The 121,896-nt window shown below is 45.7% G+C and overlaps 1 protein-coding gene across 3 annotated transcripts; it reads right to left on the bottom strand.

The window, feature by feature from the left end:
- Positions 1-57,477: 57,477 nt before the first annotated feature.
- Positions 57,478-121,670, bottom strand: Map3k9 (mitogen-activated protein kinase kinase kinase 9). Of its 3 annotated transcripts, XM_051196256.1 has the most exons (12): positions 120,977-121,670; positions 114,027-114,440; positions 81,875-82,055; positions 71,216-71,364; positions 70,410-70,585; positions 68,021-68,261; positions 65,990-66,112; positions 65,319-65,472; positions 62,966-63,034; positions 61,561-61,673; positions 59,900-60,712; positions 57,478-58,529 (listed from the first exon to the last, which is right to left on the bottom strand). In XM_051196256.1, exons 1-12 carry the CDS (start codon positions 121,362-121,364, stop codon positions 58,045-58,047), a joined length of 3,306 nt encoding a protein of 1,101 aa, XP_051052213.1. In that variant the 5' UTR covers positions 121,365-121,670; the 3' UTR covers positions 57,478-58,044. The 3 variants fall into 3 exon arrangements, with proteins under 3 accessions (XP_051052213.1, XP_051052215.1, XP_051052214.1); XM_051196258.1 differs by lacking the exon at positions 65,990-66,112; XM_051196257.1 differs by lacking the exon at positions 62,966-63,034.
- Positions 121,671-121,896: the final 226 nt, after the last annotated feature.

Consider the following 121,896-nt stretch of genomic DNA (forward strand, 5'->3'; position numbering starts at 1 on the left):
CTGTATGGCCAGCAGTGGGAAAGGATCCCAGTCATAACAAAGACTGAAGAGAAACAGGACATGAATTATGGGTTACTTGCTTAGGTGGTGGCTTTGCTGCTGCCAGACCCAATCACTGCTGAGGGGCCCAGAAAGCCAACAGCACAGCTTTTATCCACACAGCTTCCCCAAATGCTTTCACTGGGGGCTGCAGGAGGGTGCTAGAAATATCCAGAAGTCCACGGGGACTCTGGAGAAGAAGAAAAGGAAAAAGCCATCCCAAGTACCACATTCCCTGCTTCTATCCCTGACTTTAACTGTATCCTGTCTTCCTCCTCCAAAATGACTTCACATGACCCAACCCAAAACTCTCCTCAGCCCTGGCATATGCCTATGTCCATCCCCTTAGCCACCAATGCCATCCCCAAGCACAGAGTTTGTAAGCTGACAAACTATTAGAACTGAAATGAGGTCACAGGTAGTCTACAGCCTGAGTTCAAGCTGCCAGGAACTCCCTTTGTTCTTCAACGCATTAGGAATGATGTAGGTACATATACTCAACAAAGGGGCAAGAGAAAAGGCGTGGTTGAATGAGTGCATTGGGTGGAGGCTATACTCATAGGGTTAAAATCATTGTCCATCCAACACACACACACACACACACAGAGAGAGAGAGAGAGAGAGAGAGAGAGAGAGAGAGAGAGAGAGAGAGAGAGAATACTTGGAAGGCACAACGAGGTGAGGACAAGTTTATAGCCATCCTCTTATCCAGGGACTCTGATACATATGCACATGGGAGCTCCATCCACTGTCACCCAGACTTAAGTGATGCCCCCCCCCCACCCAGAAGCTGCCTGGGGTATTAGTTAACCCATAGGCGTGGCACTGTGCATTTGTCAGCATAGTCTTCAGAGGGCTGTTTACTCTTCCTTTTTCCCTATCTCCTGAAACCAAGGACTGTACTCTACAGGCTTGGTGGCTGTCACTGTTGAACTGTTCACACAGCACTCATCGTGAACCTGACTGGCGCTGTCACCTGCCTGGACTTTCGTGAGAGACCCTTGGCATAAAACTTAGACTTTTTGTTGCGTTACAAAACCCTCCCATGTGTATTGTAAAACATGTAAGGAAAGTTAAGGATGAATCTCAGTCCATCACACAACCACATCTTTACCCTCTTGCCACATGCTTCGTTTTCCTGGGGATAAACGTGTACGTGCACTCTCACCAGATTTTGTTTGTTTTTTCTTAAATGAAGAAAACTGGATCATGCTGTATATACTCTTTAATAACTTACTTTTCAAATGTGTATTTATATTTTAGAATATGCAATATATGAACAGATATACAAAATTCAAGTAGTATACAAACTCTGTAGTTGGAAGTAACTCTTTCTCCCTTGTCTGATCGCAGCTTGTTTCCTTCTGGTTCCTTGTATACCCTACTAGAGATACACATTTTTTTCAAAGATATGTAAATATATGCTTTTATTACTCACAAGCATACTCTGTTGCTTTATGTAACACATCATGGGCATTTCAGCATGTCTTTTGGATTTTTATGCTAGCATCTTCACGATGTGGGTGGATCTTCATTTTGTAACCTCTCCACTGATACAGATGATTTCACTTGGTCCCAATCTTTATTGTAAATAATGTTGTAACTGACATTCTTGTTGCTAAATTTTGCACATGTCTATGATGAGTTCCTTAGGATATAATCCAAGAAGGAAATTGCTTGGCTATTTTCAAGGATTTTGATACATGTTACCAATGCCTTGTAGAAAGTTTGTACCAAAACATGGTCCTGTTTGCAGCCCCCAGAGTGCCCTGCTCTCTGGGCCTGAATAAGAACTAGGTATTAACACTTTCCACATCTTTGCCAGTTTGATAGGCAAATGACAGTATGTCAATGGTATTTCAACTGATTGCTTTAACTTTCTTTGATTATCGGTGAGTAACATTTTCATATGCTTATTGACCCTTTGTATTTCTTTCCTTGTGAAATTTTCTATTCATTTGATATTGGTATGTTCAGCTTTATCTATGTTTATTATCTGTTATAACTTTAAGAATATTATTTTTGTCAAGAAATGCTGCTGATCTGCTTTCCAAGTGCTTGGCTTTCATTTACGGTGCTTTTTGACATACATAAATTCCTAATTCTGCAATCAGTCTGTCCTATGTTGCTAGCTTTTCCTGCCTACATCTTAGACCCTCGTGTCTAAGAGGCAATCAGAGCAGGTGCTTCTACAGCTTCAAGATGCTTTGTCACTTCTCATCACTCCTAAGATAAAATCAAACCCCTTCACATAACACTCCAGGTCTCTCCTGTACTGTCTCGCTGTAACGTTAGCAAGCTCACTTCTGACCCTCTACAAGTATCCTCCATTCCATAGCCATGTAGTCCTGAGCCACTGAGCTGGGGCTGAGGGACTTTTCCATACTGGTCCCTGTGTCTTATTGGACATTCCTCACACTTCACCCCATCTTTGCCTTGTAACCCTTTTGAGCGCTGACCCAGGGTCACTCTCCAAATCTTAGTCCGTGTTCCTAGAGCAAAGCCTCCCTACCTCTGCCCAGTATCTGCCACACATGGTCAGAATGTCCTCTTTACACTTACCTCTCTCCTTGCCTGGGTGTCTGTTCCCCAAAGCAGGCGCTCAGGTTTCCTTGCAGCCAGAATATCTGACATTGTAGATGTTTGGAAGCTGCCGAGCAGAGGCCCTGCAATGGATAAACAGTGAATTTGGTGGCAGGTTTTGCTTGTGGCATAATACAGGGCTGGACTAGATCTGTGCTTCTGAGAAATGAGAACTTCCTGTAAGACTTGGGTTGGCAGGGAAGCCACATGCTCCAGCCCTTGCTTTCCCAAACATCATCATCCTCATTTGAGCTTTTTGAAAGTACATGCTCCCGGGTTCAGCCTCAGACCCAATGAATCAGACGTATAGGGTTAAAGCCCAAGACATTAGTGTGCTTAGAAAGTTCTGATGACCAGGCACGTTTCGGGGCCAGCACTCCTAGAGACCAACGGATTCATTGCATTGCTTCCATCACTCCAAACCATTTGATGTCTTACAGTGGACAGGTGAAGCTTTATCAGAGGGACTTAACTTTCTGACTCCCATTCCCCTAACCTGCGTAGAAAGGTGTTATAAGGATTAAGAAATAACTGACTCCCAGCTAGTGTCTGCAACAGAGTGAGCACGGAATAAACAATCATTTCCTTCCCCACCTCTTCAGCCTCACTTTTCCTCATTTATGGTGTGAGGGTACCTCTGCCCTCCCTATTCTTACACTCAGCACTCGAAAAGCCCTTGTCTAAGTCTGGTCAAATAGGACAAGTTCTTAGGAGGGGCGGTAGGAAACTGAGCAAGCTCCATACGGCCTCTTCTTGCCATCTCCACAGCACCTGGTGGGAAACAGAAGCATACTGATGACTTTCAGAACCCTCTGCCCTCTGGTCATATTCAAAGAGCAACACAGATTTCTTTCCTGACAATCCACCCAAGAGATCAAGCAGCCACCATGCAGCAAGGAGGAAGAAGCTATTAGGAAATAGAAATTGCCCACTCTCCTTCTGGTGCCCTTGGTATCCCCCATCACGTGACCATTGTGCAGTCAAACTACTGATGGGGGCAGTTGCTTTGATTAAGATGCTCTGCCCTCTGTAGCCAGCACCAGGCAGTCCAGGGCAGGTGGCGGAGGCAGGGGGAAAATGCACTCTGTCCATCAGGCATACACAGTTCAAATTACCAAGTCAGCATGAAAAGCCCCACTCTAAAATGGACTTAAATTGGATTCTATTAAAAACCGCATGCAGCAATGCCTTTGGCTATTAATATTTGCTAAGATGTAGAAGAGGGAGAGGAGGTGGCGTCTCTGGGGATGGTGGGGACTAAGCTGCTGTTAAATAGCTTTTCTGGAAGGAGACCTACGCTGGACTGTCCTCAAAGTCTCAGAGTGTTAGGCTTGAAAGGAAGCATGAAGTGAAATCCCTGTACCCTCTTTTATATGCAACTGGTCAAATCCAGTGTGATGATCTATCCAGGGCCACGCAGCTTGTAGGTAGCTCAGTCAGACCTGGAATTTGGGCCAATTTCCTGAGAGCAAACAATACTCTTTCCCCTGAAGGAAAACATGTATTTTAATGCTGTGAAATGTTTTGTTCTAAAGTGAGACACTGTGCTCACTTGCTTATTCCTCCCCTTGGTATCTGTCCCCACCTGCTCTTCAGAAGGCCCAGTGGTTAGCAAGGCACTGCATCCGTCTGCAAGACTTGCAGCACACTGGCAAGAGGGGAAGTAAGCAGGAAGTGTCACCAAAGCCTGGGGAACGCATAGAAAGGTACATCTGTACTAATCCTGAGGGAGCGTGGAGATTTTCCTGGGGAATGGTAAGGGACAGATGTATGAAATTCAGGCCTAATGACAATCATTTCTCCTCTCCTGGCTGTAACACTAAAGAGATATCAGAGAGTTCTCATGTGCTATGGTCCTGCCTTTCTCTTGATTTCTCTCATGTGGAATCAAGTAATGGTTTCATGCTGCTTCTTTGCTACCTTTTTAGATCACACAGAAGATGCTACAGTTTCATCTGATCAGGTCCCTCATGAGAATATGAGACTACTGCTTCCCACAGCTGGGAAGATGGCTCAGCCAGCTGAGTTGAAGGACCTGAGTTCAAATTCTAAGCATCACTGTCGTGCACATCTATAATCCCAGCACTCAAGAGGTGGAGACAAGGGGACCCCTGGGGCTTTCTGATCAGTCAGTTTAACTAAATCAGTGACTGTGATTGTTTGAATGAAAAGGCCCCCATAGGCTCATGGGAAGTGGTGTGGCCTTGTCGGAGAAACTATGTCACTGGGGGTAGACTTTGAGGTTTCAAAAGTTCAAGCCAGGCCCAGTGGCTCACTCTCTCTTCCTGCTGCCTGGGATCCAGTACTGAACTCTCAGCTCCCTCTCCAGCTATGTCTGCCTGCATGTTGCCTTGCTTCTGGCCATGACGATAATGGACTAAACCTCTGGACTATAAGCAAGCCCCAGTTGAATGTTTTTCTTCGTAAGAGTTGCTGTAATGAGGCATCATGACCACAGCAACTCTAACGTCTCCCATTTAGCCTTTCCAACCACATTATCCCTCATTCTACGAGTCAGGGAATCGATGTGAGAATTGTGCCGACTTCTAAGTATATCTATTCCAATTATACATCCTGGAAGTGGGGAAACGCCACAGGATGAGTTCAGGGACCTGCTGGACCTACTGTGAGTCAGACTTCAGTCAATACTCAATCAGCTGACCTCCATAAGCCCATATTTTAACTGGATGGTCACATTTTCTTGGGATCAGCATCAGTTCAGAACCAGTATCCAACAGGCCCCAGAAAATCTGGTTGTTTTCTCTCTCCCAGTGTACAGATAAGCCCAGATTCAGTGAGTGAGCCTATCTCAAAAAATAAGATAGTGTTAACACCCAATGTTGACCTCTGACCTGTACATGTGTACACATGAATATGTACCAAACACAAAGTTTTTTAAAGACATGGTTTCTCTGAGAAGGGAATCCTGTAACAGGTTTCATACACCATAGGTCTCCCAAACATGAGTTGGTGAGCACCTTGGATGGATCCCAACATTGTTAGTTCTCACATCTCAACCTCTTTATTCTAATCTAGAGTGCTACTGTGCATTAGAAACATAATGTGGACCATCTTATTTCTAATAGTTCCAGATTAAAAAGAAACAACCTTTAATAATGGAATCCATTAATAAAAACAAAGCTAAGAAAACTGCCAAAAATATCCAGAAACAAGTTCAAACATTGCCGGATGCCTAAGCAAGGGGGAATATATCTTATGTTGATGAAAGGGAAGACTTAGCTCTGTCAGATGCCAATACTTCCAGGCTAATCTGGAGATTCAATTCTGTTTCTATGATTGACGAATTATGCTAAATTTCATATAGAGAGTCAAAGAATGTAGAGCAACCAATCCAAAAACAAAAAGAGCAGCAGGAACTAGAGAGATGACTCGGTGGTTAAGAGCGCTCACTGATCTTCCTGTGGACCCAAGTGTCATTCCCAGCATGCGCACATTAGGTGGTTCTCAACCACCTGTGACTTCAGTTCCAGGAGATCTAATACCTTCTTCTGGCTTCTGAAGACACATATCACACACACACACACACACACACACACACACACACACACACACACACACTCTTTCTTAAACCAGCTAAATGTTACTAAAAGGAATAAAGGATGCACATCCCCTGCTTTCAAACCTTACCACAGAGCTGCAATGATGAAGACAATGTGATACTAACATAAAGAGGGACAATAGATCAATAGATCAACAGAACAGAATGAGAGTCCAAAAAAGTAAGCCCTGGCCTTTACAGTAAATTGATTTTCTACAAGGGTACCAAGACAATTGAGTGAGAAAAAAACTGTCTTTTCAACAAATGCTGCTGAGTTGACAAGATATCCTGTGCCAGGTAATGATGTTAGACCATCTACCTCACACTACATACAGAAACCCACTCAATGTGGACTGCAGTCTTGAATGGAGGTGCCAGCATTATAAAATCCTTTGTGACTGGGGTTAGGTAATAGCTCTAAAACACAAGCAACACAAACGAACAAAATGATAAACCAAACATCACTGAAAACTGCAAGTGTACTACACAGGACACTTTCCAGAAATGACAGCCCACAGAAGTGGGGGGATTCAGTGTGTCTAACAAATAAACAGTATCTAGAAATGTATCAAGAACTATTACAACTTGGCAGTGAAAAACAATCTGATCAAAAAGGGGACAAGGGATCTGAATACAAGGTACTCCAAAAGAAAATAGGCAAATGCCAACGCCTGCATTAGCAGATAATCAATAACATTAGCAAAGTGCATATGAAAGCCACAATGAACCATGGCTTTGTGCCCTTAGGATTGTGTCATCAGATAGATGGTCAACAGAAGGCACTACAGCAAACAGATTTACCATATAACCAGTTGCATACACTTGCTTTTCTTATCACTGTGACCAAATACCTGTCAGAAACAACTTGAGGGAAGGAGGGCTTATTTTGGTCTCCAATTTAGAGGATACAATCAGTCCATCATGACAAGAAAAACATGGAGGTAGGGCTGGCTTCCATCTCTGACATCAGGAGCTTTTGGAGTGCATTATTCCATCTTGACAGAGCAGGAAGCAGAGAGCTAGACCAACCTGTAACCTCAAAGCTCTGTACCTGCCAGCTAGGCTCCCCATCCAACCCTTTCTGTAAGTCCCCCTGCCTTACTTAGGGTTTCCATTGCTATGGAGAGACACCATGACCACAGCAATGCTTATACATGAAAATATTTCACTGGGGCTGTTAGTTTCTGAGGGTTAATCCATTATCCTCAAGCTTGTCGGGGTCCAGGCAGACATGATGCTGGAGAAGTAGCTGAGAGTTTCTACATCTGGATCCACAAGCTGCAGGGAGAGACGCTAGGCCTGGCTCGAGCTTCTGAATCCCCATAGCCCACCCACCCCCCAGTGACACATTTTATCCAACAAGGTCACATCTGCTTCAACAAGGTCACACCTCCCAACAATGCCATTCCTTATTAGCTTATGGAGGCCATTTTCTTTCAAATGATGGGAGACACTTACAAGCTGTCTATCAAAATCTTCCCCCAGTTTCTCAAGCCTGGGCTCGGATAAAGCCATCACTTTACAGAGGTAAAGTCTGTTGCCTCTGTAGGCCCAAGGGGTTGAGCAATTAAAGTAGACACTGAAGTTGTGTCTGGTTAAGCCCCTCATGTGACTAACTCCTGGTGTGCTCTCTGGGTGTGGTCAGAGGATCAGCAAGACTTGTGATCCTGAATTCTTCCAGCTCAACTCACTGGTGGCCAAGTGTTCCAAACATGAGCCTGTGGGGGACATTTCCCATGTGTCTCAGTCACTGTTCTATTGCTATGAAGAGGCACCTTGACCAGGACAACTTATGAAATAGAGCATTTAATTTGGGGCTTGCTTATAGTTTCACAGGGCTAGTCCATGACCATCATGGCAGGGAGTGTGGAAACGGGCAGGCATGCATAGAGCTAGGGCAGCAACTGAGAATTCTCCTGTGATCTGAAAGGTGCAGGCAGAGAAAGAATGGGCCTGGCTTGGGAGCTTAAAAATCTCAAAGCCCACCCCCAGGGACATACCTCCTCCAACAAGGCCACACCTCCTAATCCTTCTTAAAGAGACCACACATTTTAATATATGAGACCGTTCTTGTTCAAAGCACCACAGCATGGAAACTATAACACCCAGTAGTTCCTCCCAAAACTCATATCCAAGATGCCTGAATGCATATGTCCACATAAAAGTCTATACACAAATGACCATAGCAATGTTATTTATAGGGGCCAAAATGTGAAAACAATAAACTCATCAATGATCAATAAGTGTCAAGTTACACATGACTCAGAGAGTAAAATAAATGAAGTAACAACATGCTACCAAATGAACTTGTCAAGACCCTGATGAAAAGTATTGTGAGATAATCTTTTTGTACGCTGTGAAGATGTATCTCTGCCAAGCCACCTTCTGATTGATTTAATAACAAGTCAATAACTAGGCGAGAGGATAGGCTGGACTTCCGGACAGAGATAGGAACTCTGGGAAGAAGAGGGTCAGGATTCACCAGCCAGACACACAGGTTCACACCCTTAATCTCAGCACTCGGGAGGCAGAGGCAGGCAAATCTCTGTGAGTTTGAGGTTAGCCTGTTCTAAAGAGCTAGTTCCAGTACAGTCAGAGCTACTCAGAGAAACCCTGTCTCAAAAAAAAAAAAAAAAAAAAAAAAAAAAAACCAAAAGAAAAAAAAAAAAAAAGAAAAAGAAAAAAGTCTCTCAGTCTATCTAGGAACATCCCTTTCATCCCCTTTGTGATTTACAAAATTATTTTTTGAGACAGTTTTTTTTTTATGTAGACCCCAAATTCACAGAACTCTGCCTAGCTTTGTCTCCCAAGTGTTGGGTCTCTAAAGGCTTGTGACACCACACCTGGCTTTTTTTGTTTTTTTCAATATAGTAATATAATGTATATGTGTGCGGGTTTGTTCACATAGGTACAGTGACCATGGAGGCCAGAAGAGAACATCAGAGCCCTTGGAGTTGGGGTGACAGGCAGTCATGAGTTGCCAATAGCAGGTGCTGGGAGCTAAACTCAGGTCCTCTAGAAGAGTAGCAAGGGCTATTTACCACTGTACTGTCTCTCCAGCCCTCAGCACACAGCTTTAACTAATGAAAAGTTCAATGCAAATCTTTGCTTTTCAGACATTTTTGTTTCAGTGGGGTGTGTGTGTGTGTGTTAAGAGGACAATTTTTGGAAGCTAATTCCTTTTGCCTCATAGGTTCTAGAGATCAAACCCAGGTTACCAGACAAGGGCTCTTACCTGCTGAGCTATCTTGCTTGCCCCAGATACAAAAATCTTTAAAGATAACTTTTCAGAGATATTTTGTGTATGTGGTTTCTCAAAATAACCATTTAGTAACCAGTTTGGCAGACATGTGTGTTCTGGGGTGACATAACCTGCTCATTTAAGTTCTTATTTCAGGATACTTTAATCTGAGAGGTGGCATATTAAAAGAGGGAATGCGGACAGGACCCCCACAGTAGGGTGTGTGCTGGGAAAGGAAAAGGCCCCTGCAGTAGGATGTGTGCTGGGAAAGGACAGGGCTCAGGAGAGGGACCGAGAGTCACAACTGTGCAAGAGCAGCTCTAGGTGGAAGGTAGAAGGAAGTCCCAAGAAAGAGAAGTGAGCACACCAGTCACTCCCTGGGGAAGGCTCAGAGGTTTCCAGGGTTCCCTCCCTAAGGAATCCTGAGCTAAAGCTATTGTTTGGATTTAATATTATGCTCTGTTTCATTTTGTTTGTTTTTCTAAGTCCTAAATAGAGTCTGACAGCTTGTAAGGAAAAACAATTTTCCTAGATTTAGAAGCTGCTGGGACCATGAAATCATGTAAAATACCTAGTTCCTTCCAGGGTCTCATCCGCAAAGCACTGAGGCTGAGAACAGGGGATGTGGGGTGAATACTGGGAACACACGGGAAAGGCTCTAGAAAAGGTCACCTTATGGAAATTCTCCTTAAATGTTACCTGTATCCACAGTACAGAAACTGCATTTCTTTGAAATACAAGCAGACTTAGAAATGCAGGTGTCTGTGACAGGAGACATAACCCTGGATCTGCCACATTTGGGTTGCACTTTAAGCTCGTAGCAGGCTTCCTTTGTTTTCATTTCATCCAAAGATGGATGAGAACTATCAGTCTACTAAGATGTCAGAATTATCCAATGAACATTAACAAAAAAAAATACAGACCCAGGAGAGGAATGTTCTGTTCTGTTTTGGTGGTACCTAGGATGGAACCAAGGACCTCCTATCTGTTAAGAAAATGACCCACCCTGAGCTGGATTCTAAAACCTAACATCCTCTTTAAAAGCCAAAATTTACACACAATTGCATGGACCTATAGCATCTGATTCTTAAATAGAAGAAGTTGGGATTATTGTCAAAGCAGTTCAAGACCAGACTGAGCAACACAGCAAGACCCTAGCCTCAACTCCTAAGAGAAAAAGTCATGTCTGGTATGTGGGGAATTACTGAACTCTAAGACATTTATTGGTTTACCATCTATAAATTCCAGGTACAGTATGCTAGCTAGGCAAAATTAGTCTTTTCCAGGCAGTTCGTTTATTTGCATACATTAACATGCACAAGAACTTTGGTTTGGTTCAAAGGTAAGAATAGACTTATTTATTGGCCTACAGATTTGAGAGCGCATGAAGGGATCCTGATAAAGGCAATGGTGATGGACAGAGAATTTGAGGTCAGGCATAGTCTCCAATTCATAGAAGACTGGTACTTAATAGAAGTCTCTATAATAAGGATATGCAGGGACTTTAAAAATCACACCAGTGGCACATTTGGTCGAATAATCTTTATGTACACTGTGAAGATGCATCATTGTCAAGGTGCATTCTGAGTGGTTTAATAAAGAGCTGAATGGCCAATGGCTAGGCAGGACTTCTGGGCAGAGAGAGAGGAAGAGGAGATGAACTGAGATGTGAGAGAGACACCCGAAGACATGGACAGGAGGTGCAAGATGGAAGAGAGATGAAAAGCCACATGGCAAAATGTAGATTAATATAAATGGGTTAATTTAAGTTATAAGAGCTAGTGGGACAAACCTAAGCTATAGGCTGAGATTCCTTAATTAAAAATAAGTCTCTGTGTCACTTTTTGTGAGTTGGCACCCCAAAGAAAAATCTGTCTATACCTACAACTTGTTGCATGAACATAAGCTTCAAAGCAACCCCAGGCTCTTTTGAAAAAGGAAGAGGAGATCTGGAGGTATAGCTCATTTACAGAACAGTGCACCAGGCCTTGGATTCCTTCCCCAGGACCACAGAAAAAGAAGGAGGAAGAGAGAAAAACAGAAGAGCAAAGGGAGCTGAGCACGTTCAACAAGCTAAAGCCATCACCCCTCTTGCTCACTTTGCAGTTAAGCATCTGAGGCACAAAGTGAGTTAAGGAGGAAACACTGGCCACAGACACAGCGCGGTCTTCCCTTACAGACCTTCTGAGGTTCACAGTACAGAAACCATAGGTCTCAGTCCAGAGCTGCTGGGGGTTGACTGGATTGGTTTCTTGCATTCCCTGGCACTTGTCAATAGAGGAATTTTTAATAAGACTATTAATAGAAGCTATGCATTAGGGAGTATCTAATAAATCAACTAATACAGATATTGTCTGGTGATCATAACTTATGCTGACTAAGGCTGATATCTCTCTCTCTCTCTCTCTCTCTGTGTATGCATACATATATGCCTATGTCAGCAATTTTTGATGTGCCAAGCATTGTCCTATATTCAAAGACTGCATTTGAAGATAAGCCACCTAGAGCCACATCCCTGCCATCCCAGCACTCTGGAGTCCAGCCCTGACTACGTATTGAGACCCTGTCTCAAACCTAAGGGAAGGATGGGGGAGAACGATTTGGGATAATAAGCCTAAAGTACAAACTTCATTTAAAATTATAATGCAATCAGATCTTGTTTTGTCTGAGACAGGGTATCATACAGTGTAAGACCAAAACAGGAATAATATACCTTGCAGGTTCTGTTTGTCCTATGTTAAATCCTTGCAAGTTAAGGTTCCTATTTGTAATTAAGAAGTTCCTGTTTGTCCTGTTCAGGTTAAAGCTTCTGTTTGTAGTTCAGGAATAAGTTCCTGTTTGTCCTGTGCTAAGTCCTTGCAAGTCAAGGTTTCTATTTGTAATTAAGAATAATACGTTCCTGTTTCTTAGATCTGATGTAAACAGCTTGCAACTCCATTCACATGACGTATATCCTTCACTTTGTTCCGTCCTCTTCATTGTATCTTTCTAACAATGTATAGCAGTCGGCTCTTTTGCCCCTAGAAACACCTTATCTCTCCCATAAAAGGGACCTCAAGAGGCCATCAGGGGCTGCTCTCTCAAATCTCAATTTAGGATGACACAGGCTGCTGGCCAGTCCCTGTGCACCTGAAAACACAGCTTGCTTTATTTGGACAATTTGATTTGGTCTTTTCTCTTCGCCAATTCTCAAGTTAACAGCAGTAGTCCAGGCTGGCCTAGAACTCACTGTGTAGCCAAGGACAACCTTGAATTCCTGATCTTTCTCCCTCTGCCTTCCAAGTACTAGGATTACAGGCATGTGCCTCCATTCCTGGTTTTTAACTCGATTCTTAAGTTTATTTATTTATCCTCTCTCTCTCTCTCCCTCTCTCTCTCTTCATCTTCCCCTCCTTCCCCCCCCCCCCGTGTATGTATGGAGTTCACAGCACAGCTTACAGAGTTGGTTCTCTCCTCCTACCTTGTGAGTCCCAGGAATTTGAACTCAGGGCTTAGACAGCAGTGTCTTTTCACCCAGCCCAGTGATCAGATTCTCAACAGCACCTGATGGCATTCTGTCCTGCAGGGCAGCATTGGACACACCTGGCAGCACTTTCTCTCTCTCGTCCCAACTCTGACGTGAGGTGAATCTTCTGGTGATCTTGTTAAAATGATCTTGTTAAAATGTACCTTTTGATACAGTCAGTCTGGAGCAAGGCCCAGGATTCTGCCTAACGGGATCCCAACTGGTTGGTGTGCCCTTCACTGTAACTTGGAGGGTACGGAGTGGCTGCCTACTGAGCAGAGGCAGGCATTCTGCCAAATCAGAGAGTTTTCAGCCTTACACCTAATTACTCCTTTGACCATAACCTTATCTATATGATTGTTTCTAAACAGCCTACCAGGACTCTTAAGTGGAATGGAAACTGGGATTTGCACCCTTCTAAACATCCTGGGAAACAGAATAAGGATGCCCCCTCCAGCTTGACCCTCTTGTTAACTAAATCCTTCTTTGTACAACTCCAAGCCATCCCTTATAATCTGTATCCCCAACCTATCATTTAGTTCTCTCCCCCCCCCCAGTGTAATCCAATCCTAGCCCAGGGAACAGCTGCAGCTGCCATGTGCCAGTCTGTGGTTTGCTTTCCTCAGTAGGCTTGTAAATACCAATGTATGAACTAGTTATTATTTTAACCTCTGTGCTACTGACAAGGAATTGAGATCCAATGGGTTAAATACTCTGCCTGAAGCTATGTGAGTAAGTAAAAATGTCAATCCAGACTGTCCTATTCCAAAGTCGGAGTTCTTGGCCCACTGTGATATAGGAAGTTGGGTCCTGGAATGAACTGTCTGCTCTCTCTGGGACGGCAAGGCCTCTCCCTTCCTCTCCTCAACCTAAATTTGATCTGCTCCTAACTCCCTCTGGCCACTTTTACCTCTCCTTAGCATGGACTGAAACTGCATCAAATCTCAGGCGTCCACATAAAGTGTCTTCAGCACTTGAGGAGTTGGCCAACCCAGCCTCCGAGACTCCCACCCTCACCTTCCCAGAGCTTCCAGCCGAACCCCTGGGGATTGGATTGCCTTGCCACTTCCTCCCATTCATCGCCTTCCTTTGCTCTTTAAAACCCTTGCCTTCTGCATCAAAAGGTATTCTCAGAGAAAGCTATGAAACCGTTTACTAGTGTCTTCACAGGCACAAGATTTTAGGAAGTTGGCATTGTAAGCCTTATCTCAGGGAGCTGTGGTCTGAAAGATGAATGGCTGCTGAGGAAAGGAAGTGGGGGTTGGGAGGCAGTCCAGACAGTAAGAATATCAGAGTTACACAGTAAATGTTTGCTGATGAGCCAATGAAGGAAACGGTACATAGAAGTCCATTGGGGGCCTGGGAGAAAGCCCCCTGAAGCCCTGGCCTCTGCCTTTCTTTGCAATTCTAAGAAAAGACAGCTGAACTTTTCAAATTTTATAGTCTCTTCCTTCCCTTCTTAGGTTGGTTTTATCTTTGGCTAGATATTCTTAAAATCAAAATACTAATTCAACTAGACGCCACTTAAAGAAGAAACCTATAGGGCATCGGTGGCACTCAGGAAGCAGAGACAGACAAGTGGATCTCTGAGTTCAAGACCAGCCTGGTCTACAAAGTGAGTTCCAGAACAGCCAAGATTATGCAGAGAAACCCTGTCTCAAAAAACCAAAAATAAAAGGAACAGAAAGGAATCTATGATTGGAGGTGACATGGCAGGCACATGGCTGACTTGCTTATTTAGACTTGCATAGATAGAGTTCAGAGTTCTTCCTTCTGGCACAGCTATGTCATCCTTGGGATCTGGCCTCTGATCCATGGAGGGGGCTCGAATGGGAACTAGGACCCAGATAATTTATTTTATTAGACACAAAGTTTCTCTGTGTATCCCAGGTTCTCCTCAAATGCTGGGATGACAGATATGTGCCACCATGCTCAGAAAAACCTAGAATGTTTGATGTTGAGTTACATGAGATCATGTGTGTCATAGTAGGCCCAGAGATGTCTGTGTAGCTTATTTTCCTGTCTCCACTCTCCAGACCTTCACTGGTCTGAACTATGGAAACTAATTCTAAAAGTGAGCAAGCAAAGGGACAAACAGCAAAGGAGCTTTGGAATGAAGTATACATCCTGGGGAATCCTAAAATTGTCCACTAACTTTGTACCTCTGAACAGAAGTGAGGGTAGAGTAGAATAGAATAGAATAGAATAGAATAGAATAGAATAGAATAGAATAGAATAGAATAGAATAGAATAGAATAGATGTAGGAAAACTCCATGCCAAGCCAATGAATAGGGGCCTACTAGCCAATTCTTTTGTCATCTGCTGAAACATCTCAGTATCACTTGGACTGGAAACCAGAGCTCCTTGTCTATGAAGTGTCTGATTATACACAGAAAAAACAAGATAGAGGACCTATTATGGGTGATAAGTAGAAAAATTTTGAACAATACAGTAAAATACAGTAAAATGTGGAATAAGAGTGGGATAAGTGTTTGAGCCAAGTCATTTAACCAGTATAGCATCATGGGCAGGGCATGTGGCTTAGTTGGTAGAATATTTGCTAATATGCACTTGGGGTTTAATTCCCAGCACAACATAAACTGAACATGGTGGCACATACCCATAGTCCCCGCATTTGGGAGGTAGAGACAATATCATATGTGGAGTTCAAGATTATCTGTGGCTATGTAGTGAGTTTGAGGCCATCCAGAGATCTCTGTCTCAAATTAATGCAGTATAGCATCATGCTAGAAAAAACAGAGGCTCTTATTCACCAAACATTTTAAAAGTGACCTGGATACAATCTAGGATTCTTTATTTAACATAATCTCCAGCTACTCAGTAACATGTTGAGTATGCAGCTATTAGTACATTTTGTATCCTCAAAGGCAGAGGTTGTATGTGCATAGTAATCTTAAATAACATAATCTTAAAATCTTAAAGTAATCTTAAAATAACGACACCCCCTTTCCCTACCCTTGGAATTTTGGGATAATAGTCATCGTCTTTGGGTTGGTTTTAGTTATTTGGGATTGGGTGATGCTTACACTCGGGTTTATTTTTTAGACAGGAATAGGGAATGGTTGGGAAAGGTATGGTTTAGATGGGATATAGGTAGATTAGCCTATTTTCTTGAGAATTTGAGTAAGAATGAGATAGTATTTTACAGCTTACATTGTTGTGTATTCTTATGTGGTAAGCTATGTAAATTTAAGTTTATATTTTGTTATATTGTGTTAAATCTTTCCACTTACAATGTTTTATACACATTATTTTTTACCATATTCTATATATGTATACTTTTCTTGTATTCAAGACATTTTGTATATTGATACAATTTGGGATATTTATCTTGCTGCCCTTTATAGTTCTACCTCTTGTCTTGACACTTATACTCTACCTCTATTTTAGGGATTTACATGTATGTATATGTAAATAGTTATATTGTTTAAGTATTTGTTCCTGCTTTACTCAGGGAAGTTTTAATCAGTCTTTTTAACTAAGTTCCTGAATATTACAGATTATCTTCACTCACATTTCCTGTACCTATGAGATTAGTCAGATATAGATGCTTAATCTTCAATCACTTCATAGACATGCAGAACATGGCATTTAAATGTTTTAATATTAGTACTCCATTGACATGAGACACTGTTGCTCCTGACAGCACCGTGCACTTTCCCGAAAATATGTTGGACACTGTTGTTGCTCCTGCTGGAGTTCAATCTCGCCTCAGCTAATGGCCTGTTGGGCAAAGAATTGCCCCCACCTTGACCACTGATTTGGACATGCAGTCCTATGTGCTTGCAGGAGACAAATATAAAAGACTGCTTGACCTTGCCAAGTCAGGGTAAAACAGCCATTCTACCTCCCTGCTGTTGTTGTGGTCTGTCAAATTCTCTTGGCCTTAGCCAAATCTGGGTGTACCAACGTGGCTGTGAGACCTAGGGTGACTGTTCAGGTGGCTTGCTGTTTCTGTCCTTGCTGCACCTTTTGGAAGGTGTCCATCTGCATTTCCTGTCTACTCTAGTATTGTTAATTTCCTTCTCAGGTCTGGATGAGGCTAAAGATTAAACTATCACAACTATTATTCTCTCTTCCTAGTTAGATATATTAGATGCTAGACTTACGTTTTCCAGCTTAGGACAACTCTATTGTAAACTCCATATTGCCCTCACCCTAGGACTAGATATGTAGGTCATTTTGTTCTCGATTTTCCTTTTCTTAGAGCACACTTATTATTCACTGTTTTGTATATAGTTTTGTATTAAGCCTAAATCTTTTCTTTAAACTAAAAGGGGAATTGTAGTGAGATAGTTCTGTGGCACTGACCACGCCCATTGGGGGGATGGAGCCATGGGCGGAGTGACCTGTGGAAGGAGGTCGGAGGGGGCCAGGAAAGGCGCTCTCTTTCTGGCGTGACTGGGACAGGAGAGGATCGGGTTGAATTTCCTGGTGTTCATCTGTCTAGGTTGTAAGTTATTTCTCCCTGAATAAACATCTATTCGGCCTATTTGTTTATCCTGATCCTTATTTAACTGCGTTAGTATATGACCTCCCCTCTAATGACCCCAGAAAGAGTAGCCAGAATAAAATTGTCTCCAATGCATGGGGTCACTTTGGACAAAATAGTCTTAAGAGCCATGGTTCCTGCCCAGTTCCAGGAGGCCTGAGGGGGAGATGGAAGCTATCATATTTTTCACTGGCAAGGAACAGCTCCTCAGTCTGTGCTACCACAGAAAAGAATCCACAGCTCAGAGAGACCAAATTGTTTCTCCACAGGCCCTTCCACCAGGCTAATAATCCAAAGGGTGCAAGCAAGGGGACCTGATAACACCCCCAAAGTGGGCATGCCCACTCCTTCCCAAACAAAAGTGACACTTTCCCCCATGTCACACAAATGGCCCTCCAGCTGACAGAGACAGATGATTTGAAAGAAACATGAGAGTAAAGCCAAGTGGGAACACAGATGCAGGTGTCGATTTCCGCCCTCACTTCTGCTGACTCACTCCCAGCCTCCCAGATCTGTGTCTAGGCTCAGAAGCTAGGCCCAGTGACAGGACAGTGATGGATTCTCAAGCCTTACCCTGTAGTCTAGCTCAAATGCACCCAGTCTGTCATCTTGCCATCTCAGCAAAATGCAAGTCATCTATCTTCCTGGATAGATAGGAGACTGGAGTTAAAAGAATGAGGAACCCGAAGACTATGAAGCCCCAAAGCAAATACCCCAGATAATAAACCATGAGGGAGGTGACCTTTCCAGGAACTCATATTTTGTGGCATTTGAATCCACAGGGAGAAACCAAGACTTAAACTCAATTCAAATTTAGATGAATTTTTCTTCAGAACTAATACAGCATGCTCACACCAAGTGGAAGGGGGGTTTTGGCCAGAGGTTTTAAGGTGGCCATCAGGAAGGTGCACATTACAGCTATCCAAGGGATCCACAGCTGGGCAGCTGTTTTACTTCCCTCAGGGGTTTCTGACTTCCCCACTATGTAGCAACAAAAAGACCATTTCATTCCTTTTCCTTAGCGAGAGCAGTTTTTACAAAAGCAAAGGCAACTTAACACCTCACAGCCCATTATCCCATTCTCACATCACCTGCAGGCCACTAGGATCTCCAGGCATTCCAGGGCAAAAGGTCAACGGCCCTTAAGGGATGCCTGGCTCCATATTAGTTTCTTTAGTCATCAGAGGCACCTGTGTTAATTATTACTCTGGTCGGGGCACTCTAATGACTGGGATAGAACAGTTTACTTCTGGGCAGGCGAAACAGTGCCAGCAGGTTTGGGCTGCCTGTCACATCCCCACATGACTGCCTTGTCAACCCACTGAGCTCCCTGAGGGCAGGGCTGGGAATCCATGTTCAGTACCTCCCTCTTCATCAGGAGCTCATTTCGCCGCAGTGTGGCAACTCCGTCCTGAAATGCATTGCTTTTACTTCTTGTCCTTCTTGGGGGGTCCGCCACCCAACTCCCAGATAAATCACACACAGAGGCTTATTCTTAGTTATGAATTCCAACCTTGGCTTGGTGTGTGTGTGTATGTGTGTGTTCCTTTTTCTTTGTTTCTTTCCTTTTTTTTTTTTTTTTTTTTTTTTTTTGTAGCTTTTTTATCTTTGATTATCCTGTCTACCCTTTTTCCTCTGGGCTTTTATCTTTCTTACTTTTGTGTACCACACTTACTTTCCTTCTTACTCTCTGGCTGGCTGGGTGGTTGGGTGGCTAGTCCCTCACAGCTTCCTCTCCTTGTTCACTGTCATTTCTCTCCCTTCCCCCCCTCCTTGATTTATACTCTTTGCCTTCCAGCCCCATCTATCCTTGCTCCTGCCTTGCTATTGGACATTCAGCTCTTTATTAGGACCACTGGGTGTTTAAGACAGGCACAGTGACAGCTTCACAGAATTAAACAAATGTAGCATAAATAAAAGTCACACACCCTTAAAATAATACTCCCCAACAGAGACTCTTGTATTTGTCTCTAAGGATGGAAGAAGAGACTTTGTTGCTTCACTGTCTGGGTCAGTCCCACAGGACCTGCAGCCACATCCCTCCCTGCCTGTCCTTTGCAGAACTATCCACATGGTCTTCTGACCTCAGGAGCCAAGGCTGTGACTCCAAGCAATCCTCTCCATAGAAACAGGACAGCCCCTGAGCAAAATGGACAAAGGCATGCTGTGGGATGGGGCTAACAGGAACCTACATTTTACTTATTAAGTTGTCCTTATTTTTTGCCTGTCTTTCCCACTAGAACACCAGCATTCCTGTATCTCTAGCACTAGGACAGTGTGTGGCTAGTAGATACTCAGCAGACATGTGTTCAAAGAAAGAACAAATAAAAAGACCACTTACATGCTTAAGCCTATGACACAGTGGCCCTGACTTGCTCCTAGCCAAGAATTGGGGTTCAGTCCTCCTTGTCCCAGTCATTGACATCTCTGTCTCCCCAAAGGGACAGAGATATTACCAGTGCTCACTTCCCTTTGTTCTATCCCTTCTGAGATGATTCTTTGCCCACCTTGCCCCACTGTAACTCAGTGAGGCTGATTTCGAATACAGCAATCATTCAACAAATGGCAGCGCTTGCTACTCAAAAGCCTCTATGCTTGAGTTTTTATTTGTCCATTGTGAGCTAGATAATGTGTATGGTACATAAATGTGCAGACACACTTCCCCAGAGGTAATATCAGGATGCCTCTCTCTCTCTTGTTTGTTTGTTTTTCAAGACAAGGTGTCTCTGTGTAACAGTCCTGGCTGTCCTGGAACTCTCTTTGTAGACCAAGCTGGCTCAAACTCTCTGAGATCTGCCTGCCTCTGCCTCCCACTGGTGGGATTAAAGCCAAGTGACACCACTGCCCTGACAGGATGGCTTTCTCAATCATCTATTTTCTACCTTGTTCTTTGAGACAGGATCTCTCCCATTTAGGCTAGGCTGGCTGGCCTGCAGAGTCCCTGGATTCTGCCTATCTCTGCCTACCAGAGCTGGAGTTACTGGGAGCTATCATATCCAGGTTTGAAAAAGGTGCTGGGCTCTGAACTCAGAGACTCTCATTTGCATAGTAAACACTCTTCCCACTGAGCCATCCCCTGTTGGCCACATTATCCTGTTCTTACATGATTGTATCAACCTAGACACCACATTGGACCACATGGACCCCACATCAAGTGTCCATCTTCACTTCTTTGAGGCCCTTTCCCCTATGCATAAAGGTGAGCTCTGCCGGCATGTTGGTACTCAGGTTATCCTGCCCTCCACTCAACAGGCTATGTTGACTGATAACGCCAAGGCAAAAATTAGACCTAGTGGATTTGGTCTGTTCCTTTTTACTAGAAAAGCAGATCTGAATACAGATATATGTGTTCTTCTCTAAAGCCATACCACCTTCAATATGCCTGATCTTGTCAGATATGTGTCCTTTCCATAAGATGGGACTGAAGTCCCAGTGTCTGGGCACAGGTACCCCAGGCCAATAGGTAAGAAATTATCAAGGACAGAGGAAGAGTGGAAGAGGAGGAGGGTAGATGGGGAGGGTAATAGGAGGGGAGGGAGGGAATGACATGGATGACCGGCAGGAGAGAACAGACTGGAAACTGAGGTTGGTATGTAAAATACATTTTTTAAAATGTTATTTAAATAAAATAAAAAATATTTTTTAAATTAAAAAAAATAAATTCTCCAGTTGTTGTGAACACCAGAAGCATCACCTCACGATGCCAGAGAAGACAACACAGCTGTGGGTCCCACCCCAGATCTTTGCCACACTGGGGATCAACCCTAAACCTTATACCTGCTACCAGCACGTTCTACTGCTGAGCTGCACCCCAGCCCTAAACACTCTGAATGGGGTAAGTCAAGTAGCTTTCAAATACTTGTAACCAAGGAGTTTGCGGCAGAAAAGAGTGGTTCTGACCTAAGACTATGCAGATTGAGAAGCGTGAAGCTGGGACTCATTTATTTCTGTGGCTGCCATTCTGCTAGGACTTTTCTTCCCCGAGGCAGGCAGGGATGTGCAGGGAACCAGCAGCAGACCCATTGCCTCTCCTCCACTTTTTCCACTCCGACATTTTCCTAGTGGAAAATGAGGTCAGGCTAGCATTCAGAGCAGCTGGGAAGTTACGGCTGAGGTTGAAGGGGAAGCAGAGAGAGGTTAGCACTGTCCGGAATGTCAGGATGAGGCATCATGGGTGAGTACAAACTTTTATTGACTGTAAGTTGTAGGGGGAACAAATAGAGCCATCGCCGTAGTGACAAGGTACACAGGTAAAGGGGACCTTAGTCTTTTAAGTGGGGCTTTATCCACAAGATTCCCAGGTTCAAATCATGTCCTTCATCAAGGACACTGTACCTCCCAGGCTCGGTCCAGCAATGCAATCCATCTGGGATAAAGCCGATAGGAAAGTAGGTGAAAGATTTCTTTGGGCAGCTCCATTGACAGCAGCTGCTCCCCTGAAACCACTTGCAGGCTGCAATTCCTGAAGCTCTGTCTCTTGCCTCGGTTTATTTCTCTAATTTGTCAAGGACTGCCTGCCTCCTAAGCACTGGGCTTCTGTTTCTCCTCACAGGCTCCACCGATCCCATTAGCTCACTTTATACTCCATCTTTGAAGTCATTAATGAAAATACTGCTGATGGCTGAGTGTCAGTCAGGTCCCTGGGGCCTCCCTCCATCCCTTCCTCCTCTAGCCTAGCGAACAATCCTCATTTCTGATCACCTTCGCCTACTGTTCCAGGATTTCCCTCCTCTTTTCTCATTCACTCATTAATTCAATCACCCATTTCTTCACTTGCTAGGATGGAGACCCACCCAGGATGTCCATGTGCAAAAGCCTTAACTGCTGCAAGCTATTACTGTGCTGAGGTGCCTTGGGGAAGCAGAGACGTGCCGGACAGACTCAGGCCCTCCGCAAAAAAAAAAAAAAAAAAAAAAACAGAAGCAAGAATAGCAGCAGCCGCTTCCAGAGTGTTCTCCAGGTACCTGGTTAATATTGTACAGATAGTACACCGCCCATGTTGGATATGGCCCACAATACTGAGGCAGCTGTTGCTCAGGATTAAAACTACTGATTCTAAAGACAAAGCCCTTAACTGTGGCTCTCTGGCTTCTCTGCCTTAAGTGGCCCTTTGTAAAGTAAATACTCTTACCTCTTAGGGCTGTTGTGGGGATTTAAATTATTCAATAAGATAATGGAGAAAAGATATTTGAAGTACTGCCCGGCACATAATATGCATTCGATAAAAGATGGCGATTATTATTTAATGTAATACAACTGTCCCATGTCAGATATTACAATCTGTGTTCTGTCAGCAAGAAGGCTGGTTCTTAGGCTAACCTACCCAAAATTCTACCGATGATGATTAAAAAAAAAAACGAAACCGCTATTCCAAACTCAAGACTGTTTGATTCCAAATTCTGTTTTTGTTTTATTATTGCAACATGGAGAGAAAGAAAACATGCATCAATAATTATTTCACAAGCCAGAAAAGCACAGGACATTCTCACCACACAAAGTGGATGCTGGGCAAAGAACCAAGTGGTAGTGATGATGAAGATGAGGAGGAGGAGGATAGAGCAGTCATGATGATGGTGGTGGTGGTGGCAATGATGATAATGAAAGCCTGTCATATTAAGGGTTTTAAAAAACGTTAGGATTCCAAGAGACAGAAGGGAGTTATCTACTGTGTGCATAGGCAGGAGGCTCACTCTGGCTCAGGCTGGAATTCTCCTGCTCCTATATCAGAAGTGCTGGGATTGCAGGCATGCTTCACCACATTTGGCTAGAGAGGGCTCATTTTTGAGCAGAGGAACCCGTGGAGACTTTCATGGAGACAGTAGCCTTTGAATAGACTTAATGGATGGATGGGCATTAGACATAGCAAGAAAAAGAGTCAGTCTATGGAGAGAAAAAAAATGTCAAGGGCAGAGGTATGCAGTATGACAGGAATGCTTAGGGTGTGTTTAGAAATTTCCTTTTGGTATGGTGGGTGAAAGGAAGTAGTTGGAACTGGGCTAGTGAAGAAGGAGTCAAAGCTACATTAATAAATGAGCACATTGGTCAAGGCGTAGATATTTCTCCCAGTTGTGAGTCTCCTGCAACTTTCACTGCAGGAAGAAGCAGGGACAGGTAGACAAGGGATTTATTTACTACTCAGTGGAGGGCAAGGCCCGGAGTTCTTATGCAACTGGGTGTTGAGGGTGGAGACTAAGCAAGACTGCCATATAGCCAACTCATGCATAATTGCAGATGGTTAAAAATACTAAAGGGTTTCCCCCCCCCCCCCAGGCTGGTGATGGCAGTTCCTAGAGCCACCTGAGACCTCTGGCTCTGACTAGAGGACCTCCTGACAGCCTGCCATGAAATGATTACTGTCTGCCACTATTAATGAAAAGTATGTTCTGACTAAGGACTTGAGGATACTTCTGCTAGTATTTTACTCAAGACTGAAAAATGAAGGGGGGGAGGGGCAGGTAGGGCGTTGCTGACAGAGTGACCCAGTCAGCCAGCATGCATCAATCAGCTTAGGCAAGCTCCCTGCCAACAACTCTCTTCCTGCTGAGTCACTAGAACTGCATGCAGTCTGCTCAGCCATGTGACTGACCTGTTGTGTGGGAGTCTGTTTCCTTCCTGAGCTCTTGGAGAAAGGGTCTATATTGGGGCATGGGCATTGTCACCTTAGGTACACATATGACTGTCCTTTTGAGTCCCTAAGTTTTCTGTAGCTCCTAGCATCTGATTGACTTGCTCTTGCCATTAGTTTGGCAATGCTGTAGAAGATGCCAGAATAGGATCTGTACGAGCTGCTTCTTGGCAGCTTTTGCTCAGGCATACCTCTGGATACTCTACTGTCAGCAAAGCACCCTTGGGCATGATCTCAGACCAGGTGAGGGAGAGGATGCTCTGGGCCTGCTCTAGCCTCCACTGTGTATAACTTTTCCTATTCTAAGCAGCAGCCTTCGCCATCCCTGCAGCTGAGCTAGGTTGCCCGTTACCTCCTCCAGCCCACACTTCACAAGAGACCCATAAGCAGGGAGGAAAGGGTCCCCAAGACAGAGCAGTGCCTCTGGTTAGAGCGGGGTCCGTGGCCTCTCTACACCTGTGTGACTCTGGAGACCACAAACATGAGTGATGCTCCAGGATGGATGGTGCTCATGCGTCCTTGGGTGTGGGCCCTGGGTACCATCTAGTACTCTGCCCTTGAACAAATGGCCCTACTATTGAAACAAGACCCAAGAAGGATGTCCTGGATCCGCAACTGGCTTACTTGCAGGGTGGAGATATTCTCTCTCTTTCCAATTATTTTTAAAGTTCGATTTATACATTTTATTTTGTGTACCAGTGTTTTGCCTACTTGTATGTCTATGCACATGTGTGCGCTTGTGCCCTCAGAGGTCAGATGTAGGCATTATGTCCCCCTCACATAAATTCCAGTTCCACCTGCCCACCCTCACACAGGTTGCACCTGCCCACCCCTGTACATGTCCCCAGGCAAGCACATTTCCTTCCAGTCCTCCAACAGCAGCACAAGCTCTCTGCCTCCCCAGGTCACTAGCCTTCTGCTCACCCCACAGCCCCATCTAGACAGGAAACCCTAACACAGCAGCGTTCCTTCCCTGACCACGCCCCCTGTGCCAGCCACTGTGCTAACTCAGCCATCAGCTCCAGCCCTACCTGGTCACCGCTCATCACTCTCCAATGGCTGCTGACTCAGTATGTCGTTGCGTTCTTTAATTCCCGAGACAGTGTAGTCGCTATGGAGCTGTTGAGAGGTCTGGCCGTCTTTCTAAGTCAGGGCTTTCCCTCACCACCCCTTTTTTCTTTTCCACCCCTCTTCTAGGGCTATGGAAGACCAACTTATTTTCTCGTAGATAACAGTTCCCAAAACTGTTATCAAGGGCTAGGCTAGGGGTTCTCAACCTTCCTAATGCTGTGACCTTTAAATACAGATCCTCATGTTGTGGCGACCCCTAGGCATAAACTTATTTTCATTTCTACTTCATAACTTTAATTTTGCCACTGTTATAAACTGTGATGTAAATATGTGATATGCAGGGTTTCTGATATGTGACACTCAACCCCAAAGAGGCTGAGGCCCACAGGTTGAGAACAGTTGGGCAAGGTAGGCCTTATCCAAACTGTTTATTTGCTTCATTCACATATTCCTCTCAGTAGCTCCTTGTGCTCAACTCTGTGAGGTAGATGCTATTTTTAGTGCCAATGTATAGGCTAAGGAAGCTTGAGTATGAAGGAGTTTAAGCATGTAGCTAGAGCTTCCTGTAGGGAAGAAGGCCCAGATTGCAACCCAGGCTGTTGAAGTGCTTTGTCTCCCAGAACACCAGGCCACCACAGGTACACAGGACTGATGTCCATTCTTTTCCCAAGAACAGGTCATATGACAAGTAGACACACATGCGAGCACATGTGTGTGTGTGTCCGTGTGTGTGTGTGTGTGCCTGTGTGTGTGTGTGCCCGTGTGTGTGCGCATATGTGTGCCCGTGTGTGTATGCCCGTGTGTGTGTGTGTGCCCGTGTGTGTGTGCCCGTGTGTGTGTGTGTGTGCGCCCGTGTGTGTGTGTGTGCCCGTGTGTGTGTGTGTGTGCCTGTATGTGTTCCTGTGTGTGTGTGCCTGTGTGTGTGTGTGTGTGTGTGTGTGTGTGTGTGTGTGTGTGCGTGTGTGTGTGCCTGTATGTGTGCCTGTGTGTGTGGAAGGCAGGGAAGAAACTGGCTTTCCTCCACCCTCCTGGCTGTGGAGATGCAGACTAGGAGAGATAGAAAGGAAGGAAGGAGGTGAGGCATGAGAGCTGGAGGAGAGGAACACAGAAAGGCCGCCAGAGAGAAGAGGAGGAATGGCCCATGGGGGATTGGATGGGAGGCGCTGCAGGGCTAAGAGGTGGCTCAGAGGTGCACACCTCCATCTGGATGCCTGTTCAGATCTACTGCGACAGCTGCAGGTTAAGCTATAAGTGACAGTAACAATTGGTTCATGTCTGCAGTCCTCTTCCTTTATTTTTATTATTATTATTTTAACATAGGGCCCATGGATCCCAGGCTGGCCTCAGACTCACTATGTTGCCAAGACTGAGCTGTTGACCTTCCTGCCTTGGCCTCCAGAGTGCCAGGATTACTGTTGTGTTCCACCACACCTGGTTTATGTGGTGTCGGGGATCAAACCCAAGGCTTCGTCTTCTTGCATGATAGACAAGCAGTCGACCAACTGGGCTACTTCCCCAGACCCACAGGCTTCTTACGGACCAATTTTCCCCTAAAGCTTGAGATACCAGTGGCCCCAGGACAAGGCTACCCAGGACCTGAAATTTGCAAGGGGATACATGCTCCTGCCAGCAGGACTCAGGCATGGCGGATGACTAGACTGGCTGGATGAAGGGACAGGGAAGGAGGAGAGTCGACCACAAGGCCACAGGGGTACCTTATCAATAGGCAGTGTCCCTTGGAAATCACTCCAGAGAAAAATAGAGACAAAAGGTTTCCTTCCTCCTCCCTCATGTTAGAGATTCCCCTGAGGTTCACTCAGGAGCCATGAGTCTGTCTTTACCATCCTAGGCACTGCTGGAAGTTCTTAAATAGCCCTATAAACAGGAAATGAAGAGGGAAGCAGGTTTAAAAAGCTGTGTGAATGTTATTGCTAGGGGCTGGGGAGGGGAGGTGGCTTGGGGTGGGGGTTGCTGGTTTATGACACTGTGAACAAAGTAGAGGAAACACAGATTTTTCCGTGTTGCGTTTGATGGACGTGGGAGCTTGGACCAAACGCCTGGATGTGGAACCCAGAGGGAGACAGGGTGAGTGGGAAGGGAAGGGAGGAGGAGGAACTCGGAGAATCAGAGTCATCCTGACTCGCCTGCCCTTCCCCCTGCCTCTCCCTTCCTCTGCAAGCTCCTAGTCAGCGAGTTCTTTCCCCCTGCATTTGCATCCTCTCCGTTTCCTGAATCCCTCCCTGCCTCTCCCTTGAACCCCGACTCAGGGTTAAGGTTAGGGCTATCTTCAGTTTCTCCTTCCCCAACTCATCTTTCTTGGCTCTTGTACTTTAGCCTCCTACGATATTTTTCACATCATCTCACATCGCGCCACCTTTTCGCCCCTTCCTGCTTAGCTTCGCCTCCTACTTTGGTGTAATAAAAAGAGGTGAGCGTTTAGTAGACTAGACCTTGGTACCTCGGAAGGGCTGATATGGGGGGGGGGGTAGGTAAGTGTTCTAGGTGGCTGTTCTACACATTGCTAGTCTAGCCTAGAATAACACACAAATCAGCTAGCATCAGCCCTGTTCCTCTACCATTTATTTCTCCCTCACCACTTCCATGGTCGCAACCCCAATTCCTCCAGACATCGTCAAATGTCTCCTGGGGGCCCTAATTGCCTCTGGTTAAGGTCCACTGACCTAGATAAAAACTGCTAGTCTGTCATGTACTGAGCTCCCTTAGGTACTTGGTACAAGTCCCCTGATCTTCAATTTCCTTAATATTAACACAGGGCTAAGTAACACCTGCCTTAGGAGCCATTGTGAGAAGTGAATGCAAGAGTTCCTAGCCTGGGATAAATCATCAAACACCCCATGAAAAACATGTGTTTCCTCAGCCAGAGGCCCTGCCAGTGTCTAGCACATATATGTTGAAGGAGTGGATGAATGAACAAATAGACAGAAGAAATAACTCAGTACCAAACCCAAGAAAAGGAGATTGTCTTTGTATCTTTGTTCCTTTTTTTTTTCCTAGACAGAGTCTCACTATATAACCCTGGCTGGCCCTGAACTTGAAATCCTTCTGCCTTAGACTCCTGAGTGCTGGAATCCCAGGCATGAAGTACCCACCATACCCAAAACAATACCTATTTATGGTGATATATGATTTATGATTTATTAAACCTTGCTTGGAGATTCAGAAAGCAAAGTCAGCCTCAAGTTATAGAGATCAGGCACCTTTTATGCCAGGACTCAGGATTAAGAAGTAGACTGATCTTTGTTAGTTCAAGGCCACCATAGCCTACATAAGAGTGAAGAGTAGCAGAGCTCAGGCCTTTGACCCCAGCACCTGGGATCACATGTCTTTAATCCCAGCACTAGGGAGGTATTTGAGACAGGAACAGGGTCTCAGAGCTGGGATTCATTCTCCAGCCACACTGAGGAGAGCATAGCAGTCTGGAGTTACAGTCTGAGGTTTGGTGGGGCCAGGATCACCTTTCAGTCTGAGGTCAAGGTATGAGCTAGTGGCCTACTGCTTTGCTCTTTTGATCTTCAGCTTGAAGCTTAAACCCCAATATCAGTCTCTGGGTCTTTTATTTCCCATGCTATACTCATTGTTCTTCTTGATCTATTCTTTCATCCAAAAGGCTTTGGCTATGGTCACTCTGTGCAGTACAAACCAGAGGCTCCTCCTCAATGTCACCCCACCCTGGGTATTCCTAACAGCATTTATTGTCCTGTTAGTATAAGAGATAAAATAATGGTGTATTTGATAAGCTAGGGCTTGCTAAAGGGAAACAGAGATATCCCGTCAGAGGAAACTGGACAGTACTTAGCTATATGTATATAGCTCACTTCCCCAAGAATGACATTAATCTATTCTGGAGGGACACTCCCAGGCTTATTACCTGTCAACAGCTTACCTCCTAATCACAAGCACAATTAAACTTCAATGGGCACTTTGGAGAGGGACATTCAGACCACAGGGGGCTTCATATGAGTATGAAGGGCTTCATATGAACGTCATTAGGGGATGCTGCTCTCTCCATAACAAGCACAGTGGGTATGCTCAGAAAAAAAAAAATATTTATCTAAAAGACACAGAGATTAACTAGCCACACTGAACTTACTGCTGTCCATGGAACCACTCGGGAACATTTTGAGACCAATACTCCCCTTGCCTCTTTTTAGCTCTCTGGACTCTGTATTAGTTACTTCTTTGTTGACCAGAAGCAACTTAAGGAAGCGTTTCCTATGGCTTATGGTTCCAGAGGGATGAGTCCATCACCGGCGGGTGGGAGGTAGACGAGGCAACAGGAGGAGCAAGGAGGCTGGCTGGTTACACACACACACACATACACACACACACATATATACACACATACACACACACATACACACACATATATACACACACATACACAAACATACACACACATACACACACATACACACACACACACACACACACACACACACACACACACACAGAAAGAAGCAACAGTAGGGTGAGTCTATACACCCCCAAAGCCTGAAGTACTTCCTCCCTCACGCAAGAGTCCACCTCCTCAAGGTTTCATAACCTCCCAAAACAGCACCACTAACATGGGACCCTTTCTTCCTCCTCCCTCTTCTTTTCAAGCCTATCCCTCTCCTGCCTAGCTATTAGCTGTTCAGCTCTTTTATTAAACCAATCAGATGTTAAGGCAGGCAAAGTAACAGAGTTAAACAAATTCAGCTTAGATGAATGTAACACATTAAACAAATGTAACACAGCATAAACAAATGTAACACATCTTCAGCTAATATTCCACAACAGCCCATCTTCCTGGTGGGCTTCCTTTTCTTTTTCTTCGTTTCTGTTTCTTTCAGATGCTGGCTGGAGCCTAATTGTGCTTTCTCTGGTACTTTGGGCTTTTCCACCTTCCATTTGCCATTTGGCTGCTTGCTGATCCTCCACACCTATCTCCAAAGAGCATACCCTTCTCCGTTTCCCTTCAGGAAGCTGCCAGGATTTATAGCCTGCCTGTCCTGTGGTATGGTTTTTCTTTTGAATTCTAATATAATTGTTCTCAAGCTTTGAAAAAATAAATAAGCCCTCTTCATACTATCAATCACTCAATTTAAATTGTCAGGACCTAGCTAATTATGGCACAGTCTAGCCATAATTGTTGAACAGATGGATGAATGAATAAATGAATGGAGGGAAAATACCCAAGCCTCAAGGCTAGTTTGGCTTCAAGGAGGAAAAGGACTTTCCAATTTAGAGCTTGTAGCTGGAGTGAGCTGAGTTCAGGGACAACAAATACGTGGGTCTTTAGGTCCCTTAGCAGAAGGCTCATCTCAGGAATTGGAAAAGAGCTGGTGGACACAGACCCTTCTAACATAGACCCCTGAGGCCTTTGGGAGATTGGGTTCCCTCCTGCGAGGGAGGAAAAGGCTCTGTATCTTATATCACCTTAGAGAAGATACTAGACTTGCCTCCTTCATCTTCCTACTGATATCCACAGCCTGAAATTCAAGCTCAAGAACTATGGGAGAGGGAAAGCCTGACAGTCCGTCAATCAGGCTGAACTATATTAGGGAGCAAAGGGCTCAAAAGCACAGCCTGTGACCTCAGTGAGGTGCACTGTCCCGTGGCAGAGTGTTGGAACCTGGAGATGGCTCAGTGCTGAGCAGCACAGGGGACTGCAGGAGGGGAAATTGTCCAGACAACGAGTACGTTTGAGGTAAGCCTTTCTAACAAGCATGGCATCCCCTTGCCCCCACACACTGCCTCCCGAGGCAAGGAACCTTCTAAAGTGTTTGCAGTGGAGGGATGGACTCACAAAGGGGGAGTGGCAGACAGACCCCTCAGATCTGTGACATGAGATGGCTTGGAGAGGGCAATTACCGTGGGTTAAACTGTACATCCTAGGTTTGAGCTCAGACAAAAATGGACCCAAATCCTGTGTGACCTTGAAAGGTGACTCCAGTTTCCTAATCCTCAACTTCCTTGTTCACAAAATGGAGATAAAAGGCCATTAAGTAAGGTAATCCATGCCAGTGCCCACTACATTTCAAAACAGACATTGAATGAGCCCTGGGTTTATGTTAGCCATCCTTTTTATCTACAGCAGTTTTCCTGTTTAATTTTCAAACCTCCTTTTTAAGCAAGGGACGATATGAACTCAGTTATTGGCCCAAACATATTTCCATTCACATTTGATAACCTTCTTCCAAGGGTCTCATCACTGTTCTGAACTCTGGAGTTACCACAGCAAATAAATTCACAAAAACCTCTGTTCTCGGGGCTGGCGAGATGGTTCAGAGGTAAATAGCGCATGGTCTTATAAAGGACCAGCCTTGGGTCCCCAGCACCGATGTCTGGCAACTCATAGCTTCTATAAAGCTCCAGGGGATCTGACAGCCTTTTCTGGCCACCATGGACAATGCATGTGATGCATGTCCATGTAACTAAAAGTAAAAATAAAAAACTTAAAATAAAAAAAAACCTGGGGCTGGGAGGCTGGAGAGATAGTTCAACACTGCTGTTCTTCCAAAGAACCCAGGGTTCAAGTCCCAGCACCCACATGGCAGCTCAGAACTGTCTGTAACTCCAGTTCCAGTGGATCCAATGCCCTCATATGGACATACATGCAGGCAAAACACAGTGCATATGAAGCAAAAATAAATATCGCAAAAACAAAATAAACAAACAAAGAAAAGCCCTGCCCTCATGCAGGTTACACCAAATTTGGGAGAGCCGGGCAATGAACGGAAAGTGTAAGTGATCATGAAATGCTTGGGGGATGCCTCAGACTAGGAAAAACAGTCATGAAAAGGCTGAGCCAGGGCCCAGAAAGGCTATGGCACCAGCACATGGACCTCCCAGAGGAAGAGAGGTGTGAGTGCAGAGGGCCTGAGGCACGCACCAAGTGCAGTTTGTCTCCACATGGGCGGGTGTGGGGCGATTTCTGTACCTTCAACTGTGACTTCCAACAATCTCGAATCAAAACTACATGAGTGGGGGGGGGGTGTGTGTGACTGTACTGAACTGTATAGATTGCTTTCTCATCACATTCTCTCTGTTACACAGAATAACAGCTGTCTACACAGCATTTTTCCTGCATTAGGTGTTATAAACGAGCAAGGTGCTTTAGTATACAGGAAGGTGCTGTAGGTTGTGTGCAAACAGTACACCATTTCTGCAGATTTGGGAATCTTCAAGATAGTCTCCAATAGATACACAGGGGCAGCAGTACCAGGACAGAGTTGGAAGCCAGCCCTGCCAGATGAGTGCAGGGAGGAGCCAAGGAAGTCACATAATACTGCAGCTGTGATCTGAGCTGGGTGTGGTGGCGTATGCCTTTAAAACCAGCACTGGGAAGGCAGAGGCAGGGGGGTCTCTGTGAGTTCAAGGTCAGCTTGGTCTACAGAGCTAGTTCCAGGACAGCCAGAACTGCTACACAGAGAAAGCTTGTCTCCAAAAACAAACAAACCACAAGGTGTGGTCTGACCCCAGTTCTGCCTCATTACAGGGACCAGTTGACAGGTTCCAGGGACTGGATGGGTCATCCAGGAAGGGCTTTGAGGGACCCAAAGTTAGATACCAGGAAAGGGGCAATGGATTCAATTTGCGAATAGTTATGATGTGGCATCTTTCAGACCCCAAGTCAGAATATAAGTTTGAAAAGTCTAGGATCTGGTTGTGAGTGAAGGTGCTTTACAACCTGAGTTCAAGACCCAGGATCCACTTGGTAAGAGGAGAGAACCAACTCATGCAAGCTGTCTTCTGATCTACACACACACACACACACACACACACACACACACACACACACACAGTAAATAAAATGCAATTTAAAACAAATTCAGGTACATGAACAATAAAACGGGCAAAGAGACATGTGGTGGTACACATCTGTAATTCCAGAACTGGGAAGGTGGAGGCAAAACACTGTTAAATTTCCAGCCACCCCGGGTTATATAACAAGACTAATTCCATACAAAACAGAAAGGGGGCGGGGTGCTGGCAAATGGAATATTTGAAACCAAGGCACCCAGGGTAAATACTTCTTGATCCCCTAAGCCAGGGAATATTATATGTTTAGCTGACTCTGATAGGTACCTTCACTGGCCTGGGGGGTGGGGAAGCTGGCCTTCTTGAAAATTCTCTACCTACTAGGGCAGCAACAAAGTCTGAATTGACAGAATTCGGGGTCGGGAGATGTCCAGGAGGCTCCAGAAAATTAGTCCTCGTTGCAAGTCAATTTTACCACCTGATGTGCACCCCAGAGCTGTCTTCCTTGGTTTCCCTTCTCTGGGAAGAGGCCCTCCATCTAGCTACCTACCATTGAGGGTGTCCTAGGACCGGATGAAAGGACCTCTTGAGAGGACTGGCTGCCACTTCAGATAATTGCAGGGTAAACACACAGGGTCGTTATGACGTCAAGGGCCTGTGCAGGCAGAGCTGAAGGAGGAAATGGCTCACTTTTGGGGAGGGGCAGAACCCTTCCAGGGTATTATAGTTCTCCAGGTGTCTTTGCCAAGGTTAAATGCTTTCCCCATGACTTGAAAAGTGAACTATCCTGCCCTTTCACAAGGCATTTGGTTACCTGGGCTACAGGACTCCCCCTACCCCACCCTAGTCCATGAGGGTCACACTTCTGGCAGAAAGGTTGAGGAAACAGCACACAGTGCCAAGAGCTTGGAGCCCTTTGTTGAAGGAAGAGGGGTACAAGTGTGGAATGGAGAAGAAGATGTGGTGTAACCCTGTAAGGGGCCCAGGGGCCATTACAGAAAGAGCCCTGGACCTGGCTTCTAGAGCCTCTCATTTCTCAACCACCCCCACCCCCACCCCAGGCAGCTCAGTAGCCAGAGAAATTCAGTTGATTAGACCTGTCCCCAGATTTTGTGTTTTCTTGTTTGAGATCAAGCTGGTCTTGAATTTTTTTATCTTCCTGTCTCAGTTTCCTGAACACTGGCTTACAGGTATGGGCCACCACCCTAGCTTGTCCTCAGGCCTTTTACAGAGAAAAGAACATAGTTACTGCATCCACACTCAGGCCAGAACACTGTGTCTTTAAACAAAAGAGGTTGCAGGGGCCTCAGGAGAGATGGGGATGGCTGGCAATGGAGTTGAGCTGAGGGGCCTATGTTTGGCATCAAGAAAATGCTCTACTAAGTGTCTAAGTAGCAAGTGCCATCTGAACCCCAGATAGGGTTGTTCACACAGACAGCAGAAAAACATTGTGAAGGGGCCAGCTATTTCTGCCTAGAGCGTGGGGGTCTAGAAGTAAAATTCACAATAGAACTAGGGATATAGACAACTCAGCACCTGAAGTTTAATATAGAAGACTATTACCACAAGCTGCATCGACAGCTTGGTGCCCCAGCCTGCCCCATTGAGCCCTCTCACTTAATCTCACTTAATGCTCACAGGCTACAATTTAAAATCCTGGCAGCCATGGTCTATGCAATTAAAAACTACCAAACAGGCTTTACTGGTGCCCCTAATGGTCAGAGATCTTCACGGCTGTTCACCCAATTCCCTGTAACACTTAAGGCTTTTTCTACAGCACTTCAGTTCCCTTCCCAAACACCTGTTGGTCACTGTCCAACCTGTGATACGGTCAGGAGCAATTGGTCACTCTTGGTCAGATGCTATTCAAATCAATAAACTATCTTGTTCCTTCCCTGGGTAAGGTGATAGTGGGTGAGTATCCCTTTATCCCCCACGCTCCCTGAGGATGGTGAGATTCTAGACTGCGATGGGGAAGCCGACTAGGTTTTTTATTTTGTTTTGTTTTATTAGTTTATGCATCACACACTTGCAGTACCTGTGACAGACCAAAAGAGGGTGTTGAATTCTGAGGCCAGAGCTACCGACAGCTGTACCTTCTGTACCTTCAACTGTGACTTCCAATAATCTCAGAGCTGGGAACTGAACCATGGTCCTCTGCAAAGAAAAGTTGGTACTCTTAACTTCTGAGAAACTTCTCCAGTCCCAATGACTGGATTTTGCATTTCCAGTGGCTTTTGAAAGTTGGATAAGCCAGGCAATGGTGGTTCATGCCTTTAATCCTGGCACTTGAGAGGTAAAGGCAGGTGGATCTCTGTGAGTTCTTGGCTGTCCCGGTCTGCAGAACAATTCTAGGATAGCCAGGATTGTTACACAGAGAAACCTTGTCTCTAAAAAAAAAAAAAAGTTGAACGTGATGAGTGGTGTCTGTGTCTGATCAAGATTAGCCTTTGCTTATCAGCCACTGACTGCTGCTTTCTCTAGGTGGCTGGATTTCCTGTACTGAACCAGCGCTTATGAGACACCCATCAGCCAGCACCGCAGAGGACAGAGAACCCTGCCTGCCTCTAGAGCACTCACTTTTTGTACCTCCCAAACCAAATGTGTGGTCAGGCCTGAAGTTTAAGCCCTGAGCCAAAGCTTCCACTTTACCAAGTGACCAAGGAGGCACTGTGTGGAACCTGCTTAAGGGTGAGGTTGCCATGTCAACCATCAGCACAACCTGGACATCCTAGTCCCAAAATGTTTATTACTTGCCTCCTTCTCTCCATCTCTGGTGTCAACATCCCAACCCTGACTGGTTTTGGGGTGGACAACTGCAATAACGTCCTTTCCTAGCTTTATTTCCAGTGCTGTAAATAAAATACCCCAGCAGAAAGCAACTTAAGGAAAAGGGGGTTTGTTCCAGCTCACAGTTCCAGGAGTTGTCAGTTTCAGGACAAAAGGGGAGCCAGGGTGTCAGGGACTCAAAACACAAGGAGTCCCGAGCAGGGAGAAATGAAGGTGTCAATGCTCTCTCGCTTGTGTGCTTACGCTCAGGTCCATTTCTCAGTTCTTACGAAGTTCAAGAAGCCATGCCTAGGGGATGGTGCCACCTATAATGGGTGGGTCTTCCCATGTTAATCAACTTTTTAAGACAACCTTCCCCCTCACATACAGACATGCCCACAGGCCAATGCAATGTAGATAATTCCTCAATGGGACTCTTTTCCCAAGTGATTCTAAGTTGTATCAGGTTGACAGTTGGAGTTAACTGTCACAATTCCTATGAGCATCAACATCAACCCAGCCAACCCACACTCCACTCTAAAGTCTGGATGAACCTTCCAAAACTCAAAGTAGATAATGTCACCCCCTGCTAGGAAATATTTGACATCTACTTAAAATAAAAACAACTTACTGTGACCTCTATGCCTCCGTATACTCTACTGGATGGCTTCCTAGTATTTTTCACTTGGAAAGTAATTCTGCCTTACAAAGGATAGTTGACAACATCTGGAGCCATCCTTGATTGTCACAAGGGATGTAGAGCTACTATTGCATCTAGTGGGCAGAGGCCGATGATGCTGCCATGTGTCCTACAGTGTACAGGATGGTCCCCAACAACAAAGAATTGTCGGTCCCAAAATATCAGTAATGCCAAGATTGAAAATCCGCAGCTTAAATTCACTTGCTTGGGGTGATTTCTATTTGAGCATCTTGTGCTGTTCACACGGTACGGTAAGCATATAGGAGGCTGTAGATGTGTGTGTTCTTAAGCCCTGTTGCCTTAGCACCTTCCTCTTAGTAGAAGCTTAGTAGGCAACAGTGAAAAGAAGACAGAACACAGGGGAAACAAAAAGAGCAACCATGGTTAAACTGAGTCGTCATCTCTCTTGTCAGCATCTCAAAGCCACGAGTCCCAACTCCATTTCATGTGGAAGATTGGCCGATTCCATTTAGGATATCTTAGACAATAAGCTGAGTGGACTTCGGAAACTTCAAGAGCTAGGTGTGGGCTTGGCATGAAGTTGCAAATCAGAATAGGTGTTGTTTCTGCCAAACAAGGACACAAGGTAGAGCAAAGCCATGTCTATTTCATTGTCGGGTGCCTGGCAAAAGTATTTATGAATAAGTGGGTAGGTATCAGAGAGTACAAACTCCTGCAGTGCTGGAGTACGTGATACCCACTTCCCTGGCAGTCTAGAAACCCATTTATTCAGGCAGTCCCCAGTTTCAGCTCTCACTCCTATTATGCCCCCCATTTGAAGTTCCTCACACAAAACTGAAGGTATCTATATTATCCTGCCACCTGAAGATTTGGCTACCTCTCTCAAAGTTAACCATAACCCACCACCCACCACCCTCCACCACAGCTACTTCCTTGGGCTCCTGGCTGCCTGCCAAGGAGTTTTGGGCTACAGCTGCCAGGGTTTTAAAGTGCCCTTCTTCCAGGAAAGACTCCTCGAGTTTTGTCTTTAAGCCCCAGAGGTCCACGTTTATCTTATTAGAACTCAGAGCGCAAAAGACAAGGCTCTTTCCCGCACCTTCTGCTTAGTCTGCTTAGTTGCTTGGGTTGCAGGAAGCTGCTTTGTGGAATGTGCATAGCATTTGTCAGGAGGAATTAAGAGAGCCTAAAGTCCAATACACCACTTGGCATAAATCACCTTTCTTTTTTAGGTTGTGAAAAACCTATTGAGTAAGTCTCAGGCCTATCACTCCCCCACCCCCCATGGAATCTACAAATACCATTGCTATTAAGAAATTGACTGTAAATTTACCACTTCAAATCCCACCTCTCCCTCACCCCACCTCCATTCTCCACCAATCTGCTTTTTATTCTCATCAGCCCCATCTAGTGGCACTTTATATATTTTACTACTCCTAAAATGTCTGAAGACCTCCCCAATGTACCTGTCTTTGTTGATCATATTTATCTAGCCTATTCTAAAATAAATAAAAATATTTTAAATATTTACCAATTCATTCCAAAATGAAGATACTATGTCCACTAAACATCTAACATTATTATTGTTGTTATTTATTATTATTATTTATTATCATTGGTTTTTTTGAGACACAGTTTCTCTGTGTAACAGCCCTGACTTTCCTGGAACTCACTCTATAGGCCAGACTGGCCTTGAACTCAGAGATCCACCTGCCTCTGCTTCCTGAGTGTTGAGATTAAAGGCATGATCTGCCAGCCATTTAACATATTTTAATTAAAAACATTTGCAAAGCAAAAACAAAAAACTCAAAACCATGAAGAGTTTCATTGTTTGAACTTTTGCATTTCTCTTAGTGCTTGGCTTCACAAGAAAATACCTAAATTTTCACATCCACTTCTATATTAAGTCTGTGTCAGTGTCTTTGTTCTGGTTAAAACTTCAGTTTGGCCTACACAGATATGAAGTTGGAAAAGGCAGAAGTACTTTAATGCCTTTTCAAATAATCATGTGTATTCTTCTCTGATGCTACATCCAGACTCAGAAAGTTATGGTTTCATTCATAAAGTGAAGTTGAAACACAGAATTGGAAACCTTGTCTATGAACTTTCTAGACTGTGTTATGTTAAAAAGCCACTGAGCTATCTTACACTGTAGGACATTTTCCAGTGTGTTGTGGATGCATAGATATGTTTTTGCATGTATGTGAGGATGTGCAAGCATGTATACATACATGCTTGGGGAGGCCCAAGGTTGATGTTGGAAATCATCCTTAATGGCTCTTCCTTTATATTCACTGAGCCAGGGTCCCTCAGTCAAAGCTAGATTTGCTGACATGGCTAGTCTTGCTAGCTTGCTCTGTGGGATCCAGTGTCTCCAGACAGGGACTACAGGCAGGCTGCCACAGGCACTCAGCATTTATGTGGGATTTATGTGGATATTCTGGAGATCCACACGCGAATCCTCACACTTGTATGTGGCAAGCGCTGTAACCAAGAAGTGATCTCCCCAGGCCCCTCTGTAGGTGACATTTGTTTTTTCCTTTTTTAAAAAAAATTAAACAAATTTAAATTAGAAACACGCTTGTTTTACATGTCAATCCCAGTTCCCTCTCCCTCCCCTCCTCCCCTGCCCCCACCAACCCCCTATCTCATCCCCTTTTGCTTCCCAGGGACAGTGAGGCCTTCCATGAGGGATCTTCATGTAGGTGAAATTTTTAATGGATGATTTTGTAACTTTATTTGCTGTCATTTGGACAGTATTGATTCATGCAAATATTCTAAATATTGAAACATTACATGACATGACATCAAAAACTCACATTCTTTAATGTAGCTATCAGTCTCAACCAAAAAAAAAAAAAAAAAAAAAAAAAAAAGAAAGAAAGAAAGAAAGAAAAACAATATCCAAGTATCAAGAAGCTTTAACTGTCATGTTCATGAAACATTTTTCCAAAATTCTTATTTTCATGGAAAGGCTTAACTTCTATTACTGTCAATAAATAGCTGTTTTACTTGAACTTGCAACCTTACTTCGTTAAAAGTACTTGACAAATAATGGAGCCTGAAACCCATAGTTTGATTGGCAGTCATTCTTCTAAGTAAACATAGCCTTCCATGAAAAGTAGCTTTCAGTTCCATGAGAACCATCATACTACACTACACAGCCTGAGTGTCGATGTGGCCTTTCATCAGAATGTTTAAAAGATGTCCTCAGTGGTCACTGTGTGACTTAGTGGTTTAGGACTTGATTCCTGCTATGCTCTCCCATACACATATATAATGTGTAATATATAATATAATATATATATATGTATATATATATATGTACACACACACACACACACACAGTAAACTTAATCCTCCACCATACCCAGGAGCAGTCATGTTCTTTCCTTTTTATTTCTTTTTTTCATTCAACCACACCCTTCCACTGCCAAATATGTGGCCAAGAAATCTTACAGAAAACTCTCTGAAGCCATGAGTCAAATAAATCTTTTCCCTCTTTTTAATTTTTTAATTAATTATCATTATTTAAAATTTTTTCCTCTTAAATAGTTCTGCAAGGTATTTATTCACAACAATAATAACTGACAGAAAAAGAAATCAGGAACAGAAAAGTGGGGTTGGTGTTGTGGCTAACCTTGACCTTGAGCTTGGACTTGGGAGTTTGGAGATTAGGTTAGAGAAGTCCTAGACTGCCATAAGCAACGCCCAGTGGGTGATTCTGGAGGGCAGACTATAGGCAGGACTGTGGACGGAGATCCCAGGTGGGAACATGGAATTTTATCAGCAGCTGGATTAGAGGCCATGCACATGCATATTACATTCTAGGAAAGTGAAGTCTGCATTTGGCTTGTGTTCTGAGACTTTGGGCAAGGCTGAATTTAAATATAATGCACCAGTTAATGTGGTGGAGAGAATTTAAGACAGCACAGCATTCAGCCTGTGTCATGGTTGTTGGTGGCTGCTCTTAGCCAGGTTTACGATAAGACTTGGGAACAGAGACCCTACTCCTCATACTGGGTCAACTTGCCCAGCCTCAATACATCGTGGCGGGGGGGGGGGGTGCTTAGACTTACTGCAACTTGACATGCCATGTTTTATTGGTACTCATAGAAGACCTGTCCTTTCCTGAACTGAAACAGAAGAGGAATGGATTGGAGGTGGGAACAGGTGAGGGACTGGGAGGAGAGGATGGAGAGGGACTACAGCCAGGATGTAAAACAAAAATTAAAGGAAAAAAAAAAAAAAAAAAAAAGAATTTCGAGCAGACTTCAAATGTAAGGACATGAAAATGTACAGTACAGCCCCCCCCCAAAAAAAAGGAGTGTGTATTTAAAGATGCAGACAGAGAGCCTGTTGTTCGATTAGCACTCCCAAGAGGAAATCATGTATTTTACATTGGGACAGTAAGGGGGAAATAGCTTAATGACCATGTTCCCTCCCCCTCCCCCACCAAGAAAGGGTCAAGGTAGAGTTTTAAGTCTCTAGAAAGACCAGGGTTCCCTAATTGCATGATGCTGTCAATATGTATTACTCCCATTGGTTAATAATAAAAGCTGTTTGGCCTATGCGAAGGCAGGATAAGGTTAGGCCGAACAAACAAACTGAGGACTTGCCCAAGAAGCAAGATGCCAGAGGACTGGTAAAGCCACAGCCACATGGCAATACATAGATTAATAGAAAAGGGTTAATTTAAATGTAAGAGCTAGTTAATAATAAGCCTGAGTTATATATGCTTCTGTGTAGTAATTGGGAAGCAGCTGCCAGGAAATTGGAAATAGGCAGGCAGGAGACAAAGCTCCGTTTACAGCATGAGGTCACCTAGGTTAGTATTTTCCCAGATTGAGCTAACAGCCTCTCTGGTCCAAGAGGGCACAGCTACATTTGGTGGTAAATATTGACGTTATTCATATGATGCTGATTTTTGCAGATATAAAGAATTTAATAGCTATGTGATCATAGAGGCTCAAACCAAGGCTTCCTGGAACAAACAATGTATATGGCAAGATCAGGATGCTTGCAGACAGCACCGAGAGGAGAAAGCATGAATCTGTGACAGTAAAGCCGAAGCTGCAATGAAGAATTCAGAGTGTTGGAGATGCTAAACATGGGGATGTCTGTGGAATTGTGTCTGACAGGTTGAAACATTTCTCTCCCGGAGGGAGGGTTGTTAAGACACAGGAAGTTCCAAATTTCAACATTCCATCCTAAAGAAAGGCTCCTGAAGTTTTAGGGAATGAGCAACTCCAAAGTCTCAAGACTCACAAAGCTCCTTCCTCTCCAATGACATAAACAGCAAAGATGGCTGAGGAGACAGGATTCTCTGATCTGTTGAGGTGTCTGCATGTTGTACAGAGATCTCCAGAAGTACAGCACCTGTGTGTGAGTCGGCACTCAACGTGCCACTGGCTTTTTGGTGATGGAGTATCCTTTGAGTCTCCCATGCGCTTGTAACTCCAATAAAACCCATTGATTCACCAAGCTGGTCTTTGGTAGACTCATTTCTTTAGGGAGACATTTGCTCACACATCTCCCAGAAAAGTCACACAACAAGAAACTCCAAGCAATGAAGGCAGCCAGCTCAAGAGAGAGAGACAGACCATGTGAACTACAGTGAAAAGCACAGGGCAGAGCTGCCAGACCCTTTTGGAGTTCATATCATAACACTGCATAGCCCAGATGCTAGACATGGAGAGGTAGAATTTAATATTTACCCTGTTGGACTTGGGTATGGCTTTGGCTGGATACGTTCATGTTTCCCTCCTGTTCTTCTCTTTGGGAGGGAAATGTTTCTCTGTCCCATCATAACCTAGAAGTATGTACTTCCTTGAGTTTCAGAAGAGACTTTTGCTTAGGATTCATGAACAATGCTGGGACTGTTAAGACTGAGCACTCTTGGATATAGACCTCAATTATTCCACATCATGAGAAGGGCATGGCCCTGGGGGAATGACAGAATGGTATGGCTCGTGTAAGAAGTATCCTTAAGAGGCTGATGTTTCAGATGTTCTTCAGATAGTGGCACTGTTTTCGGAAATGATAGAAACTTTGGGAGACAGTGCTATAGAAGAAACAGGTCACTGTGGCATGTGTTTGGAGGTGATGCCTGGTCCCCGGGCCCTTGCCCACTCTCCTCATCCTGTACATCTGGAGGTGAGCCAGCCCCTCAGTGATACACTCCCAGAACAGTATTCTACTCAAGTACACAGCACCAAGCCACCAAGACTGAACCCTTTGAAACCATGAATCCTGATAAACCTTCCAGTTGTCTCTGTAAGGTTCTCCGTATCAAGAAAAGCAAATAATGCATGTTAGCTCCTGCTGCAGCCTGCTTCATAGGTCACAGTAGTTGCACCACCGGCCTCCGGGTGCCTGCCAGATGCCTTTTCATCATCAGCTGTGCGACCCCTGCACTCCTTAAATGTCCATCACAGCCAGTCTCCTCTCTTGCTCTTCTTGCTCTCTTGCCTGTTCCCTCTGTCTGTCTGTCATCTGTCTGCCTCTCTCATGTCCCCACACAGACATGGCCTTTCACTCTGTCACTCTCCCCCTCCCCCAGTAAACCTCTTGCACTAACTCCATTGCCCGTGGAGTGTCCTCTTAGTGGCATGTCTTGGCAGGGCCTGCCAAAGGTACCCACTTGGCCGAGTTTCATCCTTTCAATACAACCTGCGTGACTTCAAGCAGGGTTGGAACTGCCACACATACAGCATCCCAAACTGCAGTGGGTGCCAGTAGATATTTCCAAAAGGAGCAGAGGGTGGATGTTTTCTTGGGTAAAGCACACAAGATGGAAATCCCTGTTTCTTAACTGTCCACCTTTCTCTAATGATGACCCTCAGGACTGTCCCATGGTGTTTGGTAAACATCGGCCTGGGTTTTTTGTTTTTTTTTTTTTGTTTTTTTTTTTTCCTTCTTTCTCTTGTATAACAATTCTTTGCTTCCTCCCACACAAACTCTACCACTTAATTTGGGGACTGTTTAATTGGGCTCTATTCTGCTTAGACACCTAGATAGATAGCAGAAAGCATGGTGACAAGAAAGATAATATTTTGGGATATTAGGGAGTTGGAGAAGTGAAGCCCTTGCCTGGCAAGAATGAGGACCTGAGTTTAATTCCCAGCACCTATGCATAAAATGGTCAAACATGATCAAAAGTAGTACATGCTTTGTAATCCTAGGGTTGGGAAAGTGGGGCTTCTTGGTCAGTCAGTCAGTCAGTCAGTCAATCCTAATTGGTGAGTTCTAGATTCATTGAGAGACCTTGTCTCAAAGGAGTAAACTGTATAGAGTGAATGAAATCCTGAGTGAATGCATGTTAACACAGGCATGACCATATCAAGGATCTAGTGCCTCAGACCCTCGGGAATGACCAAGACTTACCCCCAGGTTCAGAGAGACTCCCCCTCCAAATCTTTCTCTGGTCTGAGTTTGAATGTTGACATTGTGTGAAGAAAATGTCCAACCCTCCCTCCCCCAGTGCTGTTCATGGTCTGAAGACTGCTTCCCTGTAGAAACTACTACAGACATTAGCTAAACCTGCCTCCTCCTTTAGCTGTATATATTAACTCTGCTTTCTTCTTTATCTACATGTAATAGTCCCACCTCCTTGTTTAACTGTATGCAATGATCCTACCTCCTCATTCAACTATATATAAAAATTAGTTTCCAGAGTGCTGGGGCTTCTCCATATTAGGGCCAGATCACCCAATCCCAGATTCTCTGTGATCATGTCTGTTCTTTGTTCATTCCCTCACCATCCATGCTTGGGATTTTTCAGTACACAACTGGTAAGAGGGTATGGCAGAAGACCCTTAAGGATGACACCTAACCAAGGTTATTCTCCAGACTCCATATGTACCCAAACATTCACAGACAAGCACATCAGATATTCTCATGCAAGAAAATCAAGGTATAAGAAACATGAGTACAATTTTAAACATGAGAAATGAGCTAAAAAGAGAAAGAAATTGTGACATGAGTTGGGGAAGGCAAGCTGGGGAGCCTCACAGGCCATGCTGAGGAATACAGATCCATACCTAGACTTTGGGTGTCATGTGATTATTTTAACTTTTGAACAAAATCATAAGGGCTTTGAGTCACTTTGCCTATTATCCCTGACATATGCTGCCTTTCCTGATTTATTTCATCAGTATAGAGTGTAGGGGTTCCAGAAATTGGTGTTCCTCATACCATGTGAAGAAAAATCCAATTAGTTCTTTTTATAGACTCAAATCTTTTTGCTTTTGGGATATGTGTTGTTAATCTCTCCCCCCAAAAAATTACTGTAAACTCTGTCAATGTTCATTTTTCTTTGCCCATAATAAGGAAATTTCATCATTAGTAAAAGAATCCACACTTTTTGCTAGGTCTATTCCTGTTAATTGACAAAATCTCAATTTTCCTTTTAGAATCAATTTATAAAACTTCTTTACATAGGTATTTATTTTATTCTGTTTGTGTACCAAAAATATCCATTCTAAAATATTATCTCTCTTTGCATAAGAATTCCTGTGGGAAAACGTGCAGAAGGTAAAAGAACCAGAATGAAATCAAGCTCTGGAGCCAAATAATCCACAAGTTCATCTTGTAGTTTCTTTTCTACAAAGCAAATTCCATCTCAGCCTCAGCTGATAATTTTCTTGGACTATTTAAGACCTTATCACCTTGTAAGGTTTGAAATAAATTACTTAGTTCTTTTTTTTTTATGTATTACTTAGTTCTATATTTGTCAATCCAATTGTGGGCCATAGCCAGTTAATGTCTCCCATAATTTTTGAAAATCATTATGAGTTCATAATTGGTCTCTCCTTATCTGTACTTCCTGTGTTTGAATTTTTTGTAAACCTAAGCAATTAATAGAATATGTTCTTGGTATATTTTCAGGAGTAATCCCCAACAAGGCATTTTTTTTAACTTCTTCAAATGTTTTTATCTAAGATATCTGCATCTGAATCAGCTAATAAAATATCACTCATTTAATGGCACATTATAGAGTGAGAATTGTTTATGAATTGTTTCTAATGACTCATGTACAAAATATTGACACTAGGTGGGATTGTTTAACATCCCTTGTGGAAAAACTTTCCACTGATACCTTATAACAGTCTGAGAATTCTTGTAAGTAGGCACCATGAAGGGAAATTTTCCTCTATCCTGTTTTTGTAAAGGTATAATAAAAAAGCAGTCTTTTAAATCAATCACTATAATAGATCATCCTTTAGGTAAAAAGAATGCAGGGACATTCCAAGCTGTAAACAGCCCATTGGCTGTATCACTTGTTAATAGCTCTTAGATACAATACCAGTCTCCATTTTCCAGATATCTTTTTAATAACAAATAAAGGAAAATTCTAAGGACTGGTCAGTTCTTCCATATGTTGAGCATTTAACTGCTCCTGTACCAGCTGATCTAGCGCCTGTAATTTTTCTGATGTCAAAGGCCAGTGTTCCACCCAGACACATTGGTCAGTTAACCATCTCAAAGGTAGGGGTGTTGATACCTATGAAAGATCAACAGCTGCTGTGTCCTGCTTATGTACAACCTGAATGGTCTGTGGCTGTTCTACATAATACCTTTTAATATTTTTCTCAGAAGAATTTTTAATTTTATGGTTTGTTTCTGAGAGTGGAGGAATGTTAGTCTGTGTTTTACATTGCTGTAAGAAATCATGTTGCCATAAACTCACTGTTATCTTAGCCACATGTGGCTTTAAGTTCCCTCTCTGTCCTTCTGGCCCTATACATTCGACCCACCTTGTACTTTGTTTTACCTGAAATACAGTTCTCATTCCTAGAAATTGAATATTTACCTCCCGAAGATGCCAATCTGGATGCCAAGATTTTGGAGAAACTATTGTTACATCTGTCCCTGGGTCTAGCAAACCTTTAGTTACAGTGTCATTTATTTGTATTTTTACTTTTTGGTCTTTGATCATTTGAAGAAGTTTGCCAAAATACTTGTTTTATGGCCTCCCCTGAAATTTTTGTTTTATAAATAATTGAATAATAAATTGAAGCTGTTCTATCATCCAGAGAGGTATGGTTTTTAACAATAGGCATTAAGTCTTTTAATTGCAATGTAGAGGAATTTCCCCCATGTCAACAGGGAATGATTGAACCAAATTTGACATTGGGGCCTATGAGAGAGGCCCCTGAGGCATCTTCCAATGGCAAAATGTTACCTTGTCTGTCCCTTGTTGTTCTGCATTCATTAGTCCAATGCCAGCCTTGGCTGCACTGTTTGTATATGCCAGAAGACTGGGCCTTCTTTTGGATCATCTCTAGAAAAAAGCACTGTTTCTAGGAATGCCCTTTTCAGATGCCCTTGTTCACCATGAGTAAAACATCTGACCTTTTGATTTTTCTTGAATTTTTTTAGAAATTATTTCTCCTATCAAAACAGCATCATAAACATGAGATCCAAAGATGGGTGTTGGAGGTACACACCTTTAATCCCAGCACTTGGGAGGCAGAGGCAGGCAGATCTCTGTGAGTTTGAGACCAGCCTGGTCTACAAGAGCAAGTGTCAGAACAGTCTCCAAAGCTACACAGAGAAACCCTGTCTAGAACTCCCCCCAAAATGACATCCAATATTAGTCATATCTCAGATCTATCTATTGGTGCTAATCTTGCCTTTAAAGGTCTAATCACCCTTTTAAATTCTAAATTAGCAGAAAAGCCAAGAGTCAATTAATATTTGTGTGACTTCTGGATCGGATACTATTTTATTTATAGCTTAAGTCAATCGTTGTAACAAAATATCAGTGAAGGCTTTTGGGCTTTGCATAATTTTAATAAATGAATTGGATTTCTTCCCCTGATTCTTCAACATTCTCTGAAGCATTTAAAGCTGCTGTATGGCGTAGAACCACAGTGTGATAATCAAATCTAAACTATCTTTGCAACCCAGCACATTGGCCTTCCCCTAGAAGCTGATCTTGGGAAACATTAATGCCTCTAGCCCTATTTTGTTGTTCTATGACCCTAGCTTCCTCTGCCCACCATATTTGCCATTGGAACTGTGGACCAGCTTCTAATATTGCTATAGCGAAGTATTTTCAGTCTTGGGAGCTAATTCTGTTTTCAGTTGCCCATGAATTTAACACACATAGAGCGAATATATACTGTATGAAATGACAGCTTCCTTAACCTCATGGGTGCCTATCACTTGGTGATAATTCTTGTATAGTAACTGGATAAACTAAGATTGGTTTTCTAATAACCTTGGGACATCCCTCTTCAGTTTCACCATGCAATAGTTCAGTAGGTTCTTATCTGAAGTCCTCTGTGACTAATTTTTAAAATTTTCATTAGTAAGTCTTTCTAAGGCTTGTATATTATCAGTAGTAAGTCTTTTTTAAGGTTTGTATCTTAACAGTCAAATTTTAATAGTTGGCACAGCATCAAACCAGTTTTTAAAGGATAAAAAATATGAATTACCAAACTGTCAATAATTATGATCACCATCATGCCAATCCCAGCTAGGTTGGTTATCCCTTTATTAAGTTTTTTTCATTTTCAAAGTATTCATTGTGGAACCATACAGAGACCTAAATTTCTGTACCGTAATATTGCGGCTCCCCATTCTTAACGTGGAAAAGATCAGGTGTCTCACCAGATTTGCTGATGAGGACAGCATAGGCTGTGCTTTGTGGGGGTATCCAGCCGCAGGGACCGGTGGGGTGGCCAGAGAAGATATTTGGCTGTGTGGGTAAGGAGGGCGAGCACATTAATGTGATGCGGCGCTAAGCGCATGCGCAGGCAGAGGCCCACTGTAGCTGCTCATGCGCCATGCGGGAAGTGAATTTAGGGAAACAGGTGGGAGGGGAAAGCCCATAGCTGGGAAAGAGCCTGTTGTACCTGTTGTACCTGGGCAGAGGGGAGGTCTGGGATGATGAGGGAAAGCCATGGCCACTTTGGCGTGATCTAAGGCCATACATTGGATGCCAGATACTATGAATTCTTTTATTGTTTTACTAATAAATAAAGCTGGGGGGGGGTATCAGATACTGGAGAAAAAGATCAGCTACCTTTCTCTCCACCTCAGATCGGAAAAATCCCGCTAATCTTTCCAAGACCTCTTTCTGCCTCTCTGAGTCTCTTTATCTTCCTCTGAGTCGGACAGAATTATTCTAGCCAGCGGAAAGCGGAGTCCACACTCTAACTCAAGGTCCAACTCTATTGGCGGTCTCTGAGCGGCAGTACAAACAAGCCTCCTGCAACAGACGTGACCTGCTCCGTATTTCCTAGGGCTGATTTTATGTCCCAATCTTCTCTTCCAAAGGAGTGCCTAGTGCCTCCCACAACAGGTTGTCCTGATTGGATGGCAGAGGAGGATCTGGGGAGGACAGCAGACACCTACCGTGCATACCACCACAATTCCTTGTGCCAAAACATGTTCCTAACTTCACTTCCCCGTGCCAAAAACATGTTCTCCAACTTCAGCTAGTTGGACTAGATTGGGTGGGGACAGAGGGCTCATAGGGTTAGACATCACTCTTGAATGAAGCACATTCCATAGTGAGGTAAACAGGGCGTGGTAGGGGTGGACCCAGCCAGCTTCTTTCTGGGAGGCTGTGTTCTAAGAACTTGCTGTCTAATCATCCGGGCCCTGACATTCCTACTCGGCCAAGGCCTCTAGACTGGCACAGCACCTCTCTTCCTAGAACTTTCTCTGCTCACAAGTTCTCTCTAAGTCCTGCTTGTGGTTTGTAGATGACTGACATTCTGGCCACCCTCCTTTGGGAGGAAGGAATAGTAAGAGGGGTAGGAGGAGCTTCCATCAGGATTGGAGGTGCCCTGGCTAAACCCCTATGAATTGGGCCTTTTAGACACCAGCTTGCTATTTAGGGCAAGAGGAAGCCTTGACTCAAGAAGTCTGGGTCTCTGGAATACCTGGAGATGGAGAGGAAGTTAGTATCAGAAAAATTATCTCCAAGCTACTTCCTTTGTAATTGCTCTGCTGAATATAAAAATAACATATTTATTGTAAAAAAATATTAAGTTTAGAAGATTCTAAGAATGTTCTAAAATTATCCTTGTTACCTTTCCACAAACATCAAATTGGCTCTTTCCCAGTCTTTCTGGTATGCCTATAAAAGTGTATTTTCAAAAAATATCTGAATGCATATATATATATGCATTTCCTCCCAAGACAAGGTTTCTCTGTGTAGTCCTGGCTGTCCTAGAACTCTCTCTCTCTCTCTCTCTTTGAAAACTAGGCTGGTCTTGAACTCAGATCTGCCTGTCTCTGCCTCCTGAGCACTGGGGTCTAAGGTGTGCACCACCACTGCCCTGCAGGACCAATTTTTTGTTTTAGTATTGTTTTGGTTTTAATTATTCAAATCAGAGTTTTATTGTGTGGCTCAGGTTGGCCTCAAACTTGTGAACCTCCTGCCTGAGCCCCGTTTGCTGGGATACAGTTTTTATGCCCTGCCTTTTGACTTCCCATGGATGCTTCCCCGTTTCTTCAATTATTCTTGAATAATCTTAATGGTTCTATAACAATCCAGCCAATGATAAACTGGATTTATGGGCTAGGGGCGCAGCAGGGTTTGCTGCATCTTGTAACCCTATTACTGAAGAGGCTGCGGCAGGAGTCTGAGACAGGCTTGGGCTACACAGCAGACCATCTCAAAAAAAAAAAAAAAAAAAAAAAAAAAAAACCCAAAAGAAGAGATTGATATGAGAGGGAGCCTTCTCATCATTTCCTCCCTCCCTCCTTTCCCCTGGATCCTCACCTTTCTGTCCCTTCCTTCCCCGTGTATGTGTGTATTCCCACACATATATGTGGAGATCAGAGGTCCCTGGGTATAAATTTTCAGGCACCAGCACCATCCACCTTCTCCCTTTTTTAGACAGAATTTCTCACTGGTTTGGATCTCACCAAGTAGGCTAGACTGACTGGCCAGTGAGCCCTGCCTATCCCTGCCTCCCCAGGTCAAGCATACACCATCATGTTCACCTTTTCTTATGTGGGTTTTGGGGATCAAACTAAGGTCCTGATGCTTGCAAGGTACTAACTGAGCCATTTTGCCAGGCTCGCTTCCATCCTTCAGGGCTCTTAGGGACATCTCTATGAAGTCGTCTGTGAGGCACCAGCAGTGTACAGCACCCCACAGCATCTCGTTGCAGCACTGACTATTATTTCATTAATTAGTTTTCTTTGGGCTGGCAAGATGGCTCAAAATACCTGATGACCTAAGTTTGACTGCCCAGAAGCCCTGGTGGAAGGGCTGAATGGAGGCTTTTCTGTTCTCTTGCATGTTAAGCTTCACAACCTTTGCCCCTGCACCTGCCCTCCATCAGCATCTGTCTTTGAAGGCTCTTATGGTCAGTCTGGGGTGTCGAGGACCCGTGCCTTTTTTCTACAGCATCTTCCTGTCTCTCCAAACTCTTTTCCTTCGGGCAGCAAATCCCTGGGAGCAGCCTAGTTACTTGAACATAGGGTTAAGGTAAAGACAGAATGCGTTAGAACAAGTCACACAGGACCACAGCAACCCAGGAGTAACCATTATGACAGTTTTATTCAAGTCTCTGAGAGCCCTGGTTCTGGGACTCAGCTGAGATCAGCATTACACTGTAATACAGTGGGAGGCTTGGCCACTGAACCAAGCCTGCTTGGCATCCCTCGTTAACAATGTACAGTACCTCGAAAGAAATGAAAAGAAAAAGCCAAAGGAAAGAACCTGATAATAAGCTTCCTTCAGGAAGTTTTCCTCTTTAAATATTTCTGACAACACACAATAATTTAAATTCCAAAGGAAACAGGAACTCAAGGAGAGACTCTGGATACACAGAGAAAGGAAGACACTAGCATAGGGAACTTGCAGTTAGATACTGGAGGACGAAACAAACAGAACTTTCACTTTACTTTCTAGACTCAAGGGTCCTGAGGGAAGAAAGCCCCGAGAAAACTTTTTCAGAAAACCAGAGCCCAACCAGTGCCTCTCCTGAAACCCTGAACAGAGCCTCAGACGGCTGTCTGTGGAGCTGTGGCTGTGGACAAATGAGACAAAGGGGGGGGGTCAGGGGCAGCAGAACATTCGTGAGTTCACCGCCTACCCGCTTTGCTGCAGCTGGGTACCAAGGCTCAAGGTGACAAAGGGTCGCAGCATCATTTCCCTAGAAGACAGGAGCTGGAATAGGCTTCCAGATTCAGGGAACAAGGAGCAGAGGAAAGGTGAGTTACAATGAGGAGCAACATCAGGGACGCTCTGGGCTGGGAACAGGAAAGAGTAACAGAGCCTTGGGTGGTGCTGGGTGGCGGGAAGGGGAAGGGAGCTACACACACCCCAGTGAGCTCGGAATCCCTGCAGAACTGAATACAGTGGAGGAGAAAGAGCCGCCATCGGCAAAAAAATGAAGTTTGCTGAGCTCTGGGGAGATCACAGGTCAGCCGGGGAATGAACTCCTTAGGAAGAGGAAGATTCCAGAGCCTCCACGGGCCCAAGCTGGGCTAATGTCACCTGAAGGCTTTTCAGCAGTGGTCTATAAAGGCGCTCACAGGCTAAAGTCAAGTCTTGGACACAGCAGAGCAGAGCAGTGAGTGGCCTGCTTCCCAGCCCAGTGACTCAGGCAAGCAGTATGAACACCCCGAGTCTGCTCACACATTCTTGGATGCAGGTAATACCCACCAGCTCGGGGAAGTACTGTAAGAAGTCACAAAATGTCTGCACATTTGTCCAGACAGAGCCTTCTACGTGGAAGATTTAGTGGTTCCTTAAGATGTATCATTCAACTCTATATCCGGGTTAGGATAAACCCAAGTCTCATTCTGACAGCAGTGAAGAAAACAACATTATATGCCTGTCATCTTAACAATTAGGAAGGCAGAAGGACCAGAAGAACAAGGTCATCCTGGGCCATGTAGCAAGTTTAAAACCTGCCTGGGCTACATGAGACCCTAGCCAAAGTGATATTACTACTACTAACAATAATAGAAAATAAAAGCCATAGCAGAAATGGCCTTCACAGTGGAGGTAGAATTAATGATGTGAGTGAAATGACAATGGAGGAGGGCAATAATGACAGTGATCCTGACACCGGTAGGGGTGTGAAGGTACTGTTTAGGAGGCTTGCGGGGCAGGGGTAGAGACCGCAAAGCTTAACATGGTGGTAGGTGAGCAACGATGACAGAAAAGCCTCCATTCACTTCCTTCTGATGTCTTGGATGAAAGAGGTCTATTCACGTCTAGAATTCCCAGAGAAGTGCAAGTTAAGAATGTGCAGGCTTCTCTCTACACGATCACTTCCCTTCTCCTGGACACACGAACATCTAAGAAAGTGGCTTCCAAGAGCCTGAAAGGCAACCAGAGAACACGAAGGAGAAGTCACCCCAGCTGCAGAGCCAACAGTAAGAACCAGGTGCCTCACCACTGTATTTGAATGCAAATGCTCCCGGGGGAGGGAGGGTGACACTGAATGTGCTGTGTGGAGTGGTAACGAGAATACAACATAAAACCTAGGTCAAATGCCACAGCCCTATCTGGAGATCGAGGAAACAGGCGGGCAGGGCCCATACCGGGTTGAGGTGAGTGAGGCACTTATGTTGGATACAAGTTTCGGGGGGGTGTCAAAAATAAAAATCAGCAATCAAAGGCTAAACCATGCTTCAACATAATTTTCTAATGCCAAAATTAATAAAACTATTCATGGCGTGGTCAGCACTCCGCCTTATGGCCGCCTGTGCAGGCAGCAAGGTGTGAAGGGTTTTAGGAATGAGGGTAACATGGGACTCTTGAAACCTGGTCTTGAGTTTCCACATATCACTTCCCTGGTGTCTTCAGTGTTAGGGCTTCCCTTACAGCCATCCTGACCTCTGAGTAGGGCATCCACCTGTCCTGTCCCAGAAAGAAAGGTTGGTCTTTGAACACTGTACTTATTTGTATTAGAATTTCCCACCTAGTTCTCATGTTCACACCTGACAATCAAAGGGCGTGGCAGAGCAATTAGAAGGGGAGTGGGGGAAGGAAACTAGAGCAGCTTGGAGCTCCCTGCTCAGACATCTTCCTTCAGTCCCCGGGATCTTCTCTTTCCAACACGAGACTCAAGGGAAGGCAGGGGCCAAGGCAGTGAGAAAGCGGGAAGGGGCAGTCAGTCCCAGGGCAGGGTTCAGGAGAAGCTGGAACCCTGAGAAGGCAGCCTAGGGCCTCCCCAGCAGCTTAGGGAGGCCAGGGTGCCCCCAGAGTCCATGGCCAGAGGAGGCAGTCAATGAAAATACCATGAAACAGTTCGTGAAACAGTAAAAGAAACTCACCTGGTCTGCAGAGCCAACCAGGAACCAGGGTCTGGGTTAGATGAGTTAGACCTGCACTAATAGCCTGAATCAAATAAGGTTCCCACTCCTGGTTCCTGCCCTTCAACTCAGTACCAGCGATGTTGAGCCTTCAAACGGCAACACCAGGAAGAGTCCAGAGTTTTAAAAGGACATTTCTCCTCTTATGTGTGGATTTTATTATAATTTATGACTAGGAAAATAATGCTTTGCCATCTGGAAATGTGTTCCCAACAACAACTGCATCTTGACAAGAAGTTATCCTCAGGTCAAGCAGAGGACAATGACGAGTGACTCATGACTGAGCCATAAGCAATGCCAGTACTGGCCTTTGACCTCCAATCATCCATATATTCACACTGTTCTCCACCAAGGGAAACAACCTTGTGTGGTGGCGCAATCTGTATTGGGGCTCTGGCACTACACACTGAAGAGAAAGGGTCTTCCTATGTTGTCCCATCTGGGACTGCAGTAACTGTCCTGCTTCGGTCTCCCGAGTAGTTAGATTTCCAAAAATGTATCACTGAACCTAGCTAAGATGGTAGCTTTTAAAGTTAGAAAGGTTTTAAATAGGAAATGTGAGCATCAGCCCCAGCTCACAGGGGGGCTTCTGAGGGCCAGATAGTGGCAAATTTACAACTCGAAAGCAGACATCTTAAGTCACCAGGTTCTTGCAACCCATAACTCCCTGAGGGCCACTGCTCCTGAATCCAGTCTGCACTGGAAGCTCCAAGAGAAAGTCTAGTGTTTTACCGACAAGTAGGGCCTGCCTCTCTTCCCAGGCCTCCTAGAGGCAATGAGATGTGTGCTTCTGACCCGTCAGATCGTGCCATTCTTCACACATCAACCCAAAGGCACATGATCAAATAAACACGTGATCAAAAAAGGTCAGGGTTCTGCATCCATAGTGAGGTACCACTGGACAGATGGACACTTATAGCCTGAGATGTCCACTCACAGCCACCCAGGGCCCACTGCCTAGCACGTGGGAAGCTCAGCCATGGGTGTGGGTATGGGTGGGTGGCCCTTCTGATGGGGGAAGAAACATGTACAACGTGGGGCCAGTGAAGGCAAAGACACGAAGTAAGGGTTGGGTCTAGACAGCTGGCAATGTCTTGTGTCCCTGAGCAACAAACACCCTGAGGGTAAAGGGGCTTTGTGAGGGGCACCACACTTTGGCAATGATGTCCCATGGGCTAGAGGCCCCTTTCCCAAAGATTTTTCCAGAATTGGCCTGATTTTAGAGTCTTATCAAATCCTACCTTACGGATGATCCTAAGAAAGCAGGGACAGCAAACTGCCACTCAGACGCTGTCCCCAAGCTCCAGTTTCCTCAACAAAACACAAATGGTAAGGACACACCCAGCTGGCCAGGTTAAGTGGGGGAGGGAATTAGAAAATAAATGATGCTGTTGTCACCTGGGCTACAAAGTGTGGTAGGAGAGCCTGTGCCTGGCCGGGTGCCCACTAGTTATGTTAAGCCATCACTCTTCTCCCAGAAGGATAAAACTAAGGCCACCACAAGCCCTGAGGCGAAGGTCTGAGAACCACACTGTCAGCTTCAGCATATTCATTCATCCTGCAAGGGAAGAAGCTGCCCCTCGAGCTGGCAGGGAGCCACAGCACTTCACTGACCTCAAAAGGGAAGTATATGCTGAAGGTTTTTACAAGGAAACCTGAGAGGGGTCAAGACACAGGACTCAAGTCATGCAAGAAAAGCAGAATAGAGGAATAGGACCAACTTGTGCTGTCTCAAAGCCTGGTAGCCAGACTCAATCATCCAAACAGCGTCTGTCTATCTGCCTGCCTGCCTGTCTTTGAGACAAGTGTATCGAACATGAAGGAAAATGATGTCATTCTGGAAAGGTCAGAAGGAAAAGTTAGCCCTACTCCAAGTTGTCCAAATGCATGCTATTGTTACAATGCCTACCAAATGACAGGGATGTCAAAGAACACCATGTTAAGAACATCCACCACAGCTTCTAGAAATAGCCATAAGGAAGATGGAGGCATCTATTCAGTTCCTAGCTGTAGGAATTCCGCAAGCATAAATGCTGGGAACTGAAGACCTGAGTAGTCACAGCAAAGAACAGTTCCCGACCCTGTTAGCAGCTCCAAGATAAGGAACACTGGCACTAAGCAGAAGGCCAGTCTTGAGGAAAGGGTAGTGAAAGTAAGGGGAGAAGATGGCTACTGTCACTCAACTGGGTTTATTCACAGCTACCAGGCCTGTTCCTAACCATGCATGACCACAGATGGAGGGAACCTAAGTCACACAAACTGTGACTTCCTTAGCATTTAGCCCAACTCCAGGCTCACACGGAAGTGCGGCAGTGGCCCAGTACCACACAGGTTTGGAGGAGTCAAACAGGAACCCCCTTTCCCCCCAACTCAATACATGCTCACAGCCCGGCTTTCTCTTCTCTCAGGTACAATCACTTCTTTATCAAGGCCCTCCTCTCTCTAAATGCTGGGTGGACAAAACAACCAGATTACACCTGCCACTCAATGGCAGGTCGTTGTCACAAGGTGCACATAGCATCTGTAACACCACATCTTCCCGGAAAGATGGTCACAATCAAACACGGACAGGAGAAGTCTCTGCCTGGGGCTGGAGCCAGCTGCAGCCTAGCCCAAAGACTTGGTGCAGCCGAGGTGTACAGATGTGTTTGTGGCTTAGGAACCCGGGGGGGGGGGGTGCCACAACAGACTATCTAGTCCTCAAGAATGAAGCATCATCACTAGGTTGGCTGGGACTATGGAGAGGGCTCAGAAGCTCTTGTCTCCGATCCGAGGAGTCCGAGTATGGGGACAAAAGTAATTGCTTCTAATCTCATTTCACAGTACCAAGAGGAAAGACGAGACACTACAGCAAAACCCTGGCTGGCACCTCCAGCTCCACTTTCCTGTCCAAATCTAGGGGGCTGCAGGGTCAAGCCAAAGGGAGAATGGGCTCATAAAGAACTGTGGAAACCAAGGTCATCTCTGAAGTGCTTCCCAGGGCAGGATTTCTATCAGTTAGAGAAACAGCAGTGATGAAATGTGTCAGCTGTACAATATGCACCACTCTAACCCCTCTGGGCATCCAGACAGCAAATACAGGAAGCATGCAGACTGACTCCAACACCACTGGGGACTGTCACATAAAGGCCATGGTGCACATCCAACATGGGCTCAGAGGATGTGGACAGTGAAGAAAATATGTGAGAAAGCTTTAGATGAAGCTCAGTATTCAAGTTCAAGAAACAAACACTAACCAGGGCAGCACTAGCCTCTCTGGCTGGTCTTCTGTCCAGCTCACAGTGCAGGGCTGTCTGTGCACTGAGATAGGGGTAGCCTCCATCAGTGCCCTTCAACGGACCATTGAGCACCTGAAGAACTGTGTCAGGTTACTGCCTCCATATACCCAAAGGTTATCACTAAGGGTTCCACTTACTGCAAGAGCATCATAAGATGCACAAGTCCCATGAAGAAATCCCCGCAGCTCCACACCCTAAGGTCCAGCACCCATCCCTATATGTTACCCTGACACACTTCAGGTATGTCTGCGAATCACATATGCCCTAAAAGCCACTGATTCCAGGAACTGGGGGAAAGGACAGAGTCCAAAAAGACAGGTGCTGTGTCTGACTGCATACTTGGCATCAGTGAGTACGTCTCCTAAACAGCTATTCCTGAGAAGAATATGCTTAGAATCAAACCTGGTGTGGCCGTGGCCTAAACCCAAGGGGTTAGATGAAGCCATTTAACAGGCATTGATTTCTGCCTTTGTTTCTAAAACCCAAACCTAATCCAAACCAAGGAGTCACTCCAGCACCCTTTCCACCCAACCCGACTGCTGCCCCTGACTGCCTCCTCTCTCCTCCTTCCCTGTACTCTGTTCTCACCGAGATTTACCCAGGTAGGCAGTGCCAGGTCTGTCAAGCCCTCTGGCCCTCATAAGGCCAACCTGTCCCCAATAGCTAGCACAAGAGGGCTTAGGGCACAAGACATTCACTGCATACCACAGGACACACCAAGTCACGGCAAGAGCAGAAGACAAGTCAAATCGATCATGGGACATTAGTACCCGCGCATGGACAGTGGAACTCAGGGCTGACAAAGGGACTCCAGGACAGCTCGGGCTGAGGAGAAGAGGCAGTGGATAGATTTGGCTGAATGACTGTGCAGCGTCACCCTAGAGATGAGGCAGGCCCTCCCTCTCCTACACAGCCAGAGCTGACACAACCTCTCCAGTGAACATGGAGAAAAGATTCTGCAGGGATGAAGGCCCCCTGAAGCGGCTGGCCCTGCGTCCATCCCTTCCATCTTCAAAGTGCATTCTCAGTGCAAGGAGGAGGTCTGGATCCCAGGGGGCCTAACTGAGACAGGGCTGTGCCAGCCAGCTCCCTCCATCTCCTCCGGCTTCCCCCTTGCCCACCCTGACCCTTTTCACACTAAGACCAGAACTCCTGCTGGATCTCATAAGGGGAAGGCCCATGTGTGTTCAGTTCGGCTCTGCACAGAGGCACAGTGCTGTCCTGGCTCTGCCCCTCTGCATCCAGGTCCAGTAGCGTCCGCTCAGTGGGGGGCAGTGGCCCTGCCTGTAAAGGGAGCAGGGCCGGGAGTCCAGGCCGCTCCTCTACAGTGCTGCTGCTGCTGGTGAAGCAGGAGTCCAGATTGCTGGGCGTCTCTGTGCTCGAGCTGTTGGCCGGGGAGGCGCTGCGCGCATGGCTGGGGGACACAAACCACCAGGGGTCCAGCCGCTGCCGGTTGGCAGAAGGACGCGGCCGAGGCAGAAACTCCAGGGTCTTGGGTCTTTCCAAAGTGGAGTCCCGTTGTGTGTTCCAGCGCCTTGGAGTCGGGGGAAAGACCACATTGGGGTCAGGGAGACGGGGGAATTCACCTGGGTCTCGGCTGGGACTGGGAGTTTTCAATATTCCTGGTCAGAGAGACAAAGGGAAAGACAGATGATGATGGCATCGTATTTCCAGGTGAGATATGCACCTTCCCCATGCTATTATATGCCGAGGCCCTGGAACAAACTGGGACAAAGGAGTTAAATGTTCAAAGAACACCTACTGTGTGCCATGCAGTGTGCTGTGAGGTGCTAGGGATGTGGTAGTGAACTAAAACCAAGTGGCCTTGGGTCAAGAAACAGTAATATATGGGGGGGGGGGTCACATGTATAATGAACTGATTTAAGGCAGATGTTGGGGAAGGACTCTTAAGATGGTCACTTACGTTTGTAAATAAAGTTTTACTGGGACATATTTTATATACACTCGGTAGCTGCTTTCCATTTACAGGTGAGTAGTTTAAAAAAGAGAGAGAGAGATGATTATAAAATTCAAAATATTTACCATCTGGTTCTTTCCCAAACAGTTGGGGGGACCCTGATTTAAGGGAATGCCTATCATTCCATGTTCAACTATGTAATAATCACACAACAGGAAAAGAGCTAAGTAGCAAAGATGTATAGATGATTCACGCTGTCTTTATTCCTAAAGAGGTTACACACCTGAGTATAACAAACAAGCCTACAGGGGGAAGAGTCGCAAATGGTGGCATGCGCACACTTAGAAATCTCACGGAGAGGGTGTGACCACCTTTGCTTCTCTCACTGAACTAGGGGATGTTTCTCAGCAGACTCAGGTGTTTTGGGGAGCAAGGAACGGGGATGGTGAAGTCCTAGGTTGAAAGTACGAATTCACAGGAGTCTCTGGGGTCAGATGGAAGGCAATCTCGTGCACATGGAATGCCATCCACTGGACATGTCTCCAGGTATGAAGGGGCAGGTGTGACTCAAGGATTAGTGATGGAGAACCTGATGGGTGGGTGGGTTAACCTTACATGTGTGTCTGAACTAAAGCTACAATGGCAGGGCTCCAAGTATGCAGCAGAAAACACCCGTCCTAGGTGTGGTGGAGATTCCATCCCTTCAACTGCATATTCTTCAGAGAACAAGGGCTTGCCTGCTGGCCCGGGATGCTCAACCCACTCCCCTGCACCAGAGCAAGGTCTCGGCATGCCATCGGGAACACGTCTGGCTCTTCCTACAACCAGTCTGTCTCCTTCCAAAATCAGGAGAAGATGCCCATGGTACAGGGCAGAAAGAAGTCAGCCAGCTCTGGACACCCTGCCAATCCCAGATCATATCTCTTGCATGGTTGAGCAAGAGAAGAAATTCAAATTTCTTTGGGCTTATCCAAATCCAGAAGTCAAAAGAGGAAAGGAGCCACCTACAACATCTTTATTCCCTGGGGGCCACAAAAGAAGCAAAGAAAAAAAGAGGAAGTGGCCAGAACTCACCTGTCCCAGAACTGGAGCTCATCCCATTGCTGGAGGGGCTCCGGCTCGATAGCGCTGGAGGGGCCCCTGGGAGCTTAAGTGCCCCATCAGAAGGAGTCCGCCTGTGACCACTCGGCTGCGTGGGGGCTGTGAGGGTGACATGGGTGGGAGTCAGGGACTGATTGGGGTCTCGCTTGAAGCGCTCCACTCGAACATTAACCAGAGGGTTGTGGGTGCACGTGGTGAGGGGTGGAGCTTCAACTGGACTGACTGGCATTTCGTACACTACGATCTCATCACTGTCTGAGCGTAGCAGCGAGCGGGTGGAGTTGCATTCGGAGATGGAGGAGAGAGAGAGCAGTGTCAGGGAGGCAGAGGGGTCTCCTAGCAACATCATCGGCTCTTCCTTCTTGAAGAGCTTTCGGGAGGGGGGGCTGGTACTCCGACGAGGGCGGCTGGCCCTCTGGAAAAGACCCTCACGCCTCTTCTTCTCTTCCCGGGCTGGTGGCTCAGGCTCCTCTGGCGGAAGCAATTGGCACTTGCCAGCTTCCAGCAAGTCAAACCCTAGGCCCGTGGCTGCCAGCACAGCTCCACAGCCAAGCACTGCCAGTTCGCAGCGCCGGTGGTGGGCCCCACTGCGCTTGAGGCTGTTGGTTGGTGTAAGCTGAGGGGTACTGGTGGCGGAGTTGACTGGGGTGGGCTCCTCATGAACTCCATCACTGGAGGGGCCATCCCCATCCTCTCCACGAGGGAATGGGATACAGAGGTAGGACTGGTTGGGAGAATGCTGTAGATGACTCTCTCCACTTCCTGGGCCTTCACCATCTTCATCCTCTGTGAAAACAAAGCAAATGGCAGAGAAATTCAGAATGAAGAGTCTGGTTCCTCCCGCAGCCCTGGCTTTCCTGACTCTGTGTCAGACATACAGGACATGAAACTGGGTATGGAGCCAACGGGGCCTGTCTTCTGCTGTACTCAACTGAGACCGACATGGGAAACACATCTGCATGCCAGAGCCCATCTACCTGCAGAAAGGGGGGTCTGCTAATTTGCAGCCTCCTTCATAGGTACTCCTTTGAGTATAATGCCAGGACAACTTCACACATGCTAGGCAAGTCCACTATACTACTTTAGCCCCATAGGTACTCTTACAAGAACACTAGATAAAAGAAACACTTCTAATATTTTTGAATCTTGAAACTGGAAGGGCTTTGGATTTCTAGCACAATGCTTAGCAACATGTCTTAAGGTTGGTCTGCAAAAGAAATCAGACTCCTCTTCATGGGTGAAGGGCAATCTGTCCCATTGATGGGTCTATTATGACTCAGAAATCTACAGAGAAAAGAATACTAGGGGAGTTTCTAGAGAACCATTCATAGCCAGAGAGTAAACTGGAAAGGTGTGGGAAGGGGAAATGTCTGGTTCAAGTCTTCATCCTTGCACACTGCCCTGGGGAGATGGTTGCTGGATTCTTGGGGCAGAAAGCCAAAGATAGGCTCCATGGCTATAATACAGGGAAAGTGTAGTTCAGGAAGACACAATAAGAAGGGACAGAGTAGGTAACCAGAGGTCAGAAACAAAAATGAGACAAACCCTACTAGGGATCCTTAAACAATCCTGGAAGTCCGGTCAAGAATTCTCTGAGGAAACAGGGATAAAACCAAGACAAAAGCTATACTCACCTATTTCCATAAGGCTGGTAAACCCAGGCAGGGCAGGGCTACTCCTCGGGCCCTTCCCCAGGTTAGGGGCACTGGATGACCACTGCTTGTATCCATCTACCAGGGACTTGAGGCTGAAGGAATGAGAGGAGAAGACTTGGCTATTTCTCTTGCTATAGCCTCCATGTGCGTTTGGGAAAACATTGCCTACTTAATCACACTGAAAAGCATTGGGGGACAGACAACTTGTCCCGAGCACAGGTACTTCACAAACAAGTGCACATGCACTGGGAAATGAAAAGCGGAGGTTTAACCCAGCCCCTCACATGCTGTGGAATCATGGAAAGATAAAGTGAGCAGGCGGGCAAGCAGACAGAGTAAGGACTGAGCTCATGGAAGGTCTTGTCTGAGCCATTCTTAAGGGAAAGGCAATCAGCCAGCAGGATCTGAATACAATACATTCATAACATTACAAGTATTTCAGTGCAAACACCGGCAGTGCAAGGCAAACATGGGGCAGATGAACCAGCAGAAATGGCCGGGGCCACTCCACTCATGTTTCTTAGGTTCTATTTCACATGCTTAAGCTTCCAAAGCCATTCACTCTTCAAAACAAAAACAAAAACAAAAACAAAAAAAAAAAAAACAAAAAAAACAAAAATCAAGCAACAAAGCTGCACCAACCCAGTGCACTTGGGACAGACCTATATGAGGAAGACACTATGTGGTACTCAAGCCTCCCATCTGTCTGGGCATGAAGACAAAGCCCTCAGTTCATTGGGCAATCCAGAGACTGAATGGATCCCCATCAGCTCCCTTACAAAGGGGGACCTGAGGTCTGGAAGCACTGGTCTTTGCCCTAGAGGGCAATAAAAGGGGGCATTGACAAACCCGCATGCTATGGTGTTATTGAAAGCCTAGCCTATCAATCAGAGGGGACTTGACCTGTTCACCTAAGGCCTGTTCTCTCAGAGTTCCAAGCCACCAGAGGGAGGGAGGGAGAAGGCCCAATTTTCTCCCTGGCCTCAGAACTCTGTTTTACATGCTGTCAGAATACTGGTGAATTAAGGCACATCCCAGACTCTGCTGGTTTCAAATAGAACACAGAGCTGGAGAAAAGTAAGCTGATAAACCCATAGCCTGGGACTCCTAACTGCAATGTTAAACATTTCCTCTAGTACGAGGGGCTCAAGGACACCCAGATTAGCAAATGAAAACCAGTGCCAAGTGGTCTTCTCTAGAAACCTATGCAAAGAGCACCCCAGCAACTGGGGTGGGTCAACAGAGAAATTTTCCCAAGGTGCACAAAGGTACTGCTCTTAAAAACACGTCAGCTCATCCCTTGCAGCAATGAGGAATGAGAACAAGGAAATGGAAGAGCAGTTGCTACCAATACAGCTTGTGCATGGGTGGAGACCAGACTCACCCCAAGTGGAAATGTGGAGACTCGGAAGGGGTGCTTAAGCCATTAGATTTTTCCCGTCTCTGAGGGGATCTTCAATGAATAATGAGAATCAGCAATAGGCAGTGGAGACCACCGTCAGCTCACCCCCTCCCACACTCAGACTGCCCAGGCTGGACCAGTTAGGTGGGTGGCTGGTCCAGTCAGTAAACCCACCCCAGGACAAGACTGACATATTGGAGTTATTTCAGGCCTAGGTCCTTCCACTGTAAGAGACAAAGGTCCTGGATAGTCAGAGGGTAACTGGAAGGGGCTATGAATCAAAACTACCCAAGCTGCCTACAGTGAAGCATTCTTTCCTACTGTGGATAGAAAGGGGAGATCGGAATTCACTTTACTGAATTCAAGGTTTTTGCCATTGTAAATTTTCTTCAGTCAACAGGCACTAAAATTAGAAATACTATCATGGAAAGATCTCGCACGTTTCTGATATCAAATAGATCTAGACTCAAGTTTGTTTAGAATACACTTTCATTTCTTTAATAAGAATGGAGAATAATGAAAAATCAAGGCACATGCTTCATAATTGTCTCAAAAGTCTGCAAGGACAAATCTACGTAAGGAGAAAGAGAAGTGCAAAATCAGCACTGTGTAGTGCAAAAAGAAGTAATTTACTATTAAGAAAAAAAAATTTAAGCGAAGCAGAACCAGAAAAACCACTAGAATCCTATCTGAGGAGAGGAAGGGATCTGCAAGACAGGCTCAGGGGAAGGTGCTGGGGGAGTAAGAAAACTATAATGATCTATATGTATGAAAATGCTACAGTGAAACCCACTACTCTGTATGTTCACTGAAAAATTAGTTGGAATTCATAGCTAGTCTGGTTAACCTCAGAATTAGACTAATGTCAGAAACAGCAAATGATTCAGGGTGACTGAGTTTCTCTGAGCCAGGCCATGAAGGACAGACTGCAAGGTTCCCACCCTCCTCCTGAGTCCCGTAGATTTGCTGACCTGATCTCTGAGGCCCTAAATTCTGCATTCACACACAGCATAGGCGTGTCCTACAAGTGTACCTTTTCTGTTCAAAGGAACTTTGTGGTTTCAAAGCCTCACTTGACAGAGTTAGTTCTTTATAAATCAAATTGCTATTTTGTTTCCTCCTTGAGCTCAGATAGAGGAAGAGTTAGAACATGAAATGTTAGTCTTCAAAAGATTACCAAACCCAGTTTGACAAGTTTGGAGGCCCCGTTCAGTGACCAATGGGAAGTCACTGAAAACTGACAGGACTACTCTCCTCACACTTAGAACAGCCAGGGGTTCTAGAATAAATGCTAGAATAAATACAAACCATGATGTCCACACTTTGGGTATTGAGTACATGGCATAAAAGGCAGGGAAGCCATCATCACAGCTGATAACGATGTGGGTTCACCACAAACCACTTCACAAAGGACCCTGACATCCACCCCACAAGCTGGGGACCAGTCTAATGCCCATTCTGTAGGGGAGAAAACATGAGCTCCCACAGTTAGATGTGGAACTGAGTCTCATGGCCAGAGGCCTTCCTGGCCTGTGAAAACATGACACAGAGGATTTGCCTCCCCAGCCTCAAGCTTGCAAGTGAGTACACAGCGCATTTAAGGCACAAAGACCTTTGCTTGAAAGGGGGGGAAGCAGGAAAGAAGGCCAGCGGCCCCAGAGACTATTCTAGCACAGTCAAGTGGGTGGAGCGATGGTGCCTGCCAATGTCAAACAGATTAACAGGAGGAAGGCCTGCTCACCCTGATTCTCCTCCCTTTCCTCTGAATGGGAGTTTCATAGGGAAGACCCATGAAGTAGACCACTTAGCCCAGCTTCCTACATGCCCTTCCTATCTGCTAATTGCTGCTTTGAAAGAACACCTGCAGGGGGCAGTAGACCAGCAGACTGAATCCAACAACCCTGCCTGTCTTGTCTTCCTAAGGAAGGTCTGCCTGGAGAATAGCCACGTGGACTCATTCATATGAATCATCTCAGTCACCGTGCAGACCCAGAAGCCTCAAATGTTATCTGGCCTTTTGTGGAAAGAGCTTGACAATTCCTGCTCTGTGAAGGACCCAAGGATCTAGTCTAGAAGACTGGAAAACTCTAGGTCAGGAAGAGGTTCATGGTAGTGCACATTTGTAATTCCAGCACCCAGGAAGTGCAGGAAGGAGGATGGAGAGCTTGAGGATAGCTTGGGCTAGTCTGTCTTTAAAAAGAGGAAAACAAAACCGCTATGCGTTCCCAGGACGTATTAGAATACACAAGCGAGAAACGAAAGTGTCTCCTATCATATTTTAAAATGCTGTGCCAGTCTTTAAGTGAGAGAGAAAGTCACATCAGCTGGCTCTTACCCTTCATCTCCCGAGGTGAGCTCTTTCTGCCCAAGTGTTCCTGGTCCCCACGTCCGGCCCTTCTTCTTTGGGACCCTCTTCTCCTCCTCCTCCCCTCCCTCTCTTGGGACAACTGAGCTCCGGCCCCAGGTTTTACTACTTTCACCTGGTGTTACTGCAAATAAGAAAGGTTGAGTAAGGTAAGTCTCTTCAAAACTGGCAGACAGACCCCTCCACCCCCCCCATACTTATTTCTAAGCAAACACTTCACTATAGTAAAAATAAAACCAGTCTGGGCTTGGCACATGCTAAAGCCTTAATAAGCTTTCACAGGACGTAGGCTTTGGAAAGTCTCAGCTTGGGAAGTACGGGCAGACAATGTGGAGGTCCCTCATGGTGGGCACCAATCTTTCTCTATCATTCCAGTCCAAGCTGCTTTGCAACTCACTAAAGCGCTTCCTCTACCCACAAGCCCCTGTGCTGACATCTGACTGCTGAAGGTGGAGGACAGAGCATTGAAGTTAACAAGGGACAAAGAGCAGGAAGGCTGAGGGTCTGTAAGTATGCATGCAGGTATGTACACACTGTTGAGGAAGGTGTCAGGAGTTATGGCTGGAACAAGCCTGAATTAGTCAGGGGCTGAGTGGAGAGGGGGACAAGTGTCCCTGGTGTGTTCTGAAAACCTGTCTCACACTGGATGGCTCGCAGGCGGGGGATGATGGTGGGGCTTGCAGGAGGGCTCGAGCGGCTGCTGAGGAGACTCTTCCTTTTATCCATGGTGGGGGAGGCCTGCACCGTGAACTTGTGCTGGAAATCTGCTTAGGGAGAGACAAGTGTGTGCGTTAGGACTGTCACACAGGCAAATGTATGCAAGACATCTGTTGACTCCTGGCAGGCCTGAGGGATAGGCCTTGGTTTCCTGAAAAGCTTCATTTATCCGGGAAATGTTTTCTTTCAGAGCCTTCTTTTTTCCCAAAGGAACACATGACAAGATGAACACACATCTTTATGAAGATGGTAGTCTTCATGAAGCCTCTATGTAATGGATATAGGTAGAGTTGCTTCTCATGGCATGTCGCCTTGTGGATTATTCTAGAAAATGTTACTTGAAATTATGCTTCAGATGATGTCACCATCCATGTCCTTTTTGATGCTGCTCCCAAAGTGCAGGCTGAGTGGAGTATTAAGACCCAGCCTATGGTGTGGCTGGAGAGATGGCTCAGTGGTTAAGACCCAGGCCACGGAATTCATCAGAAATGGGGAAATGACCCCAATTCACACACACCTTGAAGGTAGTTCTGATGCACTTTCAGCTCTTAAGTTCTGGGTTTCGGCCTCCTCATTTAACACAGAGGCACTGGGGTCTCCCCACTAGACTAAACTCTCCCCACAGATGGGAACAGAAGCTTCATATCTGCATTGCTAGTGGATAGCACTAGCCGAGAGGCTTCAGAGGTAGCTAAATACTTGCAAAAATAAAACCACAACAACAATAAAAACAAATCATGTGTGGCAAGGAAGCAGTATATGTTCCCATTAGCATATTCTCTCAATTTGATGACTTAATCCCTAGTCTGTGCTTAAGCCATCATCCCAAAGCTTAAACATCACCCATAGCTCCTCTGACTATGCTATTATTATTATTATTATTATTATTATTATTGCTTCCTTACACTTTTTTCTTTTTCTTTCTTTCTTTTTTTTTTTTTTTTTTTTTTTTTTTGACACAGGATTTTTCTGTAGCTGTGGACCTGTCCAGTAACTCGATCTGTAGACCAGGCTGGCCTCAAACTCACAAAGATCTACCTGCCTCTGTCTCCTGAGTGCTGGGATTAAAGGTGTGTGCCACCACCACCCGGCTGCTTCCTAACACTTCTAATAAACTTGCTACCCAAGGACTTACAGACTCAGAACACCAAGAACAGTTTTTAATCTGTAGAAAGACTCACCTGCACCCTTTACATTATACTCCATCAAGATTCTGATTTACAGTTTCCTATTTCTTTGCATTTTCCCTCAGGTAACCGTACAAAAACTGTACCTTTATGGAGCCAATATAGTTATGAGAAGCTATATATAAATGTTATAATATGAACTTTTACATTTTAGCCTAACGTTGAATGCACCAAGGGCTAATTATTTAAAGAAACTTGAGATGAAAAACTTTGCAGTGTTAAGATTTCTCCCATGTGAACATCCCAGAATCCCCTCATCCTTCGCCAGCCTCTGCCTACAGTGGGCCCTAGTGGACTTGTCATCACTATCTTCTCTGCCCTCACTCACAAAGAACAGTGCCCCAGAGTGCCTGAAATCCACTGAGCAAGATGGCCTCTTCCAACAGGCTTCACTTTCAGAGTCATGGTCTGTGCTTCCAAGCACAGCCTAACTCCCACAAACCCCCGCTACACCAAAGCCCCCACCCAGCTTAACTCCCACAACCCCCCCCCGAGCTACACCAGACCCCCCCACTCAGGCTAACTCCCACAAACCCCCGCTACACCAGACCCCCCCCCACTCAGGCTAACTCCCACAACCCCCCCCTACACCAGACCCCCCCACTCAGGCTAACTCCCACAAACCCCCCCTACACCAGACCCCCCACTCAGGCTAACTCCCACAAACCCCCGCTATACCAGACCCCCCACCCTACCCAGCCTAACTCCCACAAACCCCCGCTACACCAGACCCCCCCACCGCACACTCGCTCTCTTTCTGCCACCGACCGGAGGGGAGGCTGATGCGGTTGCCATCCTTGAGCTTCAGTCGGCTCTTCCTGAACTTGCCCTTGCGTTTCTTCACCCTGGGCTTTTCCTGGCACAGCTGGTGAATGATGATGTTGAGCTCTCGTTCCAGGATGTCAATCTCCCGCTCCGCCAGTTCCTGCTCCCTACGGCGCAGCAGCTCCTCCTGGTTCTTCTGCTGGAGTGCAGCCCGGGTCAGCTCCTCCTCCCAGGTGCGGAGCTCCTACAGACACGGGGAACCGGCAGAGAAGAGTGGGTTTCAGTTCAGGAAGCATCTGGGATGAGACAACCTAGAGAGGTCTCCCATGGTACCCAGGAGAGAGAGGATACTCGGCAGCTGGCTGGAGTGAACACATGCAAGCCTTGGGTAAGCAGAGTGCAATAGAGCCACATCGTGAACACAGCTAGAGAGGCTAATGTCTAGAGCAAGCCTGGAGACAGGGGCTGACCCTTCCTCACTCTGTAGTGCCTCCTTATCCTGGGGGAGTGTGTCCAAGGCCACAGGGAATGATGAAAAACACGGATTCATCTCAACTCTATAGGTACTATGTGTCTTCCACTAAAATACCTCCATTGTAAAATTCAACCTATACATTGGGCATTGTAAGAGATTAACAACTAATAATACAATATAATGGTAACAATATATTACACTAAAATCATTATTACTCTTGTCTTTTGGAATCATTATTAAATAAAATCAGGGTTGTCTGAACTCAAAATTGCCAGATCACAATAGCTGACAAGAAGCCCAAGATCAATATACTATCGAGCCTGAGTAGTGTGTGCAGGGTCAGGAGGCTGACCATTCCCAACAAGGGCAGAATAAGACTGGGCATGATGCTTAGAATAGCATGCAACTTAAAACATCAAACTGCTTACTTCTGGAATGTTCCATTTAATGTTTGTGGACCGTGGTTGACGGTGGTTAAATTAAGCCACAGAGAGCAAAACCATGGATGGGAGAGTGGGGTGGGGAGGATCATTGTAACTGCTTATTGAAAATATCCAATTTTCATTTTTCCTACTGGCTTGTGTAATTTATAAATTATAGTTATCAATCCAAAGCAAATAGAGGTGGCCATGAGTTGGTGATTTAGCAACCTTAACAAAAGCCAGCCCCTGTGGAGGTTCTCCTAGCAAGGGACAAGTAGTAGTGATAGGAGTTCCGTCAATGGCTCACCCGGAGGGACCCCTGATGATTTGCCGTTAGCTCCCTCCAGCCACTAGTGCACATTAATGACCTGTCAAGCTGTGCCATGCTTAGGATCACTGTGATGTGAAGGAGACTAATCTCTCTGAATCAGATCCAGGGATAGCAATGGTACTGCAAAGAACACAGGGCTTAGAGTCAGGTGGCCCAGGTTCAAGGACTCACTTCTTCACTTACCAGCTCCACAAAAGTGGAAGCCACTGGCCTTCAGCTGTGAGATGGAAACAATCACCCCCACCCCCACATATTATTATACTAATGAGCAGGATAAAGAGGTCTCATGAAACTTTTCAAGTGGAAACAGAAACAAAATTAGATTCTATATTATCACATTGCTACTTATTTAATCCCCCCAAGACAGGGTTTTACACAGTAGCCCAGGCAAGCCTGTAAACTACTTTATAGCCCTGGCTGGCCCAGAACTTATGATATCCTCTAGTTTGGTCTCAAACTTACAACCCTCCTTCCTCAGCCTCTTGAGAGCTGAGATTACAGGCATGTGCCAACATGCCTAGCTATCACGCTACTATTAACTCCCCCAAATTTCCACAGTACATACAGTGAGAAGAAAAAAAGAAAATTAACCAAGACTATATAACCGCCCCTCAGGCCTCTGGATTTAGCCCTGCCCAGACAGCACAGGGCATACAATTGCACACAATCAGTGTCACCTGTGTGAACTGTGTGGCTAGGGTCATGCCACAGAAAAAGAGAGGGCCACTGGAAGAGTGACTGCACACCCAGAAGCAGACTCCAGCAAGCCAAGAGGTGCCAAAGTCCCCCAGATGACTTCAGCTTGGGACCTTCTCCATAAAAACATCAAAGTGCCAGTTTCAGGCTCCTCTCCTGTTTCTAACCAACTCTGAAAGAAAACAGGAAGATGTTCTGGTAGCAACTCGCAGTGCTGACATACCTCTCTATGACACAGTCCTCCCTCTATAAGTCCCCTGTGGAACCTGAACACCCTTCTAGAACTGTCCAGTTTGGGGAGCAGCAGGAAACACTTGCTGGAAGCTTCCCACAGCTTCTCCTGTGCTGCAGACAAGCAAGCAGACCCCAAGGAGGAAGGTATTGGTTGTCAGTGGTGGGGCACACTGAGTCCAGAACCCCCATGAAACATCTCAGCTAAGACAAAGCATGCCTTTTCCTCCTTTCTACCTTTTCTTTGGCCCTGAGCTGGTCAAACATTTCCTGAATCTCATGTTTCCAGTCATCCTGCAGGCAGTGGAAGGAGTCCTTGGGCATCTCAAAGAAACCAGACTCTTCTATGGTCGTGAGCTGGTCCAGGATACTCGTAAAAGACGGACGTGAGTGGGGGTCAGGGTTCCAGCAGTCTGAATGGAAGAGGGGAAATTGGAAGTCAAACGGTACTATCCTGTACACTTTGCTGAGTACATGCAAGGAAGGTAAGAACAAAGCTTCTGGTGCCTCACCCTGCTTCCAGCGTACCACTTACAAGTACACCAGTGGTGGCTATGCCCCAATGCCACCCTCCACCCCCCCCCACACACAAGCCACCCAAGAAAAGCGTCAAGGTGTCAGGAAGGATAAATTCTACCCAGTGGCTGCCTGGCACCAACACAGTAGGCTCTCTCCCTCTTCACTTTGCTTAGCTTTGCATTTCTCACAAAATTATGTTTCCGACTCGGTTGACTTTAGAGCCCCTTTCTTCCCAGATGACCTTCATTCAGTTCTACACACAAGATAAGTAGCTTATTTTGTATTACACAATAAGACACTGTGAACACAAGATAGCAGGTTTTAGTTACTAATTTCTATAGTCACTGCAGAAAGGAACCTGCTTTGGCAGGGTGTGGCCACTGTCTAGAAAGAGCTTTCCCAACTCTTCCCCCTCAGTGGCTAATATTTCATCTCTTCTTTCTGCAGTGACATTAGGAAATGTCGACTGAGTGCTATGTAAAAGTGCACAGCCACCGGTTTTCCTCAGGCCCGGAGTTACTCACCTTCCATGAGTTTGGCAAAAGGTTCTGGACATGTGGAAGGAATAGGAAGGGCAAGTTTGTTCATGGCCACTCCATAAGCCACTGCTAAGCCATCAATGCCTCGGAAGGGTACCTCGCCAGTCAGCAGCTCCCAAAGCAGTACTCCATAGCTGGGGAGAGGATGAAGACAGAATCTACATAAGAAATAACAGCTACTACCTCATCAAAATAGCTACCAAGGTTTTTCCAGACACCCCACATCATCTTCAACCCACAGGAAGACTGATGAACTATACACACTAACATAAAGGAAAGTTACAAAGCCTGCTAGCTAAAAGCAGAGAGTCTGGAGCCAGGCGCATCTGGTTTAAAGTGTCCTTACATCATTCCCTACCTGTGATTCCATGAGCAAACCAGTACATTGCTCTAGGCCTCTAATCCTTCCTCTGTGGAGCAAATAACACTATTAGTCTCACAAGTTGTCACAGAGTCAAATGGAGTCTTTAAGAGCTTAAATAAGTATTCAATGACCCCAGCAATTTACTGTTTTAAAACAAAGTCTCGCTATGTAGCTTAGCCTTGGCCTGGAGCTTCTAATCCTCCTGTCTCAGCCTCCTGAGGGCAAGGATTACCAGCATGCACCACCATGACAGACTCTGTCATTGTTAATGAATGTGCCTTAGAAGAGACTCTCCTAAACAGAATCTTTCTGTTTTTAGACAACTTTGTCACAGATATTTAGCTTTAATATGAGTATCTACTTAACATGGATTTTTGCTCCTACAAAAGATTTCTTTAAATGTCCACTAGGTTAATACACATTTCTGACTGCAGTTTAGTAAAAGTAGGACCTTCACAGAGGCCTCTGTCTAGCTCGGTGGGTAAAGTTCCATGGGATAGATGGGTCATCAGGGCAGAGCAGCGTACTCGCTATGAGAACTTCAGGGTCTTCCAACATAGCAAGTTCACAGAAACAATTCTTTCTTTTTAAAAGTTTATTTATTAATTGATTTATTTATTACATATTATTATGTATACAGTGTTAGCACCAGATTTCATTGTAGATGGTTGTGAGCCACCATGAGGTTGCTGGGAATTGAACTCAGGACCTCCAGAAGACCAGTCCATACTCTTAACCACTGAGCCATCTCTCCAGTCCCATAGAAACAATTCTTATTGCCAATAGGTCAGGCAATGTGGAGCACAGAGCATAATGGAAGAATTAGTCTATAGATCCACCATCAAAACCAGGCAAAAGCACTCAGCGTTCAGCCCTTCCAAGAATAAGTAAGGACAAGGAAGCATGAGCTATGCACACCCAGAAGGAAAGCTCTACTTGCACTTGCCACACCAACCTCAGATGTCCTGTAATGTTCTTCAGTAGTGTGCAGCTACAACAAAGGCCGTCTTAATTAAACGGTGGTGATGATGATGGACCTGGAAGGGTTTCTTAGTGGCTAAGAGCACTTGTCACTCTAGCATAGGACCTGGAATCAGTTCCAGCACCCACATGGTGGCTAATAACCATCTCTAATCTCCAGTTCCAGGGGACCCAACACCCCCTTCTTGCCTCCATGGGCGCCAGGCATGCACATAGTACAAACATCCACATACATCCAGGCAAAGCACTCACACATATAAATTAAAATAAATCTGAGTTTAAAATGTTTGTAAAGGCAGAATGATAACGATGATAATTAGCAACTCGGTATGTATTTATCAGGGTATCTTGTTTGTTTAAAGGGCCTTGCTGCAGGACACAGGCTGCTTTAAATTTCCTATCCTGTCCCAGTCTTCTGGGTGCTAGGATTAGAAAGCATGTGCCAGCACACTAGATACTTGTTTTCCTTCATATTTTCATGCAATGCTAGAGACTGAACCTAAGGTTTTGCACATGCCAGGCAAGTACTCTGACACTGTGCCCCCCTGCCAAACCTATCATACTTTGTTTTTAGCTTGTTTATTTTCCAAGACAGGGTTTCTCTGTGTAGCCCTGAGTTTTCGGAACTTGCTCTATAGACCAGGTAAGACTCGAAATAAGGAATCTTCTTGCCTCTGCCTCCTGAGTGCTGGCGCTAAAGGTGTACACCACCATGCCTGGTATCTTTCATGATACTTTGATGTGCCCGGAGTATAGCATTTTACAACATCATTCTGAATCCCTGCAAGGATGTGGGCAAGTATGAACACAACTTGTCAAGTGAAGAAAATGAAGTCTTAGATGGGTTTAGTGGTATATATAAATGCCCAGCTCCAGAAACTGGAAAACAATGCAAAAGATAGAAGTGAGAAGTCAGAAAGAACAAAACAAACAAACAAACAAACAAAAACACCTAGGATTGGATACAGAGATATGCCACAACAGACATTCTCGCGTACAAAGAATAAATCCCTAGACCAGTCCAGGGTGGGAAAAGCTTAACCTTTGAGCTAATTCCTGACTGCTAAGTGAAAAAAGAAAGTCAGAGCTCCAAGCAAAGGGTCAACACATAAAGACAACCGGACACAGTTTGTTTAAAAAAAAAAAAAAAAAAAAAGCCAAAAACCAAAACCAAACAAACAAACAAAAAAAAACCCCTCCAGATTATATAGCATGACTCCAAACAACACACCAGCCTCTGTACCACAGCAATGAGTCTGGGCGGGGGGGGGGGGGGGGGCTACAAATGGCCCCCTGGAATGGTCCAGCCATCCTGGCTTTACTCTATTAAGACTTTTAGATATTGTCACTTTCATTGACAGGAAATGGTCAGTTTTAAGACTTGTCTCTCTAAAGGAATTAGAATTTAGATGGTAGCCGATGAGATTATCAGATACTTATCAAGCCAACCATGGCATCCTATGCTTTATCTGCCATACATTGTCTCAAGTCACCTGTAAGAGGAAGGAGTCAGGGCTCCACCCTCCGCAGCATCAGTGAGGGAAGCTCCACCCTCCTGGGCTGTTGGTTTTCTGTGATCTGCTCTACCTGTAGGGTTAAGAGTCGAGGAGAGGGAGAATGGGACTGAGATCCGTGTATGGAACACAGGAAAAAATTCAAACCATGACACTTGCAGGAGTAAAGGAATCACAAATCAGGTTAGAACCGGCTTTCTATAAGTTCCTAGGCATGTATGTGTCTACCCTCGCTGGGACCCCTGCTGGACCTGAGCCACAATGAGCCCATCATTCTTGAAGAGGCTGCTCAAAGCACAGGAACAAGAGTATACAGTTGGTGGTGTTTCCAGTACATAAGTGTTGCTGTATGGTGTGCTTCCAGTGTAAGTGTTGCTGTATGGTGTGTCCAGTGTAAGTGTTGCTGTATGGTGTGTTTCCAGTGTAAGTGTTGCTGTATGGTGTGTTTCCAGTGTAAGTGTTGCTGTATGGTGTGCTTCCAGTGTAAGTGTTGCTGTATGGTGTGTTTCCAGTGTAAGTGTTGCTGTATGGTGTGTTTCCAGTGTAAGTGTTGCTGTATGGTGTGTTTCCAGTGTAAGTGTTGCTGTATGGTGTATTTCCAGTGTAAGTGTTGCTGTATGGTGTGTCCAGTGTAAGTGTTGCTGTATGGTGTGCTTCCAGTGTAAGTGTTGCTGTATGGTGTGTTTCCAGTGTAAGTGTTGCTGTATGGTGTGTCCAGTGTAAGTGTTGCTGTATGGTGTGCTTCCAGTGTAAGTGTTGCTGTATGGTGTGTCCAGTGTAAGTGTTGCTGTATGGTGTGCTTCCAGTGTAAGTGTTGCTGTATGGTGTGTTTCCAGTGTAAGTGTTGCTGTATGGTGTATTTCCAGTGTAAGTGTTGCTGTATGGTGTGTTTCCAGTATAAGTGTTGTCGTATGAATAGTGATGAACAGATATTTCCTATGTTAAGCATGAGAAAGCTGTTGGAGCCATTCGGAGAATGCTTGAGTGGAGAGAGGTGAAGGCCCATATGAAGGAGTCAATAAACTGTGTCTTCAAGAGAGTCCCACAGCGCAGGGGCTAAGCATGCTAGGAAGAAGCAGACATACTATGTTTTTGAGCTGCAGTCATCCACCAGTCATAACAAGGACTTACAGCCAGGAGCAATTTCATTATTGAAAAAAGTTTACTTACTTTTTTAACTGTGGGGGGAGAATGTGCATTTGTGAGTGTGGGTGCCTCCTGTGTCCAGGAGAACATTGGATCCTCTCCAGCTGGAGCCCAACATGGATGCTGCCAACTAAACTTAGACCCTCTCCAAGAGCAGTATGCACTCTTTTTTGTTAGTCTTTCCAAGACAGGGTTTCTCTGGGTAGCCTTGGCCATCCTGGAACTATCTCTATAGACCAGATCGGCCTCGAACTCACTGAGGCCATCTGCCTCTGCTTCCCAAATGCTGGGACTAAAGGTGTGTGGCACCACCACCTGGCCAGTATGCACCCTTAACCACCGAGCCATTTTTCCAGGCTCCCTGAGTACAACCTAAGCTAGAGAATCACTGGTTGTGCTGGGTAGTTTTATGTCAACTTGATGCAAGCTAGAATTATCTGAAGGGAAGAAATCTCAACTGAGAAAATGCCTCCATAAGATCAGGCTGTAGGTAAGACTATAGGACATTTCTTAACTGGTGACTGATAGGGAAAGACCCAGCCCATTGTGGGAGGTGTTACCCCTGGGCAGGTGGTCCTAAGTTCTATAAGAGCAGGCTGAGCAAGCCATGAAGAGCAAGTCAGTAAGTCCTCCATGGCCTCTGCCTCAACTCCTGCCTCCAGGTTCCTGCCCTGTTTGAGTTCCTGTCCTGAATTCCTTCCATGATGACCAGCAACGATGAAGCATAAGCCAAATAAATCCTTTCCTCTCCAAGTTGCATTTTGTTGCAACACAGCAACAGAAACCCCAACTAAGATACTGGTAGACCATATAACAATACTCAAGATACTTTCCCTGGAGATATTTTCCGCTGATCTGAGGTTCACTACTAAGCAGTTCCTATTACGGAACAAATTATTTCACTGGATGCCTCTCACTACAGCTCCTGCAACTAGCTTTCAACAGCAGTGATTTTAGGAACAAGACTCAATCGTAGACTTGTAACAGGGTATTTGGGTAAAAGTTGAAAGGGTCTGATATATATCCCCATAGAAGACAAGCCCCTGTGGTAGACCTGTCCTTTCCTGACTGGCACTTCTGTCACTATAAGACCCTAATTAGATGTTCACACTCCCTTCCCACTAAGAACAGGCATGGCATGGAACCTGGGGAGAGCCTGTCCATAGCCTAGTAGCAGCATTAACAACTAAGAGCAAAACCTGAGAAAAGCAAGATAGGACGATAAGCACATTACCCTGTAAAGAGAGGTAAGGAAAAGGAGAGCATGCCCAGGGGCTGTGACTGAGGGGTCCCCGTTCCCAAGAACGGCTGGACACACAGTAGGCAAATCTGCATTTGGTCTCTTCAGAGCCAAGTGGACAAGCGAGGGCAGACAGTGGGTCAGAGGGGCAGTGTGTAAGCCAGTGCACACAATGGGACAGAGGGGCTGTTGTAAGCCAGGCAATAGGCTAGAGAAACTGCACACCACATAGACTGCCTCCACACCAAAGACAAGCTTCTGGCCATGGATAAGCCTTGTCTCCTTTCCTGAAGACTGTAACACAGAAGGAACTGCAGCTCAGATTAAACCACTGAGACAAGGACAGGAAGGGAACATGGAGAACCTGGGTCTCACAGGGCACAGCTGTCCTGACAGTCTGGGCTGCCTGAACTCCTTGAAGCAGAAATACAGTTGTCTTATGTAAGCTTCCATATCAATGGGTCTCCTTGTAATAAGGGTTAATTAATACATCAACGAGGCCTAATTAGTATCAGTCTCACCAGTGTGCAAGTGCTAAGCCACAATAGGACTGCCGTTCTTAGAGATCTAGAGCAGCTGCCTATTGTCAGGTCAAACATTTCACAGGGAGGAAAACGTACTCGCAAGTAGGTATTTCACTCTGTACCTAACAAACAACGAGATGAGAAAGGACGTACAGAGTACAAAATAACTCTGAAAGAAACTAATCAGAAAGTCTCACATTTATGGACTGAAAAACACTATTTCTATGATGCCCATAGTCCCCCAAATAATTCACAGATTAAACACAATTCCTCTGGATCGGGAATTCAAGAGCATCCTTGCCTACATAACTAATCTGAAGCCAGCCTGAGCTATCTAAAACTAGTCTTTAAAGTAATAAGTAAAGTAATAAGAAGAAATTCCAGTTGCTTATTTTGCAAAATTAACAAAATATGCTAAGATTCATAAAGAATTTAGTGGACTCAGAATGACCAAAACAATTTTGAAAAGGAAAAATTGGAAGACTCTTATATCCTAACTTCAAAACTTACTGCAAAGCTGCATATTAATCAAGAAAGGGTGATGCTGGTTTATGCACAGACACTGATACATTAACAGAGAACTGTGAACCCAGGAACAAACCTTCACATTTCTCATGAGGTGTTTCTGACAGAGATGGCAAGAGTGTTCCAATGGGAAGGGAATAATCTCTTCAGTGTGTGATCACGACACAAGTGAGTAGATACGACAATATAAAGTTTGGCCTCCACCTCATACCACATGAAAATCCAGTCAGTATGGGTCAGAAACACAGTGTTAAAAACCAAGGTTATAAAATTCTTAGAAGAAAACAGAGCTAAGAATCTTCACAGCCTTGGCTGAGGCGATACTTTCTTAGGATGACACAGAAAGTCAGGAGAGAAGAAAAATTAATGAAGACTTGGGTTTCAAAATATACTACCTAAAATTATTTAAAAAAAAAAAATCAAAGTGGAAAAAAATTTTAAATCATGTATTAGAATATGTGCAATAATAAGATATTTTAAAACTCAAAAATAACAAAAGGCAAGCCAGTTTTGAATTGGCAAAAGAATTGAACAGACACATCTCCTGAGAAGATACACATTGCTCAATGACCACAAGAGAGACTCAACTTCAACAGAAATTCAGGAAATGAAAATTAAAACTACAGCCACACTGAACCTCTTAGAAGAGAAAGTGGGAGGTACCCTTGAACGAATTGGTACAGGAGACTGCTTCCTTAACATAACACCAGTAGCACAGACACTGAGATCTACAATTAATAAATGGGACCTCCTGAAACTGAGAAGCTTCTATAAGACAAAGGACACAGTCAATGAGACAAAACGGCAGACCACAGAATGGGAAAAGATCTTCACCAACCCCACATCTCACAGAGAGATGATCTCCAAAATATACAAAGAACTCAAGAAGCTAGTTATCAAAACACCAAATAATCCCATTAAAAAGTGGGTGACAGAATTAAATAGAAAATTCTCAATGGAGGGATCTAAAATGGCTGAAAGACACCTAAGAAAGTGCTCAATATCCTTAGCCATCAGAGAAATACAAATCAAAACAACTCTGAGATACCATCTTACTCCCGTCAGAATGGATAAAATCAAAAACACCAAAGACAGTTTATGCTGGAGAGGATGGGGAAAAGGGGAACACTCCTCCACTGCTGGTGGGAGTGCAAACTCGTACAGTCACTTTGGAGATCAGTATGGCGGTTCCTCAGGAAAATGGGAATCAGTCTACCTCAAGATGCAGTTATTCCACTCTTAGGCAAATACCCAAAAGATGCACATTCATACAACAAGGACATCTGTTCAACTACGTTCATAGTACTAACTCAGCTGAAAAACACAATGGAATCCTGAAATTCACAGGGAAATGGATGGAACTAGAAGAAACCATCCTGATTGAGGTAACCCAGTCACAAAAAGACAAACACAGTATGTACTCACTCATACATGGATTTTAGACATAGAGCAAAAGATTACCAGCCTACAATTCACACCACCAGAAAAGCTAGGCAAAAGGAGGAACCTCAGAGAGACATACATGGTCCCCCAGAGAAGGGGAAAGGGACAAGATCTCCTAAGCAAATTGGGAGCATGGAGGGAAGGAAGAGGGAGTTAAGAGAAAGAAAAGGGAGAAAAGGAGGGGAGAGAACATGAGGGAACGGGAAGATTGAGGCAAGGATAGAATGGAGGAGAACAAGAAAAGAGATACCATAATAGAGGGAGCCATTATAGATTTAAGGAAAAGTCTGGCACTAGGGAAATGCCCAGAGATCTACAAGGATGAACCCAACTAACAATCTAAGCAATAGTGGAGAGGCTACCTTTAATGCCCTTTCAGGATAATGAGATTGATGACTACCTTATATGCCATCTAGAGCCTTCATCTAGTAACTGATGGAAGCAGAAGCAGATACCCACAGCTAAACACTGAGCTGAACTCTTGGAATCCAGATGCAGAGAGGATGGAATGATGAGAAAAGGGATCAAGACCAGGCTGGAGAAACCCACAGAATCAGCTGACCTGATCAAGGGGGAGCTCATCCACCCCAGTCTGATAGCTGGAAAACCAGCATAAGACCAACCCAGACACCCTGAATGTGAGTGTTAGTTAGGAGGACTGAGCAGTCTATGGGGCCTCTGATAGTGGATCAGCATTTATTCCTAGTATATGAATGGACTTTGGGAGCCCATTCCACATAGAGAATTATTCCCTCAGCCTAGACACATGGGGGAGGGCCTGGGCCCTGCTTCACATGATGTGACAGACTTTGAAGACTCCCCATGGAAGGCCTCACACTCCCTGGGGAGCAGAAAGGGGATGGGCTAGGGTTTGGTGGGGGTGATAGGGGAGGGTGGGAGGGTGAGGGAACTGGGATTGACATGTAAAACAACTTTGTTTCAAATTTAAATTAAAAAAAGGAAAAAAATAAATAAAACCACAGTGAAAGGCCAGGCAGTGATGGTGAACACCTATGATCCCAGCACTTGGGAGATGGGCAGGTGGAGCTCTGAGTTCCAGGCCAGCCAGGGCTACACAGGGAAACCCTTTCTGGAAAAACAAACAAAGTAACAAATTACTGTGAAATACTGCTTCACAGGCTAGATGGCGGCAACTAAAAGAGCAGCCCAAGTGGTCGATGGAATGGACCAATTGAATTTAAGTGGAGCATCTGTGGCCAAAACAGTCTATAAGGCCCTCAAAAAGCTGCACATATATGTAATTATATGAAGGCTCAAGTGAGCAGAAAATATATAGTCACAAAAGAATTTGTGTGTCCATGTCCAAGGCAGTCTTATTAATAATATCCCCAAAGAGAAAAAAAAATCACTCTATCACGTAAATGAATGAACAGATGAATAAGCGTGGCCTGCCTGTATCGTGGAATACTAAAAGTCCATAAAAGGAAGGAATTTCTAATGAAGCTCAGCATGGGTGGACTCGTAAGCATGAGGTTAAACCATTGCCATGATTCCATTGGCATGAAATGGCAATGGGAGGCTAATCCAAAGACAGCAAACAGGTGAGAGGAAGTATGACAAGCAGGAGGCACGGGGTTTTCTCTGAGGTTTAAAAAAGTCTTCTAGAAACTGTGATTGAGTGGGTCGAATGGTGGCCCTGATGATACTGGGGTCTCCTCTAGGGTCTTTAGGATGGGGTCCTGCTGTACCTATTTCATACTTCTGGCCTCCAGAGCTATGAAAGGGGAAATCTCTGTTGCTTTACATCATCTGGTGTGTGGAAACATACTCCTACAGTGTAGGAAGCCAGTAACAGTGGTGAGTGGCATCAGTTTACTCATGTACTTACGCTTGCTTAGGGTCTGTGGGGGTTTTGCTTTTATGAGATAGGGTCTTGACCATCCCAGGCTGGACTCGACTAGCTGGAGCTCTGATCCTTCTGCCTCCACCTCTAGAGTACTGGGATTACATATCCACACCACCACACCCAGTTCTCTGGTGCTGAGAATCGAATCCAGAAGTCAGTTTTACAAATGCTAAAAAACACTGACCTACGTATTTTAAAGGGTGTGCTTTTTGAATATGAATGATATCTCAAGGAAGTTACTTTAAAGGGAATACACATATACAGAAACATACACATGTACATGTGCTCACTCTGCCACATGACAGGAAGCCCTGGCCCTAGACTGAGGTGCACTGATAACCCATAGTCTTTCCTTGTGCAGGTGAAGGTGTTACTACTGTTCTTTAGATAGGACAAAGTCTACCTACCCTACCGCAGCTCACCCTCCCTTAATGGCAACGTGATTTTTTTTTTTTTTTTAGATCAATGTCCTTATAACCTCTTGGACTGACTCTTGCTAGTAGAGATGGCTGGCCATGTCTAGTCTATAACTCCACAGCTCCTAGGACCTGCTAAGGATATATCTATTTCCATTTCTAGATAAATGTCCAAGACACAGAGCCTTGAGTTAAAAAAAAAAAAAAAAGCAATAACTAGATAAATGGAAAGAATAATTTCCAAGGTATCAAGAAGAAGACAGCACAAAGAGTATCCATTGGCTTTGAAGCTTACAGGAAGGACACCAGGTAGAACCTACCCTGATCCCAGTCATGTATGTGGCTGAGCCAAGCTACTGCTTGGTATAGGGTGACATCTCATCCTAGAGGTCAAAGACAGAGGTGCATGCTGCCCCTGGAATCTGCTGACCTATCCTGAGGTGTTACTTACCACGTGAAGTACCTGCAGAGATGAGGTAATTTTCACAGATCAGTACAGATCACTCTGAGAGGTCACACAGACCAACGTGGGGTGCCTTGGGCTGATGCAACCCCAATCCCAAGTCCTGAAATGTGCAGGACAAACAGACGTGGGAGCTCGGGAGCTGCGCCTCTGGATCTTACCTCCACACATCACTGCCTTTGGAAAACATGGAAGCACGGATGACTTCAGGTGCCATCCAAGCATATGTCCCTGCCGCACTCATCTTGGTGGTCCGGTGCCATTCCCGAGCCAGCCCAAAGTCAGTGATCTTCAGGATCTTGTTACTCAGGTCTCCATTCTCCACTTTCTGCAGGATCAGTACTGATGGAGAAAGCAACACAGGAGAAAACAGATAAGCATGAATCTCAGGGTCTCTGCCATCCACCTGCCACCTCCTGCAGGCTCTGCTGTTCTCCCATCATGCACTGATGGCAGAAACACCATTTTACAACTACCCACAACACGTTCATTCCATATCATACGTTTTTGTTGGCGTCATCTCAAGTCTCCACAATGCCCTTACAAGGCAGGCACTCCAGGCTGAACGTCTCTTATGCAAAAACCATTTAGAGGTGCCTCCAAACCTAAAAGGACCCAAATCCTGGAACTCTTCTGGTCCCACACATTTAAGATTGGGGTACTTGGCCTGTACTGACATTTTTGTGTCAGAATTCAGGGCTGGATCCCAGCCTGACTTTGGAGCCTGCTCCCCTGCTGCAGGGTGATGGAAGAGCTGTGAGTCACACAGACCCCTCCGAGGAGCAACCACCTGGACTCCCTGCACCAAAGAACACCCAAGTTATACCCACTCACAGGTCCCAGGAACTGGAGATGCATGCATGCTCAGGGGAGAGGAGCTGGTGCGGGATTGACTCCAAAGCACTGCAGTATGGGAGGCAGCCTGGCTCTCCTAGGATGGGAGTTAAGTAGCCACCTCACCCATATGGTGGTCCCTAGTGGGAGACAATCTAGCTTAAAAATCACCACAAACCTAGCTGACTAAAGTGCCATATTGTAAACGCTGCTGAGCGGGGGACTAGGAAGCTGTCCCAGTAAGTGCAAGACAAGCCTGCTTGTCCCAAGTGGGATGGTTGTGTGAGCATGGACTCTTCAATAAGACACAGCCTTGCCTGAATCTGTGTATGTGCCAGTTCAGAGAGAGAGAGAGAAAAAAAAAAAAAAAAAAAAAGGCTCCCTCTTCACCCTGAGGATGAAACCTGCTGGAGACAGTGTAGCAACTAAATTTCAAAAGGGATTCAAGTAGGCCCAGGAAAAGAGTAAAAATGATACAAGTTAACTCTCAGCCCAGTACCAAGCTGACTTAGAAGTTTCCCATTATCCTCGAGGTACTTCAGGGCCTCTGAAGGAGGCTATATGAAGATGTCTTACTCACATTACAGACCCCGCTAGCAAAGACCCCTCCACAGCTAAAAAACAGAGCCTAGGATGGAAGTACTTGGGTCAACTTTAAGGATGGGAGGGGGTGCTTCCAGACACAGACACACCCCTCTTCTCCATCCACAGAACTGTCATATGTTGAAGGGATGTAGGCCAAAGAGCTCCAGGTGCTACGTGCTTCTCAGAAAAGCAGCAGTGTGCAGGGATTACCAGTAGCAGCTGCAGAGCTGGAGGATGGAAAGAAAACAACCCCACCCTAGTCCTAATGGACAAAGAAAGCCTCCTCCTCCACAGCCTCTCTACTCTAGACACATCCCTCCCCACCCTGGCTTCCCCACCCAGGAGCTTGAGCAGACATAACAGAAGAAAAAAAGCCTTTGTCTACATATTTAGTGGCAAACAAACAAACAAACAATACATTCCAGAATCTTCAGAGGCAGAAACAACAGGAAAGCAGACATTCAAATAACCAGGCAAGTGATACTAAGGAAATTCCCGATTCCCATTCAGGAGGCCACCAGCCATCAACTGTACTCAGAGCAGCTCATATACCAGAAATTCAGAGAGAGCCTCCCTGAAAATACACGGGGTGAGGTCCAGTCACCCAAAGGCCTAGGTGGCTGGGATAGGGTGCAACAAGGAGAGACGGCATTTCATATTAGTCTGTCTGAGGGCTTAAACGAGATGCAGGACTGAGGGGGTGAGAATCAGCCACTACTGTGTATCTTCGTGGCGTAGTACAGAGAGCTACAGGTCAGTTCCGCCACCATCCCACCCACCTCATGTTCAGCTGACCTCACACACTTGCCCTTTTTGGACTCCATGACCCAGGGTCCTACCCTCATCAACAAAGAGGGGCTGTAATCTGAAACCGACTGCTAGCTCAGCAGCAGGCCATCGTGTTCTGTACTAGTCTACCCAGCACCAGCACTTGAACACTTCACATGCTGTTGGACACTTGTTAGTTGAAATGAAGTATGAAACATAAAATCAAGCACTGTACGACCAACCGACCATCCAGCAGAGTACAGCTCATCTACAGCAGTGCACAAGCTGCACCTACCTCTATCTGTTCCAGGACATTTTCATCGCACCCAAAGGAAGTCCTGTAACCACTAGGCAAATATTCCCTATTCGCTTCTCCTCCCAGGCATGAGAAATCACCAATCTGTTTCCGACTTACACATTGTGAACACTTCATAAAACAGAATGACATATAGTATGACATCTACCTTATTTCACTTAATGTTTTCAAGGTTTGTCACACCATAGCTCAATACTACTCTACTGTAGTAAGTTCCTGCTATAAACATAAATAGATCTTGTGCTGTGTAACTGACATCATCTTTCGGAGTCCTTCAGTCATCTCTAAGATGTAGGGGGATGGCTTTCCCACTTTCATACATTCAAAAGAGCTGTGAAAAGATTAGGTCGGTTGTGTCGGTTGATGAGGGGTAGGGACAGGAGCAGAACCCATACCTCTCACCCCATAGCCTCCTTGTTCTCCAACCTCTGTGCCAGGTGATCCAGGGATGAGAAAGAAATGCCATCTCGAAGGCTTAACTCAGTCCCTCGATGCTACGGCCAACTAATTCGTGTTCTCTGCTACCCCGTTGCTGCTTCTTCCTCAGCAGCCAAAACCAACGGCACACAAGTCTGTGGTTCACATGTCTAAATACTCCCTCCCGGGGCATGTAGGTGTCCATCATGTTTTCCTTAGAATGTCATGTAATCTGACTTCGGAGGGTAAAAACCTCATTCTCTTCTATAATCCATGATATCCTGCTCCAGGAACCACATACAGGGCCAGGCTCTTGGCAAGAACTACCCCCTGCCAGGCCAGTTACTGACTGAGGTGCACCTGTGCATTTTCTCTGACTATTGCTTCCCCCGGTTAATGATCATACTGGGGTATGATCACGCAGAGCAGAGCAGAGTCAGAAGAGTAATGCCTCAGTCAGGGGTTCCTCAACATATCTTGATGCAATGTGGGGTCAGGCCACAGAAGAAGAGATCACTTCAAGATTCTGCCTGCAATGGCCACGCCAGTTACTTTGACACCCTGAGGCCAAGAGGCCTGAAAGAAGCAACCTAAGGGAGGAGAAATTTACTCAGTTTCTCTGTTTCAGAGGACCTCAGTTCACCAGAGTAGAAAGGGCACAGTGCTCACTGCAGAGGACCGAGTGGCAGTGGGCTCTCATGTCACAGCCCAAAACTGAGCTACAACTTTTCAAATCCTGCCCTTGGTACTTCTGACAGCTGGGCCTCGTGTCGCAGAGGCTCTATCGCTGCCTATTAATTTAGTAATGGGCTTTATGGACTAGTTCTCCAGCCTTAAAAAAAAAAAAAAAAAAATCTGTGTGTGTGTGTGTGTGTGTGTGTGTGTGTGTGTGTGTGTGTGTGTGTGTGTGGAGAAACTCTTGCTATAGCAGGTGAAGGTCTGCTGCAGGAATCAGTTCTCTCCTTCCATGTTGGTATGGGGGAATCAAACTCAGGTCATCAGTCTTAGTGGCAAGCCCCTTCATGCTCTAAGTCGGTTCAATTTCCTTCTCTTTGCTCATCTAATTTTTTCATATTCTTTGCTCTTCTTTTCTTTCTGAGCTATGCCGTTCTGTCTCCTGACCCTTCAACTATGATTTGTTTTCTCCCCATCATGGTTTCCTAAGTTGTAAACATTCCTTCTTATTTCTCATTTGTTTTCTGGGGTGAGAAGTACAAATGCTCCTGGGGCAGCTGCTTCTGTAGGTTGGGTCTAATGTCTCCTCCCTGTCTTTTTGTTTTCTACCGCTGTAGCTTCTTGAAGGGCCGTTTCAGTCTGTGCTTTAGTCTCTAGAGTACTTTGCTGCGTCAGGCACATGCCTGGCTCTCCGATGTGACTCAGCACATAGCTGTGCTTGTGTCCAAAAGGTTGTACCTTGAGTTTTAAAGGTATACACCGAAATATTTACATATGAGTTGATAGGGTGTTGGTGATTTCCTTCAAAATAATAAAAGGTGGGAATGAGCAGGGTGACAGAGGGAAGATCAGCTATGAGGTGGTATCCGTTGAGGCTGAGTGCAAGAGTGATGATTCTCTTTATATGGGAACCTGTCTTCTATAGGAACAGGGAGGGAGGGAAGGAAGGGGAGAGGAAGAGAGAAACAGAGAAGAAGGAAGGGAGGGAAGGAGGGAGGGAGAGGGGAAAGGAGGGAGAGAGGGAGGGGAACACATCACAGTGTCAATGTCTCTTTTACCTAAAGGAAAACTACCCTTGAGCCATAGCAAGGCAAGAAGAAAGCAGCAATAGACATGGACCCAGGATGTCCGGTCCTAGTGCCACCTCTGAGAAATCCTCTCAAGGTCTCCATTTCTCTACCTCTGACAGCCTCAAAGTCTGTAATTCCCCAGAAAGCATCATCAATGTTCCCGGGACTCAGTCAGTTCTGCCAACTGTCCTGAGATAAGAATGGTAAAGCCTAAGGGTAAAGATGAGTTAGGGGATGACCCTGCACCAGAGGAAAAGTCGAAAAGCCCATGCTCTCACCACTGCAGCCTTTAGGGGCACAACTTGACATTGGAAACATTTCATCCCTGTACCACTGTGCCTCCAAGAGAAGAAGAGGAATAATCTAGAACCCCAGCCACAGCCAGGAGCTTCAAGTGCCCATAGAGCAGCTGCTAACATTGAGTCCCCTCTGTACTGACTCAGTGTGAACCCAGGAGGAGAGCCTGGCCAGGGGCCACTACCAGACCAGGCACATCAGTATAGCCGGGCGCATCCCCCAGCCTCTCCCAATCCTGGCCCTCTGCCAACTCTATCCCTTCAGGCATGGCCAAGGGACACCAGACTTGCTTACTAGGCAAGTGACTCACTGCCTAGACTCCCTGACTCCAGACTTCAGCAGAGGTGTGGTGCTGCCTGAGCATGGCGGGGAGATGCCAGCAGCAGCTGGGGCCCTGGTTGGGTTCATGGTGTCAGCAGAGTCTCACCGAGTTCCACTGCATAGCCACTGGGCTTCCCTGCCAGTGTTCGGACCTACAGAGGGGCAGGGGATATGTAGTCTTTGGGCATTAAAGACCCACCCGCTCTTGGGATAGAAGAGGAAATCAAAAGAACAGACAAGTGCAAAACCAGGAATAGTTAATACAATGACCTTTCTCAGGGTCTCAGCTCGAACAAAGTTGAATTATAATGGCCTGCCTGTGTGGCCCATGAGGTACTCTATAAACATGTGTCCTGACTAAAAAAAAAAAAAAAAAAAGTCAACACAGAATGCTCCTTCTAAATCTCTTTAGGCACTGGGCTACAAATACTTTTTCTAGGACCCTCCATCAGTCACCTAAGAAGCTTCACTGGTGATTTCTAACTTTTAAAACTATGTCCTTCCTGCTAATTTAGAAAATATCTTTGCACTGCTACCTATGGTATACACGGACTTAGAAGAGAAACCATAGCCACAGCTGATGGTTACAGAGACCTCAGCGCCGGGTTCTGCACTAACACCCATCATCATCTATAATCCTCACAACAAACAGGGAGGTAGGTATGTTACTAAGCCTACTTTCAGATATGGAGCCTGGATATCAAGTAGGCTGGTCCACAGGAAAAGCAGAAGCCAGACATCACTAAGCCCTCAGTCAAGGCTTCAGGCCACAGTGCTATGGCAAAGCAGCCCTAAGAGAACACTTAAAGGGAATTTACATTTCAACAACACACCACCACCACCATGCACATTTGAAAACAGGGAGAAATATCCACACTTTCTATAGACACATACAGCTGCTCCCTTCAGGAGAAACCATTCATTTCAATGCTTTAACCAGAAACTGGGTAAACCGGAGGCAGCACATCCCAGAGTTGTCTGCCTGCTGCCTTTTCCTGCCCATTCGGGCAGCCCCAGGCCTCCAACTCCCTCTAAGGAAGGGTTAGAGGCAGCACTATCAGTGAGAGAAGGCAAACAGAAAACAAAGCAGACATGGACTGCAGCACCGAGGATCCTGGCAGCCTGTCATGAAGGACTGGGATCAATGACAGGAAGAGCCTGAAAGCTGTGACCCCCGCTGCTGGTCACCTCGGATGCTCTTTCTCCTCGCACAGTGACAGGATCCACTTATACACCATTCCAGAAGGGCATGGTGACTTACAACATAATGCAGTCTCCTTGTCCCAAGGATAGCCAGTTAACTAACGAGTGGCATGCGGCTGATGGCCTTTGGCCCTTAACCTTCATCTGTCCCTACTCTTTGTAGTCTGGAAGAGGAGAGTGACAGATACCATCTAGGACCATCAAGCCAGGACCATATCCCAGAGCCAGCAGGGATGTGAACGGAACAGAGATGCTGTGCCAGTCCGGTTAGGATTCTATTGTGATTAAGCACCTTGACCAAAAGCAAGACAGAAGGAAAGGGCTCATTTGACCTGACAGCTCACAGTCCCTGGTGAAGGAAGTCAGGGCAGGAACCTAGACGCAGAACCTAGAAGCAGAGACCATGGAGGAATGTGGGGGAATATTATTTTAAGGAGCGTGACTTTTGTTTATGCTGCACTTGTTTAACTATGTGAAGCTGTGTTACTGTGCTCGTCTAAAACACTTGGTGACCCTAATAAAGAGCTGAACAGCAGAGAGCGAGGCAGGAGCTGGCAGGCAAAGATAAATAGGAGAACTGAGGAAGAACGAGCAAGAGAACAAGGAGAGCGGGACGTGAGGGGCCAGCCACCCAGCCACCCGGCCACCCGGCCACCCGGCCACCCAGCAATGCAAGGATTGAGAGTAAAATGACAGAAGTTTAAGGAAAAGCCCACAGGCAAAGGGTAGACGGGATAATTGAAGTTGAGAAAAGGTGGCTAGCAACAAGCCAAGCTAAGGCTGGACATTCCTAACAAAGAATAAAGCTCCGTGTGTGATTTATTAGGGGGCTGGGTGGTAGCCTCCCCTCCCCCTGCCCCCGAGAGAAAACTTCTTACCACGGATGAATGCTGCATACTGGCTTGCTCTCCATGGCTTTCTCATCCTGCTCTCTTATGCAATCCAGGACCACCAGCCCATGGGTGGCACCACCCACAGTAGGCCAGGCCCTCTACAGGCCAATTTGATGGAGGCATTTCCTCAAATGGCATTCCCTCTTCTAAGATGACTCTAGCTTATGTCAAATCGACAAAAACACTAACCACAAAAGTAGTCTTTGCTCCCCTCTACAGCATCATGAGTTTGGCCCGCTGTCTACATGTCTACCTACATTCTGAAAGAACCAGTTACCAGAACACCCCATTAAGCACCTGCAGCCTACAGCTTCAAACTCTTCCACATCCCTCCCACAAACCAGTTCCAAAGGCCTGAACTAAGCAGCCGGGCTCACCATGGCAACAGCTCCATTTCTCAGGACTAATGGTTTTTGTCTTTACTCTTCTCATTGCTGTGCCAGAGGACCCGACACAAACAACTTCAGGGGAGACGGTTCACGTTGGCTTGTGGCTCAGGGGATGAAGTCCATCACAGTGGGAGTACACAGGGTCAGCACTCAGGAAGCACAGAGCCAGGGAAGGAGCCAGGAGTAGGTGAACCCCTTCTAGGCCCAACCCTACAGTGCAGCATTTGCCATCTACACCTCCACACTAAGAAGGCTCCACAGCCCTCCCCAGACAGCACCACCAGCTAAGGACCACGTATGCAAACACATGAGCTTGTGAGGGACACTTCACACCCAAACCACAGCATACATGGATTAAAACCTCATGTCTAAACTAAAGCAACATCCCAGTGAACCAGACCTCAGTACAGAGATTTGCAGAGTCCCTCCGCGCTGCTGTGAGATGAACCAACCTGAAACATATGCTCCGGATGTATATTTTTAAAGCATTATGTCACGTTCTATAATAAGTTTTGATATAAACCTTTCTAAATGGAAAAAAGTCTATATATTGAGAATCCAAATGAATCGGGCACCACACTAAGCACTGGGTGTTGAAAAAGAAAATGAACCAGGACTCAAAGATGTTTAAGCAGCCAGGAAGATGTCAGTGACCTATGCTGTTTATTATTATAAGTCATGCACGTGCTTTGTTTCTCTATCTACCCCTCTGCTTTTTTTTCTTTTTTTTTTTCTTTTTTTAACCAGGATCCCATGTACCCCTGGCTGGCCTTTAAACTCACTGTGTAGCCCTGGATGGCCTTGATCTCCTGATTACTTCTGCCTCTGCCTCCTAAGTCCTGGAGTTACAGGCATGCATCACCATGCTCACTATCTCTAGTCCTTTTTTTTTTTTTTTTTTTTTTTAAAGACAAGGCCATTCACTTTTAACTTTTATCCAGTAAACACTAACGAGCCTTTAACTCCTCAGCTCACGAAACCCTCCTGCCTCAGACTCCCAAGGAGCTGGGAATACAGGTGCATGCCATTGTGTCTGGCTACATTTTTGTTTTGCCTTAAAGAGATTCTGTAGTATTGAACTTTACATCTAATTAGATTGTGTTAACAATGTAAAACTGATACCTACGCTTGCCTTTTTAACCTAGATCATCTACGTGCTACTTAGAATTCTTTTATCAGGGACAGACCTGTATCTTAGTGGTAAACCACTTGTATAGTGTGCACAAGACCCTGAGTTTAACACCAACACAGCAACAACAAAAGTTATGTCCAAAAGATGTAGTAGGGGCTGGGGAGATGGCTCAGTGGGGAAAAGCATTTACCATGGAAGCGTGAGAGCCTGAGTCTCAATCCCCAGAACCCATGCAAAGGCAGGGTACACAGCATGAGCATGTATAATCCTAGTGTTCCTATGGAAGGATGGGAGGCAGAGCCAGGAAAATCCCCAGAAGCTCACAGGCCAGCTGAGCAGACAAACAACCAAGAGACCTTGTCTCAAAAAGGGGGGAATGTGAAGACTGATAACCAACATATACATGCCCACCATGGCATGCATGTGCCTGCATCCATCATTCACACATGCAAACGCAAACACGCACACACACACATATATATATATGTATATATATACATATATATACACACACACACACCCTACACACACACTCAGACATACATACATGCACATACACACACCCTACATACACAAAGATGTAGTATGCAATACATTATAATAAAAAGTGGTAGGCAAAAATGAATAGTTCCATTTAAATGTTAAGGCTATTTTGCCGGTGTGCTGTTACATAATAAAATCACTTGAAGGATATCTGTCAAAATGCTAACCCTGGGGATCTATGTGTAACAGGAGTCCAGGTGATAAGTTTTCTTTATGTTATTCCATACTGTCAAACTCATATTTCTACATGGAGTTATATTATTATCAAAGCTTAATTCACTTAATAGCAGCAGTAGCTACTATTTCTTGCATGCCTTCTCTATTTCAGGTGCAGTGTACAGTATGGGAATCCCACATGCATTCCACCTGATCCACTCTTTTTGGCATCCTTGCAAGTTACATGGCATTCCCATTTCACCCATGAGAAAGCTGGGCTCAAAGTTAAGTGACTTTTCAACATCTAAGAGGAAGAGCCAGGTCTGGAATGTCACTCTGGCTTCTCTGTCCATGGGACAGATGTTGAGCAGTTATATCTCCACAATACCCTCTGTTTCTCTACAGCACTGGAACCACATCTTCTTGTCGTGGGAGAGTCTCAGACTATAGAAAATCGGGCAGGAACCTCCTCTAATCCTATGTTCTAAACCACTGGTTCTCAACCTTCCTAATGCTGTGACCCTTTAATACACCTCCTCCTGCTGTGGCGACCCCCAACCATAACATTATTTCATTGCTACTTCATAACTGTAATTTTGCTACTGTTATGAATCGCAATGTAAATATGTGATATGTGGATGTTTGATATGTGACCCCCAAAGGGGTTACGACCCACAGGTTGAGAACCACTGTTGTAAACAGACTAGAACTCGTATCTCTGATGGACACACCACTGCAGGTAGCTTTCTATACGGCTCTGTCCAGGCGACAGGTGTTTCTCCCTGACATTACAAAGGAAGAAAACCTGTGTTTAGAAGGAAAGAGAATTAGCAGAGTTGCTACCAAAGCTATCACCAAGCCTAATTATACACCCGAGGGCACAGGTCTTTCCACTGGAACCCTGGGGGTCTTAGTCTAAGTAGTGTCCTGTGCCAGTCCTTTTTTTTTTTTTTTTTTTTTTTTAAATACTGTAGAGGATATTTTGTTTTCCTTCTTTTTATTTATTCTTTGTGTCTTTCACATCATCCATCTCCATCCCATTCATTTCCCCGTCCTTCATACCCACCTACTGTCCTTGCAACTTCCCCACAAAACAAAATTTAAGAGAAAAAGGGAAAAAAAAAATCAATGCCATCATAGAGGCACACAGTGAGTCACGCAGTACACCCTTTTATCCATGTGTCTCTATTTGCGAGTGTTCATTGCAGAGAGTCACTGGCCGGTTGGAGGCCTCTGGTTTCTGCTGCACTATCAATGCTGGGCCCTCACTGGAAGTGCTCTTAGATATCCTGCTGGTGCAGCAGGGGTAAGGCCAGCTCTCCTGCTTTCATGTCCTCAGGGTCGATCCCCCACAACTACACCTTCAGGGTCGGCTTTACTGTGTTGCCCAGGCTTGCTACTGCTGATGAGGCGCAGGGACAGCTCTCCTGCCCGTATGACCACAGGCCATAATGGGGATAGCTTTCCTATACTTACAACTTCAGGGCTGGCTCACCCACGCCTCTGCCAATGGAGTTGTTTCTACTATGCTGCCCACATGAGGAGCATGGCCTGCTCTCCCAAGTGCTGCAGCTGGTGACCGGCAGCCCTTCTGACCTCAGGGCCAGCTCTCCCATCTGCCTCAGGCATTGATGAGTTGGGGGGTGGGCAGATGGACAGCATCTCCCCCTGCCCATGTTGCCACATAACAGACGAGTAATGGAGACAGTGATCCCTTGCTTACAACTTTGGGGCTGGCTCACCCACACCTCTGCCAACAGGATTGGCTCTATTGTGCTGCTCAGGTGAGGTGCAGAGCCTGTTCTCCCAAGCGTTGCAGCTACTAGCAGACAGGGGTAATACTCCCATGCGCTCCATGCCAACCTTTTATACCTAGGTTAAAAGCAAATGTTTGGGAATCTCATAAGCCTGTAAGATCAAACCAGGACAGTTCTAGCCAGGTGTGGTGGTAAAAGCTTGCCGGCAGACATTTCATTTCTCCAGTCACCCAAGCACAATTCAGGACAAACATGTGATAAATGCACCGGGTCAAGGCAATACATTAGCTTGAGAATTAGAATACCAGAGCCGATAGGCAGGAGACAGGCAGGACAAACAACCTTCTTACACCACCTTACACCAGGTATGAAGGCATCAGAGAAGATCTGAGTTTTGCTGTGAGTGTTACAACCAGACCCTGCAAACTTCACATGACATGCTCTACCTGGCAATCCAGGCAAACCATCAGAACAGCAGTCTTCTGCCAAAGCTAAGATGCTCACAAATGCGAGGATAAGGAAAAAAAAAGCAGAGGACCCTAAAGCCCTGTGTTTTCCATAAGAATGTGACTCTCGTGGTGGGAATGTACAACCTAACACAGCTGGGGGTTAAAACAAACACCCTCAATCCAGGACCTCCTCTGTCTTCTCCCATCAGTTCTTCAGACCCTAGGCTACGAGAACTGCAAGACAAGACTGACCTATGTCACATTTCCTTCTGACCTCTAAGGCCCTGTGGCTTCCTCAATTCCTACCTCACCATCCTTTCCCATCAAGATCCACTGTGCTCCACCCATGACAAGTCACCACCAAATTACCTGTTCTCATTTCTAAAATGTTGTTTCTCACCCAGTGACTCTATCCTAGGACAGCAGGAATGGCCTCAAGAGAGCAGTGACTCACACACAGCACAAACACAAAGAGCAGGTATCGAGGCTCAGACTTCAGGACTCGCCGACTCGCCTCAGACAACCCTGACAGAAACGTCACTCACTGCCCACCCACCCCAGGAAGAACCTCTGCCACTCCATGTCCCCAGATTCTAAAAGGCAGAAGGGACATGTGGCTATGTGTATCAGCATACCGAAGTGCATGCTGACTCCTGGCTCCCTCAATGCCACAAGTAACTGTTACACATTTCAGAGTCCCGACTGCATCCCTGCCCTTCACACCTCCTTCAGCTCAGGGCTCTCCTCCACACAGCTCCTCATTCTCTTTATAACCCTGCTATCCCGGCTATATATTCTCATTCATGATCTCTCTCCCATCTTCCTTCCTTCCCTCCCTCCTTCTCTCTCTCTTTGTCTCTCACATCTACAATAAAAACCTTCCTTTAACCAGAGAACAGTTATGTCATCAGTTTATACACCATTCACAAGAAATGGATTTCCTTACCCCATCCTCTTAGGTCACAAATGACTAACTGAGATGCCTATTAACTTATCAAAGTTGATGCTGGCCAACTCTCCCAGCACCCCTCAGTAACTGTGGCTCCTCCCAGCACTTCTCATCCCACCCCCTACCCTGAACCCCTCCCCCCCAAGGGCTGGGCTTCTGCTTCCCCTCCCCCAGCCTGACCCCTTGCTCTCCCTCCCCATCTCTCTTCTCATGGTCCAGTTTAGTCTGCCAGCCACGTTCAGCCTGGACTCTTCTGCCTGCTTTCTTCCTTATGTCTCCAATGAAATCCTTCTCCATAATTCAGGAGCAGCCGTACCCGCCTTTGATTTCATTTTTTCATTTGCATCCCAGCCCAAGGTTGCCCTAGTCACCTACACTTTTCTTTGTCACACAGTATTTTTTGATCATGTTTCCCCCACATCTGAGATGTCTTCATCAAACCGCTCCCCTTAAGGCTTAGGAATCCAAGCTGAAGAGGAGGCGTAAAGACTGTAAGAGCTAGAGGAGGTGGCTGACTTGTCACCCATTCTTATGCCAACAGAAGTGACCAGGTTAGCTGGGTAGAGCCCTGAAGCATGGGGCCTTCCCTCTGCCCAGGGAGTCGCCTGCCTAGCACACTGACCCCTAACACACTGAGCTTTGCCCTCAGAAAGTAATGAGTAGAACATCAGTGCCCCACCCTGCCTAACTGCAGCGTCCACTCGGTTCTCTGGGAAGGAGTCACAGCAGTAACAGCAGCAGCTACTACGTCTTGCATGCCTGCTACGTCCCGTGTGTAGTTTAGGGGACTTCACATTCACACTGCCTCATCCGCTCCTCTCAGCAACCCTGCCTGGCATCCCCATTTCACCATGAGAACTGGGGCTCCAAAGACTCTGGGGTTAGCTAAAGCCTCTAAATACAGTCCCTATCCAAGATCGGAACTAAATCCAAGAGGAAAACCCGGGCTGTTACTCCAAGAAATCAATGCTCCCCTCAGACAATACTTACACCTGAGAATTCAGAGTTGGCAAGTAAAGGAACCAGCTGCTCTGGCCACTGGAAGCAGAAACCAGCAGCCCGCACAGGGAGAGGAAGCAACAGGGACCTACAGAGGATCCCACACAGGAAAACAGGAAGGAGCATCTCCCATTCTCACACGTCCATTCCATTCACACTGGCTTACGTTCCACCTCTGTCCCCACCGTCACTGTCGCTTACCAAGCCCTTACTCCATGCCAAGAATCTTTACACAATCGACTCACGCGGACACCCTGACAGAAATACTTTCTAACCTATTTTGCAGAAGCAGGGCAGTTATTCCCTAAGTTTCATGAGTAGCAAGTGGGATGTCCTTCCTGTTCCCCTACCTTATCTGCCCACCTTGTTTGAATATCTACTGTGGAAGCTACGGGGGAAACTGAAACACAGGGAAATCAAGAGAAAGCCACGCTGAGCTTTCAGAGGAAATCGTGTGATGCCAGCCCAAAGGATAAGGTGAGTGTGAAGACAGACATCCAGGAAGTAGTCCCTTGCAGCTGGAGCAGAACATTCGTAAAGAAGAGAGGCCGAACCTGGTGGTGCAGACCTGTAATCCTAGCTGTTCAGGAGGCTGGGGTAGGAGAACCACAAATTCAAGACCAGCCAGGGTAGCATAGCCTGTGTCAAAATAAGGAAAAGGAAGTAGAGCGTACAGAGCCCTAGGTTCAATCTTTGGGGACAGTAAGAGGTGGAGTGGAGTGGAGGACTGGCTAGGACTAGGAGACTACAGACCATGCCAAGAAGCTTAGAATTTACACTAGAGTTGGTGGGAGTTAAGTGGGGAAGAGATGTGGCAAGATCTGGGTCTCAGTGCAGCCGCCATGGCAGCAGCAATATTCAACAAGAGGAGCAACAGACAGGTGGGGAGGGCGTAGGAAACAACCTATCAACCGGCTAGATGGAAGGCTGGAATGCTATTGGTTTGACTGCATTCAGAATCACCTAGGAAACACACCTCAGAGTGTTCGTAAGGATGTTCCCAGGGAGGTATAAGTGACAGGGAAGACCCATTCTCCATAGGGACAAAACCATGGGCTGGAGAGTTCTGGACTGGCAACACTCACTGCCACGCCTTCCTCAAAGCAAACCTAAATAAACCCTTCCTTAAGTTGCTTCTGTCAGTCATTTGTCTCAGCGATGAGAAACGCAACTAATAAAAATGGCTGAGACCAACTACTAGTTGGGGATGGGTCTAAGCAGGAAGAGACACAATTAATTTACAGACAGAGACCAAGCTTCCCAGGGCTGGGGAGATCCCTGGTGTCCAGAAAGGGTAGTTACTTCACAGGACGAGGATGCTGGGGCTTCAGTTCAAACTCATGGGTTTTGGGGTTCCAGCTCAAGTCCTGGCATGCGCCATGGAGAACAAACAACCAAACAAAACGACTGTGCGTGTGCATGTGGACCAGAGCGTGAGAAAGCATCCAGCTTCATTCACCATGCGCCACGCCACATCTGTGCTCACCAGGCGACTCAGCAGCAGGACTTCGATATCCACCACCTGGCTGAGCTGGAGGGCAGGAGACAGACAGGGACCTGACGTATTTATAGGTCACAATTCATCAGCCTCGAAAAGTGACTCTGGCCAGTCCCAGCTTCCCATGGGGACCTCACTTTCATCTCCTCCTTGGCCACTGTACCACTCGCTTCCCATGGCTCCCATACTGCTGAGAAAAAAGCTGCTTTGTGATTCAAACAGGAAAGTAGGTGCCAACGCTCCAGCTGAGCCTCCCCTCTCTCATCCTAAAATATAACTGCTTCAAAAGATGTCAATTTAGACATCCACAGTCATTGCCATTTTGTGTAAATTAAGCCCAGATAACGCAGCTGGGGCTTCAGCCCTGAGCCCAGCGGGGCACAAACACCACTAGTGGGAAACAGAAAGCCAGAAACAGGGTTTTCAGGCAGCCACTGTCTTAAGGGGGAGGGAGGGGAGGACCATACCAAACACCTTCCTGTCCTGCTTCCTTCTCCCACCTCACCAGCTCAAACTGACCAGGGGCAGCCCGTCTCTTCAGGCCTGGACACACCCAGCTAAAAATAGGATAAGAATAACCAAGAAAGAGGAAGCAGACTGCACTCTGGATGGTTCTGTCAGCATGTTCCTCTTTCCTGGCATGATGGCACAGTGTGTGGCTGCTGCAGAGACTCCCAGGGTCTTGCAACTCCAAGCTCGACTCCCTTAGCAAACACAGAAGAATGCATTTTCCTGTTTGCATGCATCTCCCACCCTCTGCGCTTTTCTCCAGTGTGGCCTTGACATTTGTGCTGAGGAAGATCCCTCTTCAACACTGGTCTCTCTGCTTAGACCCGAGGCTCCCTGTAACTATGGAGTAGGTAGAAGTGGTGCTGGACACCCTCTAAGCTCCAACAGAAAAGATGGTGCAGTTTCTACCCTGTGCATGGGTAACACCTTTTGCTTGCAGCCTTGAGCTAACACAGAAGGTGAAGGGCTTTGAAAAGGCTAGCCTTCAAAGCCTCCTGGACCAGGCACCAGACATAGAGGAAACAATCTTCAGCTAAAGACCAGGACAACAAGAAGTAGGAATAAGAACCTTTTACAAATTCCTGACCCAAGGTCCCATGAACATAATAAAAAGCTCTTATTCTGGCTGGCTGATTCTGAAGAATTGATAATGAAAGCTGTGGATGACAATTTGTAAGTCCTATCTGCAGCTACCGGAGAAGCAGCCACTCTTAGACACAGGCTCTTTAATAAAGAAGCACTTGCTTGGTGTCAGGCATTATGCTAAGAGCTTGCGTTCATAACTTCATTTACTTCTCATTACAATGCTGAGTTAATAGTAGGCTTGTTCTCGTTACAGAAAAGGAAATGGGTTTAGAGGTTGAGGGCTTTGCCCAAGGCCAGACTGCTTGATTCAGAACCCACAGCACTGAAACAGGCCACAAGAACACAAGCTGTCTACATAAAAGACTTACTTATGTGATAGCATTGTGTTCATCTTCAGCATTTCATGTTTCAGAATTTTCTGTCTTGTGGCATATCAATGAGCACTTGGCCATTCACAGTTGGGGCAAGCCCCCTTCCCTGTTGCCTACCCGCCCTATTACCAATACCTCCAAAATCTTACCCTATTTTTAAAAACCTATTTCGTCCACCAAGGCCTTGCTCTGACTTCTCCTTCTGCCTACTCCTAAGCCATAAACCTTTGGCAAACTATTTTGTACTGTGCCACACATCATTTTCTGGTTGCCTGGGGTGTATTTACATGCTATGCCTCCAGAGGACAGAAAGAATGTGATGGAAGTAACGCCTATGCTATGTAGATGACAGATGACACATTGCATGTTCTACAACGTCTACACAATAGCAAGCACACCCCATTTTTACGAAGACCTGCCAGGTAAGCAAACTGGTTAGGAACCATAACTCACACATAGCACAAACACTCCAGGCAGTCAACTGCACATCACCCAGGATATGGAGAGAGAAAGGACCCAAGGGCTGAGGAATCAGTGCCATACACCACAGGTACCACAGACCTCACAGGCAAGGAAGCCCGGATCCAAAGGCTCGAAACACTGGGAGGTTCCATTCTGAACCACAGTGTATCTTTAATGCTGTGGAAAGTTATGACACACAGAGTAAAGTTTCCTGTGAACCATTCTCATCCTCTCCACCTAAAGAGTAGGAAGACCAACCTGGAGCTTTGCTCACTCACGGTCCTCCACACGATGCTATGGAGGCCTTTCAGCTTTTTCCCACACCTTCATGCCTACTGAGAAGGAAAATGAAGCTTGTATATATACCTTTCCAGCCTCCCTCCAAACATAACTACATACCCTCTTCTCCAAAAGCCAGTCCTGGGGATGGCGGTGGGGGGGGGGGCAGACATTGAGTGCTATGGCCTGGCCCCATTTCAGAGGAGCAATCTGCTTCCTGACTGGTACCATATCATAAGTAACCAGCATGTCCAGCTAGCATGGTCAGGCAAACTCAAAATCCTACTGATTCCTAAGGAGCATCCAGGGCAGAAGAAGGATGGTCTATTCCTTTTTCTCCATGTGGGAATGCAGGTAGGTCTAACAAACATATTCAAAACTTGATGTTTTAATGCCTTATTCCCTATTCAGAATGAACATCCAGGTGAAATAAGGGGCTTTTTTTTTTTTTAATACAAACACACACATATAGATACACGGAAAGGCTCTACAATGCTGTTTCTAGGAGCTATTGATTGTTAGACAAAAATTCTAATAGCAGGTATGGCTAAGGAAGCCTTAGAGGCTCCTGCCAACCCCTCTTGGTAATCCACCAGAACTGGACAGTAAGATCCTATTGCTTCAGACACTATACACCTTGATTGCAAGATACAAAGAAGCCAAGCTGGAGCTGAGATAGAAACTTTCTCCATACGCTGTCTGTCATAGTGACGGAGGATACAACAGGCTGCTGAGACAGAAAAGGTGTCAACAGTCTGAACCAGCTGAGAACCCTACAGACTATGATAGCAAACTGACAGCAAGACATGTGCAATTGCACAATACTGGCAAGCACCATTATTGGGGGCAGCCAATCCCTCAATGATTGGATTTGAGGCTATGGGAGGTAACCCATGCTTGTATTTATAAATCCAATAAAACCCAAACAAACAAAAACTGCCTACAGACAAATGCTACCCTCAGACTTAATCAGTAGACCCTTCTTTCCAGCGGATTAGAGTGAATACAGGCATGGATGGCTGCTTAAGGTGCACACCAGTGAATGTTGACTGCTTAGTCCTAAGCAAAACATTTACATATATATTATTTACTTATATTATTTATATATAGACATATTTCTATGTAGGATTATACACACACACATATACATACATACATACATACATACATACATACATACATACATGCAGACAAGGAAGAAGAAGGAATCTAAGAGCCATAAGACATAAAGAATGGCCGTGAACCTCCATCTTCTGGGCAAGACACAATCGCAATCAAGAACTCATACCAGCTGCACCTGCTACATTGGTTCTGCAACCAGTTAAAGCCCACTGCCAACCAAAAATAGACCCTGGCTAGGCATGGGTTCAAGGAAGGGTTCAGCCCTTAAGGATGAACTACTTAAGGATAGATTCTGGGATGTGGGGAGTTACTGCCTTCAGCTGTGTACCTACCAGTGAGGTGCAACTCCAAGTAGACGGCCACACAGACAATCCAGGTTAAACTTAGTGGGTCACAAAACAAACAAAATGTGGATCTGGATGGGGATGGGAGGGGATAAAAGAGTGTGGGGAAAGAAAGAAATCAGCATGCATCACATACATGTATAAAACTGTCAATGCATACATGTAATTAACCAAAAGAGGAGGAGAAGGACTGTCTCCTTTTCCCCCCAAGAAGGGACACCTTCACTCTTCAGGAAAGTCACTATCAGTGACCTTCCTGTCCCCAGCCTCTCCTCCAACACACTACATATCAACTGAAGCACCAAAAAGCTTATAGGGAACTACAATTGGCCAGATTCAAGCCTCATAAACATAGTCACACCTAAGCTAAAGGCTCACGTGCAAGAGCCCCAGGGCAGAGCTGGGTCCAATCAAGAGGAAGGGAGGGGGAAGACAACGTTTTAAATAAGTTTGTCTGACTCATTTTTCCTCAGCATCCAGAGCAGCCAGGCTTCAAAGTCTCCCTTTCAATCCTACCCTGTCTTCACATAAAGAAGCTCCTCCGCTGCATGCTCAAATTCCTTTGTAAAGACTGTCTCTAGGGCTGGGTATGTACAGAGTGCCTGTGAGGTCCTGGGCTCAAACACCCAGAAACACACACACACACACACACAGAGAGAGAGAGAGAGAGAGAGAGAGAGAGAGAGAGAGAGAGAGAGAGAGAGACAGAGAGAAAGAGAGAGAGAGCCTGCCATACCCCCAGAAACACACCCACACACAAAGAGAGTGCCTGCCATGCCAGTTTTACAGGATTCTAGTCTCTTCCTTCTACTGCAGAAGTTCACAAGTCCCAGAGCAGTGAGGCCATGATTCTCACGGGGAGCCATGAAGAAGAAAGAGCTGGGGATTTCTCTGCTGCCAGCCGGCTGCTGTTTTACTACCAGCAGACCCAAATGGAAGCTCTAGGAATGAATAGTGAAGTCAAAGATTTCTCTCACAACATTAACCCAAACACGAGAGTGGACACCACGGGCCACTCAGCTCCCCTCCCTGAGGGACAGTCACACTGGTCAGACACCTGACGCACTCAGATGGATTGGGACTGTTCCCAGGGCGGGCTTCCTCTCCTTCACATCTGAATGACCCCAGGGCTCTAACAAAGGTATCCAAATTCTTTTCAATGTTTGCATTAGTTTTCCGGCTAAATTTTTTTTATCTGAAATCTACTTATACTCTGTGATTTAAATAAAACACAAAACTACAACACAAATTCAAGTGGAAACAACACAAGCGTGATAAGCATAAAGTGAGGACTTGTATGTTAGACCATCTTTTGGAGAGCTATATGTAGAAACAATTTTAGTTTAGGAGAAATATGAACAAAAGCAAAACAGATTCATTTTGTGCTTTTGGAGGGGCCTGGGTCAAGGGGCCTGGGCAGAAGGAGATGTGAGGGTTTGTATTTTAGGACCATAAGGTCTAAAGATGGCAGAGGTGCCTGGGTACACACAAATTAAATTTTAAAATGTTAAAGTATCACCACGGGACTCAGGAATGCAACTGCATGAGCCTGGCAAGTCACTCAACTTCTGACCATAGCTGTAAGGCTCCATAAACTCTACTGATATCAACAAACACAAGAAGTTAAGAAGGCCTGGGAACTAAGAACTATCACTCTTCTCCTTACCACAGACCCTCTCTTCTTCCTCCTAAGATCAATGGCATGCAGAAACCAGCAACTGTAAGTATTCAGACATCAAGTACAGGATGATTTAAACAGGAGATGATGCATGCAGACAGGAATAAGAGAACAGAGTATAAAGACGCAGACAGTTGGGTCTGCCCACTGTATTCTTGTCAACGTTTTTTGGCTGTTACTTTGCTTTACAGGAACATTCACTCGAATGCCATCACAAAGATTCACAGATAAACATTATGAGGATTAGTCACTGATGGTGCCCTGCTGCCCTGATGCCTGAGGGATGTGTGGACAGTATTGCTGAGAGGCAAACACCAGGCTTATGACTACATAAGACAATCCAAGAAACACCTTCTTTAGAGTCCCAGGCTCCCAGAAAGTCTATGAAAGGGGAACCAAAAGCAAAGATTCAAGCCAGGCACAGTGAGACACACCTTTAATCCCAGCACCCAAGAGGCAGAGGCAAGTGGATCTCTGTGAGTTCAAGGCCAGCCTGGTCCACAGAGCACACAAAGGAGCAGAGGCAGATAAAGATTCAAAGAGATCAAATGCACCTTGACAGGAGCAGTTGTAAACTACCCAGAAAGGAACTAGGGGCAAGAGATGGGAATAAAATTCCTTAAGGACCCTGGAATTGATGATGTTAAACACCAGGATGTTAAACCCATGCCAGTTGCCACATAATATACACAATGCTGGGGGATGGAGCGTTGAACCAGGAATGCCTTTGTTGTCAAGAATTCTCGCTTTAAAAAAAAAAAAAAAAAAAAAAAAAAAAAACTCTTAAAAGAAGAAAATAACAAAGATGATAAAAAAGAATCCTACTGAGATTCTTAAATTTTCATAGAAAAAAAAAAGATCAAAAGGAAACAAAAAGAAAACTTGATTGCAATTTGTTTTCTAGAAATACACTTGGGGTTTAGGAGAGATGGCAAGTGACTTCTTTTGTATGTCAATTTCTATACTGTGGATTATATCTTTTGTATGTCAATTTCTATACTGTGGATTATATTTGCTCTTTGAATTTGTTTTTTAACAGCATAGTGAAACTGGCAAGAACACATCAAAGCGCAGAAAATACATACAAGACAAAATTGCAAAGTCACCAGCATGAAGACTGATCTAAAAGCGGGAGCAATGCAGCAGCTGAGGGACTAGCTTGGGGGTCTCCAGGAGGAGAGCCAGAGCTCGGAGTGTCAGGAACTGCTACGAGCTCACCTAGGCAGTCCTACTTAAGCCTCACTTGCACCCTGTTAGAATTATTGCTATTTCACATTGGCGAAAATGAAGGCACACAGACTAGGTCCTCAGCTGGCAGACCTAGAGGGGACATAAAGCGGGCACAGCTACAGCTCATGTGGGTCATCCCCATAAGAGAAAGGGGTACACCACCTAAGACAGGCTCTAAGAAAAACAGTGATTTTGAAGGATACCCCTGTGTGCAGCAGACATGGGGAAACACACAGGTCTGGGCTCTGCAGTGCTTGAAACCATAAACAGTTCTGGGGGAAGCTAGTAGATACTGTGCACCCCAGACTGTATAAAACAGAGCTGCTACACAAGATAGAAACAGGCAAACACATTAGACTTCCCTTCCAGAATAAGACCACAAAAATAATGGAAGAAACAGAGAACTTCTGCTCACCCTGAATATTCCCAAGTCTTAAGAGAGACTGTAGAACAGGCGTGCATGGGACAGCCAGCTGTGAAAAGAGGCGTTCTCTTTGACCACAGGGGCACACTGCAATAGAACAGGAGGGAGGGGACAGCAGAGAAGAGATCCCTGCCTTCAACTGAGTGTCCAGCAGAGCCAGAAACTGGCCGGCTGTCCCACCCATCAGACCAAAGGTCCTAACAGAGAGATGGGTAGTATTTTCCAGGGGCCAAGGCTGAGTCCAGAGGAAAAAAGAATCATGGGGCTGTTCCACAAGAGAGCCTTGCACCATCATCAGGAGGTTGTGAGATCTAACACCTTCTCCAGCTTCCCAGGAAACAAATCTGCTTTGTCTCAGTGTGAATGTGAAACTATACCAGGCCAGCTCAGAAGGGAGGAGGTGCCTGACTCCAGCAAAGTAATACACAGTCAAGTCCAACTGCATCCTGTGCCTATCTAAAATGACCAGAGATGGTGGCAAGTTTCTCCTACTTCTTGGAAAAAAGAAAAAAAGAACAATTGATTAACTGGACTTGATACTTGATCCCTGGGTGGAGTTAGTTGGACACATATTATCCCACAACACTGCTGTGGCCTGTACTGTCCACAATTCATAGGTAAGATTCCTAGACGTGAAAAGAATTTGATCTGTCCTTGTTTGCTTTCAGTTGCTTTGATAAACACCACAGCCAAAGGCAACCTGGGGAGAAAAGGGCTTGTTTGGCTACATGTCCCTGTCATAGTCTACCATCTAGGGAAGTCAGAGTAGGAAGGAGCTCAAGGCACAAACCTGAAGGCAGCAACTGAAGCCGAGACTATGGAGGAACGCTGCTTACTGGCTTGTTCTAGCCACAGCTTGTTCAGCCTGCCTTCTTCCAGAACCAAGGACCACCTGCCCAGGGTTGGCGCCACCCACAGTAAGGAAATGTCCTGCAGATGTGCCCACGTTGATAAAGGCACTGTCTCAATTGAAGTTCCCTATTCCCAGGCAGTCCTGGCTTGTATAAAGCTGAAAAGAAACTAACCAGGATCATTCCAAATCTATCTGACTCCCAAGCCATTGTTCTTTCTATTAAAACCTCTTAAAACACCCACAAAGAGTACAAAGCCAGGTAAGAACCCACAATTCAATTTCTGTTACTCTCACAGGGCCCCGCCCAGGGCCCCAGGTCCTCCTGAAATTATGTTGGTGAGAATACAGAAAAATACAATTAAAACCACACATATGGCCTTGAGCCCCATGCGAAGAAGCAAGCTGAGCCACAGACACCCCTTGCTTAGCTCCAAGGACAGAAGTGACAGACAGCTAACAGCATCCTGCTTTTAGGCTGACAACTGTCCTTGGTCTGTTGTAAATCCCATCATGAGTCATGTGAACAGAGCATCTTCTGGCTCCAAAAGGCCATCTGTCACAGCCTGAGCAGTCATGAGGACAGAGGAGCATGCACAGGTTCCTGTCTACTGTTTCTCCACTAAACTACGCAGCAAAGGGTCTCTCTCAGGGGACCTAGACCCTGAAGGAGCCCTGAAGCAGGAGAATCTGGGCATACTGCAATCTGCTGAGTGGATGCAGATAAACCATGTAGTCACTGCCTGCCCCCAGCAACGCTGGCATTCACTCTAGTCCTGGAAAGGCCCTCAGACACTATCTTGTCCAAACCTCTCATTTTATAGAGGAAGAATTTAAGGTCTCTAGGGACATTGCAAGGTGCAATCAACAATACTTAGCCAGTTGATTTCAAGGATGTCATTGGTACTCATATCCCTTCCACTATCACAGGCCACCTTTAAAACAGATACCCAATTCAAGGCCTCTCTGATGATGATCATTTGTGGCCTCTCTGGTTCTTGTGTTAATAAAAACAGGTTCCAGGGCAGACAGGTCCTAAGTTACTAACCCTGACTTAGTGAGAGGAACAGAGTACAGTTGTACAAGAAGGTTCTGGGGTCCCACAGGGGACTCTGTGTAGAGAGCTGTGATCTCTGGGCCTAGGGAGGAGGCTATAGTTTTCTGACTGTGATCTCATGGCCTTGTGTCCACAAGCAACCCTGAGCAACATCACAGAGAAAATAAGGTGGAGAACCAAGTAAAGCATAAAAAAATCATCTAAGAAATGTGAAAGAAGAGAGAGAAAAGAGCAGGCTCTTATCTTTTTATACCTCTTGATCTTGAGTAATAATAATAAGACCATAGGCCATCTGAAAATGGTGGTCACTATTACTGCCTATACACATGATACATGGATGGGACTGGAAAGTAATATGTTTAACTCTCAGGGCAGTGGTAGGTTGAAGTTGAAGAAAGAGTTTTAAGATTCATCTGAAATCAGAGTCCCCAATCACAGTCTGGAAATCCTCCCATGGTCTTCCACACAAGGCAACTATGGTGGTTTGAAAGAAAATGGACTTTATAGGCTCACAGGGAGTGGTACTATTAGGAGGTGTGGCCTTGCTGGGGGAAGTGTGTCACTGGGGATGGGCTTTGAGGTCTCAGATGCCCAAGCTAGGCCCAGTGTAGCTCACTGTCTCTTCCTGCTGACTGCTGGTCTGGATACAGAATTCTGAGCTCCTTCTCCAGCATCATGTCTGCTGCATACTGCCTTGTTTCCCGCCATGACAATAATGGACCAAAGCTCTGAAACTGTAAGCCATCCCCAATTAAATGTTTTCCTTTATAAGAGTTGCCATAGTTGTGGTGTACCTTCACACCAATAGAATCCTAACTAAGACAGCAGCCTTCTCAACTCCAAAGCAGGCTTTGATGGTACCGAAACAGTGTCCAAGGTCTAAACTATTCCCTTTCCCAGTGTGGAAACTGCAAAGAAGCCTCTAATGGATGAAAGAGAAAAGGAGAGCAAGCAGGGTTGTAGAGAAATGCAGGCGGGGGTCCCAAGGGTGCAATGTCCCTCCTCGGGCCCAACAGCTCCTCAGCTCTGCTTGTAGCAGTTAGGAGCTGAAGTAAAAGAATACAGAGGGAACACCAACAATGCCACTTGCCTTCCCAAGCCACAAGCTCTCATGTGCAAGGGCATTTCTCTTTCTGGAGCCTCCTCACCCCTTTTTCTTCCCACTTTCTAGTGATCAACTGGCCGTCCCTCCTCTGATCACTCTCCTACAAAAAGTGCTTAGGAAATCCCACACCCCCCGTTGAGGTATGTGCCTTGATCGTCTTCCTCATGGTACTAATGTCCTCACCACCCTTCTTGTCACAGACTAGCCTTGGCTTTTAAACCTCTGTGTGAGTTTGTTTCCATCAAGGTTCTTCTCTCTGACCCCCACAAGGAACTCCTTGAGAGCAAGGCCTCACCCTTGTTCTAGCTTACTGTTATATTCCTACATCTAAAAAGAGCCAGGGCCTATGGGTATCACTCAAAACTACTCAAGGTCCTGGGTTCCGTCTCCAGTGCCACCAAAGCAAACGAGGAGGGGGGCAGGGAGGGAGGCTAGGTGGACTGGTGAGTAGGTAAGCAGGCAGCTCTGTGTAGGAGAGATCTGGGAAGGACCTGGGGAAGGGGAAGTCAGCATCCCCACAAGTCTGGCCACTGGCCACACTGTCTTCTGCAGAGTCATGTTCTGCTGGCTTGTTGTTTGCTTCACTCTGTCTTTATTCGATTATGTATGTGTTTTGGCTGCAGCAAGTACTTCCCATCAACAATGCTTTGGGACATGCCTGGTAGCCACTAGCTAGACTTAGATACAGCCTCCAGGGACCAAAAGATAAGCCCAAGGTTTTTACTATTTGTAAAATCAGAAAAATCAGTATTTTCTAACTCTTTAAAAAGGAGTCTACAGTGCAGCAATGGACCCCAGTAAAGAGAATGGGGAGAGATCCAGAAGCATGTGAGTGAGGTATCACAGGGGCCTCTCAGTGGGGATGTGCTCTCTGGGTTTGTTGTTGTTGTTGTTGTTGTTTGTTTGTTTGTTTTTTAAATTAAGGTCCTGTTTATTATTATGCATTTGTATGTGTATGGTGTGTGTATGTGTGTACATGTGTGTAATCCACATATGCACAGAGAGAGCAAAGGAAAAATGTACTGAGTCAGTTCTCTCCTACCTCTACAGGGTGGAACTCAAGCTTGCGGGGCAAGCATATTTACCCACTGAGCTATCCTGACCAAATGGGAGTGCATTCTTGAGGCTTATACAAAGACACTTGCCTACCTCTCAAGGAAGATGAGGAGCTGGTGCCTACAGCTGATCCCTTGTTGAATCTCAAATCCACTCTGAGATAGTTTGTGGTTTCTTATTTTATTCATCTGAAGGAAATCTGCCTCCACACGACCCCTCTTCCCCGCTTAGTATTTTTTGAGTCAGGATTTCTCTGTGTTACAGCCCTAGCTGTCCTGGAACTTGCTGGCCTGAGACCAGGCTGGCCTCAAACTCAGAGATCTGCCTGCCTCTGCCTACCCCAGTGCTGGAACTAAAGGCATGTGCCCGATCACCAGACTTTTAGACTTTTATGGCTAGTCTCTGTCCTCTTCCAAGCAAATCTGAGGTCACAATGCCCTTGTCCCGGGTGCCTATGCCTTACCTGCTCCATCTACACGGAGGAATGTGATCTATCAGAAATAGGACCAAAGTGCTAGCTAGTCTAGTGGGTGAACGGCCAAGCTCACAGCCATGGAGAACCTTACACAGAGAATCAGGTAGAGGCTTTGGCTAATGTCTGTCCAGAGTGAAGACTCAAGACGCCAATGTGAGGCCAAGGGGAAAATGGCAACTGAGTCCCCATGCTGTAAGAAAACTCATCTTCAGCTTCCTGAGCTGAAGTAGCACAAGACACATGAGCACAGGACTGGAGACGGTGGGTGGGTGAACATGGACTCTGAGCTGCAAGGCAAGCGGCAGTCAAGTAGCACAATGCAGACAAAGGGTGGCAGGAAGGCCTGGGGGAGCGGTCCCCAAGTGTATGAAGAGCTGAGGCTGGCACAGCAGACTGGTACAAGTCCAATGACACTGTAGTAGTAGCAGGTCCAGCAGGGCCTGGAAGCCAGTGGCTGACCCCCATGTAGACACTGGACAGCAAGTTCCCCCGGGCTGGCACTTTGAAGGACACAGAGACAGGAGGCAGAGACATTCAAGTGTGGGAACCAATACACTGCTTAATGCACCCAGATCAGGCTGGTGGACTCAGACAGGAAGGGTCAAGGCCCTGGGGATTACAATGAGAATTAAAAGCAAACTCTATGCCTGTAAGATGCGAATGACATCCTTGGATAAATGGAATTTTTATAATTTAAGAAACTATAAGTAATTTATTTCAAGTGACCATTCATTCATTCATTCATTCATTCATTCCGTATGTGTATGTACTGAGGGCCATGGAATGGCCCTGGAACCATTCTGGAGACAAAAGACAGCGTGTTCTGGGAGACAGAAACCAGCTCTAAGGAAGACGTTGCCTTTCAAGGAAGACAGAGATAGGCCAGCATGGACCTCAGAACAATATCAAGCTATCATCTAAGGGGGAGAGGGGGGGTGGCAGGTGTAACTAACTCCAAATCAAGTACACTTCCATTCACCTCTACAAGGATTAAAGAATGAGTTGCTTAGTCTTGCCTACAGAGCTAGTTTAAGGTCAGCCTAGACTATAGAAGACTCTCAAAAACTTAAAAACAAACATGAAAAACTTACCTGAGATCTACTGAAGGCACAGACAGGAGATAAACTAAATTTGTATACAATTTGGATGCTATGGCTCAGAAAACAGACCATTATTCATAAATATAAAAAAAATTAAAAAGCTTTACAAAAGGGTCATACAAAGTAACAGATACTCCACTGTCCATAAAGGAACAGCGAGATATCACACCGTACAACAGGAGTGGCCAAGCACCAGGAATGCAACAAGCAAACTGACAGAGCCAGAAGAAAGCACACCCCAAACAGTGTGTTTATCAGGATAGTAGAGGCGGGCATTTTGAAAATTGATAAGGACATAGGAAAAAAACCTAGAAACGTTGTTATAACCTGTGCTTTTTAAGAGAAGGAAAGAAGCTATTAAATTAAAATGAAGTAGCAACAGTATCTTCCCTTATAAGTCCTTATATTCCCCAAAGCCTTTTCATAGGCCCCCACCCCTTTTAGTTTTTCAAAGCAGGGTTTCTCTGTGTAACAGCCCTGGCTGTCCTAGAACTCACTCTGTAGATGAGGCTGGCCTCGAACTAACAGAGATCCAACTGCCACTGCCTCTGGAGTGCTGGGATTAAAGGTGTGCGCCACCACCACCTGGCTCATTTTTTATTCTGAGCAGGGCTGGGGCTTAAACCCAAAGCCTATGTGTGCTAGGTGAGTACCTTACAACTGAGCTATATCATGAACCTCATAATTTTTAAAAAGTAATAACTTTCTTATTACATTTACTTTATTCTCTCTCCCTCCTCGTGTGTGTGTGTGTGTGTGTGTGTGTGTGTGTGTGTGTGTATACAACTTCTGGGAGTCAGTTAGTTCTCACCTCTTACCATGTGAGTCCCAGGAACTGAACTCAGCTCATCAAGTTTTGCAGCAGGTGCTGCTACCTGCTAGGCCATCTCACCAGCCATACCTTGTAGCTTTTCATGGAACTATTCAACCGCGATGTTGTCAAATGCCTTCACCCCAAACCACTCACCACACAAAATCCTGACATCCATCTACCACCCCCTCAAGACAAGGTTTCCTTTATCGGGTCATCATTCTCCAGTGCCCCTAGTAACAACTAACTGGTCCTCCCCAGTTTGAAGAAGTAGGCCGACACAGATTCACTTTTATAGGCAGTGGCTTTTTACAAGTACTTTTAAGATGTGCTGTTCAAGTCACTGATGTAATACTGTAAAGTAGTACAAGCCATTAGTTTTAAAAGACGTCCGAGTCTTCCATCTCAGGGCCTGGCTGACTTCCTTGGCTGTGTGATACTAAACAACTAAGATAAGGGTTTTCCCTGTATGAAGCCTCTATAGTGAGACTGCTTCTTCCGTGACCTATGCCCATCCCTTGTGACAGACCTTCATTACTAGTGGGGCCCCCTTTCTAGTTCTAAGCCCCTTCTCCAGCTAGCACAGTCTCGACAATCAATGCAAGAACGTGGGTTTAAATGGCGTTTCTGGGAAGCTACTGGGCATGGATTCAGCTGAGGGAAGTAGGTATTTTGTGCTTCTGCTTTTCCTCCTCTTTCAGGCCTGTACCTGGATCAAATAATGGGTACCCTCCATGGCCATCTGGGACCAGAAGGAGACAATGAGGATGGAAGCCAGGTGCTGGGGTGAAGTAAGAGATACACTGTGCAGCTGCCCTGAAATCCTCAGACCTCTTTCCAAAGGTGGATGAAGGTATCTCTCAGATGCTGTCACTGCTTGCTTTTACATACACAGAGTCCAACTGACATCACATGCTAACAAAGGTTACTCCACCCCATACACATCCATCCCACTACCAGTAAACGGCAAATGACTGAAGAAAGTGACCAATATAATCAAACATTTTAATCAGCCACTTTTTACTAAGCCTCCATAACAGCTTGCTATATACCACTACTTTCTCTTTCCAATACAGATAGCCATACTCTTTTCTTCACTAGTTCAAACTCAGCTAACATATACTTTCTGGTATTCTGCCCTCATATGACAGTGACCAAAAATCCAACTTTCCATAACCCTTAATAAAAACAAAATAGAAGAAGCCACAATTCCCAAAATGGAAGTGATAGCAAAGTGGCGGCATACTATCTCTCAAATAACTGTGGTGGCTGGTACTGGTATACACACTCCCAGGCAAACACTCACCCACAGACCAGCACTGACATGTAAGATCTCCAACCTATACCAACATCAGCACCAACAGGGCTGTTGGTAGCACCTTATGTCTTGACAAAGCCCTTCCCTGAAAGCTCTTTGCTTTCAAAGACAGGGGGAACCAGAGCCCTGGCTCCTGGGAAAGACACATACAGTCTCCTGCCTCATTCTACAACTTGGCAAGGCAATGTCTCCTTCACAAGAGCCTTGTCTTCCTAACAGTGATCTCGTAGAAGGTAAAACTTTGTAGTGCAGTGCAGCTTCAGATTATGGTCAAAGTTTAAACTTGATCAAGAAAATTGTAAACTTTTACACTTCCATTATCCTGACCCAGATTTCTCAATGGGCCAAATTATATAACATTATTTCATGCTGCCTAGCTCTCTCAGAATAGTAAGGATATAAGAAAGTTAAAGAGAATTCAGCTTCTACCTCTCATTTTCTGCATCTTATTCCCCCACCCAAATAGCCTCTGGGCTGACATTCAGACACTAAAAGTTTCAATTTAGTTAATATACTTTTTTAAAAAAACATAATTTTGGAAAAGGGCTGAGAAAAACATAAAATCTCAGCGAAAGGAAAAGGACAGTAAGATTTTTCTTTCATGTAGCTCAAATCTTTCACACCCTCCATTAAAGTATATATCTAATTGTTCATAGTCTCACCAAGAGGAAGTTTTCTATTACTAAAAGGGCAGAGAGTACAGACAGAGGGGCAAAGAAAATACAAGTCATTTTTAAAGAAATTGCAGCCTTATGGTGGTGGTGCACACCTTTAATCCTAGTACTCAATAGTCAGAGGCAGGCAGATCTCTGAGTTTGAGGCCAGCCTGGTCTACAGAACTAGTTCCAGGACAGTTAAGGCTGTTACATAGAGAAACCCTGTCTTGGAAGGAAGGAAGGAAGGAAGGAAGGAAGGAAGGAAGGAAGGAAGGAAGGAAGGGAGGGCAAAGTATAATCTCTCCCCCTCTCTCATACACACACACACACACACACACACACACACACACACACACACACACACATTCTTCTCAAATGTCTGGTAGGATAAGCCATATGAACACTTGTTCTCAGCTGAGCGGTAGTGACACACACCTTTAATCCCAGCACTCAAGAGGCAGAGGCAGGCAGATCTGAGTTTAAGGCTACAGAGTAAGTTCCAGAACAGCTAGGGCTACACAGAGAAGCCATATCTCAAAAAATCAAAACCAGAAAAAAGAAACATCCCTTCTCACAACAGCACCTACAGAGGAATAAGCCATGTTAGGAACAGCTCAGATAAAAATAAAATCTGGTGGTGGTGCCCACCTTTAACTCCAGCACTTTGGAGGCAGAGGTAGGCAGATCTCCGAGTTCAAGGCCTACCTGGTCTACAGAGAAAATTCCAAGACATCAGAGGCCCGGGGGGGGGGGGGGGGGGGGGACAGGGTGGGATGGGAAAAAAAAAAAAAAAAAAAAAAAAAAACCACACCAAGTCTAAAGAACTTCTGGGCTCAAAGCACACAGATGCAGAAAGTAGTCCCAAGGGCCCATACCACCCCCAAAGTTTGTCTCCGGAAATACCCTTCTCTTGGGTACAGGCTACTCAAACAGATCTTAAATACATACCACTAATCACATGTATCCACTCTGCAGTCAGTTTGGACAAATGAGAACACCAGGAGGCATATTCCTAGCTGTCCTGCCAGCCCATGTACAAGACTGAATACTCTACCAACTTATCATTTAATTATATACTTAACACTGACTTTATAGTCCAGTTTATGGACTCCACGTATTTAATACACAGTTACTTCCCAACTCCCTGCAATTACACACCAGTTACGGAATTCATTAGCAGCACCCCTGAGCTAAAAGGAGGTCTAAAACACCACCATCAGGCCATGCTCTCCAACTGACACCTGACACCTGCACTGGGTCCCAGTTAAACACACATCTCTTCTCCCGAGGGTTCCGTCTCCAGCAAGCTGAGAAGGAGAGAGAGACATGCAGGCAGGTTGTGCAGGTTTGCCTTTCCTGCTGCTCCAGAGAGGGGATGTCCTCTTTGGGAGATTATATACACATTTCCCACAAGTAGGAAAATAAATCTATTTCTGCACATATCAAACACTACCTACTAAGTATGAATTCACAATTACCCCCAGACCCTTCAGATACCCCGCCCCTTTCCCTATGTGGACACTCAAAGGCAGAACGTTCTGATAAAAGGGTCCACCAAGAATCCACATCTACTGAGCCAGAGTGAGGGGGTGGCTGTTCTTCACACCCAGCCCAGCCCTCCATACTCACTGTTGCTGGACTTAAGGTCTCGGTGGATGATGGGGACGATCGCCTCGTCATGTAGGTAATTCATCCCTCTAGCAATCTGCACAGCCCAGTTCACCAGGATGTCTGGGGGAATCCTCTTCCCAGATAACACTCTGTTCAAAGGCCCTCCACGAGCAAACTCCATGACCAAGCAGAGGTTGGGTTCCTTCAAGCATACCCCTCTGAGGGCAATGATGTTCGGGTGCTTCAGCATGGCAAAGAGCTTGGCCTCTTGGCGAACATTCTCTATGGTCTGGCTGATGTCCTCATCAGGATCATGGCGAGCTGCTTTCACGGCGACTTCATCGCCTACCCAGAAAGCGCGATAAACTTTGCCAAAACCCCCAATGCCAATGATCTCCTCCAGGGTTAGCTCCGCAAAATCAATCTCTAACACTGAAATAGAAGAAAACAGGATATCAGCCATAACCTTCAAACACCATGTAACCAACCGCACTTCCACTGGGTGGGCAAACACAGGAAAGCGGGACCTCCCAGTCTCCCCACTGTAAACTCCACAAGTGCTGGAGACTGGTTAACTTCATGTGCATTATTCTTAGTGACTAGCAAATAGCAGACATCCGATGGGTATTTACTACAAAGTAAATTCTACTTGGAGAATCAGGAGAATCTTGTACCAAGACCACCCCATTTTAACACAAGAGAATACTGGGCAACAGTTTTTGAAAATCACTTAGGTTTATTTGTACTTGGTGGTGAGAGGCACACAACCCAGGGCTAAGCAGTCACACAGCAGCTACAGTTTGGTTTGTAAACAGCTTCTGTAGAAATAGCATCAGTGGGTAAAGAAAGGCACTAACTCCTGCAGTAGGAGGGGGATGGAAGTGAATGGAAAAGGGCCCTGTGGAAAGAGTCCTAGAGGGAGAGTAAGTAGAGGGGAGGAGAGATCTCATCAGACAACGAAAGGGTTGGGGTAAGGGACAATCCAGGTACTGTAACATCAGGGTGCCGGATGCCTGAAGGACATTAGGGAGTACACAGTGGCTGGTCTGTTGTACTGGGATATGAAATAAGACTCAAGCCTTGTTGGGTGTAACCAGGTGGTAAGAAGTTTTCGAGCAATTTCGAAGGGCTTAAAGTTACTCTAGACTCAGAAAGAGCACCAACTCTGACAGTTGTGCAGAATATAATGGGAAAGGAAGTCTGGAGCAAGGAGCCTGTAATTGGAGTTCTTAATTGGTCTAGAGAGCCAGTAAGAGACCAGGATGCAGCTCAGTTGGTAGAGCCGGCATGCATGAAGCTCAGCATTTAACCCATAGCACCATATAAAATGCCCATAACCCTACACTAAGGAGATGGAAACTGGAGAATCGGAAATTCATGGTCAACCTAAGCTCTGTAGCAAGTTTAAGGCTAGCCTGGTCTAAAGGGAAACCCTGTGTCAAAAGGAAGAACCATGAAGGAGGCCCCTGCAGTGACCTCGGCCTGCTGAGCCTCAGAGGTACTTGATGAGGAAAGAACTTTGTCCATGTGAAAGACTTCCGGGGCTTGGTTCTACCAGGATCTGGTTGGTTCTTGAGAAGTACAGGAAAGGAGGAAGCCTCATGGGAAACATCTCACTCCAGCGGGCCTCGGTGCCTCGAGTCACCTCAACCACTCATTCTGCTCCCAAGATCTACAATCTGAGTCTTCACCGCTGTTCGGGAAAGATAGATAGCAGTGACCCCCAGTGATTATAAACCTTGGGTGAGATAGAATGTTAAGAATTAACCGAGCAGGGCACTGTTTCACATGTCCCTCCTAAAAGCATGTTCTCTTCTCTCTTCTGACCGATTCAGACTCATCACTCACATCTGAACTTAAACACCCATTTCACTGACAAACTTCTAGACCAAATGGGGACAAGCTCCCATCAAACTCCTTCGCAGCAAACGCCATTCCGCAAGACTCACCAAGACTACCGATATTTAATTATTCGTTCACTGCCTACCACCTGTGACACTATGACAGCCACAGGGCAGTGATTCTATTTGCCACCACTGTGTTCATCGTGACAAATATCTAGAAGGTGATCAATAAAAGGAATTTACTTAAGTAGGGCATAAACAAATTTATAACTGTTTAAAAGGGTTGGTCAGGGTTTCTGGAAGAGAGAATAACCACACTCCACCAAAACCAAAACCTAGGAAAGCAAAGATGTATTTCTAGATTTTGGCAAGAGCAAACTGGACAGCCGTTCCTCCTTACATGGCCAGTCCCAACACACCCCACAGTTTATTTGAACACTGATAGGGCTCAAATTTTCATTCTTACTTAACTATAATACCTCTAATCTTTTCCTCTTCTTGTATTTTGTGATGCAACTGTCAATCTGCACAAAAGAAACTTGGGAAAAGTCATGTGGACTGTCTTTACATACACAAGAAGCAGAACCCATCTAACCCCTTGGGGATGCGGTGCAGCTTAGTGACAAAATACATGCGTAGTATTTGCAAAGTACAGAGTTTACCAGGAAATAAAGAAAAGAGGGGAAAGCTATTGTCTCTTAGGGAATGTGTGGGAGGTGGGGGAGTCCCCCAGAAGAACAAATGATATGGCAGAAGCTGCGGACTAGCAATCAGCACCCATCCCAATATCCTTCTAGCACCTCACCTTTTTAGGCTAGAGAGCTAAGAAACTACAAATCCCAAGATCCCTTATGGCAAAGGTACTGGATGTGAATTAAATGACATACAAGACTTACAAAGCAAAGAGAGATGGAGACCATCTTCTGGCTGCCTCTCCTGGCAAGTATGGCTGTCTGCAGCAGCACACCAGTGTCCAGTCACTAGCTCTGTATTTGTGTAGATGAATGTCCCATAGAAGTGGCTGCCTATTCTCCAGGCTGCAGGCACAAGATACCCTTGGAGCTGCTGCCATCTCCAGCAGCTCTAGGTGCTAACCCTCGTCTGTAAGGACAGTGCCAACTTGCTTGCTGCTTCAGCTCTGCAGTGCCCAGAGCTCTCTCCATAAGAGCCTCTTCTCCAAGCCCTCCCAACAATTCTGTGAGTGCCTAATTTCCTGTGCCGAATCCATTTCTTGCTTAAAATAGCTGCAATGTTTGAGTCCTAAAAATGAATCCTGACTAATTACTAACTTTTGCCTGATGTCATCCTCATGAATGAGAAAACATGCCGACATTAAAGAGAGATTAGAAACCCCTTTGAAAGATACATGTCTACTTGGTCTTAGGAGGCAAGGAATGTTCTTTTTATTTTATTTTCCTACTAGTCCTTACACTTATGAAAAGCCCCGTGCCTCCTGAATGAACTGTACTGATCATCCTATTTCTTCAACTAAGTCTTTCAATTAACTATACTATTTCTCTAACACTCACCCTATTTATTGGCTCTGAAGTTTGCTTGTCAACACACAGTAGGTGTTCAATATTTACCCAAGGCTGTAAAAGATGGGACACTGGTCTAGGGTGCTGAAAAGGACAGCTCCTGCAGCCATCATGCAAACAAAGATTGAAGCCTAAGGGAAAGCAGTGACCAATCTGGGGTAGAAGCCAAGATTGCAGCTTTTCCCTACTAAGTTAAGAAACATATGGAAGCCAGCCTGCAGGAGAAGCATAGAAGATAGCTTTCCAATAGACAAAGACAACCTGGAGCAGGAGCAAGGACGTTTTCTTTCCCTACTCAGAAGTCCCTTCTGAAGGGCTTCCAGGGACTAGACCTTCAGCTGCAGAGAGCATGTGGGCTCCTTTCCTTCTCCGATCCAGTCAAGACCTGGTTTTAGGCAAGAATCAGGTCAACTTGCATTCAGCACATTTTTTTTAATTTTCTGTGGGAGGCTATTTCTAGGAATATCAACAAAACCTTATTTCATATTGGAGTCAAGATGCTATTTCCTCCAGATTGTATGCTTGGAGACTGGCTGGACCAGCCCATCTCGTGGGCTTGGGGGCAAGGTAATAAATGGTATACTTCGTTCATTTCAAAGTCTTCTATACAAAGCCAGGTTGTGAATCCCAGCTGTAATCCCAGCACTTTTCCAGCACTCGGGAAGTAGATGGATACAGGAGGATCCTAAGTTCAAGGCCAGCTTGAACTACATAATGAGATCCTGTTTCAAAAAGAAAGGTAAATAAGTAAATAAATAACCCTATACTAGGGCAGGGGACAGAGAAGGCCAGGACTTCTGGCCTCCATTCTAGTTAAAAATGCTTCAGGTTCAGTGAGAGACCATCTCAGAGTCATAAGGCAGAGATCTTTAAAGGACATCCAGCATTCTCCACTCATGGGTACATGTGTGCATGGATACATGCATCTACATAAACACATGTATGTATACACACATACACACACCTTAAACATATCTAAAAAATAAATCCTTACATTTGTAGAGCATTCGGCAAAAACACATGTAACTTAACAGTTAACCTTAATGCTGTGTTGCAAACAGACTAACACTAGTGTAGAAGAAACATTTTAATAACTTTGTATCCACCAGGGTGACAAACTCTATATTTTTCACCTTGTCTGTATTTTTCACCTTTTACAATGCAGAGAATGAGAACTCTCTCAGTTATATAAACTTGTCATCCACAGAGAGCCAACCCCGATACCTACAGTGGTGGGATAAAAGCGAAATATAAAATGGCTTATTTTCTTTGATAAAAGATTAATTTCTTCTTCTGTATTGAATAAAGCTTGAATCAAAACTTTCACTGGAAAACAACACTGTATAACTAAACCTAACCCTCTCACTGCCTGACTAGACATAAGTATTCCATTTGCAATCCTGGGCATATCACATGCTGTAATCCCCAGAGGGGAAGTTTAAAAGGGCAGCCCTGGGGAAGAACTGTCTGTGGCTTTACTATTCCAAGTCCTCAGGAGACAAGGTTTTGACAATCATCTTTATTTTCTGAGTGACACTAACTCAGCTGGTGGACAGGGCTCCTAGATGAGACATTCCATGGATTTCATGTTTACTTCACCAGTCTCCCTGGTCTGCTCAGAAGCACCTCCTCCCACCCTTCCAACCCCCCGGTTCTTAACATAGTAGCCACCACTCACCAAGTACTCAAGAATGCGCTTTGGACTGGAGGTTTGTGAACTACCAGGAATAATGCCAGTCCTAAGTAAGGCCAAGTTAGAGCACTTACCAGAACTTTCAATGCCAAGCTCCTCAAGTGAATTCTTTCCCCAAGCACAAGGATCTCCCATCCGGGTTTCAGACTTAGGAATCTACTCTATCCAAGGTATTATCTATTCCAATAAGGTGAGTCCTGGCCACATTATAGGGAATCATCTCTGAATGCATGGGCTGTTGACATGTCTGGCACTCAGCAGAAAGGTTCTTTTAACCTAAGTCATGTTCACCCCTGACTTCTGTGACAGCCAGGAGCATAGATACCAAGGAAGCTGAGAGGCTGCTTATGAACTTCACATAACTCACACACTCTCACATCGCCTATCCCTAAAAACATCATCACAGAACTCCACCTGCAAAGAGCCTCAAACCCTCATTCCACAAATGGCCAAGTTCATCTCCAACATTAATTTCAAACACCATGCATGCCAGGACCTCTGATTGGCCTTTGTCTCACCAGTATTGCCAAATATGCCAAAAATATGAGGCACCCAGAAACAATCTATAGTGACTTGATTATGTATATCAACATGTATAAACAAGAAACTTTGAATGAACGGGGACAGATCTGAGTAGAACTAGAGATCTGAACAATTTGACAGTCAAGGGACAAAAGGAAAGGGAGGAAAAAAGAAGTTGCAATTGTATTTAAAACTCATCTTAAAGTTCATGAAAAATAAATAACAGTCAAAAAGGTAACTATTGCAGATGAAATTTTAAACTAAGTATTAAAGTTAGCCCTTTGTAGTGACTTTAAAAATAATAATAAAGTAGGATGCAAAGTACATAAAACAAGAAACTACTAAGTATATAGTAAGAATGCCTTCTAACAATTATGGAAACTTAAATACTATAAATTGCACTTGGAGATATTCACATCTTCTGAAATAACCACACACACACACACACACACACACACATATATGATTAAAGAATTATAATGGCAATTTAACTCCTTTGAAAAGCAGCAAAGGAAATTTCATTAGGGGCATGGAACAGGGGGTTCCTAGGAACAGATGGAAACCAGGACACAGGGAGAAAGGCCCTGGGAGGGAACTCTGCCCCCGCCCCCACCCCCACCCCCACCCCCGAGATTTGGCCAATGCCAAGTACAGGCAAGGATCTAGGGTGAAAAATATGTGTTGTCTGAACTGCATGTCTGTAAGGGACAGAGACTTAGCCACTGTACCTGGTGATCCTGAACTCCCACGAGGGAGAGACATACTTTCTCCCTCTAATTATTTCTCCACTCGTGACTGTGCGCCCTCCCCCCCCCCACACACACCTTTCCTAACATATTATTTGGTGAGACTCAAGGCACAACTTTGAGATACAGCACGAGAACCCAAGAAGCCAACACGAGATTTCAAAGGCACCTGACTCTTGAGTTAGTTCACACATGCTTCCGGGACTTGTGAGCCTGCCCAGGCAGGCGAGAGACATCTCCACTTCTCTCGGGACAAATACCTTTAAGAGGCGGGGACAAGCGACAGAAGAGGTCGGCCAGGTCCTTGGTTGGGGGACTAAGGTTACTGGTGACTGTAACCACAAGATCTCCAGAAACCCTTCCAGATCTGGAGGGGCACAAGGGGGGGGGGGACTGGTGCTTGGGGCTTCAAGAGTTTCTGTTTGAGCGAGTCAGGTGAAGGTGAAGAAGCCCCGTATTCCAGGAAGGGCCTGCAGCTCTGGAGCTTGTCGGTGGCACCATCTAAAGCCCGCACACCTACCCACACCCCAGCCAATCGCTCCCCACCCCTGACCTCTCCTCGCCCACCCCAGGCCTCACCCTCCCCTCCCCTCCCCACAGAGCTTCGGTGCCGCCTTCTCCTTACGCTGAATGGGCGGGTAGCAACTGGGGTCCTCGGCGCCAGGCTGGCAGCGGCTGGAGAAGGCGCTGCGCGGGGTCACGTAGTTGCTGGGGAAGATGCCCACCCGCTGGTTCAGCTGTCCGGTCCACCAGCCCTCGTCGCCGGACACCTGCGAGTCCTTGGACAGCACCTCTACCACATCGCCTAGCCGCAGGGTCAGCTCGTCCTCGCCCGCCGCCTCGTACTCGAATACAGCCGTCCAGTAGGGCAGCGCGGCGTGGGAGCCCAGCTCGGTGGCCACCGCCTCCTCCTCGTCCTCCTCCTCCTCGGCCCCTGTGCCCGTGGCATCCTCCCCCGGCGGGGCAACTGAGGCGCTCGCCAGGCAGCCGAGAAGCGATCTGGAAGACTCCATGGAGCGGCCGGTCCATAGGGTGCGGGGCGGCCGCCCGCAGGAGCCGCCACCGCCTATTGTTCATGCGGCTCGGCAGCGCTGGGGGCTCCGCGCCCCCGACGGCCGCCGCAGGTAAGGCCCGGGCAGGCGGGGCGCGCGAGAGCCGCGGACGCCCGGTGCGCACTGCGAGCGCGCACCGCGGACAGGGAAGCGGCGCAGTGCCCGCCGCCTGGCGCCCTCGCGGGCGGCCTCGCCCCTCCGCGGCTCCCACCTGCTCGTGCCGCCCGTGCCCGCCGCCCGCTGACCGCTCCCTCCGCTCCCAGCCCCGCCCCGTCCCGCGCGCCCCGCCTCCCCGCACGCCCGGGACCACCTGACGCGAGTCTGGCTCCGCCCCAGCCCTGCGGACCCGGAGGCGGGGCCTCCGGGCCAGTTCCGCCCCCCTCTCCAGTCCGTCCTCCCATTGGCCCAATGCTGCTGTCCGTTTCCTGGGGAGAGACTGAGGTCTCATTGGGTGGCTCCAGAAGGTGAGGTAGAACGTGCTTTCGGATCGCGG

The sequence above is a fragment of the Phodopus roborovskii genome, unplaced genomic scaffold (assembly GCF_943737965.1).
Source record: "Phodopus roborovskii unplaced genomic scaffold, PHOROB, whole genome shotgun sequence".
NCBI lineage: Eukaryota > Metazoa > Chordata > Mammalia > Rodentia > Cricetidae > Phodopus > Phodopus roborovskii.

Bases quoted from the DNA above. Each gene is read 5' to 3' on its own strand.
- Map3k9 (XM_051196256.1), bottom strand. From the start codon at position 121,364: ATGGAGTCTTCCAGATCGCTTCTCGGCTGCCTGGCGAGCGCCTCAGTT. The intron at 71,365-81,874 runs GTAAGATCCAGA...TCCTCTCCCCAG, and splicing joins AAAGGCAGTGATGTGTGGAG to CTATGGAGTACTGCTTTGGG. The intron at 68,262-70,409 runs GTAGAAAGGAGG...CCGTGTCTGTAG, and splicing joins AGCTCAGGGCCAAAGAAAAG to GAGCTCCGCACCTGGGAGGA.